Consider the following 144179-nt stretch of genomic DNA (forward strand, 5'->3'; position numbering starts at 1 on the left):
TGGGTCAAGATAAAGGCAGTTTAATAAAGAAAAAGCAAAGGCTGTGCACAGAAGCAAAGGAAAACAAAAGATTTATTCTCTACTTCCCATCAGCAGGCTATTTCCAGCCACTTCCCGGGAAGTAGGGCTTCAGTACACCTGGCGATTGTTCCCAAAGACAAACGTAATAATGAATGCCCCCTCTCCTCCTCCGTTCTCTTAGCTTTTATTGCTGAACAGAGGTCATATGGTATAGAATATCCCTTTGGTCAGTTTGAGTCAGCTCTCCTGGCTATGTTCCCTCCCAAGATCTTGCCCCAGCCTACTGGCCTTTGGGGGTGAGGTGGGGGATGCTGGAGAGGCAGCCTTGATGCTGTGAGAGCACTGATCAGCAGTAGTCAAACCACTGGTGTGTTATCAACACCCTTCTAGCTGCCAATACAAAGCACAGAACTATGAGGGCTGCAATGGGGGAAATAAACTCCATATCATCCAGACCCAATACAACCTCCACACCTTATTCCATATCATTTGCGTCATGCAAGCTACAACCCTGTGCTGGTTTTGGCTGAGAAGGGGTTAATTCTCTTCACTGAGGTGCCTGTGGTGGTCGGGAACCTTTCCAGCTTCCTGCGCTCTGCTGAGTCAGCGGGAGGCTGGAAGGGGTGGGGCCATGGCCAGGACAGCTGACCCCGACTGGCCAATGGCAGGTTCATTCCATACCATGTGACACCATGACCAGTATATTAAGGGGGGGCAGTTGCAGCTCGGGGAAGGTGTGGTGTTGCTTTGATGGGCAGTGAGCGGCTGCGTCGCGTGTGGTTTGTTTCGGCGGTTCTTCCCCCTCCCACCTTCCCCCTCCCCCCCAGGTTTCGCGCCTCTCGTTGTTCTCCTTTCCATTGCATTTCTGTTGTTGTTTCTTTTAATTTTCATTATTAAACTGTTCTTATCTCAAACCGCGAGTGTTACCCTTCTGATTCTCTTCCCCATCTACCGGTGGGGGAGTGAGCGAGCGACTGTGTGGGGCTGAGCTGCCGGCTAAACCACGACAGTCTTTTTGGCGCCCAACGTGGGGCTCAAGGGTTGGAGATAACAGCAGCTGCTGGTCACAGCACTATGTTGTCATTTTTGCAGTTTGTGTTAAAGATTGGTGTTGGTTTCTTTAGTCTGCTGTGTTCTGCTGTGATTAGTGATGTTTTGCCTAAGAGATTTGTTATGCAAATACTCATTTTCAGCTTTATCTGGTATTTGGGGTTTTTGCTGAAACCGTTACTGTACTTTGGATACCACCTTGTTGAGGCAATTAGCAATTATACCTCCTCCTCTGAGAGATTTTATATGGAGGAAATACAGAATGGTATCTTTGCTACTTTCTTCTATGATGTCTCCGTCTTTATTACAGCAACCTTTTTGTATTTTGAACATCCTTGGGTGGTTAAGGTATACTTCTTGTTAGTTTTTGGGCATGTTGTTTTGATTTTGACTAAGCAACTTAAGAATATCGCCCAGAAATCTGCCCCAAGGCTTGATAGTTATGAGTGGCAGGGCATGTGGGATAGCATGGGCAAATACCTAGGGCAGTGGGCACCCCCAGTGTTTTGGAGTTCCACCCCCGAACAAGTGCAGAATCCTGAAAAATTAGTAGAATATTTGGAGGAAGTATGTTGTTACCCTGGTAACTCCAGAGAGACACAGATAAATACAATGTGCTGTGGCCTGGCCCATGTGTACTGAGCCCTGCTCAACAGTATTCAGTGCTCCCAAGGGGAAGAGAAGGTCTCTGGATTGAAAGGCAAAGTGACTGGCACTGCGGCCACTCAAACCCCCAGGAGCAGCACTGTGGCTACTCAAATCCCCATGACAAGTACTGGAGCTGACTCAGAGAATCAACCTGAGACGTATCAGTTGCCCCCATACACAAGACGAAATATTAGAAGCGGACGTCAACTCGTTTAGAATAGAATGATGAAGAAGCAGGGCTGTCATGGGGAGAGGAGGAAGAAGTCATAAATGAAATAGAGACCACCCAATCCCTGTCCTTGAGTGAGTTGTGAGATACATGAAAAGAGTTCAGCCGTTGTTCAGGTGAGCACATTGTCACCTGGCTGCTCCGATGCTGGGATAATGGGGCCAGTAGCCTGGAACTAGAGAGAAAAGAAGCCAAACAACTGGGATCCCTTTCTGGGGAAGGGGATGTTGACAAAGCAGTTGGAAAAAGAACACAAGGCCTCAGCCTCTGGAGGCGACGCTTGTCCGGAGTGAAGGAAAAGTATCCCTTTAAATACGATGTTACATATCACCTAGGAAAATAGACAACTATGGAGAAAGGTATCCAGTATCTGAGGGATTTAGCTGTGCTTGAGGTGATTTATGGTGACCTGGATGATCAACAGTCATCCAAAGATCCAGATGAAGCCCAGTGAACATGACCCATGTGGCGGAAGTTTGTACGGAGCGCACCAGCCTCGTAAGCAAACTCATTGGCAGTAATGTCCTGGAAAGAGGACAAGGCACCAACAGTGGCGGAGGTGATTGATAGACTCCAGGATTTCGAAACAAATATCTCTTCCTCCCTCGTCTCTGCTGTGGAGAAACTATCCCGAGAGGTCCAGCAACTCAAAGAAGATATGTATGTCCTGCTCCCCACCTTGACAGAGTAGTGCCTCAGCTGTTAGGAATAAGCCTCCTTTTGCTCAAAGGACAGGATAAACACCACAGGCCGCCCTATGGTTCTACCTGCGTGACCATGGAGAGGACATGAGGAGGTGGGAAGGCAAGTCTACCTCGACCCTAGACGCATGGGTACGTGAACTGTAAGGAAGAACAATCACTCAGGGAGGTTCTTCCAGGAAAGCTGCTGCTCCAATTTCCAGTGAACAAGTACCCAGACAGAAGAGTAGAAGTGATGATTTTATTTCTAAGCATAATAGAGGGACTCTTGATTCACATTTACAGGAAGTGAGTTGTGACTGCCATGATCAGGACTAGAGGGCCCCTGCCTCCAGCCGGGTGGAGGAAAAGGATAACCGGGTTTACTGCACTGTGTGGGTCCGACGGCCTGCCACATCCGACCCACAGAACTATAAAGCTTTAGTGGACACCGGAGCACAGTGCACGCTAATGCCATCAAGCTATACAGGGGGAGAACCCATGAGTATTGCTGGAGTGACAGGGGGATCCCAAGAGCTAACTGTATTGGAGGCCGAAGTGAGCCTAACCGAGAATGAGTGGCAGAAGCACCCCATTGTGACTGGCCCAGAGGCTCCGTGCATCCTTGGCATAGACTACCTCAGGAGAGGGTATTTCAAGGACCCAAAAGGGTACAGGTGGGATTTTGGTGTAGCTGCCTTGGAGATGGAGGGAATTAAAGTTGTCTACCTTGCCCAGTCTCTCGAAGGACTCTTCTGTTGTGGGGCTGCCGAGGGTCAAAGAACAACTGGTGCCAACCGTCCACAATACTGTACCAGCCAAGACCCTCTGATTCCCATCCATGAGCTCGTTCGTCGACTGGAGAGCCAAGGAGTGATCAGTAAGACCCACTCGCCCTTTAACAGTCCCATATGGCCACTGCAGAAATCTAATGGAGACTAACAGTAGACTATCATGGCCTGAATGAAGTCACTCCACCATTGCGGACTGCCATGCCAGACATGCTGGAAATTCAATATGAACTGGAGTCAAAGGCAGCCAAGTGGTATGCCACAACTAATATTGCTAATGCATTCTTCTCAATCCCTCTGGCAGCAGAGTGCAGGCCACAGTTTGCTTTCATTTGGAGGGGCGTCCAGTACAGCTGGAATCGACTGCCCCAGGGGTGGAAACACAGTCCTACCATTTGCCATGGACTGATCCAGACTGTACTGGAACAGGGAGAAGCTCCAGAACACCTTCAATACATTGATGACATCAGCGTGTAGGGCAACACAGCAGAAGAAGTTTTTGAAAAAGGAGAGAAAATAGTCCAAATCCTTCCGAAGGCCGGTTTTGCCATAAAACAAAGCAAGGTGAAGGGACCTGCACAAGAGATCCAGTTCTTAGGAATCAAATGGCAAGATGGATGTCATCAGATCCCAATGGATGTGATCAACAAAATAGCAGCCATGTCTCCACCAACTAGCAAAAAGGAAACACAAGCTTTCTTGGGCGTTGTGGGTTTTTGGAGAATGCATATTCCAAATTACAGTGTGATTGTAAGCCCTCTCTATCAAGTGACCCAGAAGAAGAATGATTTCAAATGGGGCCCTGAGCAATGACAAGCCTTTGAACAGATTAAACAGGAGACAGTTCATGCAGTAGGCCTTGGGCCAGTCCGGGCAGGACAAGATGTAAAAAATGTGCTCTACACTGCAGCCAGGGAGAATGGCTCCACTGGAGCCTCTGGCAGAAAGCACCAGGGGAGACCCGAGGTCGACCCCTAGGGTTTTGGAGTCGGGGATACAGAGGGTCTGAAGGCCACTATACTCCAACTGAGAGAGAGATATACTGACAGCATATGAAGGGGTTTGAGCTGCTTCAGAAGTGGTTGGTACTGAAGCACAGCTGCTCCTGGCACCCCGACTACCAGTGCTGGGCTGGATGCTCAAAGAAAACGTCCCCTCTACACACCATGCAACTGATGCTACGTGGAGTAAATGGGTTGCACTGATCGCCCAATGGGCTTGAATAGGAAACCCCAGTCGCCCAGGAATCTTGGAAGTGATCTTGGACTGGCCAAAAGGCAAAGATTTTGGAATATCATGAGAGGAAGAGGTGATGTGTACTGAAGAAGCCCCGTTGTATAACATACTGCCAAAAGATGAGAAGCAATATGCCCTGTTCACTGACAGGTCCTGTCACCTTGTGGGAAAGCATCAGAGATGGAAGGCTACTGAAGGAGAAGGTGAATCACTCCAGTTTGAAGTGGTGAAAGCCATCTTGCTGGTTTTAGACATTGCTCAGTGGGAAAAGTGGCCAGTGCTCTATCTCTATATTGACTCACGGATGGCAGCAAAGGCCCTATGGGGGCGGTTACAGCAATAGAAGCAGAGCAACTGGCTGAACACCTGCCTGCCGATGGGAAATAGTGAATAAGCTCCTTTTGGTTTTTTTGCTTTGACTGTCTGTGTGGCTTCTGCTTTACTTATTAAACTGTCTTTATCTCAACCCACGTGTTTTCTTATTTTGTCCCTTTCAATTCTCTCCCCCATCCCACTGGGGTAGCGGGGAGTGAGCAAGCAGCTGTGTGGTGCTTATTTGCTGACTGGGGCTAAACCACAACAGTGTGAAACACTGCCCTTCACAATGATTAGGTTAGTGTACTGAGCTTATTTATTCATGTTTTTGTTGCTAATAATTCAGGCATATCTTTCCCTAACAGGTATGAGCAAATACTGCAGAAAGAAGAGACAACTACTAGGTAGTACTGGAGAAAGAGCAGTACTTGGAGTACGTTTTTTGAAATTCACCAAAAGGTACTTCCTTTCCCTCATTTAGGTATCAAGGCCATGACTTAATAACTGTTTACAGCCAAATAAGTAGTTGTTTATGGTCAGTCTGAGAACTGTTACTGCTGGATCTACAATAGGTATGAACAAAACTACCTTCTCTTGCCCAGCGTGCTTCTCATCCTCACGTTCCTCTTCAACTCTACCTTGTTTCAATGCTTTCAGAAATTCACTCTTCTTATCAGTCCGTGTTCTTGTCAATTTTGTTAAACGAGGCTGACCAACTTTGTCAGTAGGGGATGACGAATTTGACCAATTACACTGGGGGGTGGGGGTGTCAGAAAAAAGAACGACTATTAGAAATTTATTCATTTAGAGAACTTTGAATGAAAGACAAAGACTCACAGGCACTTGTGGTTTCAGGTTTCACGTATATCCACAGTCAAAAGCAGAGGGAAGATATTTCTATTTCAGTATATATAGTTCTTACATGTAACCCCAGAGATGAAGACTTATGGAGCCCTGCTAACAAACAGTGGACCTTCTGAAGTGTATCACACTATTAGCAGTTTTGAAGTTTAAACCTACCAGGTTATACTTCCTAATGCACCATTTTTACTCCAAATCAAACTTACAAAGCAAATGTTGCAGTGATGTACCTTCTGTAATTTTCTCTCCCACACTAATTTCCACAAAAATAAACTTCTTTAATATAGTTCTGTATAAAACTTACTGATCCAGTTATCCAACAAAACAAATTTAAAATTTCTTAAATTTGATAAAGACTACAGACATTGCTTTACCTCTTTCACTGAATTCTGTGATACAGTAAATGCCTTGGCAGTTCTTCTGAAAGGACTGAAATTGCCAATACCATATGCAGATTCATGAGAAAATGGATTCCCAAGTTTATTTTCTTTTGCTTGGCTTTTCCACTGCGTAGGCTAAACAAAAATTTAGAGAGTCATTAACTACAATAGGATTATTTTCAGGAATATTTAGAAAAACGATTAAGCAAAAGTTAATCATAACTACAACCATAATTTACAGCAAATACCTGTTTTATTGTGGAAAAGAGACAGTTTATGAGCAATTCATCCTATCCCACAAATACTGTTTACACTTTTTATATAGACTTAAATTTACAAACAATTAAAACCCTCATATTTGATGTATATGAGTCTTCAACAGTTGGAAGTAGTGTTTTTAATGCAGTATGTTAAGAGAGTTAACAGCTCCATCAGATGCTCTCAGGAGCACAGAAAAATTCCTGAAATAAAATCAAAAGATGAACATGGAAAGTTGCATATGGAGAGGGACCAGAATGACACTAAGCACATCTGTATCAATAACTAGGATAAATTCTGGAGGTATGTTTATGCCAACTATAGCTCTCCACTAGATATCTATTTTTCTGTTAAAAACATATAAAAAAGGCATTGCTATTCTGTAAGTTAAAAACATCCTTTTCACTCTCCCTTGGACAGCTCTTGCACTTCTCAAAAAAGGTAAATGAGGGGAAAAAAAAAGATCCAATTGCAGTGTAGTTTCAAAAGAAAAATGAGAAAAAGTGTTTTCCCTTCACTGTCGGGATGTTCTGCACTTAGCACAATTTGAAAGCATAATACTCTAGGAACAGTACTCTCGGGGGTGAAATAAGCACATTCAAAATTAGAGCATGATTTTTTTTCAGCATGTTGTTCATGCCACCAGTATTCAAGACTCACCTTTGCGGGTGGAATAGCAGTTTTAGGGGCTAATCCTTTATAAACACTTGTGCCAGTTCTATTCTTTACTGGCTGTGAATGAAGACTTCCTACTACAGGGAATCCAGATATCTGCAGTTCTTTTGTACCGCCCTTTTTAATGACCAGCATTCTTGGAGATCTAGATTTAGGATTCAAAGGGTACTCTGGAGGGGACGAAAAAAAGTGTGTGTGTGTATATATATATATATATATGCACGCATGTGTATACATTCTTAAGTCCCTAGTTCATAGGGTACTGGATAGCCATATGGTCCAGAGCAAATCAGCATAAATCAGGAACTTGGTCCAGTATTAGTTCCACAAATAACACACTGTACAAACCTGGGTAAACACAAGTTCTGTTCCATTTTCCACAACCATCTTTTATAAAATATTTCACTTGGCAATGGAGGAATTTTACTTTTGGAAAAATAAATATATCCTTCAGTCAAAGAAGCTAGCTACACAGTTCTTGTTTGCAAATCTAAAATCCAAATACTATTAGTTGTTAATAGCTACCTAATCTTCAAAAGAGATTATGGTTTTCATATGTCCCTTTAAGGTTACTAAAGAATAATTACTCATGTATTTATTAACAACTCATTTTAGAGCCAAATGTTCCACACAATGTTCTCTATAAACATGAGAGAAGAGATGCATACTACTGTGGACCATGGTAATGACCAGTTTCTCTATCTCTATGCATAATAGACTATCTGAAGCTTATACCATTTCCAGGCTCAAGAGAGCACTAATTGGAGACATACAGTCAGCTGTCATATTCACTAAGTAACTGACATTTAACAGTTTGAAAGAACACCTATTAAAAACAGTTCTGAAGTTTTAAAAAAGTGAATAAAACACTAATTTTATTTTTGCACATGCATTCCAATGCTACATTAACAACCTTTTCCAAGATTATTTCCTCTCTCTGCAAGCATTTCTACTTCACAGGTCGAGTCACCATATCCTATATTAAAAAAATCCTATCTTAAAAGCATAAGTGATTTTAGCTTTGTTTAGCAGGTAGATGTTACAAAACATTTGTGGTAACTACATACTTAGCTCTCATTAAACTTTATGAAAAGACTTTTCATAATACTCACATGCTCCCATCCCATATACACAAGCTAAAATGGAATCTAACAGAAGTATACATTTTTAACAGTCATTAAAAGGGGATGGTAAAATTCCTCATCCTGAATATTAGGTTTCCATTAATAGGGAATAAGAATAGCCTTAATTTCAGTTTTTCAATTACAAAACAAGGATTGCAACAGCAGAGCTGTAACCAAGTAAGACACCAAGCTGTAAGCTGTAACAAGCCACTGCACTGTAGCTTACAGATCTACGTAGCTAACAACTGTTCCTTCCTTTGCTTGTGAAGAGCGATACCTAAAGAGCCTGGAAAACTTGCCCTCTCTCAGATCAAATTGAGCCGCATCATGCAGCAGCCACAGCCAGAGTGCTGCAAAGGTTGTAAAACACTCAAGTTGCTATATAATTTTCCACAACTTGGTTGGGGGAAAAAATTAGCTATTGTTACTCTTTTATTGCGAGAGAACTATATCTCCTGACTTTCACATGAAAGCTGCTAAATACACAAAAACGGAAAGCAGTCAAATTGTTTAGGCTCCTGCAAAAGTTCTTAGCAATTAGATATTTATACTGAGGGGTTGGCCTACACCTAGTGTTACCTAAGAACGCAAAACACACTGGGGAAGTATGAAAAAAAGAATCAGCAAATTAAAGTACCATTTAAAATGAGCAACAAGTTTCAGACCTCACTATTAACAACAGTAAGTTGAAGCTTTTATGTTTAATTAAACTTATTTCCTCAAAGAGAAAGGTTCTTATTTTGAGTAACTTGATTACTTTAAAACCTGTGCAGTCTAAAGCTGCCACCTTCTTAGAGTGAACAATTCACTACTTAAAGCCCACAGAACTGTAAAGCGGTAGCCAAATTTATCAGGTGGAGATGAGAAAACAAACCTAGACAACAGTTCAGTTAAAGGCCCACTCTCAGGATTGGCTTTCTTACAAGTAATTCATAAACACAACCAACAGCTTAAGACATTTGCTTCCAGGAAGAGACCTTAAATCTCTGCAAACTAACCTGCTCTTCCCAGCCCTCCTAGGTTTCTCTCCAAGATCTTCCAACAGCTCTAATCAGTCAGGAGCATTCATTTATGAAGTCTTCAGCTAGCAATCACATCACTAGTTTAGGTGACTGTGCTGGTTTTAGCTGAGAAGCGGTTAATTCTCCTCACTGTGGGGGGTCGGCTACCTTTCCAGCTTCCTGCGCTCTGCCACGGCTGGGGCGGCTGACCCCGACTGGCCAATGGCATGTTCATTCCATACCATGTGACACCATGACCAGTATATTGAGGGGGGGCAGTTTGCGGCTGGGGAGCGGCTGCATCGCCGGGTTGGCGGGCGGTGAGCGGCTGCATCGCGTGCGGTTTGTTTCGGCGGTTCGTTCCCCTACCCCCTCCCCCGGGGTTTTGCGCCTCTCGTTGTTCTCCTTTCCATTGCATTTCTGTTGTTGTTTCTTTTAATTTTCATTATTAAACTGTTCTTATCCCAACCCACGAGCGTTACCCTTCTGATTCTCTCTCCCATCTACCGGTGGGGGAGTGAGCGAGCGACTGTGTGGGGCTGAGCTGCCGGCTAAACCACGACAGTGACCCACCTTCATTGCATTTCCTCTTGGGAGATAAATTCTTGACTTCTTTACAAGACAACGTATACTTGTTTTTGGAAAGAAGCCTAGTTGTGGCTGCATCTACAGACCAACAGACTGATATCCAAATGGAAGTGTCACCTCTCTAACAAAAGGATACTTACATCGTAATAATATTGAAGTTTCCTCAATTTCAATCTATACTTTTGTAATATTCTAAAAAAAATTCCTATGTTTCAAATAAAACCAACTTCAGATCTCCACTACATTTTTATATTTAGAAACATCAAAAATACTCACCCCACACACCTGCCACTAAAGACTTATTCTGGCTTGTTGTTCTCTCATATTCAGGATTCAAAGATGGCTGAAAGGAAAATTTATCATTATTGAAAATAAAATTTAAAAATAAAAGTCTTGAATTATAGGACCAATGAAATAGAGTCACAATAATATTGGAAGTATGACCTCTGCTGTCAAAGATTTTTAAATAGAGACAGACTAGACAATTCCCCCGCAACCCAAAAAGATCAGCACCCACTTATTTCTCTTTTCCAACAAAACATCTCAAGCAGCATTCAATACAGTTATATGACTTGTCCAGAGAAGGCAAAACACAGTGATGTATGGTTCTTCAAAGAGGAAACTCACCCTTCCCCTTACATTCTACAGTTTTAGGTTGAAGCATGAGATCTCAAACAGCCAGTGGCAGAAAAATAATTTTGTTAGTACTTTGGATTTTTAGTAAGGTACTTGTGTAGAATTTAATACATACACATGCCACAGTAAACTGTGGTAAGATATTATGAAATAAACTTAGAACCCAATTATAGTTTCACTTAAACACTTAAGTGACAATAATAAAAACATAATGATAAAAAACTGGATATTAAAAAGAGAAACAAGTTAGCGGACAAATGACTAACGCCCTCTTACCTACGGGAAGGGTGATCCCTTATATGATGATCTGTAACTGGTGAAATCTCATGAAGTACCTTGTAATGGACAAAATGACAGTTGCAGAAACAAAACAATGAAACCTTGTTTATTATAATTGCAATTAACTTACAAAATCCTCAGCCTCAAACTGTTTGGGCATTTCCTTGTCTTCCTTTTTCCCAGTTTCATTATCAGATACATTGTTTTCAGGCAGTCCTTGGCCTTTTCCACAGTGGAAAGCGCTGGTACGAGTGCAGGAACCTCCACCATGGTATCCCCCACGATAGTTTATATTTTCTGTACCATTTCTGCCTTGTGAACGCCAACCATTCTTCTCTTTTTTCCCAAAATGCCCTTAGATTTTTAAATTTTAAAGAAATGTAATTACTAACAGTTTTGAAAGAACATTCTACTTTTGCAAAATTGGTAGAGGAGTTAAGCAAGCAGCTCTATATTCTGGGATGTGACAACAGAGTAAACTTAGTTTTCATTCACATAAGCAGCAGGGAAGAATATCACAAAAGAGTGCCAAAGAAAGAGGGTAGTAGTTCAACATTAAGAAGCCAAACCCCTTTTCTGACTACTCATATGTTGGTGGCTAGAGAATTAACTTGACCTCCTGCTTCTTAAGAGAGAAATACACCTGGACTCACACTACTTTAACCAACATCGTCTCCCAGATCTGTCTTCCCATTACCTCTGTTCTGCTACAGAATACAGCATTTGGCATAGGACAGCTATTATCATCAGACTTTTTGTCTAGCCAAAGTGCTACAAAGCAACAATGTAAACGTATTAAAAATGTTCCATGAAAGCTAAATTATACCTCCATTAGGCCATCCAACGTTAGGATCAAACTCATCTAAAGAGTTGTGTCTTCTGTGACTTGCTTCATAATGATTCTCTGTCCACAAAAAATTTTCAGAATGTTTCTCAAAGTTCAGTGATGACTGTAAAGGAGCACAAGTGGTAGACCTGAGATATCTGACTAATAACAAAACTGAATTATATGTACATTACTTGTGGTATATACAATCCATTTTTAGAAGGACTATGAATGGCAGACAATACAGCAGTTCTCAAGTATTCGTATGTTGAGAGTTATGTCATCATCTCCCATGCTAACAGAAATGGAAGCTATATCGTCCGATCCAGGACACTGAAACAGTGCTGAGGACCGTGCTTGTGACACAAAGTAAAAAAACCCAAGTGTTAATTTTGGTTTGGCAGCACGACAAAGGACAAGTGACATGTGGCAGAAGAGAAAAAAAAATAAAAAAGGTAACAAAGGATATGTGATCACAGTTTGGAAGACAGGAAAGAAGTCTGGGATCTTAATTTGGGTGGTTAGGTTAGAGACTACACACATGCACTGCATAGAAAGCAAGGAGTTGCTTCCACCAGAGGCAGCTGTACCCCCAAAAAAGGCCCGGTTAATTATCCATGTCATTATAACTTAATAAAGTAAATGCAACTAGTTATGAAACACAAATAAAACCTAGAGTCAAAAGTGTACAGATTCACAAATATACTTCAAATTATCAGCTTATAAGTAGACATTGTAGAAATTTTGAAGAAGTAAATCTTTAATATACCAGTAGGAAGTACTTTATAACCCAAAACCTTATGTTGAGAATAGCACTCAGAAATCAAAACACATCCTGACTAGAACTCATACCTAAGGTGATTAAAACAAAAAAGATCATGTCTTACAGCAGCTGTCTTCCCTATTACTTCTATCTGGCTTTACTATTTTAACATTATAACATTTCTTTTGCTGTTACACCTTGAAAATTTATTCTTGGATTTTTATGCTGCAAAAGTAGTGCTTAGCCTTACTCTTGTACATGCCACGCATACACCAGTGAGTGATAGCGGAGAGCTGTGTTACCCAACACCTCCCTGCCACACAGCCAACCTGCAGATGAAGCAAAGCCCCCTTCCCTCCAGCACATACTGTGCACATATATGTCCACTGTATTGCACATGTACAAGAGATCCAATACTTCCCAGGGCCATAACAGCTGCAAATGCATAAATGCACAGCTATGTGGAAATGTACAATGTGAGCAAAGTAAGCTTAGTAGTTCCAGGGAGTATGAACTTTACTGTACCAAAAGTATCAACTTTGCTGCCTGAAGCTTGCTCCATCTCCAGATTGAGTAACACGGGGGAGGAGTATAGCAGTAATGGTGCATGTTTGAAAATTAAAGCCCCAAGTTTATTTCAACAGTTATTATCCATTAACTTCTAAACAAGCCATATTAATATTTAAAGTACTCCACAGGTCAAAGTGAGAAGACAGACAGAAAAAAAGGAAATCACATTAATAGGTTTACCTACTTTGGAAAATATGTTGAAGAAATTATTTCCTTCTCCCCCACCACCACCACAAGACAATCACACAGAAAATAACACCTAAGTTCTACTGACAATGCCCCATCAGAGCTCAAGGTGCTGTTCAAAATCCACTGCTTAAAATTCAAACTGAAGTAAGCAACAGATATGTATTTCCAAACTGTATAGAAGTCAAATGAAAAGGGATTTCCCTCTCAGTTTGAGATCTGGGAAGTGAATTATTTCCTTGACAAACTTGGAGAGAAAAAAACCAGAAAACCACAAGACATTATCAAAATATCTAAGCGGTTAACAAATTATAATGAATCTCAATATTTAAGTAAAAAAAAATAATCATTATAAACAAACTTTTAATAAGCTGCCAAAAATTTCTGAAAGCTCCAGATCTGTTGATCATAGATGAAATTTTAGAAGATAGCTTCATGTGTTCATTTTCATATGACAACCTTCTAATATTGCCTTTGGAGTTTAACTTTTTTTTTTTTTTTTGTATGAACTTTGAAGAACAATCACATTTTCACAAACTACAACTGACAGCACTTTCTATATAGTGTTTAAGTTGTACTTGATATAATGCATCTAAAGTCTCTAAATTGCATGCAAAGATCATGCAGTTTTCATTTTCCCCACATGATGGGTGTATCAGTCTATCAAGCCTCTTGTGGCAAAGATGACAGTAAACTTTGTAAGCAACATGAAAACTACTGCCAATTTTTCTGGAAGTTGAGAAATTATTTGACTTGATCCAGCCATCAAGAAAGCAAGCAATACAGATTTTTGAAGTATAAGTCTTATTGCTTAACGTGAAGTAACAGTAAGCTTGCAAAAACTACTGAATTTACCAGTCTATCTGCAATCTCACCATACACATTTTACAGCAATCCTTTCTGAAAAGTTTCGTCCATATCCCAAGATGGCTTTGCTATTCACAACACTTTCCCATTTCCACCTGCTCAACTGCAATATCGCACTGATGGAAATATATTAGTTCCAGACCTGAACTAAAGCTACTGAGCAATGAATACCCAGCTATCTTGGTAGACTTTGCTATGTAAATGACAGGGAGATGATATAAAAGCTTATCCTTAAGAGGAAGTCATCAGCAATAGGCGAGATGGATTTCTGTCAAGCTGTAATCTGTATCAGTCACATTAAGAAAACTCATTCACAATCCCAGCTTCCTGGCATCAAGTTTTTCTAATGCTAGCCTTTACCTACGTAAGGGAAAACTTTGGCTACCCAGGACTGAGGAGGAAACCAAACTCAAAGATGCAATTCCTAAAAGTGCCTCTTTCAGGGAAATAAAAACTGACCAGGCAGAGTTCAGTTTCTCCTTCTCAAGTCTAAATGTTGTTGATCCCATAGCCTCATCTCAGCTCCATTCTGTATGAAACATGAGACACCTTGCCTTCCTCACCCCATTCTTCCTCTTCATCCCTCTTGCCTGCTCTTCTCTTCAGCTGCTTTGTTGAGCTATGGAAAGCAGAAATAAACATCTGTTCTAGGAAATGGTGGGGACAGGGAGCAGGGTGGCACAACATTTGAGACCTGTCTTGTAGAGGAATGACAGGATAAGCTTTTTCCTGTAAACTAGGAATTACTACACGTTGGGTAGGACCAAAAAGACTTTTCAAGTGTTTAATAGCCAAATGTGCTCTATATCACAGAATGCTGATCATTGAGGGAAGAGGTAATGCAAGGAAATAAGCTGCATTTCAAACAATGAAGCACAAAGACTATAATGGAGAAAAAATATACAACTACAGAGTTTTTGGAAGAGAAGAAAGGAAGCATCTAAACTCCTTGAGGCAAAGATTCATGGAAGAGAGCAGGATCCACAACATATGCTTGCAATGAAATTTCCCACAATTCAGGAATGAGGTGACAAATACAACCCACACTCCAGATGTATTTGAGTAGTACTGGGGTAGTGCTGGAATTTATTTTTATCCTGCTATATTGACACTTTAAGTATGCAGGTAAAGCTCTTCCAACAGATTGTTGAACTATGCGGAGAAAGATTGTTTTGCAATCGTGACACCATATTAAACTAAGCTCTGATTACTTTTTTGATTGAAAATGTGTTTCAATAGGAAAAAGCAGCTCAAGAGAGTTGAATATCTCAGCAATCAAGTAGAATGAAAGCAAACATATCACAGGAACCATCCTGGAACAGGTAGGCCTAATGTTCCCAGAAGAGCAACTGACAGTTGCTGATAGACTATACTAAACAAAGCAGCTAGCTAGATCAATGTAGAAAAAAAGATGAATAGAGCAATATAATAAATAAGGACATTCAATGACCTGACTTAAAAAATGTCTGCGTGTATGTATAGACATATATAAGTAATGGGAACACAACTAATACTGACAGCCGACCGTGCATTTAACAATAGCGCAAGCCTATTTCCATAAGTTTATAAAGGCTAAACATTTTCCATGGACATGAAAGACAGCAAGAAGCTTACATAAATACATTAAAGCAAGGCAATGCCACTCTCACAGCTGCAGATATGGATACTGCATTCAAAAGGTTATAATGAAGGCGACATGTCTACAAATAGGGAAATAAAACAGATGACAGGAGTTTGAAATATCCAGTGCTGCCTCTGCTTCTGCATTCGCACAAATTAAGAAAGAGTAGAAGGATAGGCCAGGAAAAAAAACCAAACCAACATTTATATGAGACAGACGTATTCAAGACTTCCTAGAATACTTACAAATCCTAATGATTCAGAGATTGCCATTTATTGTTTCCAAGCTGTCTCATGGTATAAAGTAACAGTAGTTTAGATGAAACAACCACTGCAAGAATACACAACTATTTGAAAGCACCACACACTACCTGTTGCTGTACGCCTCTATGGGAGAACTTATCTTGGGCCGCATACCTCCGGGACACAGGGCTCTACCCACCCTGGGGACAGTGATGCACAGACATCAATATGATGGATACAAAATGTCCGTTTATTTAGCTGCGTCACACGCTTATATAGCTCTTGCGCTTCCTGCTCCTGCCACTCCTATGGGGAGGAGTCTATCTTTCCATCACATCCCGTGATCTTCCGGTCGCCGATCCCTGTCTATTCCCCTACAACTACCAGTAGTAGCAACCATCCCACCAGCAACTGAAGAGCCATTTCAGAAGGTCTATTTCAAAAACATATTTTTTTTTTAATCACTTGAATGACAGAATAACACTTCTGTAAAATGTATAGAGGACAGAGCAAAATCAGAAGCAAGAACATTAAGCATATGCCTCTGTCTCGGTTCTTCTAGCACAAAATACTATAATTAATTTTAAACTCCTGATTAAGGCAATCTTAATCCAACAACAGCTCTGACAATGTGTCCAGGCACATACTTCTTTCCATGAAGTCAGATGCTCAAGCGAAAACCCCTACCAGAGGTATGAGCTTGATAACCAAGGTCCAACTATTTGCTGTTGCGACAGCAAGGCTTGGTAGATATCATCTGTTATCATCCTTCACATATTCATAAAGTGATTTGCATTTTTACTATGATTGAGGTTACGACATTCAGACTTCTCTAATAATGAGACTGCCTGTTCAAAAGACCAGTAAAGAGCATACCTTTGTTGATGATGGCAGAGTAGGAAAATTAAGCCAGGCTGGAGCGAAGTCATGCTGCGCCATTTAGGTCCAGTCTCTCCAAATCAATTAAACAAGGCTTCAGCACCTCATGGCAAGTCCCTGTAATTGGGGGAAAAAAACCAAACCAAACAAACAAAAAAACCCACACCACCAAACACCCAAGAAATTAGTACTTTTCAGATGCTTATCTTACAAGAGGATTACACTTGTGGCATTTTGACCATTATTTCCCTTCTGTTTTCTGGTATTATTTTCTCACACAGATCTGTTTTTAGAATCTAACTAGCCTCATCTCATTTATAGCATCTGTGCTTTTATTACCAAAGTGTCACACTAATCAAATATATCACAGGCATCATGAAAATACAACTGTAACATTCACTCCTTTATTTCCTCTTATAAATGGGATGAAACATCTTGTGTAAGGTCTGATCAGAAAGCTGTGGCAAAATTAGCTTGTTGAAATATTTTCCGGTACTATCTAGAATGGATTGCAGGAGCCATTTCATTAGCTTCCTAGAAGCTGATTTTTCAAATTAGTCCCTAAAAGTTAATTTTAGGGGCCACATTAAAGTTCCTTAATAAAAGACTAAATGCTCAGGACCACCACAAGCCATATTTTCTCTAGATTTAATGGAAACAGTGTTTACGTGTCCAGAAATACTGTCAAAATTCAGTAAAATTCTCCAGTTTGAAAATGGGCAAGAGAAGGTAATGGCTCAAGATAAAACCCAAGAGTACTTTTTCTACCCCATGCTCTCTCCACAGGTGGGAAAACATCTCTCAGCGAGCAAGAGAATGCAAGATAATGCAAACTACATTACCTGAAGCTGAACAATATCACAGAAAGGAAAGAAATAGATTCAACTGCCTGAATTATAAGGGTATGTGAATCATGCTCTGCAGCTAAATACTGCAAAATTGTCAATGACTCAAAAGCATTATATACACACTACTAGAAATTCAGCTAGTGAAAACATAATTAACATCCACTTGCATTTTACAGGGAGACCCAAATAAATGCATATTCCGCATCTCTGCACAACAGAGCGGAGATCTGTTAGTGAGCACAGATCTGTTAGTGAGCACAGATGGAGTTCACTTTAATCTAAAGCTGCTGTAATTTGAGTAAGTTTTAGTAAGAGCTGTGGAATGTGAACTTGATATCTGATAATTATTGTTGTATTCTGGCCTGAACAGGACTACTGCAGGCTTCCAGTGACAGAGGAGAATGTTCCAACTTCTAAAAGGAAGTATAGCAGATTTGTAAGCATTTAACTGCACTACTAAGTTGAGCTGCTAGTTCTTTTTTATGCAGTGAGCTCATACTAAAGTTTTTAGGTACCTCTGATACCAGAGTTAAACTATAAGGTAAGATGCACAAAATCCACTATCATTAAACAGAGACAAGTTTTAAACTACGTGTCACCCAAATAACTTGTTATAAATCACTCTACTGAAGTCATCCAACACACTCTTCTAAATTAATTTCAAAAGAAATTCCAGAGAAATTTTCTAAAGAATCCAATTATGTCAGACCAGTATTTTAAAAAAAAAAAAAAACCAAAACCACCCACCCACAAAAACAACACCAAAAAAAACCCAAACCCAAAACACAGAAGTTCTAGAGTCATAGAATGCTCACTAAAATGGCTTCTCTTTCTAACAGGAACCAAGGTCACTTTTACTGATTAATCATGCTCAGCAACAGTATAGAAACAGAAGAGGATATATGTTTACAGATGAACCAATATAAGAGATGTTAAATTAAGAAACAGCAAATCAAATGTGAACAGACTACAGCAAGAAAAATTTTTTTTTTCCCTCCTTCCCTCAGATACAGTTCTCATCTCCAAGCAAGAGAATCATGAAATTTTTAGAAAGGACCAAGACAGGTATCAATACTGGAAGATCAGCACAACAACAATGATCTTCAGACCAAGGCACTTACAGTCTAGAAAACAAATGGAGAGATTAGGTTTATACCAAATAAGAACATAACAAAGAACCCAAAAAGCATTACCAAGTTCTTGGTGAATCGGCTATTAGGTATGGGATAACAAAAGCACTAACAATGTGATTTCTTAATAAATTAGCCTTACTGTTTTTAGAAAACTAGTCAAGCTTCCTAACACTACTATTTATCCAACTGCCATGAAAAAGTTTATTCTTAACTTACTAACATCCCTACCTTTTACCTTTGCACATAAATCAAGGGCTAAGGTGTCTCATGGTTTTAGCTGGGACAGAGTTAATTTTCTGCACTGTAGCCGGTATAGTGCTGTGCTTTGGACTTAGTATGAAAACAATGTTGATAACACACCGATGGCTTAGTTGTTGCTGGGTAGTGCTTGTACTAGTCAAGGACATGTCTAGCTTCCCATGCTCTGCTGGGTGCACAAGAAGCCAGGAGGGAAGGGGGCACAGCTAAGAGAACGGATTCAAACTGGCCAAAGGGATATTCCATATCATGTAACGTCGTGCCCAGTATGTTAACTGGGAGGGGCTGGCCAGGGGAGGGAGGCAGCAATCGGGGACCAGCAGCGTCGGTCGACGGGTGGTGGTCAGTTGTATCGTTTGTGTTTCTGTTTTTGTCCCTTTTCCTTTGTATTACATTATCATTATTGTTATTACTATAATAATCTTTATTATCACTATTATTTTACTTTAATTATTAAACTGTTCTTATCTCAACCCACAAGTCTGGTTGTTTTTTTTTTTGCTTTTGCTCTTCCGATTCTCTCCCCCATCCCAGAGGGGTGGGGGGAGTGAGTGAGCGGCTGCGTGGTGTTTAGGTGCCAGCTGAGGCTGAACCACGACAGTCCTTATTGGCGCCCAAGATGGAGCTCGAAGGGTTTGAGATAACAACAGTTGCTAGTCACAGCACTGAAAAATCTGTTCTCAACATTAGTTTGTCCAGACTATACCATGCTGATTGTAAAGTACACATTAAAAATTGCTGTTGGTTTTTGTACTTTGCTGAGCTCTGCAGCGATTAGAGATGTTTTGCCTAGGAGATTTGTTATTAAAACGCTGGCCTTGACCATTATCAGTTATTTGGGTCTTGCATGGAAGCTGTTACTGTACTTCAGCTACCACCTCCTGGAGACAATTAGCAATTATACCTCCTCCTCTGAGAGTTTTTTATGGAGCAAATACAGAGTGGCACCTTAGCTACCATCTTCTGTGATGCCTCTTCCTTTATTACAGGAACTTTTCAGCATCTTGAACATCCTTGGGTAGGTAAGATATATCTGTTGACATTGCTTTGGCAGACAGTGTCAGTTCTGTCTAAGGTTAATAAGCAAGTTAAGAATATCATCCAGAGATCTGCCCCAAGGCTCGATAGCTATGTGTGGCAGGGTATGTCGGATAGATTGGTGTGCTGGTTTTGGCTGAGAAGGGGTTAATTCTCCTCACCATGGGGGGTCGGCTACCTTTCCAGCTTCCATAGCTCTGCCGAGTGGCGGGGGGGGGGGGGGCTGGGAGGGGCGGAGCCATGGTGGGGGGCGGCTGACCCCGACTGGCTAATGGCAGGTTCATTCCATACCATGTGACACCATGACCAGTATATTAAGGGGGGGCAGTTTGCGGCTCGGGCATGGCGTCGGTCAGCGGGTGGTGAGGGGCTGCGTTGCGTGCGGTTTGTTTCGGCGGTTCATTCCCCCTCCCCCGGGGCTTTGTGCCTCTCGTTGTTCTCCTTTCCATTGCATTTCTATTGTTGTTTCTGTTATTTTTAATTATTAAACTGTTCTTATCCCAGCCCACGAGCGTTACCCTTCTGATTCTCTCCCCTATCTACCAGTGGGGGAGCGAGTGAGCGACTGTGTGGGGCTGAGCTGCCGACTAAACCACGACATACGGGCAAATGCCTAAGACGGTGGGCACCCCCAGTGTCGTGGGACTTCACCCCTGAAGAAGTGCAGAATTATGAAAAATTAGTAGAATATTTGGAGGAAGCATGTTGTCACCCTGGCAATCCCAGAAAGGTACAATCACTGCAATGTGCTGGGTCCTGGCCCATGCCTATCAAGCCCTATTTAACACTATTCAGTACCCCCAAGGGGAAGAGAAGGCCTCTGGATCTGAAATGACAAAGACAAGGAAAGTGAGAAGGACTGCGGCCACTCCAACCCCCGTGACAAGTGTTGCAGCTGAATCAGAGGATCAACCCATGCCAGTATCAGTCGCCCCTATACGCAAGAAGAAATCTTGGAAGAGAAAGTTAGCCGGTTGTCGTGGTTTAGCGGCAGCTCAGCCCCACACAGTCGCTCGCTCACTCCCCCACCGGTAGATGGGGGAGAAAATCAGAAGGATAACGCTCGTGGGTTGGGATAAGAACAGTTTAATAATGAAAATTAAAAGAAACAACAACAGAAATGCAATGGAAAGGAGAACAACGAGAGGCGCAAAGCCCCGGGGGAGGGGGAAGGGAGGGGAGAGGGGGAATGAACCGCCGAAACAAACCGCAGGCGACGCAGCCGCTCACCGCCCACCGACCTGACGCCGCGCCGCCTCCATGCTGCCACTGCCCCACAACCCCCTCAATAAATTGGTCATGGTGTCACATGGTATGGAATGAACCTGCCATTGGCCAGTCGGGGCCAGTCGCAGCAGAGCGCGGGAAGCTGGAAAGGTAGCCGACCCCCACAGTGAGGAGAATTAACCCCTTCTCAGCCAAAACCAGCACATTCTCCACCCCTTATTCCATACCATTTACACCATGCCCAGGTCCCATACGATGCAATACAACCGTACCAACCACCAGCCCTCCCCTTCCCATCCTTTAACATAATACACAGGCATCGTTGCCTTAGTTCATGGACCTTCCCTGTAAAATGTCCATTAAAATGTCCATTCAGTTCACCCAGTCCATGACTCTGGGATCCATCTGTTGTATCAGTCTTTCAGGGTGGGAGAGATGGTGTGTGGCGTTGGGTTGCTGCATACTGAGTCGGTCATCATTCCATCACTGCTGCACGGCTTGTTTCATAGTTGATCTTCCATGGGTTGGGAGGCTCGTACTCTGATATCGTTGATACAACACAGAGGTGACACACAGTATTATATAGCAGTTCACATTGTGCCATTCAGTTCATTGACTGTTTTCACCCAAAATCAAATCCTCTTGAGGCACACATCGGATTTCTCCATCCTCCCGCATCACCCACCAAGTGCACCCAGGTCCTCGAGCAAAAGCAATCCCACGAATGGGTTTGCCTTTGCCGGAGGCAGGAAGAACCCAGACTGTTTTGCCCAGCATACTTTTTGTGTGCACTACAGGGACTCTGTCCCCTTCCACAGTATGTAGGATTTCTGACTGGGCAGGGCCAGCTCGGTTGGCAGATCCCCTCGTGTTGACTAACCACGTGGCTTTTGCTAAATGTGTATCCCAGTGCTTGAATGTTCCACCCCCCATTGGTCTCAGTGTAGTTTTTAACAGTCCATTGTACCGTTCAATTTTCCCAGAGGCTGGTGCGTGATAGGGGATGTGATACACCCACTCAATGCCATGCTCTTTGGCCCAGGTGTCTATGAGGCAATTTCGGAAATGAGTCCCATTGTCTGACTCAATTCTCTCTGGGGTGCCATGTCGCCACAGGACTTGTTTCTCAAGGCCCAGGATAGTGTTCTGGGCAGTGGCGTGGGGGACAGAATATGTTTCCAGCCAGCCAGTCGTTGTTTCTACCATTGTAAGCACATGGCGCTTGCCTTGGCGGGTCTGTGGGAGTGTGATATAGTCAATTTGCCAGGCCTCCCCATATTTATATTTCAGCCATCGTCCCCCATACCACAGAGGCTTTACCCACTTCGCTTGCTTGACTGCAGCGCACATTTCACATTCGTTGATAAGCCGTGCAATAACATCCATGGTCAAGTCCACCCCTCGATCACGAGCCCACCTGTATGTTGCATCTCTCCCTTGATGGCCTGAGGTGTCATGGGCCCACCGAGCTAGAAATAGTTCACCCTTATGCTGCCAGTCCAGATCCACCTCAGCCACTTCAATCTTGGCAGCCTGATCTACCTGCTGGTTGTTTCGATGTTCTTCAGTGTCCCGACTCTTGGGGACGTGAGCATCCACATCACGTACCTTTACAACCAGGTTCTCTACCTGGGCAGCAGTACCTTGCCACAGTGTGGCAGCCCAGATGGGTTTGCCTCTGCGCTGCCAGTTGCTTTGCTTCCACTGCTGCAGCCAGCCCCACAGGGCATTTGCCACCATCCAGGAGTCAGTATAGAGATAGAGCACTGGCCACTTTTCCCGTTCAGCAATGTCTAAGGCCAGATGGATGGCCTTTACCTCTGCAAACTGGCTCGATTCACCTTCTCCTTCAGCAGTATCTGCTACTTGTCGTGTAGGACTCCATAGAGCAGCCTTCCATCTCCGATGCTTTCCCACAAGGCGACAGGACCCATCAGTGAACAGGGCATATTGCTTCTCATCTTCTGGCAGGTTGTTATACAGTGGGGCTTCTTCAGCACATGTCACCTCCTCCTCTGGTGATAATCCAAAATCTTTGCCTTCTGGCCAGTCCATAATCACTTCCAAGATTCCTGGGCGACTGGGGTTTCCTACTCGAGCCTGCTGGGTGATCAGTGCAACCCATTTACTCCACATAGCATCGGTTGCATGGTGTGTAGAGGGGATGTTTCCTTTGAACATCCAGCCCAGCACTGGCAGTCGGGGTGCCAGGAGCAACTGTGCTTCAGTACCAACCACTTCTGAAGCAGCTCAAACCCCTTCATATGCTGCCAATATCTCTTTTTCAGTTGGAGTAGAGCGGGCTTCGGACCCTCTGTATCCCCGACTTTAAAAACTTAGGGGTCGACCTCGGGTCTCCCCTGGCGCTTTCTGCCAGAGGCTCCAGGTAGGGCCATGCTCCCCGGCTGCAGTGTAGAGCACATTTTTTACATCTTGTCCTGCCCGGACTGGCCCAAGGGCTACTGCATGAACTATTTCTCGTTTAATCTGTTCAAAGGCTTGTCGTTGCTCAGGGCCCCATTTGAAATCATTCTTCTTCCGGGTCACTTGATAGAGAGGGCTTACGATCAGACTGTAATTTGGAATATGCATTCTCCAAAAACCCACAACGCCCAAGAAAGCTTGTGTTTCCTTTTTGCTAGTTGGTGGAGACATGGCTGCTATTTTGTTGATCACATCCATTGGAATATGACGACGACCATCTTGCCATTTGATTCCTAAGATCTGGATTTCTCGTGCAGGTCCCTTGACCTTACTTTGTTTTATGGCAAAACCAGCTTTCAGAAGGATTTGGACTATTTTCTCTCCTTTCTCAAAAACTACTTCCGCTGTGTTGCCCCACACAATGATGTCATCAATGTATTGAAGGTGTTCTGGAGCTTCTCCCTGTTCCAGTACAGTCCGAATCAGTCCATGGCAAATGGTAGGACTGTGTTTCCACCCCTGGGGCAGTCGATTCCAGGTGTACTGGACACCCCTCCAAGTAAAAGCAAACTGTGGCCTGCACTCTGCTGCCAGAGGGATTGAGAAGAATGCATTAGCGATATTGATTGTGGCATACCACTTGGCTGCCTTTGACTCCAGCTCGTACTGAAGTTCTAGCATGTCTGGCACAGCAGCACTCAACGGTGGAGTGACTTCATTCAGGCCACGATAGTCTACTGTTAGTCTCCACTCTCCATTAGACTTCCGGACTGGCCATATGGGACTGTTAAAGGGTGAGTGGGTCTTACTGATGACTCCTTGGCTCCTCAGTTGGTGAATGAGTTTATGGATGGGGATCAGAGAGTCTCTGTTGGTGCGATATTGCTGCCGGTGCACTGTTGTGGTGGCGATTGGCACCTGTTGTTCTTCGACCTTCAGCAACCCCACCACAGAAGGGTCCTTTGAGAGGCCAGGCAAGGTAGACAGCTGTTCAGTTTCCTCCGTCTCCAAGGCAGCTACACCAAAAGCCCACTTGTAACCTTTTGGGTCCTTGAAATACCCTCTCCTGAGGTAGTCTATGCCAAGGATGCACGGAGCCTTGGGGCCAGTCACAATGGGGTGCTTCTGCCACTCATTGCCAGTTAGGCTCACTTCGGCCTCCAATACAGTTAGTTCTTGGGATCCCCCTGTCACTCCAGCAATGCTGATGGGTTCTGCCCCTATATAGTTTGATGGCATTAAGGTGCACTGTGCACCGGTGTCCACTAAAGCTTTATACTCCTGTGGGTCGGACGTGCCAGGCCATTGGATCCACACAGTCCAGTAAGCCCGGTTATCCCTTTCCTCCACCCGGCTGGAGGCAGGGCCCCTCTAGTCCTGATCATGGCAGTCACAACTCACTTCCTGCAAATGTGAATCAGGAGTCCCTCTATTACACTTAGAAATAAAATCTGCACTTCTACTCCTCTGTCTGGGGACTTGCTCGCTGGAAACTGGAGCAGCAGCTTTCCTGGAAGAGCCTCCCTGAGTGACTGTTCTTCCTTGCAGTTCATGTACTCGTGCCTGTAGGGTCGAAGTAGGCTTGCCATCCCACCTCATCATGTCCTCTCCGTGGTCACGCAGGTAGAACCATAGGGTGGCCCATGTTGTGTATCCTGTCCTTTGAGCCAAAGGATGCTTATTCCTAACAGCTGAGACACTACTCTGTCGAGGTGGGGAGTAGGACAGATCTTCTTTGAGTTGCTGGACCTCTTGGGATAGTTTCTCCACAGCAGAGACAAGCGAGGAAGAGAGATTTGCTTCGTAATCCCGGAGTCTATCTATCACCTCTGCCACCGTTGGTGCCTCATCATCTTTCCAGGACATTACTGCCAATGAGTTTGCATGCGAAGATGGTGCGCTCCGTACAAACTTCCGCCACATGGGTCATGTTCACTTGGCTTCATCTGGATCTTTGGATGACCGTTGATCATCCAGGTCACCATAAATCACCTCAAACACAGCTAATTCCCTTAGATACTGGATGCCTTTCTCCATAGTTGTCCATTTTCCTGGGCGATATGTAACATCTTCTTTAAAGGGATACCTTTCCTTCACTCCAGACAGGAGTCGCCTCCAGAGGCTGAGGGCTTGTGGTTTTTTTCCAATTGCTTTGTCAACGCCCCCTTCCCCAGAAAGGGATCCCAATTGTTTGGCTTCTTTTCCCTCTAGTTCCAGGCTACTGGCCCCATTATCCCAGCATCGGAGCAGCCAGGTGACAATGTGCTCACCTGAACGACGGCTATAATCTTTTCGCATATCTCGCATCTCGCTTAAGGACAGGGATCGGGTGGTCTCTATTTCATTTATGACTTCTCCCTCCTCTCCCCACGATGGCCCTGGTTCTTCATCATCCCGTTCTAAACGAGTTGATGTCCGCTTCCAATATTTCGCCTTGTGTATGGGGGCAACTGATACTGGTACGGGTTTATTTTCTCAGCTAGCTCCGGTACTTGTCCTGGGGGTTTGAGTGGCTGCAGTGCCTGTCCTCGGGGCTGGAGTGTCTACAGTGCCAGTCACTTTGCCTTTCAATCCAGAGACATTCTCTTCCCCTTGGGAGCACTGAATACTGTTGAGCAGGGCTTGGAATGCATGGGCCAGACCCCAGCATGTTGCAGTTATCTGTGTCTCTCTGGAGTTACCAGCGTAAAAACATAATTTCGCCAAATATTCTACTAGTTTTTTAGGATTCTGCACTTGTTCGGGGGTGAAACTCCAAAACACTGGGGGTGCCCACTGCCCTAGGTATTTGCCCATGCTATCCCACATGCCCTGCCACTCGTAACTATCAAGCCTCAGGGCAGATTTCTGGGTGATATTCTTAAGTTGCTTAGTCAAAACCAAAACAACCTGCCCAAAAACTAACAATAAGTGCACCTTAACCACCCAAGGATGTTCAAGATACAAAAAGGTTGTTGTAACAAAGGCACAGACATCATAGAACAAAGTTGCAAAGGTACTATTCTGTATTTCCTCCATATAAAATCTCTCAGAGGAGGAGGTATAATTGCTAATTGCCTCAACAAGGTGGTATCCGAAGTACAGTAACGGTTTCAGCAAAAACCCCAAATACCAGATAAAGCTGAAAACGAGTGTTTGTATAACAAATCTTGTAGGCAAAACATTACTAATCACAGCAGAACACAGCAGACTCAACAAACCAACACCGTTTTTTAACACCAACTGCAAAAAGGACAACATGGTGCTGTGACCAGCAGCTGTTGTTATCTCCAACCCTTGAGCCCCACGTTGGGCACCAAGACTGTCGTGGTTTAGCCGGCAGCTCAGCCCCACACAGCCGCTCACTCACTCCCCCACCGGTAGATGGGGGAGAGAATCAGAAGGGTAACGCTCGTGGGTTGGGATAAGAACAGTTTAATAATTAAAATTAAAAGAAACAACAATAGAAACGCAATGTAAAGGAGAACAACGAGAGGCGCAAAGCCCCGGGGGACGGGGGGGAAGGGAGGGGAGGGGAGAGGGGGAACGAACCGCCGAAACAAACCGCACGCGCTGCAGCCGCTCACCGCCTGCCGACCCGACGCCACGCCGCCTCCACGCTGCCACTGCCCCCCCCTCAATATACTGGTCATGGTGTCACATGGTATGGAATGAACCTGCCATTGGCCAGTCAGCGTCAGCCACCCCCACCATGGCCCTGCCCCTCCCAGCCCCCCCCCCGCCCCCCCCCCCCCGCCACTCGGCAGAGCGGGGGAAGCTGGAAAGGTAGCCGACCCCTCACAGTGAGGAGAATTAACCCCTTCTCAGCTAAAACCAGCACACCGGTATAGTGCTGTGCTTTGGACTTAGTATGAAAACAATGTTGATAACACACCGATGGCTTAGTTGTTGCTGGGTAGTGCTTGTACTGGTCAAGGACTTTTCTAGCATCCCATGCTCTGCCGGGCGCACAAGAAGCCGGGAGGGGAGGGGGCACAGCTAAGAGAACGGATTCAAACTGGCCAAAGGGATATTCCATATCATGTAACGTCGTGCCCAGTATGTTAACTGGGAGGGGCTGGCCAGGGGAGGGAGGCAGCAATCGGGGACCAGCAGCGTCGGTCGACGGGTGGTGGTCAGTTGTATCGTTTGTGTTTCTGTTTTTGTCCCTTTTCCTTTGTATTACATTATCATTATTGTTATTACTATAATAATCTTTATTATCACTATTATTTTACTTTAATTATTAAACTGTTCTTATCTCAACCCACAAGTCTGGTTTTTTTTTTTTTTGCTTTTGCTCTTCCGATTCTCTCCCCCATCCCAGAGGGGTGGGGGGAGTGAGCGAGCGGCTGCGTGGTGTTTAGTTGCCAGCTGAGGCTGAACCACGACAGTCCTTATTGGCGCCCAAGATGGAGCTCGAAGGGTTTGAGATAGCAACAGTTGCTAGTCACAGCACTGAAAAATCTGTTCTCAACATTAGTTTGTCCAGTCTATACAATGCTGATTGGAAAGTACACATTAAAAATTGCTGTTGGTTTTTGTACTTTGCTGAGCTCTGCAGCGATTAGAGATGTTTTGCCTAGGAGATTTGTTATTAAAATGCTGGCCTTGACCATTATCAGTTATTTGGGTCTTGCATGGAAGCTGTTACTGTACTTCAGCTACCACCTCCTGGAGACAATTAGCAATTATACCTCCTCCTCTGAGAGTTTTTTATGGAGCAAATACAGAGTGGCACCTTAGCTACCATCTTCTGTGATGCCTCTTCCTTTATTACAGGAACTTTTCAGCATCTTGAACATCCTTGGGTAGTTAAGATATATCTGCTGGAATTACTTTGGCAGACAGTGTCAGTTCTGTCTAAGGTTAATAAGCAACTTAAGAATATCATCCAGAGATATACCCCAAGGCTCAATAGCTATGTGTGGCAGGGTATGTCGGATAGATTGGTGTGCTGGTTTTGGCTGAGAAGGGGTTAATTCTCCTCACCATGGGGGGTCGGCTACCTTTCCAGCTTCCATAGCTCTGCCGAGTGGCGGGGTGGGGGGGGGGGGCTGGGGCTGGGAGGGGCAGGGCCGTGGTGGGGGCGGCTGACCCCGACTGGCTAATGGCAGGTTCATTCCATACCATGTGACACCATGACCAGTATATTAAGGGGGGGCAGTTTACGGCTCAGGCATGGCGTCGGTCGGCGGGTGGTGAGGGGCTGCGTTGCGTGCGGTTTGTTTCGGCGGTTCATTCCTCCTCCCCTCCCCCGGGGCTTTGTGCCTCTCGTTGTTCTCCTTTCCATTGCATTTCTATTGTTGTTTCTGTTAATTTTAATTATTAAACTGTTCTTATCCCAGCCCATGAGCGTTACCCTTCTGATTCTCTCCCCCATCTACCGTTGGGGGAGTGAGCGAGCAACTGTGTGGGGCTGAGCTGCTGGCTAAACCATGACACATTCTAAAGCAACAATCCTTATATCTATCTTGAAAAACTTACCATCTTTTATGTTATTGTGGGTGATTATGTCTGTAGAAGTGCCGAGTGGCTTTTGAATTCTTTCCGAGTCTTGGCCTCACTGCATCTTTTGGCAAATAGTTTCCCAGGCTGAATCTCTTTTCCCTTTTTAATGTATGTTGCAATTTCAGTATCATTGGATTTTCTCCCCATGGCATGTTCTTTAATTAGGAAATAGAACCACACAGTTTATTTTCACTCAACTCTTCCTATCTCTACCATCTCTCTCTTATTGTTTTCTTGCTTAAATGTTGCTGACATTTTCCAAAATCTAGAAGGAAACTATTTCAGTAATACATACTGGATAGGCTATGTCACATAGTCCCTGCAGCTCTGCATCAAAAAGATTGGAAAATAATCACTCTCTGTGTGGCTGTCTCTATATTTGTAATAATTTAGAAAGTGCTTGGGGCTTTGATCCAGGGTTTGGGGTATTTATTTTTTATATATACTAGGAAATCTTGCACTGGAGTTAATACTCCTCTACACAAGAGATCTCTTATTTATGCTGTCTGTCCAACAATAATTGGAAGAAATATTAATATTGAACAGTCAACAGTAATTAAAAGAGAAACTACCAAAGATCAGTCATGAGATGACAGAATGTGTTACCTCTGTCCACATGTGTACATAATGCAATGTCTATCTTCATGCTCTGAATGTCAGTCTGAAGTGGAAAGGGAACAGAATCCTTTTCAAACAAATTACAGTTATATGCCCTGCCTGAGAACAAAAAGAAACCAGGATGCTAGCCCTGCTTTTTTCCTTCTCTGCAGGCTTAATGACAGCAGGCAGAGCCTGCAGGTCTTGCTTGGATATAAACCTTGAAGGATTTGCTGACACAGAGAAATAACCTCAAACAGCTCTTCCACAAGAGGTATTTTGCACTGTTCTGTTCTTACTAGTGCCTCTTTGAATGGCTGTTTTGGACTATTTCTCCAGGTAGAGCAGCTTTTAAATGCCAATTTATTTCCTTTCATCTATTGACCTTAAAAGTATAACAGTATAAGAATTTGTGAAATGCAGTCACAAATATCTGCTGTCCAGAGAGTATATTACCAGGGAATGTAGCATGATATGCTAAGATTTATCTTATGGATCTAAACCTGGTCCCTGAGGAGTCAGCTTTATATCACTTTCATAGCATAGCATAGCTCCTTTCTCTACAAAGAAGCATCAACAGGCCAGTTCATAGAATAAGGCATTTATGAGGATGAGCAAGAGGATCAGAATCTGGTCTTCAGTGAATAATGTTTATTCATTAAAGAATAAAGAATTAAGAGCTGGAAAAATGTACACGGCTTCTGGGCAGGGAGCAATACCAAAAGAGAGGATGCCTCTGGCAGGTATAGCCTCTCGAGAACATCTTGTAGTGGCACCCCTATTTAGGCCCTATGGCTATAGGTATTAATCTATTCCTCTTTAACTGTCTAAAGAGGCATAGCTCATACTGAAAAAAGTATGCCTCAAACAATGAAGAATGATATCTTCTAGGAGAAAATCCTATGTATTCAGAACAAAGCAGGAGAGATGATGACATGGCAAAGATAAATGCAGTGGCCTAATGTTGCTGATGAGGGGGAACAAAAATTCCTTTAAATTCTGACAAAAAGAGACTTGTGCAAAAGTTCATATCAGCATAAGTGAATACAGCCATGTAGAGAACTCAAAGATTTAATATATATAATATATATATAATTGTTTATATTCAGGAACAAATCCACGTTTAAAATATCTAGAGCTCTCCTTACTTAGAGCTCTAAGTAGGCTCTAATACACAAAAAGTGTATTAGCATATTTATCATTGTACTTTAAAATAAGATTGAATACTCATTAAACATGCATAAAAGAATGTAAATTAAATTAAATCCTCACAGGCAATTTTCAAACACAGGACCTCACCACTTCAACCAAAACCTTTTGCCATGGCATTCTGTTGAGATTAAATGTACATGTAAATCGGTGTTTTCCCACTGCCTCTGCAAAAAAGCAATTACATTTTCAGAGCAGTTAGTATTTACTTTTCCTTTTGCTCTTGCTACCACCTTTTCATTCCTACAAATCACAAGATGTAAGTAAGTAGGCTACATTCTTTTTCTTGTCCAGCTATGCATGGCCTTTGCTAACAGTTTCCTTCCAGTACCAGTTCCTGAAAACATTTAATAAAAACCAATATTTTTTTCCCGTTGGTGATTTATAATCAATTCAGAATAGCATGGGTTGTGTCGTGGTTTAGCCCCAGCCAGCAACTAAACACCACGCAGCCACTCGCTCACTCTCCCCAGTGGGATCGGGGAGAGAATCAGAAGGGTAAAAGTGAGAAAAATCACAGGTTGAGATAAAGGCAGTTTAACAGGTAAGGCAAAACAGTAATAATAATAACAGTAGTTATATAATGAAAAGGAAAAAGCAAAAGCTGTGCAAAGAAACAGGGAATTCATTCACTACTTCCCATTGACAGGCAGGTGTTCAGCCATCTCCAGGAAAGCAGGGCTCCATCAAGTGTAACAGTTACTTGGGAAGAGAAATGCCATCACTCCGAATGTCCCCCCCTTCCTTCTTCTTCCCTCAGCTTTATATACTGAGCATGATGTCATATGGTATGGAATATCCCTTTGGTCAGTTGGGTCAGCTGCCTTGTCTGTGCCCCTTTCCCTCCCAGCTTCTTGTGCCCCTGACAGAGCATGGGAAGCTGGAAAAGTCCTTGACTTGTACAGGCACTACTTAGGGACACTTTGCCACTACTTAACAACAACTAAAACATCAATGTGCCATCAGCACTATTCTCATACCAAATCCAAAACACAGCACTATACCAGCTACAGTGAAGAAAATTAACTCTATCCCAGCCAAAACCAGCACAGGTTGATTTAAAGAATCTTGTTGGTTTGTGAGTACTTACCTATGAGTGCCTGTGTTAAGAGGAACAAATTAATCATTATATTTACAATTATTGCTTTTAGAAGCTAAATCTGTCCTGAGACTAGGCCAAATATCTACAAAATAAAATAGGTTGTGTCTTATTTGTCAAATCTATGTTATTATTTATTATGTACATATCTTCATTGATAGATAGAAACATAGACTCATAGAAAGGTTAAGCTGGAAGGGACCTTCAGAGGTCATCTATTCCAAGCCCCCTGCAATGAGCAGGGACATCTGCAACTCGATCAGGTTGCTCAGAGCCCTGTCCAACCTGACCTTAAATGTTTCTAGGGATGGGGCATCTACCACCTCTCTGGGAAACCTGTTCCAGTGCTTCACCATGCTCATAGTAGAAAATTTTTTCCATCCAGTCTAAATCCACCCTCCTTTGGTTTAAAACCATTACTCCTTGTCCTGTCACAACAGGTCTTGCTAAAGAGGTTGCCCCCATCTTTCCGATAGTCACCCTTTAAGTACTGAGAGGATGCAATAAGGCCTCCCTAGAGCCTTCTCTTCTCCAGGCTGAACAACCCCAACTCTCTCAGCCTTTCTTCATAGGAGAGGTGCTCCAGCCCTCAGATCATTTTTGTGGCCCTCCTCTGGACCCGCTCCAACAGGTCCATGTCCTTGTGCTGAGGTTTCCAGAGCTGGACACAGTACTCCGGGTGGGGTCTCACCAGGGCAGAGTAGAGGGGCAGAACCACCTCTCTCGACCTGCTGGCCACGCTTCTTTTAATGCAGTCCAGGATACGGTTGGCCTTCTGGGCTGCAAGCACACATTGTTGGCTCATGTCCAGCTTCTCATCCACCAGTGCCCCCAAGTCCTTCTCTGCAGGGCTGCTCTCAATCTCTTAATTCCCCAGACTGTACTGATACCAGGGGTTGCCCCAACCCAGGTGCAGGACCTTGCACTTGGCCGTGTTGACCCTCATGAGGTTCTCACAGGCCCACCTCTCCAGCTTGTCCAGGTCTCTTTGGATTACATCCCATCCTTCTGGTGTGTCAACTGCACCACTCAGCTTAGGATGCTTAAAAACCAAGTTGAGATTAGATCAGTTTTCTTTTGATTTGAGCCATCACAGCAGTCTTAGAGTCTTGCATAACAAGTGCACCAGGCACAGATTCAACCCCCAACCTTCCCAAAAGTAGGAACCTATCTTAATGAGTCTTCCCCACTATGTTAAATTCACATTGAAACTCTATACCTAGTAAGAGTACTATACTCTATATCTGCTGTGTCCTTCACTAGGAGTTTGGCTGGAGAAAGACTGACTAAAATCTGAGAAATATTTCATAATTTGGGCTAATGTCAGTAAAGAATACTGAAGGAGTAATCCTAGCCCTGTTCTTTAAATGTTTTCCCCATTTCTATGGCTTGAGCAATGAAATAATCATAGTATCAAATATGACAGATAGAAAATTATGTTCCTTTCAATTAGTTTGTAGTTTTATGTCAGAACAAGTTTTGGTTTACCCTCTATAAAATAAGGAATCATAAATGGCCTCCCATTTGATAATGTATAATATTCATTTAGATTGCAACTCTGGCTACAGAAAGATGCAGGAGAAGACAGTGGTAAATGGGTCAGGGAAGGTGGAAAATACTATATTGGTGTTTCTGCTGGAAATAATTACTTTACTGTTGTCACTGAAATCGGGAATAAAACTCCTTAACACCAATGTAGTATTAAGAAGCAGGCATTCTTTATTGCAGTGCCAGGTGCACGGGGGATAATTCCTCCTAGCGTGCATACCGCAAGTTGCAATAGACAAAGCTTATATTGCTCAGTTATATACATATGCATTAGATTTTCCAGAATAGTTGTACATATTTGTTGTGGTTTAGCCCCAGTCAGCAACCAAGCATCACGCAGCTGCTCACTCAGTCCCCCCTGGTGGGATGGGGGAGAGAATCGGAAGAGTAAAAGGGAGGAAACTCATGGTTTGAGATAAAGACAGTTTAATAGGTAAAGCAAAAGCTGTGCACAGAAGCAAAGCAAAACAAGGAATTCATTCACTACTTCCCATGGGCAGGCAGATGTTCAGCCATCCCCAGGAAAGCAGGGCTCCGTCACGCGTAACAGTTACTTGGGAAGACAACCGCCATCACTCCAAACGTCCCCCCCTTTCTTCTTCTTCGCCCAGCTTTATATACTGAGCATGATGTCATATGGTATAGAATATCCCGTTGGTCAGTTGGGGTCAGCTGTCCTGGCTGTGTCCCCCCCAGCTTCTTGCGCACCCAGCAGAGCATGGGGAGCTGAAAAAAGTCCTTGACCAGTGTTAAGTGCTACTTAGCAACAACTATAACATCTCCACATTATCACCACTGTTTCCAGCAAAAATCCAGAACATAGTCCCATACTAGCTACTATGTAGAAATTTAACTCTATCCCAGCTGAAACCAGGACAATATTAATGCTATTTCTTGGAACTAATTATAATACTTGCATCTTAATTACCTGTGCATTTTAAGTCCCTTAGGAGCCCCTGAAGAGGTATCGGGTGGTCCCTAGTGGTTTGTTGAAGGGGTGTTTTTTCTGTCCTTTCCATGAACTCTGAGTCCTTCTTCCACATATGGTCATGAGTTGGCCCATCGAGTAATCTTGTCACAGTGTGTTGCAAGGTGTGTTGGTTTCAATTGGTGTTCTGACTCTTATCTACATGGAGATGTCCTTAGTTCCTTTTGTCTTGGTTTTGACCGGTGCCTGCCCTGCTGCTAGGTTGTTTGCATCCCTCCAGGATGTCCCCCATCACTGCTTTCGGAAGATTATGTCCCTGAGTGCATTCTTGCCTGAGGCCCCTTACAACAGTGTGACACTTCATTATTCATGCTGATGGTTTGGCACAGGAGAACTGTCAAATGTATACATCTGCTCTGAAAAGCTGAGGTAAAACATGAGGTGGCTTACATTTTCCTAATAAATAACTGTACTTCAGTAGAAAACAAAAAAAATATCAGTTTTTAGGAAGAAAATAATCAATGTATTTGCAGCATTACTGTTGGAGAATGTTACTTTATACAGCATGGTAACTCCAAAAGATTGAGGCTGTTAAATAACATGTATATACTGGACAGAGCATCAAAACCATCTGTATCTTCACAGACAATATGATATTACAGTAGATTTGATCTTGGAAATATAGCACTTAAACTCCTTGGTTTGTGAGTACAATGCTTTTTATAAAATTCACAGCAATGCTTATTAAAAGGCATTGAAATTCCTGATTTTATTATTTCTAAGTACTGAGTGAAAAAAAGAAAAAAAGCTGTGCTCTATAGAAAGAGGCTTAAAAGTCAGTAGCAAGCAGACAAATGAAATTAATATTCTGACCATACAGTGAATGTGACTGTTCATTTCAAGATTGGACCACTAAAATGCAAAAATGAGACACAAATTACTTAAAAAAGTCCAATCAGAAAGAAAGATTCAAAGAAGAAGTCTGAAGGTGACAACTCAGATTGAAGTGTTAAAATACTGAGCACTGAAGTGTTTAACCCTTAGTTGTTTACCACAAGTGGCATCCACAGTCCCGGGGTGAGCATGAGGACAATGCACCTCCAAAAAGCTCTGCCAAATCAAGCACAGAAGCTTGCCAAACTCACCAACAAGAAACATTGAGGAGAAGGACAAGTGTTAAGCTTTGTACTTCTGAAGGATTTAGACAACTTTCCCCAATCTGTAAAGTCGTTCTGGTTTTTTAAAGGTTAAGAGGTCTGAAACCTCACTTCAAGGTAGTTGCCTACAGCAGCCTTTCTCCCCAAACCCTGCCAGCAGCTTCCCTTCCCATGCCAGTAACTTGATGAGACAAAAAAGACCAGACTGTTGGTTATCAGTCCAACACCAGATATGTACCAGTTGCATGTATCCCAAGTTTCTCTTCTGACTTCATCAGCTGATTTTGTACCCACTGAGGGAGGACTTTCCTCCTCCTTCTAAGAACTATTTTATCCTTCACTGGTAGAAAGGTGGAGTGGTCTACCAGCACGGCCTGTGTATAATCCTCCACGCCTTAGAATCCTTGAGCAGTCTATAGCTAGAGAAGGCTGTGGAGGCACACCAGAGAATAAAGATGACTATTTCCTGAGGGATAACATGTCTGTTACGTTATCTGACTGGCGGGAAGGGGAAGAAACCATGCTGGCCAGCATACAAGAACCCTTATGCAGGTCTCCTATAGGTACTTTTACAATTCAGCATAGGATAATATCCTTGTTCAACATACTGGGAGTGGCCAGCATGTATTTGCCAAGGACAAATCATGCTTGACCAAACTGATTGTCATCTCTGTAGAAATGACCGGCTCTGTGGATGAAGGGAGAGCAGTGGATGTTGTTTACCTTGACTTTAGTAAGGCTTTTGGTATGGCTTTCCACAGTACATTTATAGCAAAATTGAGGATGACCTTTGGATTTAAGTAAGCTGTAAGTGGCTGTAGAACTGGCTGGTAAGTAGGGTTTTACCATTGCAGTGGTTTACAATTGAAAGTATAACAGATAGTTACAAGCAGCATTTCTCAGGGGCTGATGTGGGGGCCAACATTCTTTAGCATCTTCATCAAGGACAGGAACGATGGGAATGACCTGCACCCTCTGCAAGTTCATAGATGACACTAAACTGAGAGAGTGCTTAATACCCAAGGGGAAGTGGCTACAGCTGAATTTAGCTGCAGTCTTCCACTATCTGAAGAATCATTATAGAAAAGACAGAGCTGGACCCTTTTGGATATGTACAACAAAATTACAAGAGTTATGACAAGTGAAATTGCAGTTGTATGTAAGGGGAAAAAATCTTCACAATGAGGGTGGTTAAGCACTGGACCAGGTTGCTCAGGGAGGCTGTGGGATGTCCATCCTTGTAGAGTTTCTAAACTGGAATGGACAAGGTCCTAAGCAAAATGGTCTACCTGTTAAGTTGGACTTGCTTGGAGCAGGAGGTTGGACTAGATGGTCTACAGAAGTCTCTTCCACCCTAAATTTTTCTAAGACTTGGTTTATGCATTCTTCAGACCTGCATGCATGACAGAGGCTTATGGGAAGGCACAGCTGAATCTTTTTCCTGAATCAGGATATTTCCTAGAATAAAGTTTGCTTTTTACCAATTTGCATTAAGAAAAAAAAAGAAGGAATTTTCACTTTGAAAAGTTCAGGTAGCTTTCAAATAATCTGAGATCCCTCTACAAGAATAAAGATTATTTTCTCACATAAAGGGAATCCACATACTTGAAATTCACATACTTGGAAATACATTCATTTCTGGATGGGCAACAGGAGAAAGACATCTCTAGACTTGCCCTATAAATTTGCTGTATAAAAATAAATAAATGAAAATTAGTGCATTGTTCTGACACCTTAGACTTCACCAAAGTATTTATACAGACTAGAAAAAATTTGTCATGTAGTTCATGACATTATTTTGTTAATGGAACCTGGCATAGTGCAGAAAAGTTTTACTTTCCCACCCATGAATCTAAGACAGATTTGCATTTAAACACCAGAAAGATAACATTAACATCTACTATTTGAAAGTACTTCAACAAGCCCTGCAAAAGCTCATGTTAAGAAACTTGCTCACCAGTATTGTTACCGAAAAACGCGGTAAAATCAGAAACAACTCTTTAACACTAATTTAGTATTAAAGAGCAGGCATTCTTTATTCACGGCGCCGGATGCACGGGGGATCGCTCCTCCTAACGTGCATGCCTTACACACCTTTCCCATGTGATTTATATAGACCAAAAATATACATATTCATACATATTCATTATTGTCCTTTCTACTGATTGGTACAAACTTGCTCGTTCCACATGTAGATTACTGCGCAAACTCAGTTGTCCTCTTCTATTGTTCTCTTTTGAGTAGGTGGTATTACTTGGGTCGGTGGTCCGTGAGTCGGTGGTCGCGATCTCCCCCTGCCAGAATTACCTTTTACCCTTTTGGCTCTCAGTCTCGGCAAACCTGGCCAGTTTTCTCAGTCCACTGCACGAAACTACATTTTGTCATCCTCTTCTGACAGAAGCACATTGTCTATTGTTTCTTTCACATTAATGATTACCTAGGGACTAAAATACAGATCAAAGAATACACTGATTGGTATACTCCATGTCCTTAGACTTAATGTCCAATTGGAAAGGGCTGTACAAGGAGTATAGCAACATCCATGGTTGGTTAATTCTATCGCTCTGGTTACATTTCCCCCCTTTGGAAGTTTTGAAATAATCATCTTTTCAATACTTCCATCTTAGATCTACAATATTCCACTATATCAGTTTAGTGTTTGGTTCATCTTCTTAAATTGTTCATTTGATTGTGGTTTCTAGGGCGTATGCAGATCTCATTTTATACATAAAATTTTATTAATTTGTTGAACTACATCTGCAAAAAAATGTGGTCCTCTATCAGAGGACATTCCCATTGGCACTCTAAATCTTGGTATTATTTCTTTCAGTAATATTTTAACTATTTCTTTAGCTTTGTTGGTGCAGCAAGAGTAAGATTTTGGTCATCTAGAAAATTTGTCAATCAGCACTAACAAATACTTATATCTATTTTGTCTGGGTAACTTTGTTAATAATCTTCGAGAGAATTTTTTTGGTTTGTTTTGTTGTTCTTAAAGGTGGGTGGGTTTTTTGTTGTTGTTCAGGGGATTATTTCTAGGACAGATTAGACAGTTATTATGGATTTAATTATTCTTGTCATGCCTACACACGCTACAGATGTTTTTAAACTCAAAACTATAGTATCTACACCCCAATGTGTTTGCTCATGCTTTTCTTTTGCAAGTTCTCTCATAACTTGTGGGGTTATTATTACTTGTTTTTCTGGTGTTATCTACCATCTTTCTGTATTTTGTGATGCTTCCAATTGTTCTGCTAATCGCTTATCCCATTTATTATATCTCGGTTTTAACTCTGGAATTTTTATCTATTTTATTGGTACTAGTGCAAGGATACCTTGTTCTGCAGTCCTCTTTGAAGCTTTATCTGCCAATCATTTATTTATATTTACAGCCATCTGACCGAATTGATGAGCTTTGCAATGCCTTACCACCACTTCTTTCGGTTTCTGCACATCTTCCAGAAGTTGGAAAATTTCTTTTTTACGTTTTATTGATGATTCTTGGGCTGATAGCAGTCCTTTTTTCTTCAAAATAGCTCCATGATTATGGATTACACCAAATGCATATTTGGAATCAGTCTAAATATTTACCTTTTGTCCTTTGCCATTCACAGAGCTTGCTTCAATGCTACCAATACTGCTTTCTGTGCTGAGGTGTCTGCAGGCAGCGTCTCTGATTCCATTACCTTGGTGGAGGTAACGACAGCATATCCGGCCATTCGCTTCTCTTCTTGCACAAAGCTTCTTCTATCTGTAAACAATCCCAGATCAGGATTTTCCAGAGGTTTATGTCTCGGGTTCGGTCTGCTGGAATAGACTTGTTCAATAGTTAGCAGGCGATCATGTTTTAAATTGTCTGTAAGATTTTCTGTTGTTAAAAACATAGCAGGATTCACTATAGCAGTAGTCTTCAATTCCACGTCATCTTGTTTTAACAACTTGATATTTCAACATTCTGCTAGGAGATAGCTAATGACCCCCCTTTTGTTCTAAAACAGTCACTGTCATGTGTGGGACATATACTGTAATCTTTTGTCTCATTGTTAACTTTCAGGCTTCTTGGATCAGTAATACTGTTGCTGCCACTGCCCGTAAACATCTAGGCTATTCTTTATTCACATTATCAAGTTGTTTGGAGAAGTAACCCACAGGTCTCTTCTAGGTTCCCAGTCGCTGTGTTAGCACTCCAAGGGCTAAATGTTGTCTTTCATGGACAAACAACTCAAAAGGTTTAGTTAAATCAGATAGGCCTAATGCAGGGGCCGTCATCGAGGCTCTTTTAGTTCTTTGAATGCTGTTTGGCATTCAGGCGTCCAGGTTAAATATTTATCTTTTGATTCTTTTAATGCCTCATATAATGGTTTTACATACAGTCTATAGTTCAGAATCCAGAGCTGACACCATTTAATTATTTTCAGAAAAGCTCTCAGTTCCTTTGGGCTGTTAGGTTCGTGAATTTGATAAATAATTTCTTTCCTTTCTTTTTTTTTTTTTTAATTGTCTTTGTCTTTGAGATATTTCAAATCCTAAATAAATCTCTGCTTCTTTTCTTATTTGGGTTTTGTTTCTGGAAACTCTGTTATCTTCCTTGGCCCAGAAAATTAAAAAATTGCAAAACATTTTTCTTTACTTTCTGCTGCTATCAGAATGTCATCCACATACTGTAATAATATGCCTCTCTCTTGGTTCTGGTGTGTTTTTTTTTCTATATCTCTAATTTTTTTTGCCAGCTGAGTCTCAAATATCATAGGACTATTTTTAAATCTTTGTGGAAGTACAGTCCTTGTTAGCTGTGTCTTTCGTTCTGTGGTGGGGCTTTTCCATTCAAAAGCAAATATGCTTTGACTTTTTATGTCCAGAGATATGCAAAAGAAGGCATCTTTTAAATCTAGTACAGGAAACCATTTATGCTCCTCTTTTAAAGAGGTCAGTAAAGTGTATGGATTAGCTACTACTGGATGTATATCTTGGACTATCTGATTTATAGCCTATAAATCTTGAACTAGTTAATATTCTTTGCCTCTAGATTTCTTTACTGGTAATATAAGAGTATTATATTCTGATTCAAAAGCTCATATTTTAAAAAATTTTATAATTAACTTCTCTAATTCTTTTCGAGCCTCTCACTTAATAGGGTATTGTTTTTGTCTTACCGGCTTGGCTCCAGGTTTTAACGTTACTTTTAATGGCTCTGCCAATTTAGATCGCTCCGGAGCTCCGCTTGCTCAAACCAAAGGAATGACTACATTTTCCACTTCTTCGGGAATCTGTTCTTCCCTGGAGGAATCCTGTAACATAAACATTCTCGCCTTTCTGGCTTTTGATTCTGTTATTAGTAATTTAATCTTTTTATCTTTAAAAGTTATTTGGGCATCTAATTTACTTAATAGGTCTTGTCATAACAGAGGCAGTGGACATTCAGGCATATACAGAAATTGGTGAGTTGCCCATTGCTTCTCCAGTTTAAACTTTAATGGCTCTAAGAAAGGCTGATTTTTCTTTACCCTGTCGCACTAACAACATCTACTGATTTATGACTAAATTCCTCTTTACATGTATTCAATACCAAATAAGTGGCTCCTGTATCTACCAAAAATTCTATTTCTTCATTCCCTAGCTTCAGTGTAACCAGGTGTTCAGCTAGGGTTGATTCCCCTGGTGCCCTTCATGTCAAGCTACTTAAGCATTTTACTCAAATTTCTAGATTCAGGTTCTTCTAGTTTCTGAAGTTGTTTTTTTTTTTCAATATCTGGGGCTGATTGTCCCATGAATATAGAGGCCAATTGAATTGCTTTTTCTGGGTCCAAATTAGTATATTTTCTGACAGTCACCTTCAGTCTTTCTATAGAGGCTGAAGGGGACTCATTTAATTTGTCTTATTCCATAAATGTTGACCAATTTATTGCTTTTGGCATTGCATGTCTTACTCCAAATAAAATCTATCTCTGATATCTAGTCAACATTCCCCTGGGTCCTGGCTGATTAGGGGCCCACTCGGGATTTGTAGATGGAAAACTTTTATTCATTGTTCTCTGTAAATTCCCATTAGCATGTGCTCCCTGCATCTGCCTTCTGGCTGTACTCAATACTATTTTCTTGTCAGTTTCAGCAAGCAAAGTATCCAGTATCACAAGTAGAACAACACTTTTTCAAGTTCTCACCACATTTTCCTCTTTTCAGAAACATTGCCATAGAATCTTGTGGACATATCTCACACTATTTCTGCCACTCTGGATGATTCCACAGTGTAAAGAATAAATCAACATATGCCACTTCTTCCCATTTACCTTCCTTTTTTACAAAACAACATTAATTGCAAGATGGTATTATATTGCAATGTCTCATTTTCTGGCCATTTTTCCCCACCTTCCAATTGATACATTGGCCACCAATGATTGCAATATTCAAGTAATGGTTTCTGAGTTAGTGGGTCACCACCCCTGATGTCTTTCCAATGCTTCAAAATACATCCCAAAGGTGTTCTTTGAGGGACAGGTTTCTTACTCGGAAATGTTCCCATCTCTCAATTGGCTAGTAGTTGTGACTGTGCACTATCACAAGTACTAGTCAGAGGGACTCCAACCCCTGTTAGAGCTCCCTCCGGGATTCCAATCTCACTGGAAATCCCTGGGATTCCACTCTCACTGGAAATCCCCCAGTGGGATCTCTAACCCTCCGTTAGATATCCCTGGAGATTTCAACCCCCTGTTGAAGACTCCCCTACCCTTGGGCCCTGCTCCACAGGCGTTCGCCTAGCAGAGACTTACCAACCGAGGTACCTCTTGGCCCCAACCCTGCGTAGCTTTCGCCACGCCTTGGGCAGGCCTGTGGGACTCCAAACCACTATCCTATCCTATCCTATGTGGGAAGCTAACCCCACGTGTTTTTCTACTTAAGTTTCTTCTTAAAAGAATGCCTTGTTTGCCTCAATCCAGGGGATCTTGCTCAGAATTCTCCGGTCCGGGGATCGGAAGCTCTCCCCGACAATTCCTCGGTGCCGGCTGGATGTCCCACGATCCCACGGCTCCGTCGAGATTCAAAAGCAGGGTCCCATCTGGGTCGCTAAAACTGTTACCAAAAAACATGGTAAAATCAGAAACAACTCTTTAACACCAATTTAGTATTAAAGAGCAGGCATTCTTTATTCACGGCGCCGGATGCACGGGGGATCGCTCCTCCTAACGTGCATGCCTTACACACCATTCTCATCCAATTTATAGATCAAAAATTTACTTATTCATACATATTCATTATTGTCCTTTCTACTGATTGGTACAAACTTGCTCGTTCCACATGTAGATTACTGCGCAAACTCAGTTGTCCTCTTCTATTGTTCTCTTTTGAGTAGGTGGTATTACTTGGGTCGGTGGTCCGTGAGTCGGTGGTCGCGATCTCCCCCTGCCAGAATTGCCTTTTACCCTTTTGGCTCTCAGTCCCAGCAATCCTGGCCAGTTTTCTCAGTCCACTGCACGAAACTACATTTTGTCATCCTCTTCTGACAGAAGCACATTGTCTATTGTTTCGTTCACTGTAGGGGGATAGACAGGGATTGGCGACCGGAAGATCACGGGCTGTGACGGAAAGATAGACTCCTCCCCATAGGAGTGGCAGGAACAGGAAGCGCAAGAGCTATATAAGCGTGTGACGCAGTTAAATAAACGGACATTTTGTATCCATCATATTGATGTCTGTGCATCACTGTCCCCAGGGTGGGTAGAGCCCTGTGTCCCGGAGATATGCGGCCCAAGATAAGTTCTCCCATAGAGGCGTACAGCAACAAGTGGTGACCCCGACGTGATCAGCGGGACGACATGGCAAGTTCGCCGGGGGGAAAAGATAGCTTGGGGCACGCAGGGGTGGGACGGGGAGCCGCAGGACAGCGGGCGCGCCATGGAATCAGTCGTAAAGGTACTGAAGGGATTGGGGAAGGAATATGGAACTTCGATTTCGAAGGCGCCTACCTCAAAGGGTATCCAATAGATGATTACGCAGGGGCTCATACGGAGTCCCGCAGACATATTTAATAAAGATAATTCTCACCCAATTAAAGAGGAGTTAGCCGAAAGGGCTATGATGGGAAAACCCCAGTACATACAGCTCTGGGGAAAGATACACCGATTGCTATTGAAAGCTCGGGATGATCAGGAGACGTGGCGGCAGGCGCGGCTGTGCCTGCACGGTGCTATAGGCGACAGTAGCCTGGAAATGGACCCAGGATGGGCAGTGGGGACGCAGACAGGGGCAAGCATCGCGGGGGATGGGGAAGAAGCGGAGAGTTCGGACGGAGTAGCCTGGCCAACTACTCAGTCCGAGTCTCCTAAAGAGGTGGATCGGGAAGCGGCGGTGTTCCCTGTTGAGCCAGCAGGACCTTTGGAATGCCCCCCTGCATACCCCTGGGACGATTTGGCACAGGCGCGGGTACCTGCGCGCGGGGAGGGGGACGTGGCGGCGGGCGCAGCGGGAGTGACGGAGCGGAAGGAGAAAGATGATCAGCGCCGGCAGCAGCGCCGGCAGCGGCACCGCCCTCTGCCCGACCCTCGAGACTGGCTCCCGGGGCAACCCTTGAGATGGGAGTCGGACGAGGAGGAGGATTGGGGTGCCTGGAGGGGAGGACAGGATGGATATAGATCAACCTCGAGTAGCAGCGAATCAGAAGTTGGGGGAGAAACCGATGTCCACATGTGGGAAGATGGGGCAGATTGCCTGCAGCGCGCAAAAAAGAGGCATAAGGCAGCAGGGACTCGGAGGACCAATCAGAAGGAGGGAAGAGAGAGATTGCCAAAAGGGGAGGTCCGGAGCGCAGCAGCTCCGGAGGGGTCCGCGGAGGAAGTGCTGCGGCAGCTGCAGCAGGCTATGCGCGCACTAGGGGAAGTGACTCGGAGGCAGACAGGACTCTTAACGAAGGGTGCGCCCCAGCGACAGTCAGTCGAGTTACCTAACTGGCGGCTGATAGCCAGAGATTGTAGCCTAGATGGAGTAAGGATAGAGATGCCCGGGATATTCCCTGTCCGGATAGCTCCTGGAGGAGGGGCAGGGAGCTGCAAGTGGTGATGGAGAGTTCCCGTAGAGCGTATAGCGAAGTGGGCAGGTATAAAAAAAAAGGAAGCGGAACCTTGGCAAAAGATACAGCAAGGACTAGCAGAGCCATTTACAACGTTTTGTGACAGGTTGCAGAAGGCTATCATAGAATCAGAATTGCCACCAGCAGCCAAGGAGGCAGTACTTATGGATTGCCTCCGAAGTCAAGCAAATCCGCAGACACAAGATGATGTCCTCCACACCCTGGCGGCAGGGGCATCATTGGGTCAAACCATCAGGCATGTCTTGCGCCAGGAGGCACTGAATCAGCATGGTGGTGTGGGAGCGCACATCTGCCAGAACCCTGACTGTGGAAGCGAAGAAAGGGTGACAGTGCAAGTGGCCGGGGCAGGGCCGAGATGTCACTTGTGTGGACAGCTAGGGCACTTTAAAGCTGGGTGCCCGCTAGGGGAAAGGGGAGGACGTAATGGAGGAGGAGCGCGCCCAGTAGGGAGGTGCTGGGTGTGTGGGAAGCCAGGACACTTGGCAAGAGATTGTCCAGCCACAAAGCCGGGAAACGGCCAAAGGAGGGCGAAGCGAGGGGGATTCGCGCCTCCTGTGAGTCAAATGGCCCCCATCATGGTGCCAGTACCAGGAGCTTGGCCCACCGTAGCGGGCCAAGGGGGAGTGCACCTTCAGGCAGGGGAGCAGAACCAGCAAGACTTGCAGGTTACAGCCCCCGCATGGCCTTGGTCATAGGCTGTGACAAGAGACCCATGGCGGCGGTGATGATTACCCCGCAAGAGCCGAGTTGCCCGGCACGGATATGCCTGGGAATGTTAGTGGATACCAGGGCGGATGTCACAGTGATGCCACTCGAATGGTGGCCACCAACTTGGCCCCTCGCCATGGGAAAATGTATCATAGGGGTGTGAGGAGAACAACAGACGAGGACTAGTACTTGCCCTGTGAAACTTGAAGTCATGGACGAGGACACAGGGAAGCTCCTCACGGCCGTAGTGACCATACTAGTAGCAGATGGGGTAGCAAGCCCCTTGTTGGGGTGGGACGCCCTTGCCCAGATGGGGATCGGGTTGAAAAATTTAGCATAATGGCCACTGCCTCAGAGGGGCTTCGTCAGCACAAGTTGGTGTGGAAAACCGAACAGCCCGTCTGGGTGGAGCAGTGGCCCCTGACAACAGAGGAAATAGAGGCTGTAAGAGCTATAGTAAAACGAGAGCATGAAGCAGGGCACCTAGAGCCCTTGATGAGCCCCTGGAACACCCCTATATTTGCTATAAAAAAGAAAGATAAAAACCAATGGAGGATGCTGCATGACCTTAGAGCAGTAAATCAGCAAATGGAGGACATGGGGCCTCTCCAACCCGGCCTGCCAGATCTGAGTGCTGTCCCAAAAGGATGGCGAGTCATTGTTTTAGATATCAAAGACTGCTTCTTCAGCATTCCGCTACATCCAGATGATAGAAAGAGATTTGCCTTTACTCTGCCCGCGGTGAACCGCGCAGAACCAGGTAGTAGATGGCAGTGGACAGTACTTCCGCAGGGGATGAAAAATTCTCCAGCGATCTGCCAGAGGTATGTGGCTTCTGCATTGCAGCAAGTAAGGCAGCAGTATCAGGAGAGAATCTACATGATCCACTACATGGACGACGTCCTCATAGCTGCGCCCACCGAGGCGTTATTTGAACAAGTCTTTTCAGACACCCAAAGGGGCCTTGAGGGACAGGGCCTCAAGGTAGCTGAGGCAAAGGTACAGCGAGGACCAGTGTGTGGATTTCTGGGTGCTAGAATAGAAGGGGATTGCATACAAGCTCAGCCCATTAAACTTACACCTAAGGTTTAAAATTTACACGATGTACAGAAGCTGGTAGGAGCACTGCAGTGGTTGCAGACGTTCGTGCGCATCACCGGTGAGGAGATGCAACCTTTCTATGCGTTGCTGAAAGGGACCGACCCATGTGAGCCCAGGAGTTTAGACGCTGAGGCAGTCCAGCAGTTGCAGATGATAGAATGTCGAATGCAAAAGGAAGGAGTATGGCGGTGGGACCCTCAGGAGGAATTAATTGCAGGTTGGATTCTGACCGCCGGTGGAGGATTAGGATTGCTATATCAAATACGGGTGGGGGAAGAAAAACCACTGCGATGGGTATATCAGAAGGTTCCCAAGGATGCATTCTCCACAAAAGTCAAGGTAGCCGGGGGAATGATTTGGCGTCTGCGACGGGAAAGCAAGGGAATCTTTGGGAAGGAGCCAGATAAGCTGACAGTGCTGTGGAATGGGGAGAAATGGTGGAAGGTGGTAGAGAGTGAAGAGGACATACAATTGGTGGTATACTCGTACCCAGGAAAAATCGTCACAGGCACGATACAGAGGTGGGCCAAGACAGCCAAAGTGGTGGATTTAAGTGTGGATAGTAGAGTTTTGGATACCCCTCACCCAGGACCAACATATTTCACAGACGCTTCCTCGAAGACGAACAGAGCGGCGGTAGTGTGGAAAGAAGAGAATAGTTGGATGCGCCAGACGTACGAGGAGCGGGATAAAAGTGTGCAGTGGCTAGAAGCGAAAGCGCTAGAGATGGCCCTGCGAAAGGATATAGATCGGCATATAAATGTGTGCACGGACTCTTTATACATGTATAAATTAGTCACGTCCATGAAACGAGAGGGTGTACCACACACGGAAATTGCCTTGATGCTAGAAGTTGCTTTATCGCAGTGAGGTGCAACTGTGACAGTAATTCACATTCGCAGTCATCAGACGAGGTCTGGACCACTGATTGAGGGGAATCACATGGCTGATGAGGCAGCCGCGGGAGTCTGGACATTGACGGAGGCGAAGAAACTGCATGAACAACTGCACCTGGGTCCAGACCTTGTCTGATCCAGAGTCAGTATGTTTACACAGATGGGCACAGTGGGTGTCATCACCACTGCCCATTCCAAGCAGCCTGAGTGTAAGCCAACTCCATATACAAGTCATGTAGCTATGCCATACCCAAGCTGTCCTTTTTCAGGGTGTATTTGGGATGACAGCTATGAGGACAAGAAGTGCTTAATTCTGACCAGCTTGGAGCACAAGGAGAATGAGCTCAGGCCTGTCTGTTTCTGCCTGTGGAGACATTTTCTGAAAGGTCAGGTCTCTGGGCTTTATTGTGCTTTTCATTTAGGTTAATGGCTCACTGATCTTAGTGGCGTCAGATCAGGCCATATCACCACTTTGTCCTGTTACCCAGGTGTGTGACCCAACAGTCTATGTCCCCTACTTTGCCAATGCCAGCAGGCACTGCATCTTGGTCCAACAATTATCTCTGTATTTTCTGTCTGCACAGAGTGCCTGTCCTGAGTCATTCTGCAAGTTCACTGTCCTGAATTCTTTTAAGTCCACCCACCAGACATGCTCTTTTCACAATACCTTAATCATAGAATGGTTTGGGTTGGAAGAGACCTTAACTAGACTCATCTAGTTCCAAGCCCCGTGCCATGGGCAGGGACACCTTCCACTAGACCAGGTTACTCAAATCCTCATCCAAACTGGCCTTGAACACTTCCAGGGAGGGGACATCCACAACATCTCTGGGCAACCTGTTTCAGTGCCTCACCACCCTCATAATAAAGAATTACTTCCTTATATCTAATATAAATCTACCCTCTTTCAGTTTAAAGCCATTATCCCTTGTCCTATCACTACATGCCCTTGTAAAAAGTCCCTCTCCAGCTTTCATAGAATCATTGAATGTCCTGAGTTGGAAGGCACCCGCAAGGATCATCAAGTCCAACTCCTGTCCCTGCACAGGACAACCCCAAAATTCACATCATATCTCTGAGGGCATTGTCCGAGTGCTTCTTGAATAGTGTCAGCCTTGGTGCTGTGACTACGTCCCTGGGGAGCCTGTTCCAGTGCTCCACCACCCTCTGGGTGAAGAACCTTTTCCTAATATCCAACCTAAACCTACCCCGGCACATCTTCCTGCCATTCCCTCGGGTCCTATCATTGGTCACCAGAGAGAACAGATCAGCACCTGCCCCTCCTCCTCCCCTTGTGAGGAAGCTGTAGACTGCAATGAGGTCTCCCCTCAGTCTCCTCTTCTCCAGGCTGAACAAACCAAGTGAATTTAGCTGCTCCTCATACGGTTTCTCCTCTAAACCCTTCACCAACTTTGTGGCCCTCCTCTGGACACTCTCTAGTAGGTTTATATCCTTAATATACTGTGGCACTCAAAACTGCAGACAGTGCTCAAGGTGAGGCCACACCAATGCAGAGTAGGACAATCACCTCCATCGCTTGGCTAGCAATACAGTGCTTGATTGTGCTGGTTTTGGCTGAGAAGGGGTTAATTCTCTTCACTGTGGTGCCTGTGCTGATCAGGGACCTTTCCAGCTTCCCACGCTCTGCCGCATCGGTGGGAGGCTGGGAGGGGCGGGGCCACGGCTGGGGCAGCTGACCCTGACTGGCCAATGGGATGTTCATTCCATACCATGTGACACTATGACCAGTATATTAAGGGGGGCAGTTGCGGCTCGGGGAGGCGTGGCATTGGGTCGGCGGGCAGTGAGCGGCTGCGTTGCATGCAGTTTGTTTCTGTGGTTCATCCCCCTCCCCCCTTCCCCCCCCCCCCCCCCCCCAGGTTTTGCACCGCTCGTCATTTTCCTTTCCATTGCATTTTTGTTGTTTTATTTTTTTATTTTAATTATTAAACTGTTCTTATCTCAACCCATGAGCGTTACCCTTCTGATTCTCTCCCCCATCCCACCGGTGGGGGAGTGAGCGAGCGACTGTGTGAGGCTGAGTTGTCGGCTAAACCACGACATTGATGCACCCCAGGACTCGGTTGGCCCTCTTGGCTGCCAGGGCACACTGTTGGCTCATGTTCAACTTGCCAGCTTTCTTGTAGGTACCCTTCAGGTACTGGAAGGCTTCTATAAGGTCTCCCCAGAACCTTTTCTTCAGGCTGAACAACCCAAACTGCCTCAGCCTGTCTTCATAGGAGAGGCATTCCAGCCCTATGATCATCTTTGCGGCCCTCCTCTGGACCCACTCCAACAGGTCCATGTCCTTCTTATGTTGGGGGCCCCAGAGCTGAACACAGTACTCCAAGTGGGGTCTCACGAGAGCAGAGCAAAGGGGTAGAATCACCTCCCTCAACCTGCTGGTCACGCTTCTTTTGATGTGGCCCAGGATATGATTGTCTTCCTGGGCTGCAAGCACACATTGCCGGGTCATGTTGAGCTTCTCATCAACCAAAAACCCCAAGTCCTTCTCCTCAGGGCTGCTCTCAATCCATTCTCTACCCAGCCCATATTTGTGCTGTAATTGCCCCAACCCATGTGCAGGACCTTGCACTTAGCCTTGGTTAACCTCATGATGTTCACACGGGCCCACTTCTTGAGCTTGTCCAGGTCTCTCTGGATGGCATCCCTTCCCTCCAGTGTGTCAACTGCACCACACAGGTTGGTGTCATTGGCAAACTTGCTGAGGGTGCACTTGATCCTGTAACCAGGGTGATGGAATTAACCAACCATGGATGTTGCTATACTCCTTGTACAGCCCTATCCAACTGGGCATTAAGTCTGGGGACATGGAGTATACAAATCAGTGTATTCTTTGATCTGTATTTTAGTCTCTAGGTAATCATTAATGTGAACGAAACAATAGACAATATGCTTCTGTCAGAAGAGGATGACAAAATGTGGTTTCGTGCAGTGGACTGAGAAAACTGGCCAGGACTGCCAAGATTAAGAACCAAGTAGGTAAAAGGTAATTCCATCAGGGGGAGTTCGCGACCACCGACTCACGGACCACCGACCCAAGTAATAACACCTACTAAAAAGAGAACTATGGGAAAGTACAACTGAGTCTGTGCAATAATTTACATATGGAACGAGCAAGTTTGTGCCAATCACCAAAGAGAATAATATTGAATATGTATGGATAAGATGAATATGTATATTTTTGGTCTATATAAATCACATGGGAAAGGTGTGTAAGGTATGCACGTTAGGAGGGGCAATCCCTCGTGCATCCAGTGCTGTGACTAAAGAATGCCTGCCTTTTAACACTACATTGGTAGTGTTATGGAATGTATTGACAAAGAGTGATGAAAAAATGCTATGTATTATTGTGTCTGATTGATGGGGAGGTTGTGACTGTGCATCGGAAGTGGAAACCTCTTGGCATTTGCAAGTCATGAAGATTCATTCCATTGCATAACCACAAAGCACATAAATCCTAAAGCTACAGAATGGTATTCTGGAAATCTGTTTATTCTCTTGCATAGGTTTCATGATCATTCACGATTAAAAGAAAATTCTTACAAGCTTTGCAGATTTTAAGGTGGCAATTCACAAATGATTTTGTTCAACCTGTTTAGGGAAGTCAAACTGATCATGAAGTCTTTAGAAAAATATTGTAGAAGCCTACTCCAAAAAGCACACAAAATTGAAAGAAGTTAAATTAGACCTTAAAATAGAGATATTTCATTTGGTCTTGTACTATGAGGTACCGAGTATGGTATTTCTGTTTCTTATAGAGGTTGATTGCTGCTCACTAGACTTGCACCTATTATTAAAAGAAATGTGTGACTAGGGAGTATTTTGATCCAGTTACTGGAATCTGGTGGACAAATGAAATGTAATATTCAGTGTAATAATTTTTTTTTTGCTTTTTCTCTTGTTACATTTGTTTGTTTTGAAGCAGGGTTATATAACTCATTTTGAAAATATTTTTTTATATTTCAACTGAAATTATTAACCAAATTTGATCTGAATAATTTTTAACAGTTTCAATACCTCCCCAACTACACAATTAATTGAACTTTCTGCCCATGAGAAAACCAAAGTAAATAAAAAAATATCATCAAGCTTTGCTTATAGAGAATTGCTGTTATCAGTTTCTTTTTTTCTGTGGTCTGGGATTTGCAGTCCTGGCTGCAGAATACTTGTGTCTACTGCACCAGAACTGCAATTTTGGGGTGGGGTATGTATCAGGAGGATGGGGCTGAAGACCTATGTGAGAGATGGGGAGAGGGATGTCTGCAGACACTTATATACCAATACAATAATGCACTTTTTTTAAAAAAATAGCATTTGCCAGTACAAAAATATAATTGCCCCTGTTCATTATTGCTGTGTGCTCATAAAAAGTTCTTTCAGTTTCTATGCAGCGTCTACATGGTTCAAATACAACTAAAAACTTGAGGAATACAATAAAATAATGTCTCTAAGAACATTGCTATATGACACAGCCTCTGGCAAGCTCTTATTCTCATCATGCTGAGGTAGTTGATATCCCTAAGAAAATGGAATTTTTGGAACTGTCTGCTGAAGACATAACAATGAACTATGCGAACCTGGCAGAACAGAAGTTGACTGCCAGAGATGGAAACTGAGAGGTAGAGAAGCACTTGTTTTATGAATCTGTCCTTGAGGAGAGCTGAGAGACTGATCAAAGCAAACATCCCGCCTCAGAAGATGCTGAGAATGGGGTGATAAAGTGTTTAGTCAAGGAGAACAACTAATTGGGATGTTGATAAGAACTAAAACAAAGTGCCCATTAGGGGAACTATCCTCATTATAATACTAAAAATCAGGCCCTTAGGCCAGGAACCACCACACACCCCCAGTAAATCAGTCCCTTAATCTATGAGCATGCATAGTAAATTAAAAGTGAGCTGCATCTTTAGATGGAAGTGAGAAAGATATTAACCAGTTATTAGCTGAGGTGTGCGAATATTAGCTGTGATTGACACATTTAACTGTATAAATGCCTTGTAGTTTCTTGGTGTTAGCTTTGTGGGTTAACACCTAGCACCAATCTCTGCACAAAAATGACTTGAATAAAATACCTCTGCTCTATGTGTAGTTTGGCATTTTGCACACCAGGCGAACGAACCTGCTTTTCGGAATAACATAGTGACTTATCATCATAATTCTCATTATACCACATCTTATCCTCACTGCTGATGGAAACTTGCATAGATGAGAATGAGGACAGCTTAGACCTTAAATTGATCCTTTTAAGGAGAGGAAGAAGGGTTTGTCAGCACTGTAACATTTAGCCTCCAATATGAAAGGAATAGCAACTAAGGGACTTTAATCTCAGCCCTGCCACATTTCATTTTATTCATGCAGAAAACCGAGCAGCCTCATCAGACCAAATGCACAGTAGTAATGCAGCTGCTTTCTGCCAATGGGATATCTGAGTATCACAGAGCCGTCACAGGGACACGTGCCACAGATCTTCCCATGTTGGAGAGGAAACCAACTGTAATAGGATCTGGCAGATCTGTGCCAGGACTGCACTTTAGCCTCACACAAACATACAAGGCTGGTATAAAAATAAGAAGTGCTTGCCACAACACAGAGGGAGTGTTTGTGCACGGGGCAGGAGAATGCACTAAGCATGTTTGTTCTCTGCTTTGTAATCTTAAGCATCTCCAGGATCCACAGCTGGATGTGCTTGAAACAAGTAATAGAATGACTTATTCTTTTGGTTAGGGAGGTTATTCTGGATGCTTATTTCCTTTGTGGATAAATCAAAGGTTTTGTCTTACCTCAATTTCCAAAGACAGTTTTAGCAAAGCCAGGAAGAGAAGAACCTGTCTGATTCCTCCCAAGGAAAAAAGTAAAATTTTTTCAGCTTGCCACTTTCCTATCTCTCTATGTTGTGATGCTTGTAATTGTGTTAGCATCATGTCAGAACATGTCAGAACAGTTCTTTTTGCAATTCTGTGTTTTATGAGCTCAGAGCCAAAACTACCAAGCTATTCCCATACTATTCCCATGCTTTTATGAGGCTTTGTTCAGCTTTAATGAGAACACAACTGATATAAAATGTATTTCAAAGGATCTTAGCTGCACAAGTTGCTCTTCAGTCTTAGTACTGTATGCTACTGTGATAGACTTCACTGCAGATGTTCATGCACTATGAGAGTAAGGTAATGGTAGAGAGGGGTCTTCTGTTGAAATGATACTCACATAGCATAGGACATTTAAGCAATTGCAAAGCCATATAGCATTATCCTGCTCTCACACTGTAAACTATGGTTTGCAAAAGCGTTAAAGTCATGCTTAGGATGAAAATATTCTGAGTTAAAGCTGACTACCTATTTTAGGATTCTGAATTATCAATAGTACAGAGATAATTTATAAGTACATAGGTATATTGGGGCTAAATAAGAACTGGTTTTCAGCTGTAAATGGTCATTTACAATTTTCTGAAAACAGTTGTGTGACCTGTCATCATTGTTGAAAATGTAATATATTTTTTCCCCAAACAAATATGGAGTGATGTGTTTTTAATTAATAAAGCAAAAATCAAAGCCCATGAAATAAACTATATGAAGAAAAATTAATAATTAGCTTGTGTAATTGCTTTAGAATTAGTCCAAACAGTAGTTTGCAGTCTAGGATGTTTTCAAAGGCAACTTTTCCAAACTTATTACATAACTGTCACCAAAGCTTCTAAACAGAGCTGCTGAAGTTTGTGCTGCCTTCCTCCTACAACCAATGGTTGCACAGCTGAGGTGTTCTGTATATATACCTTCATGTTTGCACTTACAGGTGTTAGTCTAGACAAAAAGGTGCTGATTAAACCTTATTTTACAGAAGGTACAATGTGAGATGGTCAGTTTACTTCAAATAATAACATTTTTACTTTTTCCACTGTATTTCATGTTGGAAAATTACATCTGTATATACAACACTACAATGTATAGTGTGATTATGAATGTGTTTATTGCCTTATCATCTGTAAGCAGACCAACAGCAGAGTAATTAAGAAAAAAAAAAAAGCGGAAGTTCCTTCCAGATAAACCCTATGTCTTATCAAACCTTTGAGGTTTTACTCATCATTCTGCTATCCAGCCCTCCCCCAAGCTCTCTAGTATCTGAGTTAATCTTTGAGAAGTCATTCATTAGCTCGGTTAATATCTAAGGGCTGGGCTTACCAGGACAAAGTAGGTACTCACTATTGGAAATTTTGGTTTATATGTAGCATCCAGCTACATGGGACAGCTAAAGTAGTTACCGCCCTACCTGGCCACTACCTGTCCCAGAGGCTAATGCCAGAGATGGCCATTTAAGCGTGCAAATAAGCACAGTTAAAAACTTGGCAAATTTAGAATTTCAGTTCACATTAAACACCACAGTTATGGTGTTTATGTAAACACAGAGAATCATGGCACTGCATATATAATTATGTCCCGTTCATTGCTCCTGTCAGGAACAAGGCATGTTAGGTGCTGAGGGGAGGGTCATAATCCTTCCAGGCATCCAAGTTTCATCTGTTGCTGCATGTCAATCAGCATCTAGTTTTTTACACCACCTTCCTGCCAAGTATTTAATGGAATTTACAAAGTCCACATGAGATTCTTTGGCTTGTGAAACATATAGAGCAAGGTAGGACATGCCTACTTGGGGTGCAATGAAATGCAGTGCAATAATTTCCTGACCTAGTAAGTGTCGCAGCCTTGCTGTCCAGGGTCTAGAAGCAATATCACAGGATTTGTGTGATGCTGCACCAAAGTTAGCTGGTCTCACATGCATATAATCATCATGGTGCCTCTGTAAGGTATTCCTCAACAGTACTATGTTAGCAGAGCTGATGACAACATGGGTGTTTCTGTCTGAAAGCTACTGATATGGCCTTAGGTGCTCAGGAGTGGGGTCTGAAAAAGGCAACCCTCCAACAGGGAAGCCACCCCGTCTACCTGTAGGTGAAAGGCTGAGAAGGATGAGTCTTATGGACCAAATGCTTGGACTTTGGCATCCCAGCTGGTATGCAAGGGACTGGTTCTGTCTGTTCAGTATTTGTGACTGCAAGTATGTTTCTGAAGTATGACTACCAAGTCTCATCTTTCAAAAATATTAAGCAATGGTAAAGGAATCATGTTGTTATCAAAAAACATGGTAAAATCAGAAACAACTCTTTAACACCAATTTAGTATTAAAGAGCAGGCATTCTTTATTCACGGCGCCGGATGCACAGGGGATCGCTCCTCCTAACGTGCATGCCTTACACACCTTTCTCATCCAATTTATAGATCAAAAATTTACATATTCATTCATATTCATTATTGTCCTTTCTACTGATTGGTACAAACTTGCTCGTTCCACATGTAGATTACTGCGCAAACTCAGTTGTCCTCTTCTATTGTTCTCTTTTGAGTAGGTGGTATTACTTGGGTCGGTGGTCCGTGAGTCAGTGGTCACGATCTCCCCCTGCCGGAATTACCTTTTACCCTTTTGGCTCTCAGTCCCGGCAATCCTGGCCAGTTTTCTCAGTCCACTACACGAAACTACATTTTGTCATCCTCTTCTGACAGAAGCACATTGTCTATTGTTTCGTTCACATTAATGATTACCTAGGGACTAAAATACAGATCAAAGAATACACTGATTGGTATACTCTATGTCCCCAGACTCGATGTCCAGTTGGATAGGGCTGTACAAGGAGTATAGCAACATCCATGGTTGGTTAATTCTATCGCTCTGGTTACAATGTTTCCTTTTCTAACCATCATAGTCAATAATGGTGGGTTCTGGTTCTTGTTCTACTGCATATTTAGCATAAAACAGGAAGTTCTTCAGTGAAAAAGACTCTGAGCTTTTTCTGTCATTAAGCTTCCAGTTTTATGCTCACACTTACTCTTCCTCTGCTTCTGCTGTCATTTTTCCACACAAAATAGATAACTGCTCAAGGAAGAAATGGGAATGCCCTCATTCCAGAGTACCTTACTGCCTAGCCTTTTTTAGGAGGTTAGAAAGGAATTGAATCCTAAATGCCATAGGTGAGTACTGTAGCCATTAAGATACTAGATAGAAGAGAAACAAAACCATGAATTGTGTAGAACTCTGTCCCTTGCACATGCTAAGAAGACACTTCCTAGGTGAAGCCTGGAGGCAAGACAAGTAGAACAGCTAGCTTGTAAAGCTTAAGTTTTAATTGCTGAACTACCCCAAACCATCAAGGCTGAAACATTTCTGAACAGAGCCAGAAGCAGAGCTTTAGGCAGCTGAAGAGCTTTACAGTTACCATGATTAAGGACTTTCTGTATCTCCAGGGCTAGGTGGCAGCTAAGTGTAGCCTTTCTTGCAGGAAGAGCTATGTCCACAGAGGTGAAGACTGGGGTTAAGGGAAATTGGAGTGATTGGCTGAGGAGAGCAGGGGACTTCCTGGGCCTGGCAGAAAAGAAGTTTGAGGAATTTGGATCTGGCAAACAAAAAACAGAGGTTAAAGCCAATTCCTTCTTAAACAGACTTAATCATATTTGTGATGGAAAGATTTCTAGGTCAGCTGTTGCCTATGTGAGACTCTAGAGAGAAATTAAGGTGTTATGAATAACCAGGCAGAAATGAGGGTTAGGTATGACATTTTGGGTTATCTTTTACTTTAATTAAAAGGTTGATTGTGAGCCAGCACTGTGCCCTTGTGGCCAAGAAGGCCAACGGTATCATGGGTTGCATAAAAAGGACTGTGGCCAGCAGGTCGAGGGAAGTTATCCTCCCCTTCTACTCCACCCTAGTGAGACCACATTTGGAGTATTGTGTCCAGTTTTGGGCCCCTCCAGTTTAAGAAGGACAGGGAACATTCAAAACCTGCCTGGACGTGGCCCTCTGCACCCTGCTCTAGGTGTACCGGCTCAAGCAAGGGGGTTTGGAGAAGATGATCTCCAGAAGTCCCTTCCAACACCTACCATTCTGTAATTCTGTGATTCTGTAATAACAGGCATTTATCTTCCCCTCCTGTCCCATCTTCCTTGTTTCCCAAAATAATCTAGTGTCTTGACAATGAGTGATAGCACAGGAAATCTAATTTTCTACTCTGATAACACAATCCAGTTTAGAATTTATGATTATAATTTAGCCATTCAGAGAGGTGCAGAGTATGAATCATATAAATCTGCCACAACAATGTTGGTTTAATTTAGATATTTCCATTATATAATTCGCTGTGTTGTTTTCTAGTAAAGGTCTAATTTATATTCACTGGTGAATTCAAACAAAAGACTAATCTGCTACAAGGATAAGACATTTACAGAAGGATCTCATGGTTTACTCTTGTCCCATTTATTTGGAGTTAGTTAACACTGTGTTGGGTATCTCACTGTACACTTCCCCAGCTAAGATGTAATGAGCACTTCTAGTTGCTCAGCTGGAACTGGCTCCAGATTCAGCAGTGAAAGGTAGTGGTAGATTCCGCCTTGCATTCTGCAGATGCTTGGGGTAGCACCTTGCCCACATTCAATGTGATTTTTGAGCAACATTGACTTCATACCTTCTGTTTCAGATCTATACAAAGGCATTTCTTGGACCCGTGCTTGGTTCTTGGACCCCAGTCAAACCAAACCAAATTCTATCGCCTGCAGGTATCAATAGCTATCAAAGTATCAAAGCAAAACTATATTTTAAAATTAATACCTCATCCTGAGACTTACATTCAGTATCTTTTCTCATTTGTCTTTTATACAAGCCTGTTGAGTTCAATGAAGCCCTGAAAGACAATCATTTCAAGTCAATGAAGCAAGTTCTGTCTTGGAGCGGAACTTTTTTGTTAGTGTTTGTAGTATCTTTCTAAAGTTGTGAGGGTGGGTTTAGCTCAGTGAGTTCATAGCAAAACCTGTAGCTAGATGTTTCACATGTAAAAAAGACTTACACAAATTTTTTCCAGGAAGGAGTGTTTTCATGGGTTAGCCTAATCCTCCATATTGTCACTAACAGGGACAAAATAATGAAGGCTTTTCTGTTCTTGTGCAGAGTTGTGAGCAATTGTTGACAAGTTGAAATTTTCCATCAGGCCTCAGTGTACCTCCCCCCTTCTCACAGTATGCTTTCACATCCTGAAGAGCAGAATGCATACACAAGCCATTCCCAGATCTAGTTTGTGCATGTTGTGCATTCCTCTCCCCCCACAGTGTGTAATGACATTCCCATTTTATTCTTGTAATCTGTAATTTTCAGCATTCTTCTTACTCTTTGCAATTACTTATTCATGATGACTGTTTCTTTCATGTAGTCTTATTGTCATGCTTCATTAAACATTAATCAGATAAAATTCAGATGATTACATTATCCATGTTGTTCTGCAATATGAAGGTAGTCCAGCTTTGCATGTGTTGTGGTTCAGCCTCAGCTGGCAACTGAACACCACGCAGCCGCTCGCTCACCCCCCCCACCCCTGTGGGATGGGGAAGAGAATCGGACGAGCAAAAGAACTTGTGGGTTGAGATAAGCACAGTTTAATGATTACAATAAAATGATAATGATAAATGATTATGATAATAATGACAATAATGTTAATATAATAAAAGGGAAAAGGAAGGGAAAGGGAAAACAGGGAAAAAAAAACCACAGAAACACGAACGATACAACCGCTCACCACCCGCCGACCGACGCTGCCCGTCCCCAAGCCGCGATTGCCCCCTCCCTCCCCCGGCCAGCCCCTCCCAGGTAGCATACTGGGCATGACGTTACATGATGTGGAATATCCCTTTGGTCAGTTTGAATCAGCTCTCTTAGCTGTGCCCCCTCCCCTCCCAGCTTCTTGTGCACCTGGCAGAGCATGGGAAGCTGGAAAAGTCCTTGACTAGTACAGGTACTACTTAGGAACACATAGCTGCTACTTAACAACTAAAACATCAATGTGCCATCAGCACTATTCTCATACCAAATCCAAAACACAGCACTATACCAGCTACAGTGAAGAAAATTAACTCTAGCCCAGCCAAAATGGGATGCAATGAAATTTAGTGAAAGTGATGCCCCATACTGCCAAACAGCCCTGAACCAAAACCCATGTGGGATCAGGCTTTCTCAGGAAATATCTGCTACTAACTTAGAAGCCAGAAAAACAATAGGGTGAATATACACAGAGAAGAGTTCTTTGTGTGCCAGCACTGGGTTATAGTGAAGCCTGCAAAAAAAAGAGCAAACTACTCAAGACTTTAAAAAATAAAATAAAATCTGTTGAAAGCTCAGAAGAAGTGTTTGTTGACTGTTTTTTGTTTGAACAGATTCAATATCCCCACCTTCAAGCCAGACACCATTTTTCCAGAGAGGCAGATACCTATTGCCATGCCAGTTGTGGCTACCTTACTCTTCATGTTTGGGGAAAGAAAAGCTAATGCTTTCAAAGAGTTTTCTATTGAATATTTTGAATAGAATAGAATAGTTCAGTTGGAAGGGACCTACAATGCTCATCTAGTCCAACTCCTGGCCACTTCAGGGCTGAACAAAAGCTAAAGCATGTTAGTAAGGGCATTGTCCAAATGCCTCTTAAACACTGAGAGGCTTGGGGCATCGACCACCTCTCTAGGAAATCTGTTCTAGTGTTTGACCACTCTCTCTGTAAAGAAATGCTTCCTAATGTCAAGTCTGAGCTTCCCCTAACACAGCTTTGAACCATTCCTGTGACCTATTGTGACCATTGTGACCTATCACTGGATACCAGGGAGAAGAGATGAGCACCTCCCTCTCCACTTCCCCTCCTCAGGAAGCTGTAGAGAGCAATGAGGTCACCCCTCAGCCTCCTTTTCTCCAAACTAGACAAACCCAGTGTTTTTAGATGCTTCTTGTAGAATATTCCTTCCAGCCCTTTCACCAGCTTTGTTACCCTCCTTTGGATGCATTCAAGTACCTTAACATCCTTCTTAAACTGTGGGGCCCAGAACTGCACACAACAGTCAAGGTGAGGCCACACCAATACTAAATACAGTGGGATAATCACCTCTCTTGACCAGCTGGTTATACTGGATGCTGCTCATGTTGAGTCTGCTGTCAACCAGCACCCCCGGATAAGCTTGGTCAGGCAGGACCTGCCTTTTATGAACCCATGCTGGCTGGGCCTGATCCCCTGGTTGTCCTGCATGTGCCTGGTGAGTGCACTCAAGATGACCCGCTCCATAATCTTTGCCAATAACTTCCCTGGTCCCTTGGTGGGTCTCATTCTACCAAGCCTTGCTAATACCAATGATATCATAGTTCTGGGAACTAAGCAATGCTTCTAGTTCAGCCTGTTTGTTTCTCATACTGCATGTGTTGGTGTAGAGGCATTTCAGATATGCTCCTGAGCCCTCCATGCTCCTAGGAGCAGTGTAAATCTTCCCACTAGCATTGCTACCCTCAGGCAATGCCATGCCAACCCTTGACTCTACCTACTGTAATTCCTGTTGGTATCCCCTTACCCCTAAATTTTAAAGGTTTAGGAAGAGTATCAGTAATGCAGAAGTGTTTTGGGTTTTTTTTTTTTAATGTTTGTGAAGATCAGCAAAGGCTGTCATTTTTCTTTCCATGATCCCCTGTAACACACTGCTCCAAAGATGTCTGATCAGTAGGAAAAGAATAAAAGCCTCCACTAGTTAAACTTCATACTGAAAACCAGTTTTTGTTTCCTTTTTGAAAAGGAAATCAGAAAAAAAACCTGCTGAGCTTTGTACAATTTGATGGATAGATTACCTTCAAAGGGAAGATAAAAGATTACTGATAACAGACAGCAAACAGCTGCATCTGTACATTGCTGGGCTTTTAGCTGTGACCATAAAGTTTAAGTCCACTCAGATTTGCTGCAGTTGTTGAAGGACTAAACTCAAAACCATGCTGCCAAATATATATATTTTAATGATAGTAGTAGTAGATCTATAATTTACCTACCATTCTTACTCCCTTTTTCATATTTTATGAGTTGTATTTCCTAAACAGTGATAGGTATTTATAGGATTTAAGTAGGAATCCACTATCTAACTTTTGTATGCTTCTTTAGAAATCATGGCATAGAACACCTTTTAGCTTGCTGGTGGTCTGCACTTAATCTACATAAATAAAATGCTTATGTGATTTGCATAGGTTCATTGCTGTCTGGGAGAGGAAAGGTAATTGCAGTACTTTGACTGGAAACATGGGCAAGTGGTTCTCCAGAGGGATGTTGTCTAGTTCCAGCCCTGCAAGAAAGACAAGAGAAATATCCCTTCCTTTCTTCCACTTTCAAGGTAAGGCAACATAGTTAAAGTATAGAAATGTCATGAAAAAAGCCACCTAACTCTCATTTACCATTTGCTTCAATTTCCATATTCCTTTCAGTTTATCTTTCAGTCTTTCCCTTTATTCTTACTGTCTAAGACAATGTTCTCACCTTCTGTCTTTAGATTCTTCTTCCTCACATTTTCATGTTTTTTGCATGCTGCCCCTTTTTTGTCCTTCTCTTTTGTCATGCTTCATTTCCATACCTTGCTTGTGCTGGTTTTGATGCTTTAGTTGCTGTTAAGTACCAACTAAGTGTTGCTAAGCAGTGCCTATAGTAGTCAGGGACCTTTCTAGCTTCCCATGCTCTACCACATGAGCAAGAGGCCAGGAGGGGCAGGGCCACAGCCAAGACAGCTGACCCAAACTAGCCAATGGGAGATTCATTCCATACCATGAGACACCATGACCAGTATATTAACCAGGGCAGTTGGTATACAGAGGGCTGGTTGCAGCTTGGGGGTTGGTGGTTTTGGGTGGCTGTGTCAGGTGCTGTTTGTTTTGGTGGTTCATTTCCATTCTTCCCCAGCCCAGGTTTTGCCTCTCTTGTTATTCTCCCTTTTATTAATTTTTTTTTGTTATTGTTTTATTTTTATTATTAAACTGTTCTTATCTCAACCCACAAGTTTTACCCTTCTGATTTTCTTCCCCCATCCTGCTGGTGGGGGAGTGAGTGAGCAAGCAGCTGTGTGGGGCCGAGTCGTTGGCTAAACATCAACATTGTTGCATGGCTTGAGAGCTTCTCCTTAATTTTCAGCTGTGTTCCATGATCAACAGTAAGGGGAGTGAGTGGCTGTGTGGTGTTTAGTTGCCAGCTGGGGTTAAACCATGACACACTGATATTTGACTACCCTGTTTAGGAGAGCAGTCTTTGAAGTGCCACCTAAACTGGGGCCAAAGGTAAACATAAATGTGATAATTTTGCTGCCATTTCCTGTTGTGTACATTATACTTTATACTAAAGCTGCAGTGATGTGCTCTGTTTACACAGTGTACTTCAGAGTATAGACTCCTGCCTTCAGTACTATGATTTCAGCACTGTATTCAATTTAAACTGGGTGAGAAGGCAACCTAATTCAGATTATCATGACTCTCTTTGGACAGCGAATATGTGATTTTTATTTTTTTAAGAACTCTTCCTTGAATGTGATGGTGATACCATAAGCCAGCAAATATAAGAACCCTCTAAAACTCAATCTGTAGTTTTAGAAAGCAGCCATTCTTTATTGTGGCGCTGGGTGCACAGGGGATGATCGCTCCACCTAGTGTGCATGCTGAGTTGCTCTACTACAGGTGTTATATGCAATCAAAATATACATATTCATTAAATTTCTAGGAAATAATTACTGTATTAATACTATTCTTGGAACTGATTAATATATGAAAATGTCCTTAATGCATGTGTATTATGTTCTTTGGTGGTCTTCCAGGGTCCTCTTGTTATCCTGAAAAGTGGGTTCATTTGCCTGGCGTGCAAAATGCCAAACTACACACAGAACAGAGGCAGTTCATTTAATTCATTGTTGCTCAAAGATTGGTGCTAGGTGGCAACCCATGAAGCTAGCACCCTGCACTGAGAAACTACAAGGCATTTATACAGTTAAATGTGTCAGTCACAGCTAATCTTCACACACCTCAGCTAAAAATTGGTTAATTTCTGTCTCACTTCCATGTAAAGATGAAGCTCACTTTTAATTTACCACACATGCTCTGGGAGTAAGGGACTTATTAGAGGGGGGGTGGTTCCTGGCCTATGGACCTGATTTTCAGTATTATCACAAGGATAGTTCCCCTAATGGGCCCTTAGTTTTAGTTCTTATCTATATCCCAATTAGTTTCCTTGACTATATGCTTTATCACCCCATTCTCAGTGTCTTCTGAGGTGGGATGTTTGCTTTGATCAGTCTCTCAGCTCTCCTCAAGGACAGAGTTGTAAAACAAGTGCTTCTCTATCTCTCAGTTCCTGTCTCTGGCCGTCAAATTATTTTGCCAAGCTCACATAGTTCATTGTTATGGCTTAGTGTGAAATTCCATGTTCTTCAGGATATCACTCTGGTGGTTGTCGATAGTCTTTCTCACCATGTCTGCTGGTTGAACTCAGTCTTTAGGAATGCTCAGTTCATTTTTGGCTTGGTTACACAATTCTTACTGATACTGAACTAGCTTATTCTAGTACATTTCCCTTATTTATTCTACTCAAGGCTATAGCATGTCCAGAGTCCCTTCTATCTAATCACATATAGCAAGTTCTAGGACTATCTTATTAATGAAGTATTCCAAGTATTAAAAAACTTAGCTATGTTGCTCCAATTAGAGGGGGCCGTATGTTCTTTTGAAGCTGGTATCAGGTGTCAATGGTTATTCCAGTTCTTTTTCCCCCTTTTATTATTTATAGAAAAATATTTCAATCTGCTAAATTTTCCACTGTATTTTTTCTTGACTTTTTGTCCTCTGGTCACTGTTCTCTCTGGCACTTCTTTACTTGCTGCTTTTTTGGCTATGGACTTGGGATAAGTTAAATTTGACCTGGTCATATGGGTTATTTCATGTTGTTGATAAAACATATGATAAGCTTCTAGAGACAAATCAAGGGAAAGATGTGGAAGCCTGTAAGTCAGACAATGTGGCATACAGCTTTCAGCAATTTGATCCCCAGACTAGAGCTCTAAAACCAGAGTTAGACACTTAAAATCCTGATAAAATTATGAGAAGAGTTGGGCATTTAAGAATCATCTCAGAAATTCAAGCTGAATGAGGAGATGAGAAATAGGAGATGCTGAACACAGATGTGTCCCTGACCTTCCACCACCCCTGTGGAGCTTAGGCACTTGGCTCAGATCTCTTCAGTGCATTTGATTTCCTTTTCTGTGTGGTGAGAAGACACAGCAGTTGTGTTTCCTTTTTCATACAGCTGACTTGTTCTTGAAGGGCCCTACAACAAAACCAGCATATGCTGACCCCCGGAAAACACCCCTCATCTTGTTACAGCATATGTGTCTCCTACTGTCCACCTCTATTGTCAGACCTAGGCCTTTTGAAGAAAGGAATGTGAGGTTCATGGAACCAAGGCAGGAGAATTAAAGGAGCATCAATTAGCAGCATAGTTATTAGTGCACTCATTTAATAGTGGGACTCCTGGATTTTAGTCTTGACATCCCTTGCTGATTATACATTTAATGTTAAAGTGAATCTTGGAAATTAAAAGATACCATATCCCTTTATGGCCCTGTTTCAGCAAATAGTGTGGTAGGTAAACCTCTCCCCCACTTCTATATACAGTCTGTCTGTATTGTAAAGAGGTCCTTATCTTGATCAGTGGAAGAGATGGATCTGAATCCCCTCAGGTCAATGAATTGTTTCCTGGATGAACGCATTAAACCCTATTCTGTTCTGTAAAGGCTGTAGGCTCCTCTATCTCCTCCTGGTGTTCTGGTGCATTTTATACAGAAAGCAGCTAAAGCTATTATTTATGAAGAGTCTGAAAGGCTAGAATTCATCTGGCTTAATATGAACAGTAGATATGAAAGTCTGAACTAATTGTCTAAGATCCCTTTACAGTCATTGCAGATAATTGGGAATTTACAGGGCTTTGTGATCACTAAGGCAGGCAATAAAGCTGGTAAACTACATCCTGCAAGTGTTTCATTGGCCAGAAATGGAGCTGAGGATGAATATCTCAGCTGCAGACAGCTAAATTGTAGAGCCTATGGCTAGATGAGATAAATCCCATCCAGAGGATCAAGCATGCCTGCTGGATTATGCCCCTGGGGAAGCAAAATGACAGGCCTTTCTGGATTGTAGACCAAGAGTGAAGTACCTAGAAAGCTCTGGGTGGTTGCTGAAGTCAGGAAAATAAGCAGCAGTTGAATCTCATTTTTTGACTGAAACTTTTGAAGTCTGATTAAGGTGTATAAATCCCATTCTGGACCTGTCCTTTGATTATAGTGATAAGCCTGGCTATTGTTGAAGTTCAAAAGATGGGCGTAGTCCTTTGTTTTTCTTGTAAAGAACTTTGCCCTGATCCTTATCGTCCCCGTTCTTTTATTGTTACTCTATAATGCTCTAACGGAACTGGCCTCATACACCTCCCAGTTCATATAGTATTTTGTGCTTTGTTGCACTGAAATTAAATGGAGAAAAAGGAAAGGGAACCATCTGAACAAACAAATGCACTGCTATGCTTTGGAAATAGTTTACTTGCCCAGAGTTATGATCTTTAAATAGGCAAAGAACACAGCCAGGGATGTTTCTGTAAGTGATAGGTAGTTTTATATCTTTAGTATGAGAATAAATAGCTTAATGGATAAAGGATGAATTCCATTCAAAGTACATTATGGAAAGATATTTTCACAAATATGAAACAAAGTTGATATGAAAGAACAGTATTACACTAAGATTAATACAAATTATTATGGTTGCAGAACAGTACACCACTTCCCAGAAGCTTAGTTCAGTGTGCTTTAAATCAAAAGCATAAAAAAAGCATAATGTGCATCATCTCCCTGGGGGAGTTGACTTTATACTCACAGCATATGAAAACTGTTTCTTCTTTTGGCCTAGTCTGATGCATGTAAATTCTTTTAAAGATTCTTAAAAAAAAAAGCTTGACATTATCCTTACTAAATTAATAGTCTAGCATTTCCAAGAAGTTCAAAGGAGTGTGGACTTCAATCTTTCTGAAACTGGACAAGCAGCTCCTGGATTCTTTTGATAATCCAACACAAACAGCTAAATCAGCAGGCACTTACATGTGGTTATAGTGTTTTCCACTTGAAGCAGTCCAGATCAATTAAAGGCGGATTTATTTGCTGGAATCACGATTGCTGGCCTAACCATTTAAAAATTTAAAACTAAATAGAAAGGTGAGATAAAATTCAGTTTAAAAGGAATGAATTAGCCTCTTTGTTTTTCTCCTCAATGTTATTAATTAATCCTTATATTTGATCAGATTTAATGCATTATATATATTTTTTGGAAGAGAAAGACAAACATGTATCCAATAATTCAGTTTGTAACTAAAAGTAAGTGTTCCTCACATCATGATGCTATTTGAGGACTGGAGCTTGATGTTGGGGAAGAAAGAAAATGAAGGGCAGGAGAGGCAGACAGATTTTTTTCGGTCTGTATAAATTCTCAGGAAACCAGTATCTGCATGCAGTTGGATGTGAAAACACAGAAATCTTCACCAGTTTCGTTATTAAGTCAAACCCTGAGCTCAGGTTGTTAAATATTAGTAACTCGTGGGAGTGCATTCTGGGCCCATGCTAGAGGAAAGCAACTGACAAGAGGGATTTGACCGTGTGTTGCTCTGTGTGCTCCCTGATCTGTGTGTCTTCCGAGGTGTGTGCTGATACTGCTGTTATAGGGGATTATAAGGAAATAATTTCTTTCTCTTTTTCTGAACTCCAGCAGACTGTATACACAGGGTTTGCTAGTCTCTTTGTACATGTTCCCCTGTGTACTATTCCAGTGATAATAACAAAGGAAAAGAGATATTGCGTTCCCATTTCAGAATGGTGGTTTTTACTAACACTGGTACAGAAAAAGTACAGAACTTTTTGGATTCAAAAATAAATCAAATGTAAGACTTCACCTTTTTTTTTCCCCTTGTTAATGGGATTATTTGGTTTTTTTATGGGTAGCTTGGAGAGAGCGTAAAAAAATGACAGCATTCAATATGCCAGATGCTCACAGAAATTCAATAGAAATTTTTTTATTTTGCTTTATTGTCTGATACCTGGCATTCTTCTCTGAAGGTTAGTGAGTAGGTTAGTTCATATACATATTCCACCTTTTGTAAGGAATGTTTGCTTTAGATAAGAACAGATTATCCATGTTAGCTTACATTTCTTTTATCGACAAAAGAAAAGTAAAATTATAATATGAGCTCAGTAAAATCTGATGTGGCCAAGACAACTTCCCATAAACACTTATTTTTAAGGTTTACATATCTGCTTCCTAAGAATGTGAGCTGGACTGAAAACAGTAGAAAAAACTGTATTTCCCTTTTACAGTAATAAAGATACCAGACATGAGGTAAAATTTCAATTTGTCTTTTCCCCTTTTAATTAAAAACACCCTGCTATTGGAGATAAGTGGTATCTCATCAGAAGGAATTTATGGATAGACGTGAGACTGTTCCCTGTAACTGAGTCAGAAGTGATAAAGGATTTACTGTAAAGTGTTATATATATGTAATACTCTTAGTTTCAGTGCTTTCAATATGTGCAAGCTTTATATCCTTTGAAGATACCTTTGGTTTAAAAGTAATTTAATTTAAAACACATCTTCATACTTTTGCTACCAATATTTAGAACTTCATTTTCTAAAGAAAGTGTAAGAAACTTGCTTACTTTTCACCATGCTTGCTATTTGCTTCCTTTTTGCATTTTGTCCAGTTTGGAGCATGTAGACTGTCTCTGGAACTGCTTGTGCAAGTCAGTGAGAAAAGGGTTGCAAAACCTGAGTCTGAGCCACTTTTATGTTCCCATAGTCTATTGCCATAGACTGCTATAGTACCTTTGACACACATCAGTGTTCTTAGTAGAATAATTTAAGCTTTCTGCCCAAAGCTCCAAGATATTCTCCCTGCCCTTCCACCTCCAGAAGATCTTCTAGATGCTTCATCTTCCTTGGTCAAGGCCACTCTCCATGTGGGTCTCTACAAGATCTGTAGATGTTCTGCCATGGCTTAACAGATCCACATCACTAAATTATTCCATATACAAGAAATCCGTGGAAGATAGCTATAGATCAGGTTTTCTGTGTCTTTGGTTAGGTAGTAGCTAGACTTGAGAGAAGTTTTCATTCACTCATGGAGCAAATCTCAAATCCAAAAGTGGCCCACACACAGAGATGGGACTTGTGGACTTCCACTGTCACAGACACCTAATGTCCTTCTGCAAACTACACCCACTGCTTACAGGGCAGGATAACATCAGGTAGATATTCAGATATTTGTTAAATGCCTCTAATACAGTTTAGCAGCTGGCAACAAGAGGCCTTGAGGTTGTGCCATTCAGCACTGAATACAAAGGGGATGAAACAGGTGATGATATGATTACAGGCAGTAGTGTCATGCTTATAAATCCATGCAATATTAACAAGATCAGAATTATTAGAAGATAACATTACCATGTGTCATGGTTTTAGCTGGGATAGAGTTAATTTTCTTGACTGTAGCTGGCATAGTGCTGTGTTTTGAACTTCATATGAAAACAATGTTGATAATACACCTATGTTTTAGTTGTTGCTAGGTAGTGCTTACACTAGTCAAGGACTTCTCTAGCTTCCCATGCTCTGCCAGGTGCACAATATGCCAGGAGGGGAGGGGGCACAGCTAAGAGAGCAGATTCAAACTGGCCAAAGGGATATTCCATATCATATGACGTCATGCCCAGTATGTTAACTGGGAGGAGCTGGCCGGGGGAGGGAGGCAGCAATCGCGGCTCAGAGGCCGGCAGCATCGGTCGGCGGGTGGTGAGTGGTTGTATTGTTTGTGTTTCTGTTTTTTTCCCTTTTTCCTTTTTCCTTTTAATTATATTACAATTACTGTTATTACTATCATTATTATTTTATTGTCATTGTTAAACTGTTCTTATCTCAACCCACAAGTTTTTTTTGCTTTTGCTCTTCTGATTCTCTCCCCCATCCCACAGGGGTGGGGGGAGTAAGCGAGTGGCTGCGTGGTGTTTAGTTGCTGACTGGGGCTGAACCACGACAGTCCTTTTTGGCACCCAGTGTGGGGCTTGAAGGGTTGCTGGTCACAGCATAGACTCTGTTCTCAATATTAGTTTGTCCGATCTGCACCATGCTCTTGTGTTTGCTGTGCCTGTTAAAGACTGGTGTTGGTTTTTGTGGTCTGCTGTGCTCTGCAGTGATTAGTGATGTTTTGCCTGGGAGAGTTGTTTTTAAACATTGGCCTTGAGTTTTATTTGGTATTTGAAGTTTATACTGAAGCTGTTACTGTACATTGGGTACCACCTCATGGATGCAATTAGCAATTATACTTCCTCCTCTGAGAGTTTTTTATGGAGGAAATACAGAATGGCACCTTAGCTACCATCTTCTATAATGCCTCCTCTTCCATTGCAACAACTTTTCAGTATCTTGAACAACCTTGGGTAGTTAAGATATAGCTGTTGATATTGCTTTGGCAGACCATTTCAGCTCTGTCTAAGGTTAATGAGCAATTTAAGAATATCATCCGGAGTTCTGCCCCAAGACGCGATAGCTATGCATGGCAGGGTATGTGGGATAGTATGGGCAAAGGCCTAAGACAGCAGGCACCCCCAGTGTTGTGGGACTTCACCCCTGAACAAGTGCAGAATCCTGAAAAATTAGTAGAATATTTGAGGGAAGTATGTTGTCACCCTGGCAACCCCAGAGAGATACAAATCACTGCAATGTGCTGGGGCCTCACCCATGCCTATCGAGCCCTGTTTAACACTATTCAGTACCCTCAAGGGGAAGAGAAGGCCTCTGGATCTAAAAAGACAAAGCAAGAAGCACTGCAGGCACTCAAACCCTTACAACAGGCACTGCGGCTACTCCAACCCCGGTGACAAGCACTGTGGGCACTCAAACCCCCAAAACAGGCACTGCGGCTACTCCAACGCCAGTGTCAAACGTTGCAGCTGAATCAGAGGATCAACCCATGCCAGTATCAGTTGCCCCTATACACAAGAGGAAATCCTGGAAGAGAAAGTCAACTCATTTAGAAAGAGATGATGAAGGAGCAGGGCCATCACGAGGAGAGGAGGAGGAAGAGGAAGGACTCATAGAAGAAATGGAAACTACCTGATCTATGTCCTTGAGTGAGTTGCGAGATATGCGAAAAGATTTTGGCTGTCGTTCAGGTGAGCACATTGTCACCTGGCTGCTCCGATGCTGGAATAACGGGGCCAGTAGTCTGGCATTAGAGGGGAAGGAAGTCAAACAACTGGGATCGCTCTCTAGGGAAGGGGACATTGACAAATCAATTGGAAAAGGGACACAAGCCCTCAGCATCTGGAGGCAACTCCTGTCAGGTGTGAGGGAAAGGTACCCCTTCAAAGAAGATATTGTATTTCGCCTAGGGAAATGGATGACCATGGAGAAAGGTATCCAGTACCTGAGGGAACTAGCCATGCTTGAGGTGATTTATAGTGACCTGGAAAATCAACAGTCATCCAGTGTAGGGGAATAGACAGGGATCGGCGACCGGAAGATCACGGGCTGTGACGGAAAGATAGACTCCTCCCCATAGGAGTGGCAGGAACAGGAAGCGCAAGAGCTATATAAGCGTGTGACGCAGCTAAATAAACGGACATTTTGTATCCATCATATTGATGTCTGTGCATCACTGTCCCCAGGGTGGGTAGAGCCCTGTGTCCCGGAGATATGCGGCCCAAGATAAGTTCTCCCATAGAGGCGTACAGCAACAAGTGGTGACCCCGACGTGATCAGCGAGGCGACATGGCAAGTTCGCCGGGGGGAAAAGATAGCTTGAGGCATGCAGGGGCGGGACGGGGAGCTGCAGGTTGGCGGGCGCGCCATGGAATCAGTCGTAAAGGTACTGAAGGGATTGGGGAAGGAATATGGAACTTCGATTTCGAAGGTGCCTACCTTAAAGGCCATCCAATGGATGATTACGCAGGGGCTCATACGGAGTCCCGCAGACATATTTAATAAAGATAATTGGGCGAGAATTAGAGAGGAGTTAGCCGAAAGGGCTATGATGGGAAAACCCCAGTACATACAGCTCTGGGGAAAGATACACCGATTACTATTGAAAGCTCGGGATGATCAGGAGACGTGGCGGCAGGCGCGGCTGTGCCTGCACGGTGCTATAGGCGACAGTAGCCTGGAAATGGACCCAGGATGGGCAGTGGGGACGCAGACAGGGGCAAGCATCACGGGGGATGGGGAAGAAGCGGAGAGTTTGGACGGAGTAGCCTGGCCAACTACTCAGTCTGAGGCTCCCAAAGAGGTGGATCGGGAAGCGGCGGTGTTCCCTGTTGAGCCAGCAGGACCTTTGGAATGCCCCCCTGCATACCCCTGGGACGATTTGGCACAGGCGCGGGTACCTGCGCGCGGGGAGGGTGACGTGGCAGCGGACGCAGCGGGAGTGACGGAGCAGAAGGAGAAAGATGATCAGCGCCGGCAGCAGCGCCGGCAGCGGCACCGCCCTCTGCCCGACCCTCGAGACTGGCTCCCGGGGCAACCCTTGAGATGGGAGTCGGACGAGGAGGAGGATTGGGGTGCCTGGAGGGGAGGACAGGATGGGTATAGATCAACCTCGAGTAGCAGCGAATCAGAAGTTGGGGGAGAAACCGATGTCCACATGTGGGAAGACGGGGCAGATTGCCTGCAGCGCGCAAAAAAGAGGCATAAGGCTGCAGCTCCGGAGGGGTCCGCGGAGGACGTGCTGCGGCAGCTGCAGCAGGTTATACGCGCACTAGGGGAAGTAACTCGGAGGCAGACAGGACTCTTAACGAAGGGTGCGCCCCAGCGACAGTCAGTCGAGTTACCTAACTGGTGGCTGATAGCCAGAGATTGTAGCCTAGATGGAGTAAGGATAGAGATGCCCGGGATATTCCCTGTCCGGATAGCTCCTGGAGGAGGGCAGGGAGCTGCAAGCGGTAACGGAGAGTTCCCACAGAGCGTATAGCGAAGTGGGCAGGTATGAAAAAAAAGCAGAACCTTGGCAAAAGATACAGCTAGGACTAGCAAAGCCATTTACAACGTTTTGTGACAGGTTGCAGAAGGCTATTATAGAATCAGAATTGCCACCAGCAGCCAAGGTTGCAGTACTTATGGATTGCCTCCGAAATCAAGCAAATCTGCAAACACAAGATGTCCTCCGCACCCTGGCGGCAGGGGCATCATTGGGTCAAACCATCAGGCATGTCTTGCGCCAGGAGGCACTGAATCAGCATGGTGGTGTGGGAGCGCACATCTGCCAGAACCCTGACTGTGGAAGCGAAGAAAGGGTGACAGTGCAAGTGGCCGGGGCAGGGCCGAGATGTCACTTGTGTGGACAGCTAGGGCACTTTAAAGCTGGGTGCCCGCTAGGGGAAAGGGGAGGACGTAATGGAGGAGGAGCACGCCCAGTAGGGAGGTGCTGGGAGTGTGGGAAGCCAGGACACTTGGCAAGAGATTGTCCAGCCACAAAGCCGGGAAACGGCCAAAGGAGGGCGAAGCGAGGGGGATTCGCGCCTCCTGTGAGTCAAATGGCCCCCATCATGGTGCCAGTGCCAGGAGCTTGGCCCACCGTAGCGGGCCAAGGGGGAGTGCACCTTCAGGCAGAGGAGCAGAACCAGCAAGATTTGCAGGTTACGGCCCCCGCGTGGCCTTGGTCATAGGCTGTAACAAGAGACCCATGGCGGCGGTGATGATTACCCCGCAAGAGCCGAGTTGCCCGGCACGGATATGCCTGGGAATGTTAGTGGATACCAGGGCGGATGTCACAGTGATGCCACTCGAATGGTGGCCACCAACTTGGCCCCTCGCCATGGGAAAACGTATCATAGAGGTGTGAGGAGAACAACAAATGAGGACTAGTACTTGCCCTGTGAAACTTGAAGTCATGGACGAGGACGCAGGGAAGCTCCTCACGGCCGTAGTGACCATACTAGTAGCAGATGGGGTAGCAAGCCCCTTGTTAGGGCGAGACGCCCTTGCCCAGATGGGGATCGGGTTGAAAAATTTAGCATAATGGCCACTGCCTCAGAGGGGCTTCGTCAGCACAAGTTGGTGTGGAAAACCGAACAGCCCGTCTGGGTGGAGCAGTGGCCCCTGACAACAGAGAAAACAGAGGCTGTAAGAGCTATAGTAAAACGAGAGCATGAAGCAGGGCACCTAGAGCCCTCGATGAGCCCGTGGAACACCCCTATATTTGCTATAAAAAAGAAAGATAAAAACCAATGGAGGATGCTGCATGACCTTAGAGCAGTAAATCAGCAAATGGAGGACATGGGGCCTCTCCAACCAGGCCTGCCAGATCTGAGTGCTGTCCCAAAAGGATGGCGAGTCATTGTTTTAGATATCAAAGACTGCTTCTTCAGCATTCCGCTACATCCAGATGATAGAAAGAGATTTGCCTTTACTCTGCCCGCGGTGAACCGCGCAGAACCAGGTAGTAGATGGCAGTGGGCAGTACTTCCGCAGGGGATGAAAAATTCTCCAGCGATCTGCCAGAGGTATGTGGCTTCTGCATTGCAGCAAGTAAGGCAGCAGTATCAGGAGAGAATCTACATGATCCACTACATGGATGACGTCCTCATAGCTGCGCCCACCGAGGCGTTATTTGAACAAGTCTTTTCAGACACCCAAAGGGGCCTTGAGGGACAGGGCCTCAAGGTAGCTGAGGCAAAGGTACAGCGAGGACCAGTGTGTGGATTTCTGGGTGCTAGAATAGAAGGGGATTGCATACAAGCTCAGCCTATTAAACTTACACCTAAGGTTAAAAATTTACACACTGTACAGAAGCTGGTAGGAGCACTGCAGTGGTTGCGGACGTTCGTGCGCGTCACCGGTGAGGAGATGCAACCTTTCTATGCGTTGCTGAAAGGGACCGACCCATGGGAGCCCAGGAGTTTAGACACTGAGGCAGTCCAGCAGTTGCAGATGATAGAACGTCGAATGCAAAAGGAAGGAGTATGGCAGTGGGACCCTCAGGAGGAAGTAATAGCAGGTTGGATTCTGACCGCCGGTGGAGGATTAGGATTGCTATATCAAATACGGGTGGGGGAAGAAAAACCACTGCGATGGGTATATCAGAAGGTTCCCAAGGATGCATTCTCCACAAAAGTCAAGGTAGCCGGGGGAATGATTTGGCGTCTGCGAAGGGAAAGCAAGGGAATCTTTGGGAAGGAGCCAGATAAGCTGACAGTGCCGTGGAATGGGGAGAAATGGCGGAAGGTGGTAGAGAGTGAAGAGGATATACAATTGGCGGTATACTCGTACCCAGGGAAAATCATCATGGGCACGGTACAGAGGTGGGCCGAGACAGCCAAAGTGGTGGATTTAAGTGTGGATAGTAGAGTTTTGGATACCCCTCACCCAGGACCAACATATTTCACAGACGCTTCCTCGAAGACAAACAGAGCGGCGGTAGTGTGGAAAGAAGAGAATAGTTGGATGCGCCAGACGTATGAGGAGCAGGGTAAAAGTGTGCAGTGGCTAGAAGCGAAAGCGCTAGAGATGGCCCTGCGAAAGGATATAGATCGGCATATAAATGTGTGCACGGACTCCTTATATGTGTATAAATTAGTCACGTCCATGAAACGGGAGGGTGTACCACACACGGAAATTGCCTTGATGCTAGAAGTTGCTTTATTGCAGCGAGGAGCAACTGTGACAGTAATTCACATTTGCAGTCATCAGACGGGGCCTGGACCACTGATTGAGGGGAATCGCATGGCTGATGAGGCAGCCGCGGGAGTCTGGACATTGACGGAGGCAAAGAAACTGCATGAACAACTGCACCTGGGTGCTAAAGCCTTGGCAAAGTAGTGTGGCATCTCAATAAGAGCAGCAAGAGAAGTAGTAGCCACCTGTCCTTACTGTCAGCACGCGCCATTGTGGGAGGCAGGAGTCAACCCTCGAGGACTGGAAGCAAATGCTATCTGGCAGACTGACTTTACTGAATGTCCACAGCTGGCCCCCGGAAGGCACCTGGCAATTACAGTTGATACATATAGTGGAGTCATCATGGCTACTCAACATCGGAAACAGACCGCAACGCACTTGACTACGCATTGGACCACAGTAATGGCGTGGCTTGGAAAGCCCACCGAGATAAAAACAGACAATGGACCATGCTTTCGGGCTCGAAGTACCGAAGAATGGTGTAAAGCTTGGAATCTTGTATTAAAACACGGCATTGCTTACAATAGCACGGGGCAGGCAATTGTTGACCGCACTCATCGCACCTTGAAAGCAAAAATAATACAGCTTGGGGAGGGGTATAAGGGAGCTATACCCATAGCAGCTCAGCAAACTATTTTAATGCGTGCATTATATTCGCTTAATCATTTTATACGCAGGCAGGAGCAAGTTACAGCAGTGGAGAAGCACTTTGGCAAAGCTCAAGCAGGCGAGCGCTATCCGCAGGTACGAGTAAGGTTCCCAGGCAGTGAGCAATGGGAGGGAGGATGGAAACTGAGATGCCTGGGGAGGGGCTACGCCGCGGTTGAGAATGAAGGGCGCATAGAATGGGTGCCTGCAAAGTGTGTGAAAGCAGAACTGTGCAAGGATGTACAATGAATAATCCCTTTCTGAGTTGTCTCTTTGCAGGGTCTGCTGACATGGATCCTCATGCTAGCTGTGCCATTGGGAAAAGAAATGAGCTCCTTGACAGGATTGCAAGCAATATTGCAACGAGAGCGACACTGGGAAAGGGCGGCAAAAGAGAGATATGAACTGGGACTGGATAGTAATAATTGGGGGGATCTTGTTGTGTGTAGTAACCATGGTTACTTGTGGGCTGCCATTGTTATGCTGGGTTATAAGACAAATCAAAGAGCGCCTGCAAGAGTTACATGAATATAGACCTGACCGCAATATGTATCCGCTTACGCAAGTAGCTTTGTAGAACGTTTAGCAGCATGGGGAGGGGGAGATGTAGGGGAATAGACAGGGATCGGCGACCGGAAGATCACGGGCTGTGACGGAAAGATAGACTCCTCCCCATAGGAGTGGCAGGAACAGGAAGCACAAGAGCTATATAAGCGTGTGACGCAGCTAAATAAACGGACATTTTGTATCCATCATATTGATGTCTGTGCATCACTGTCCCCAGGGTGGGTAGAGCCCTGTGTCCCGGAGATATGCAGCCCAAGATAAGTTCTCCCATAGAGGCATACAGCAACAATCCAGACATCCAGATGAAGCCCAGTGCTAACAACCCATGTGGCGGATGTTTGTAGGGAGTGCACCATTGACGCATGGGTACTCATTGGCAATAATGTCCTGGAAAGATGACGAGGCACCAGCGGTGGCAGAGTTGATTGATAGACACCGGGATTACAAAGCAAATCTCTCTTCGTCTCCTCATCTCAGCTGTGGAGAAACTGTCCCGGAAGGTTCAGCAGCTTGAAGACGATCTGTTCTACTGCCCACCAGTACGAACCAGTATCACAGCCATTAGGAGTAAGTGTTCCTTTGCTCAAGAGAGATGATACACACCACGGGGCACCCTATGGTGGAGGAAAGGGATAACTGGGTTTACTGGACTGTGTGGATCCGATGGCCTGGCGCATAGAATCATAGAATCGTTAAGGTTGGAAAAGACCCTTAGGATCATCAAGTCCAACCGCTAACCTATCACTGCCAAGTCCACCGCTAAACCATATCCTCAAGCACCATGTCTACCCTTCTTTTAAATACCTCCAGGGATGGAGACACTACCACCTCCCTAGGCAGCCTGTTCCAATGCTTGACCACTCTTTGAGTAAAGAAATTTTTCCTAATATCCAATCTAAATGTCCCCTGATGCAGCTTGAGGCCATTTCTTCTCGTCCTATCGCTTGTTACTAGGGAGAAGAGTCCTACCCCCGCCTCGGTACAACCTCCTTTCAGGTAGTTATAGAGAGCAATAAGGTGTCCCCTCAGCCTCCTCTTCTCCAGACTAAACAACCCCAGTTCCCTTAACCTCTCCTCATAAGACTTGTTCTCTAGACCCTTCACCAACTTTGTTGCCCTTCTCTGGACACGCTCCAGCACCTCAATGTCCTCCTTGTAGTGAGGGGCCCAAAACTGAACACAGTACTCAAGGTGCAGCCTCACCAGTGCCGAGTACAGGGGCACTATCACCGCCCTGCTCCTGCTGGCCATGCTATTCCTGATATGTGTCAGGATGCCGTTGGCCTTCTTGGCTGCCTGAGCATGCTGATGGCTCAAGTTCAGCTGGCTGTCAATCAACACCCCCAGGTCCTTTTCCTCCAGGCAGCTCTCCAGCCACTCCTCCCCAAGCCTGTAGCGTTGCATGGCGTTGTTGTGACCTAAGTGCAGGACCCGGCACTTAGCCTTGTTGAATCTCATACCGTTGGCTCCGGCCCAATGATCCAGCCTGTCCAGGTCCCTCTGTAGGGCCTTCCTGTCCTCCAGCAGATCGACACTTCCACCCAGCTTGGTGTCATCTGCAAACTTGCTGAAGGTGCACTCAATCCCCTCATCCAGATCATCAATGAAGATATTGAACAGGACCAGCCCCAACACTGAGCCCTGGGGAACACCACTCATGACTGGCCACCAACCGGATTTTACTCCATTCACCACCACTCTCCGGGCTTGGCTGTCCAGCCAGTTTTTAACCCAGTGCAGAATGCACTCATCCAAGCCATGAGCAGCCAGCTTCTCCAGGAGAATGCTGTGGGAGACCGTGTCAAAGGCCTTACTAAAGTCCAAGTAGACAACATCCACAGCCTTCCCCTCATCCACTAAGCAGGTCACCTTATCATAGAAGGAGACCAGGTTAGTGAGGCAGGACCTCCCTTTCATAAACCCATGCTGGCTGAGCCCAATCCCCTGGTTGTCCCACATGTGCTGCATAATGACATTCAAGATGATCTGCTCCATGACCTTTCCCGGCACCGAGGTCAGGCTGACAGACCTGTAGTTCCCCAGATCCTCCTTCCGACCCTTCTTGTAGAAGGGCGTCACATTCGCTAGTTTCCAGTCATCTGGGACCTCCCCAGTTGACCAGGACTGCTGATAAATGATGGACAGTGGCTTGGCGAGCTCCTCTGCCAGCTCCCTCAGTATCCTCGGGTGGATCCCATTCAGCCCCATAGACTTGTGAACATCCAGGTGAAGGAGCAGGTCGGTGACTGCCACCTCTTCAACAACTGGGACTTCATTCTGCATACTATCTCCATTTCCCAGCACAGGGGCCTGACAACCCTGAAGGATGACCAGTCTGATTTTAAAGACTGAGGCAAAGAAAGCATTAAGTACCTCAGCCTTCTCCTCATCTTTCCTGGCAAGGTTACCTTCCGCATCCAACAAAGGACGGAGATCTTCCCTGGCCCTGCTTTTGTCACTGATGTATTTATAAAAACATTTTCTGTTATCTTTAATGGTGGCGGCCAGTTTAAGTTCCAGCTGGGCCTTCGCCTTCTTAATCTTTTCCCTGCATAACCTCAGAACGTCCTTGTAGTCCTCCTGAGTCACCTGCCCCTTCTTCCAAAGGCGGTAAGCTCTCCTTTTTTTCTTCAGTTCCAACCAAAGCTCCCTATTCAGCCAAGCTGGTCTTCTCCCCTGCCTGCTCGACTTATGGCACACGGGGATGGCCTGCTCCTGTGCCTTTGAGACTTCCTTCTTTAATAACGTTCAGCCTTCCTGGACTCCTTTGCCCTTCAGGACTGCCTCCCAAGGGACTCTGTTAACCAGACTCCTTAACAATCCAAAGTCTGCCCTTCTGAAGTTCAGGGTAGTGGTTTTGCTGATCCTCTTCCTTCTCCAAGAATCGAAAACTCTATCATGTCATGGTCGCTGAGCCCAAGACAGCCTCTGACCACCACCTCACCCACCAGGCCTTCTCTGTTCGTAAACAGCAGGTCCAGCAGGGCACCTCCCCTGGTTGGCTCGCTTACCAGCTGTGTCAGAACGTTATCTCCCACACACTCCAGGACCCAAAGGAGTATAAAACTTCAGTGGACACTGGTCCACAGCGCACCCTAATGCCATCAAACAAATAGGGGCAGAACCCATCAGCATTGCTGGAGTGACAGGGGGATCCCAAGAGCTAACTGTATTGGAGGCCGAAGTGAGCCTAACTGGGAATGAGTGGCAAAAGCACCCCATTGTGACTGGCCCAGAGGCTCCGTGCATCCTTGGCATAGACTACCTCAGGAGAGGGTATTTCAAGGACCCAAAAGGGTACAAGTGGGCTTTTGGTGTAGCTGCCTTGGAGACAGAGGAAATCAAACAGCTGTCTACCTTGCCTGGCCTCTCGAAGGACCCTTCTGTTGTGGGGTTGCTGAGGGTCAAAGAACAACAGGTGCCAATCGCCACCACAACAGTGCACCGACGGCAATATCGCACAAACCGAGACTTCCTGATTCCCATCCATGAGCTCATTCGTCGATTGGAGAGCCAAGGAGTCATCAGTAAGATCCGCTCACCCTTTAACAGTCCCATATGGCCAGTGCGGAAGTCTAATGGAGACTAACAGTAGACTATCGTGGCCTGAATGAAGTCACTCCACCATTGAGTGCTGCTGTGCCAGACATGCTAGAACTTCAGTATGAACTGGAGTCAAAGGCAGACAAGTGGTATGCCACAACTGATATTGCTAATGCATTCGTCTCAATCCCTCTGGCAGCAGAGTGCAGGCCACAGTTTGGTTTCACTTGGAGGGGTGTCCAGTACACCTGGAATCGACTGCCCCAGGGGTGGAAACACAGTCCTACCATTTGCCATGGACTGATTAAGACTGTACTGGAACAGGGAGAAGCTCCAGAACACCTTCAATACATTGATGACATTATTGTGTGGGGCAACACAGCGGAAGTAGTTTTTGAGAAAGGAGAGAAAATAGTCCAAATCCTTCTGAAAGCTGGTTTTGCCATAAAACAAAGTAAGGTGAAGGGACCTGCACCAGAAATCCAGTTCATAGGAATAAAATTGCAAGATGGACATCATCAGATTCCAATGGATGTGATCAACAAAATAGCAGCCATGTCTCCACCAACTAGCAAAATGGAAACTCAAGCTTTTTTGGGCTTACTCCAGATTATAGTCTGATTGTAACCCTCTCTATCAAGTGACCCGGAAAAAGAATGATTTCAAATGGGGCCCTGAGCAACAACAGGCCTTTGAACAGATTAAAAAAGAAATATTTCATGCAGTAGGCCTTGGGCCAGTCAGGACAGGACACGATATAAAAAATGTCCTCTACACTGCAGCCGGGGAGAATGGCCCTACCTGGAGCCTCTGGCAGAAAGCACATGGGGAGACCCAAGGTTGACCCCTAGGGTTTTGGAGTCATGCATACAGAGGGTCCGAAGCCTGCTATACTCCAACTGAAAAAGAGATATTGGCAGCATAGGAAGGGGTACGAGCTGCTTCAGAAGTGGTTGGTACTGAGGCACAGCTGCTCCTGGCACCCCAACTGCCGTTGATGGGCTGGATATTCAAAGGGAAGGTCCCTTCTACACATCATGCAACTGATGGTACGTGGAGTAAATGGGTTGCAGTGATCACCCAGTGGGCTCGAGTAGGAAACCCCAGTCGCCCAGGAATCTTGGAAGTGATTATGGACTGGCCAGAAAGCAAACATTTTGGATTATCACCAAAGGAGGAGTTGACATGTGCTAAAGAGGCCCCACTGTATAACAAACTGCCAGAAAGTGAGAAGTAATATTCCCTGTTCACTGATGGGTCCTGTCATCTGGTGCGAAAGCACTGGAGAGGGAAGGAGTCCTACACGACAAGTCACAGAAACTGCTGAAGGAGAAGGAAAATTGAGTCAGTTGGCAGAAGTAAACGCCATCCAGCTGGCTTTAGGCATTGGTGGATGATCGAAGTGGCCAATGCTCTATCTTTATACTGACTCCTGGATGGTGGCAAATGCCCTGTGGGGCTGGTTACAGCAGTAGAAGCAGAGCAACTGGCAGCACAGAGGCAAACCCATCTGGGCTGCGGCATTGTGGCAAGATATTGCTGCCCGGGTAGAGAACCTGTTTATGAAAGTACGTCATGTGGATGCTCACATCCCCAAGAATCGGGCCACAGAAGAACATCGGAACAACCAGCAGGTAGATCAGGCTGCCAAGATTGAAGTGGCTGAGGTGGATCTGGAGTGGCAACATAAGGGTGAACTATTTCTAGCTCGGTGGGCCCATGACACCTCAGGCCATCAAGGGAGAGATGCAACATACAGGTGGGCTCGTGATCGAGGGGTGGATTTGACCATGGACGCTATTGCACAGGCTATCCTTGAATGTGAAACATGCGCTGCAATCAAGCAAGCGAAGTGGGTAAAGCCTCTGTGGTATGGGGGACGATGGCTGAAATATAAATACGGGGAGGCCTGGCAAATTGACTATATCACACTCCCACAGACCCGCCAAGGCAAGCGCCATGTGCTTACAATGGTAGAAACAAGGACTGGCTGGCTGGAAACATATTTTGTCCCCCATGCCACTGCCTGGAATGCTCTCCTGGGTCTTGAAAAACAACTCCTATGGTGAAATGACATCCCAGAGAGAATTGAGTCAGACAACGGGACTCATTTCCCAAACAACCTCATAGATACCTGGGCCAGACAGCATGACATTGAGTGGGTGTATCACATCCCCTATCATGTACCAGTCTTTGGGAAAATCGAATGATACAGTAGACTGTTAAAGACTACACTGAGAGCAATGGAGGGTGGGACATTCAAGCACTGGGATACACATTTAGCAAAAGCCACGTGGTTAGTCAACACGAGGGGATCTGCCAACCGAGCTGGCCCTGCCCAGTCAGCAAGCCCTGCTATGGGGCTTGCCTGACTTACTGTATATATACACTGTATGCCTTAAAGTCTAGTGCTCATTAGTGGCTGCTTTTTTGCTTTTGCTGCTTCCTGTACTGCTTATCACCTTACTCTGCTGTGCCTGGAACCAACCTTTTGATAACAGCAATGGCCAGGTGCCTGGGCTGGCAGATGGCCAGGGCCCCACTGCTGTTTCTGTGCTGCTGTACTGGACAGGCTGGAACTCCAGTGTGAACTCGAGTCGAAGGGACTGTGACCTGTGGATGAGTCCATGTGGGAGTAGGACACCCTGGATAGTCTGTGGCTGTGGCTAGTAGATATGCAAATGCTTATACTACTATTCGCTGTCTGGATACGATTGAAACATACTATGGAACATCAATCAAAATACAATCAAATAACGGTTCTCATTTTAAAAATCATAAAGTATCAAAATGCACCGCCAAATGAGAGATACAGTGGGCATGGCATTTACCTTACCACCCGTAGGGTGCAGGATTGGTGGAACACCTTAATGGCCTATTGAAACCTCAACTGCGTAGATTAGGAGGTACAAAGTACATGCGATAGGTAGATCATCTTCCTACCGCCGTGCGTGTGCTGAATAACTGCACAGTGGCAGGAGATAAAATGCCCCTCCTATTGATGAAAAATTACCAAGCCAGGCCAATAAAAGTACCACTCACTCTGGTGCAATACGATAGTGGCACTCAATTTACATTAACCACCGAGCGGGGATTCTTATCTCTTCATTCTGCACAGACATTAACAGTTGCTGGCAGACAAGTCCAGTGGTTCCCTCTGGACATAAAAATAACTGTACAAGGGGAACAGACAGTGTTTTTCTTTTTCACATTACATCCAAAACATGTTGCCAGTGGTTTTACTATAATAAATCCAATACACAGTAGCAATCGACGGCCTATCTCCTTAGGCCTGCGTAGCACTGCACCAATAAGTCAGAGTATGCCTGCAGGCCTTTTGGCATCTGTGTACTTTTGGATGATGCCTCCACTCCACATTGAACCCAACCCTGTATTGCGGATGTTTGCAGGAGCATGTGTTTGGTATCACACCCCTGAACAGCCAGGACCAATTGCAGCTGAAGTGGTGGCTGCTGATGACTCACAGGCCATCACTATTGCCCTTACAGGTGAATTGAACTGGCTGCATGTACTGGTGCAACAACTACAATGCAGAGAATGAAGAAAAAAAAGAGGGGGGAAGGGGTGGTGGTGGGGGTACATTAACCTTGGTTTTGTCTGTTTTTGTTTTGACAGGTTTGTGCATACACATTTCCCTTGTGAGCAAAATGTATGGGTGACATTGGCAAATGTGACTGGACAAGATACCCTTTGTCTCAGCACAGCAACTCCCCAGAATCCTTTCACCATGTGCCTGGTGGGAGTACCCCTCACCTCAAGTGAGTTCAATGATACGATTAACCATGTGCTGCCCGAAGTGCTGCCCGAAGGTCTACCTGTAAAACAGTGGGACAGCTGGCTGCCGCGTTTGGGTAATTCACCTGCATTACCCCCCTCAAGAACTTCGAATCCTGGGAACATTAAACACAGACTATTGTACCTATTTCAATTATACTAGTCAAAGCAATAATATGGTTTCCTGGTGGGTAAATGCCACAGTGCCTTAGTATCGCAACCATATCCAATGGTGTAATTCTACGGGAATGAACATAACCACTAGCTATAATACACACATGACTTTACCACATGGACTCTTTTTGATATATTGGGACCGTGCATGGCCAGGACTGCCCAAAGCCATAAAGGGTGGGCCTTGCACCTTGGGATGACTGATGTTACTTACAGCCAACATTATGTTAGCCATATGGTTGCAACAAAACCGGTCTCATCACCAAACCACCCGTAACATCCATGCATTTTCTCCCAACTGTAAGGAGACAGTGGAAATCTGGGACCCGGTAAAAACCATTGCTGCATCTTTATTTACCTCTGGGTGTTGCCAGTGTGCAACCCCTGACAACACTAAACCACCTCGGATGCTGGTTAGCAAAATTTAGTAACGCTACCAGTAGAGTTCTTTCTGATTTGTTACTTGATGTAGATAGTATACACCATGCTATGCTTCAAAATTGCGCCGCTATTGACTTTTTACTTTTAGCTCATGGATATGGATGTAAGGACTTTGACGGTTTATGTTGCATGAACTTAAGTGACCACTCGAAGTCAATACATGCACAATTAAAAGAGATACACCAACTGACCCAGCAATTAGTGGAAGCAACTGGATGGAATCCATTTGCTGGATGGACATGGGGGTGGGGTTGGTTAAAACAGTTATTATTGATCTGGTGCATAGGTGGCATTTGTTTGCTATGCCTGGTTTGGTGTATACCATGTCTAGTCAGTATCATTCAGCCTATTGTTGATACAGCTTTATGCTGCACAATGGTACGGGTTGTGGAATACTGTTGTGTCCCAATTATGGACCACATGGTGGAATGTGTGAGGGATTTTAGATGATGGCCTGAGTAGGGCCGCAACAGAAAAACTACAAGCTGAACACAGCTGTGAGAACGCAACCTTGAAGAAAGGAACTGGGAGGATTGTTACTGAACAATATGTTGTTGCAATCTGGGAGCCACTATTAGCCGGCAGAGCACGTACCTGGCAGGCACTGGCCACGCATGCAGCAAAGTCTAGTCAGTACTTTTCCACTGAATCTGCTGAGGGTATTGTCGTAATTTAGCCGGCAGCTCAGCCCCACACAGTCACTCGCTCACTCCCCCACCGGTAGATGGGGAAGAGAATCAGAAAGGTAACGATCGTGGGTTGGGATAAGAACAGTTTAATAATTCCAAGCCCTCTCTATCAAGTGACCTGGAAAAAGAATCATTTCAAATGGGGCCCTGAGCAACAACAAGCCTTTGAACAGATTAAACAAGAAATAATTCATGCAGGAGGTCTCTGGGCCAGTCCAGGCAGGACAAGATGTAAAAAAAGGTGTGTACACTGCAGCCGGGGAGAATGGCCCAACCTGGAGCCTCTGACAGAAAGCACATGGGGAGACCTGGGGTCGACCCCTAGGGTTTTGGAGTCGGGGATACAGAGGGTCCGAAGCCCGCTCTACTCCAACTGAAAAAGAGATATTGGCAGCATATGAAGGGGTTCGAGCTGCTTCAGGAGTGGCTGGTACTGAAGCACAGCTGCTCCTGGCACCTGGATTGCCGATGCTGGGCTGGATGTTCAAAGGGAAGGGCCCCTCTACACACCATGCAACTGATGCTACTTGGAGTAAATGGGTTGCACTGATCACCCAGCGGGCTCGAGTAAGAATCCCCAGTCGCCCAGGAATCTTGGAAGTGATCATGGACTGGCCAGAAAGCAAACATTTTGGATTATCACCAAAGGAGGAGTTGACATGTGCTGAAGAAGCCCCACTCTATAACAACCTGCCAGAAGATGAAAAGCAATACGCCCTGTTCACTGATGGGTCCTGTCATCTGGTGCGAAAGCACTGGAGATGGAAGGCTGCTGTATGGAGTCCTACACGACAGGTAGCAGAAACTGCTGAAGGAGAAGTTGAATCGAGCCAGTTTGCAGAGGTAAAGGCCATCCAGCTGGCCTTAGACATTGCTGAACGGGAAAAGTGGCCAGGGCTCTATCTTTATACTGATTCCTGGATGGTGGCAAATGCCTTGTGGGGCTGGCTATTGCAGTGGAAGCAGAGTAACTGGCAGCACAGAGGCAAACCCATCTGGGCTGCGGCATTGTGCCAAGGTACTGCTGCCCAGGTAGAGAACCTGGTTGTAAAGGTACGTCACGTGGATGCTCACGTCCCCAAGAGTCGGGCCACAGAAGAACATCGGAACAACCAGCAGGTAGATCAGGCTGCCAAGACTGAAGTGGCTGAGGTGGATCTGGAGTGGCAACATAAGGGTGAACTATTTCTAGCTCGGTGGGCCCATGACACCTCAGGCCATCAAGGGAGAGATGCAACATACAGGTGGGCTCGTGATCGAGGGGTGGATTTGACCATGGACGCTATTGCACAGGCTATCCTCGAATGTGAAACATGCGCTGCAATCAAGCAAGCGAAGCGGGTAAAGTCTCTGTGGTATGGGGGACGATGGCTGAAATATAAATATGGGGAGGCCTGGCAAATTGACTATATCACACTCCCACAAACCCGTCAAGTCAAGTGCCATGTGTTTACAATGGTAGAAACAAGGACTGGCTGGCTGGAAACATATTTTGTCCCCCATGCCACTGCCTGGAATGCTCTCCTGGGTCTTGAAAAACAACTCCTATGGCGAAATGACATCCCAGAGAGAACTGAGTCAGACAATGGGACTCATTTCCGAAATAACCTCATAGACACCTGGGCCAAAGAGCATGGCATTGAGTGGGTGTATCACATCCCCTATCACGCACCAGCCTCTGGGAAAATTGAACAGTACAATGGACTGTTAAAAACTACACTGAGAGCAATGGGGGGTGGAACATTCAAGCACTGGGATACACATTTAGCAAAAGCCACGTGGTTAGTCAACACGAGGGCATCTGCCAATCGAGCTGGCCCTGCCCAGTCAGAAATCCTACATACTGTGGAAGGGGACAGAGTCCCTGTAGTGCACACAAAAAGTACGCTGGGCAAAACAGTCTGGGGTCTTCCTGCCTCAGGCAAAGGCAAACCCATTTGTGGGATTGCTTTTGCTCGAGGACCAAGGTGCACTTGGTGGGTGATGCGGGAGGATGGAGAAATCCAATGTGTGCCTCAAGAGGATTTGATTTTGCGCGAAAACAGTCAATGAACTGAATGGCACAATTCAAACTGCTATATAATACTGTGTGTCACCTCTGTGTTGTATCAATGATATCAGAGTACGAGCCTCCCAACCCATGGAAGATAAACTGTGAAACAAGCAAAGTGCAGCAGTGATGGAATGATGACCGTCTCGGTATGCAGCAACCCAATGCCACACACCATCTCTCCCACCCTGAAAGACTGATACGACAGATGGAGCCCAAAGTCATGGACTGGGTGAACTGAATGGACATTTTAATGGACATTTTCCAGGGAAGAACCATGAACTAAGGGAATGATGTCTGTGTATTATTTTAAAGGATGGGAAGGGGAGGGGTGGTGGTTGGTAAGGTTGTATTGCATCGTATGGGACCTGGGCATGGTGTAAATGGTATGGAATAAGGGGTGGAGAATGTGCTGGTTTTGGCTGAGAAGGGGTTAATTCTCCTCACTGTGTGGGTTCGGCTACCTTTCCAGCTTCCTGCGCTCTGCCGTGTGGCGGAGGGCTGGGAGGGGCAGGGCCATGGTGACCCATTCCGTACCATGTGACACCATGACCAGTATATTTAGGGGGGGGTAGTTTGCTGCTTGGGGCTGAGCTGTCGGCTAAACCACAACACCGAGATGTTACAAAGCAGTCTTTCTTGGTTTGTGAATAGCAAGTCCAGCAGTGCCTCATTCCTGGTGTAGCTCTAATTAAAACTGTTATTATCGTAATCTTCTACAAGTTTTTTGCTTTATATTACCCAAGGTTATTGACTCACTAGGTCTAATAAATGGTAAATGACTTAACAATTTGTTCTAAATTTATAATTTATAATAACTATGGATTAACTATGTAATAATTATATGCAATTTAATAAATATATAATGATTACATACTAGAATAAGTAATAGCTTGAACCTTAAAAATACACAATTGGTCTACAGACATACTAGTGTGCAATTAGGCTCAGTACTCATGGAAAAATAAAAATAAAATATCACAATACTGCTGAAATGAAATATTTGACAATTTATATTATCATAAAGAGATGAAAATACACAAATTGATACTATAAAGAGAAAGTTATCACAGTACTTAATCTATGGTGGATCCAACTTTGAAAAATGGCCAATTTATAAAGTTTGGCCTTTCAAACTTTTGTCCTGTTCTAGAGATCAAATTGTTATCTCCAATTTAGCTACTTGTTATAATAAAGGAGGAGACATCATAGAAGAAGCAAAGATACCATTCTGTATTTCCTCCATATAAAGTCTCTCAGAGGAGGAGGTATAATTGCTAATTGCCTCAACAAGGTGGTATCCAAAGTACAGTTATGGTTCCAGCAAAAACCCCAAATACCAGTTAAAGCTGAAAACCAGTGTTTGCATAACAAATCTTTTAGGCAAAATGTTACTAATCACAGGAGAACACAGCAGACTAAACAAACCAACACCAATCTTTAACACAAACTGCAAAAATGAGAACATGTTGCTGTGACCTGCAGCTGTTATTATCTCAAACCCTCATGCCCCATGTTGGGTACCAAAAGAGAGTGTTGTGGTTTAGGCAGCAACTCAGCCCCACACAGCCGCTCGCTCACTCCCCCACCAGTGGGATGGGGGAGAGAATCAGAAGGGTAACACTTGTGGTTTGAGATAAGAACAGTTTAATAATTAAAATAAAACAACAACAACAAAAATGCAATGGAAAGGAAAACTATGAGAGGCATGAAACCCGGTGCAGGGAGGGGGGAAAGGGGAACGAACTGCCGAAACAAACCGCACGCACCGCAGCCGCTCACCACGCGCCAACCCAACACCGCCAGTCCCCGAGCCGCAACAACCCCTGCGCGCCAACTGCCCCCATTAGTACACTGGTCATGGCATCACATGGTATGGAATGAACATCCCATTGGCCGGTCGGGGTCACCTGTCTCGTGTCCCTGCCCCTCCTGGCCTCTTGCCCATGTGGCAGAGCATGGGAAGCTGGAAAGGTTCCTGACTACTACAGGCACTACAGTGAAGAGAATTCACCCTTTCTCAGCCAAAACCAGCACACCATCCCACCTACTCATGTTCCCTCCGTCGTCACGCAGGTAGAACCATAGGGTGGACCGTGGTGTGTATCCTCTCCTTTGAGCAAAAGGACACTTATTCCTAACAGCTGAGACACTAATCCGTAGAGGTGGGGAGCAGGACATATCTTCTTTGAGTTGCTGGACCTCTCGGGACAGTTTTTTCCACAGCAGGGACGAGCAAGGAAGAGAGATTTGTTTCATAATCCCGGAGTCTATCAATCACCTCCGCCACTGTTGGTGCCTCGTCCTCTCTCCAGGACATTACTGCCACTAAATTTGCATACGAGGATGGTGCGCTCCGTACAAATGTCCGCCATGTGGGTCGTGTGCACTGGGCTTCATCTGGATCTTTGGATGACTCTTGATTGTCCAGGTCACCATAAGTCACCTCAAGCACAGCTAATTCCCTTAGATACTGGATGCCTTTCTCCATGGTTGTCCATTTTCCTAGGGGATATGTAACATCTTCTTTGAAGGGATACCTTTCCTTCACTCCGGACAGGAGTCGCCTCTAGAGGCTGAGGGCTTGTGTTGTTTATCCAATTGCTTTGTCAAAACCTCCTTCCCCAGAAAGGGACCCCAGTTCTTTGGCTTCTTTTCCCTCTAATTCCAGGATACTGGCCCCATTATCCCAGCATCGGAGCAGCCAGGTGGCAATTTGCTCCCCTAGACGACAGCCGAAATCTTTTCACATATCTCGCAACTCACTCAAGGACAGGGATCAGGTGGTCTCCATTTCTTCTATGAGTCCTTCCTCTTCCTCCTCCTCTCCTCGTGATGGCCCTGCTCCTTCATCATCCCCTTCTAAACGAGTTGACTTCTGCTTCCAAGATTTCTTCTTGTCTATGGGGGTGACTGATACTGGCATGGGTTGATTCTCTGATTCAGCTCTGGTACCTGTCGTGGGGGTTTGAGTAGCCACAGTGCTTGTCCTATGGGTTTCAGTAGCTGCAGTGCCTGTCGTCGAGGCTGGAGTGACCACAGTGCCTGTTACTTCTGTCTTTCAATCCAGAGACCTTCTCTTCCCCTTGGGAGTGTTGAATACTGTTGAGCAGGGCTCGGTACCTATTGGCCAGGCCCCAGCACTTTGCAGTTATCTGTGTCTCTCTGGAGTTCCCAGTGCAACAACATACTTCCTCCAAATATTCTACTAGTTTTTCAGGATTCTGCACTTGTTCAGGGGTGAAGTCCCACAACACTGGGGGTGCCCACTGCCCTAGGTATTTGCCCATGTTATCCCACATGCCCTGCCACTCGTAACTATCAAGCTTCGGGGCAGATTTCTGGGTGATATTCTTAAGTTGCTTAGTCAAAACCAAAACAACATGCCCAAGAACTAACAATAAGTGCACCTTAACCACCCAAGGATGTTCAAAATACAAAAAGGTTGCTGTAATAGAGGCAGAGACATCATAGAAGAAAGTAGCAAAGATACCATTCTGTATTTCCTCCATATAAAATCTCTCAGAGGAGGAGGTATAATTGCTAATTGCCTCAACAAGGTGGTATCCAAAGTACAGTAACGATTTCAGTAAAAACCCCAAATACCAGATAAAGCTGAAAACGGGTGTTTGCATAACAAATCTCTTAGGCCAAAATTTCTAATCACAGCAGAACACAGCAGGCTAAACAAACCAACACCAATCTTTAACACCAACTGCAAAAAATGAGAACATGGTGCCGTGACCAGCACCTGTTATTATCTCTGACCCTCGAGCCCCATGTTGAGCTCCAAAAAAGACTGTTGTGGTTTAGCCAGCAACCCAGCCCCACACAGCCACTCGCTCATTCCCCCACCGTTGAAGAGAATTAACCCTTTTGCAGTCAAAACCAGCACAGTTACTTTTCTCCAATTGAAGATGCTGTGGAATAATTGCTGGGGGTGACTTAGAAATTAAACTTACGTTTTTAGAAAAGGTACAGCATGGAAGAAGCTTTCAGGGTAGGGTGCGGCTGACAGGTGAGAAATCTCTTTCATGGAATTTCCCTAGGCTCGTTAGCTTGGATGTCAGCAATGCCAGTAGAACCTGGTGTATTGACTCTAAGAGGGTTTGTCCGGAGTGTGGAATGGTGTGGAGACACTGTGGATAGGCTCTGTGACCATGTTGCTGGTATACTTCACATTTGGCTGGGCTCTGTGACCAGGGAGCTGGTACACTGCACACTTGGCCAGGCTCTGTGATAAATGGGAACTCGTGGTACCATGGAGCTGGTACACTGCACATTTGCCTACCTGAGCCAACAGTCTGTCGTGCTTTTGACAAAATGGTATCCTTTTTATCATTATAATACCAAAACACACCTCCATCCCTAAAGCTACCTGCCTCTAAGGTGCAACCACCCCTCACTGGGCAAAGCAAGGACATTTTACACCAGTCATAATAAAGGTATGTATGACTAGAGTCACTCAAGCTCCCCCATTGGCACGCCTTTGGGTAAGATTTGAGCACTTGGCTATACCAAGTGTTTCCCCAGGAAAACTTAGAAACCTCTATATAGCTTCACTTTAAATCTCCAATGCATTAGAGTTGCTTCATATTTGCTTAACGCACTTGTAGCCTAGCAGTGTTACTAATTTTCCTAGTATTTGTGTGTGTCTTGTAAGCAGCAATTCTATCACTGGTAATCCAAAGAACCTGTGTATCTGTTGCTTTAATAAATTGTACTATACATTAATCTAGCCGTGATTGTCCTCATTGAATGTGACCAGCCTGTGCAGCTGCCAAACTAGTTACTAACAAACAACAAATACTCTGATGGGTGGTTGCATCTACAATCCTTAGAAAATAAACAGTTGACCAAGTCTGAGACTAAGACTGGACTTAGCCACACCTAGACTCCTCTCTGAGAAGGAGTTTAGAAAGCAAGGGGGTCCTTTCTGAACCTCGTGACTCAACGGTAGGGTCTCTCCCTAGCCAGTCCTCAGACTCCTACTATTAACACAACAGAAAATTGGTGTAGTTGGCAGGATTACCATGGCTAAATTGCTGCAAAAACACAAATGTGCCCCTTCCTAGGCTGGGAAGGAGTGGGCTCAAAAATTTTGGAAGGATGAAGAGAAAGTCGTGGAATGCATTGAGCAGTGTCAGGCTGCGCAAAGGCTGGGAGCAAACAGTAAGAGTGTAATTTGTGTGGTGCTAGGAGCCCATTGGTCTTGCGCTCAGCAAGAAGCGAAGGAATCCCCTGTTCCCCAAAAAATTTCAAACGCAGAATATACAGCTTTAAAATCAGAAAATGATGTATTAAAATCATCATTGGCCTTTGAGAGGGAGACAGGTTCCGTGCATCCTTGGCATAGACTACCTCAGGAGAGGGTATTTCAAGGATCCAAAAGGGTACAGGTGAGCTTTTGGTGTAGCTGTCTTGGAGACGGAGGAAATTAAACAGCTGTCCATCTTGCCTGGTCTCTTAAAGGTCCCTTCTGTTGTGGAGTTGTTGAAGGTCAAAGAACAACAGGTGCCGATCGCCAACACAACATTGCACCAGCGGCAATAGCGCACCAACCGAGACTCCCTGATTCCCATCCATGAGCTCATTCGTCAACTGGAGAGCCAAGGAGTGGCCAGCAACACTCGCTCACCCTTTACCAGTCCAGAGCTCTGGAATACCAGCAATACATTGACGATATCATTGTGTGGGGCAACACAGTAGAAGAAGATTTTGAGAAAGGAGAGAAAATAGTCCAAATCCTTCTGAAAGCTGGTTTTGCCATAAAAGAAAGCAAGGTCAAGGGAGCTGAAAAGGATATCCAGTTATTAGGAATCAAATGTCAAGGAGGACATCATCAGATCCCCATGGATGTGATCAACAAAATAGCAGCCATGTCTCCACCAACTAGCAAAAAGGAAACACAAGCTTTCTTGGGCATTGTGGGGTTTTGGAGAATGCATATTCCAAATTACAGTCTGATCGTAAGCCCTCTCTATCAAGTGACCCGTAGGAAGAATGATTTCAAATGGGGCCCTGAGCAATGACAAGCCTTTGAACAAAAGCTTCCCACAGCCAGTGAGAATGGCCCTACCTGGAGCCTCTGGCAGAAAGCACATGGGGAGACCCGAGGTCGACCCCTAGGGTTTTGGAGTCGGGGATACAGAGGGTCCAAGTCCTGTTATACACCAACTGAAAGAGATGTTGGCAGCATATGAAGGTGTTCGAGCTGCTTCAGGTGTGGCTGGTACTAAAACACAGCTGCTCCTGGCACCCTGACTGCCAGTGCTGGGCTGGATGTTCAAAGGAAACATCCCCTCTACACACCATGCAGCTGCTGCTATGTGGTGTAAATGGATTGCACTAGTCACCCAACAGGCTCGAGTAGGAAACCCCAGTCGCCCAGGAATCTTGGAAGTGATCATGGACTGGCCAGAAGGCAAAGATTTTGGAATACTGCTAGAGGAGGAGGTGACACATGCTGAAGAAGCCCCACTCTATAACAAACTGCCAGAAGATGAGAAGCAATATGCCCTGTTCACTGATGGGTCCTGTCATCTTGTGGGGAAGCATCGGAGGTGGAAGGCTGCTTTTCAACATTTAAACACTGGGATACACAGTTAGCAAAGGCCACCTGGTTAGTCAACACTAGGGGATCTGCCAATCGAGGTGGCTCTGCCCAATTAGAAGGCTTACGTACTGTGGAAAGGGATAGAGTCCCTGTACTGCATGTAAAAAGATATGCTCAGGATGACACTCTGCGTTACTCCTGTCTTGGGCAAAGGCAAACTCATTTGTGGGGTTGCTTTTGCTTGAGTACCTGGGTGTAATTTGTGGGTGTTGTGGGAGGATGGGGAAGACCAATGTGTACCTCAAGGGGATTTGATTTTGGGTGAAAATAGACAATGAACTGAATTGTGTGTTGTTAATTGCTGTATAATACTGTATGACATAACTTTTTTTTGCTTTATGTCATATTAATGATATTACACTAAGAATCACCCAGATTAATGAAGAATGAACTTTGATGGCACCTAGGAAATTGCATCAGCAATGGAACCACAACTGGCTTCAGCATGCAACAGTCCAACACCACACACCATCTTTCCTGCTGTGAAAGACTGTTACAATAGATGGAGCCTGAAGTCACGGACTAAATGAACTCAATGGACATTTTAGAGGGGTGGCCCATAGACTAAGGAATGATATCTCTGTGTGTAGATCTCAAAAGACAGGAACAGTGGTGCAGTGTATTGGGAAGTTTAGGACCTGGGGGTTACATAGGTGGTATAGAATAAGGGGTAGATACTGTCCTAGTTTTGGCTGGGATGGAGTTAATTTTCTTCCTAGTAGCTGGTGTTGTGCTGTGTTTTGGATTTAGTATGAGAATAATGTTTATAACTCACTGTTTCAGTTGTTGCTAACTAATGCTTGCACTAGTCAAGGACTTTTCAGCTTCCCATGCTCTGCCAGTTGTGCAACAAGTTGGGTGGGAGCATAGCCAGGACAGCTGACCGAAACTGGCCAAAGGGGTATTCCATAGCATATGATGTCATGCTTAGTATATTAACTGGGGGCAGTTGGCCAGGGAGGGCAGTGATTGCTGCTTGGGTATGGGCTGGGCATCGGTTGGCGTGGGTGGTGAGCAATTGTATCATGCATCACTTTGTATATTATTATTACTACTACTACCACCAGTTGCAAAGGTACTATTCTGTATTTTCTCTATATAAAATCTCTCAGAGGAGGAGGTATAATTGCCAATTGCCTCAACAAGGTGGTATCCAAAGTACAGTAACGGTTTCAGCAAAAACCCCAAATACCAGATAAAGCTGAAAACGAGTGTTTGTATAACAAATCTTGTAGGCAAAACGTTACGAATCACAGCAGACTCAACAAACCAACACCAATCTTTAACACCAACTGCAAAAAGGACAACATGGTGCTGTGGCCAGCAGCTGTTATTATCTCCAACCCTTGAGCCCCACGTTGGGTGCCAAAAAGACTGTTGTGGTTTAGCCGGCAGCTCAGCCCCACACAGTCGCTCGCTCACTCCCCACCGGTAGATGGGGGAGAGAATCAGAAGGGTAACGCTCGTGGGGTGGGATAAGAACAGTTTAATAATTAAAATTAAAAGAAACAACAACAGAAATGCAATGGAAAGGAGAACAACGAGAGGCGCAAAGCCCCGGGGGAGGGGGGGAAGGGAGGGGAGAGGGGGAACGAACCGCCAAAACAAACCGCACGCGCCGCAGCCGCTCGCCGCCCGCCGCCGCGCCGCCTCCGTGCTGCCACTCCCCCCCCCCCAGTATACTGGTCATGGTGTCACATGGTATGGAGTGAACCTGCCATTGGCCAGTCGGGGTCAGCCGCCCCCACCATGGCCCTGCCCCTCCCAGCCCCCCCCCCCACGCGGCAGAGCACGGGCGGGAAGAGGAGTGAGGTTAATTCTCCAGTGAGGAGAATTAACCCCTTCTCAGCCAAAACCAGCACAGAGGAACACAGTGACTAAGAGAACATAAGGTCGATTAAAAGGAGCAGGTTAAAAAAAAAACCAAAACCCTGAAGAAAACAACAAAAGAAAAGTTATAGATGAGGGAAGCAGAAAAAGATTAGGGGATAGAATTGTTATTCCTAAATTATTTTTTTTTTTGCCATCAATTCTAGCAAAGAAGCCCTAATGCCTAAGTATCTTTCTTGACTAGGAATGAATGTATGTCACTCTAATGCAAATTTCAGGTGCATTTTCCCTAATTTCTTCAAAGATATAATACAGTCTGGCTTATTTTTTCCTTTGGTCAGTTCTTTGTTCTCATCAGTGATGGGACTGTGCGTCAAGTTTATCAGTATGAAAACTCTCAGTTATCTGGCAGTAATCTGTGATGTAAGAAAACACAGTTTCTCTGAGTCTGAATTAGACCTCTGCTTGTAAAGCTAGAGCAAGTCCAATGAGGTCTGTAGTCCTTAAAGTGTAGGGACTTGGGCATCTGCACTTCTTGGTTAGAGACCTTGTTATGCAGTTTATCTATTCTGTTTCTCTCTTTACAAAGACATGCTTGGGGAACAGTCTAACTGAACTCAGGACAGCTCTAAAGTGTGTTTTTGATGCAGTGTTATGTGTGGGACTGAAGTGTGTTTGAAAACACTTGTTCCAACCACATATGGCCATGTATATTTAATGTCTTGGTACATCTTTTTAAAGCATTCTAAGGTAGCTGCAAAATAACACTCACCACATTGTTTTCCACATAGGTGACTCTTTCCTGCTTTTAGTACATACAAGTGTAAACAGCCTCACTGACTGCTGAAAGAGCAGGAAATTAGTTTCTCATCACTGGACATCTTAAAGATTCTCACTTTCTGCCTCTCAATCAGTATTTCTAATCTGGAAGCAGCTGTGTTTCTTTAAGCAGTGTATGTCTAACCAGAAACACCACCACCATGAAGCCAAAGGGCAGGAAACTAAAGTTCTAATTTTTAAAAATAGATATGTTTTGTGCAAATGAGTATTGGAGGATTTCCTTCATACACTTCATTTATCAAATGGGTATTACTTGAAATCCTGACCATAAGTCCCTGTCACCATTTGACAGATGACTGAAAGCTGTCCATGTCTGTTATAGAAGTTTGCTGATTCCATGATTCTCAAATCTGTCATTTAAGGCTCACAGCAATGATCTACTTAACTAAGAAAAAAACAGTAACCTTCTGGTGGCAGTATCTTCGCCATGAGAATTTAAAGATATAAACCAGACAAGGTTTACAGGGAGGGGTAATATTTTTTGTTTGCTCAAGTTGACATATCTAAAAAAAGACAGGCCTTTCAGTACACCAGCCCTCCTGGAAGTCTAAAATAGAAGCAGGAACTTTTAAAGCAAAATGCAGGCTTCGATAGGAGAAACCTCAGTTAGCTGTGAAGGTCACTGATACTCTTTCACTGGAGGAAGTGCCCTGTTCTATTTGAAATGAGAGCTAAAATTAGCTCAGCTCCATTTCAAAAGTCCAATAATCCATGCTTGTGGACCGAGCTATCACACCCCGTTGCTAAACTTGTATTTGCAATATTTTACTTTCTGAAGGCTTACTCTTTGCCAGGTAACACAGCTTCTCTTGGTATCGCAGAGCCGCAATAACTACTTGTGTTCATGTTTTTGCCTTAAGTTCAGTTGAGCATTATATTTTTGTGTTGTTTTGCATTTGCTGTGGGCTATGACTATGCATTATGGACATGAAAATGCAATGTACTTGTTACACAATAAATTTGCTGAGCCAATAGTAAGTGCTCTCAAAACTTAAAAACGACTGCCCCACTTTAAGTAATACAGAACATGAAAGGCTGACAGAATGCACAACCCAAACTTGCTTAAAATGTCAGTAGAACTAAAGTTTCCCAAAATATGTGGACAAAATGCGTGGGTCAGTTTGTAGCTGTGGAACCGAGTTTTCATTTTCCCTTTTGGTAGTCCTGACTTTCTCTTAATGCAGGTGTGCAGAAAAGCATCTGTTACAGTGCCGGGAAGCATACACATTTGTTACTCCCCGGTGTGTGGCCAGTCTGTGGGGGTCAGTGACTGCACCTGCATAGATTCTCCGTGTTTGGAGGGGAATATTTACCCTTCTGGGTAGTGAATTTAGTAATTTTTCCATCAGGTCTTTGGTCATACTTCTGGCTTTGTTTTGCACTTGTCAAATACCTTCCCCTGGGTTTTTATTTGTAATGATGAGGAATGTTATTCAAAATACTGGCTTCCCTAGTTAAAGCAGATGTCCAGTTACTGCCTGATGTCTCTGGCCATTGGTGGAGTGCACTGTTAAGCTCAGGAGGAGGAAAGTACAATAGCCTACCTACCTTCCCTGGGTGGCTGATGCTAATAATAGCTTCAATCAGAAAAGGATGCTGGAATGAAAAGATCAAAGTGAGTTGCTGGAAAAAACTAGGGGGAATTTTCACTTTCATACCTAGCTATTTAGGGCATGCTTTTTGTTAAGCTTTTCTTTTATTCATCCTGTCTTCACCACCACCTGCTCTCATTTCTATTTTTAAAGAGGCCAGCAGACTGGATTTTACATGTCTCTATTTCCCAGATACCTTAACTTTCATTAGAGGCCATTTTAATGTGATTTTTTTTTTTTTGTACATGGAGTTTACTAATGACATGCTTTAACTCTTCAGATTAGCAGTCAGGACAAGCATAACTCCAATAAACTAAATGTAGTGCCAGTAACTTTTAAATATTTACACAAATATAGAAAGTATTCTTTTACCTGGTGTTGTGGTTTAACCCCAGCTGGCAACTAAGCATCACACAGCCACTCACTCATTCCACCCACAATGGGATGGGGGAGAGAATAGGAAGAGTAAAAGTGAGAAAACTCATGGGTTGAGATAAAGATAGTTTAATAGGTAAAGCAAAACCTGTGCACACAAGCAAAGCCAAAAAAGGACTTCATTCACTCCTTCCCATTGGCAGGCAGGTGTTCAGCCATCTCCAGGAAAGCAGGGCTCCATCATGTGTAATGGTTACTTGGGAAGACAAAATGCCATAGCTCCAAATGTCCTCTTCCTTCCTTTTTCTTCCCCCAGATTTTGATTGATGAGCATGACATCATATGGTCTGGAATAGCCCTTTGGTCAGCTGGGGTCAGCTGTCCTGGCTGTGTCCCCTCCCAGCTTCTTGTGCACCCCCAGCCTACTCGCTGGTGGGGCAGTGTGAGAAGCAGCAAAGGCCTTGACTCTGTGTAAGCACTGTTCAGCAATAACTAAAACATCCCTGGGTTATCACCACTGTTTCCAGCAGAAATCCAAAACATAGCCCCATACCAGCTACTATGAAGAAAATTAACTCTATCCCAGCCAAAACCAGCACACCTGGAAAAGCTATAGTGACCTACGTATAAAACAAAATGGAGGTAAGAAACACTTTTAGAAAAAACTTGTAATGTATGCAAGACAGAAACAGCTTATTTGAAAGAGTGGTTCTCTAGAAGCCTCAGTCTCAAAACATGTTGCTCATGTCATATCTGATGAACAACAACTCTACATTTTTTTGTTTAAGCCTGTGGCTTCGTATTAGAGCGGTGGATAGAAGAAATCTAAGAAAGGCAAGAAATGTTAACTGGGTTTAGACTAATCCCAGTGGTAAAAAGAGCTCATGATACCCTTCTTGTGCAGATGATGTGGCTGCTTCACTTGGCTCTGACAACAGCAGGTTCCAGCCCACTTTATCCCCTTAGCAGATGATAACTTCTGCTCTGTTCAGGATTGCTTCTGGTACATCTTGCTTTTGTAGCAAAGAGCCTTTGTAGCACCTGCAGCACAAAAAAAAGTGCAGGCTTGTATCTAATTACCCATTAACTCCATTTTCTTTAGACCATCAACTCTTCTACCTTCAACTCTAACTTCTCAAAGTTTCTCTTGATCTAGGCATGCATAACCATCTTGCTGAGTTTGAACGTTATATGCAGCTGTTGAGGATTAGGAATAATGACTTGTACTCCTGTCTGACAGAGCATTTAGTTATTTGTAGCTGTATTGTCTCACAAGCACAATTAATTGCAGAAATAAGGGAAGAAATGCTTTCAGTCTCCTAAATACTTATTCTCTTTTCTGCTTCATGTTTATAATATATAGGAAGTGGCCTGTACATGTCGGGTTACTGATATGTGCATGGAAAACAGAAGGTTGTTCTTGACAGAAAGGAGTGTCATGGAGGCAGATAACATGGGCTCTCACCCCATATATCTCATAACCCTGTTCTTGCATTGTCTGTGTTATTTGAGCACCAATAACACTGACTTCAACTGTCTGGATTCAGGAAACTGCTTTCCTACCATAGAAAGAAAATAAACGCTTAGCCTAATCACTAGGAAACACCTCCTGCCATGTCCTGCAGTAGTTGAAGACATGTCCTGGTTTTAGCTGGGATAGAGTTAATTTTCTTCCTAGTAGTGGGTATAATGCTCTGTTTTGGATTTAGTATGGGAATAATGTTGATGATAACAAACTGATGGTTTAGTTGTTGCTAAGTAGCGCTGTAGGGAGATGAATTTGCAAGTAATTTAGCACTGTTTGACACATCCTTGAACTGAAGCAATGCAGCAGTAAAAAACAGAGACGGGAGCGTGGGAATGCCAAGAAAGAATTAAATAAGCTAAAACAAATAAGGCGTGTGCTTAGAGCTAGAGATGATAGAACAGCCTATTAGAATGTAGCATAAGGCGCGTGCTTAGAGCTAGCTGACGAATAACAGAAACTGTGCACGTGATTGCATGGAGAATGTGTCGAAAAGATATCTAAGCAGTGAAAAGCTGACAATAAAGGTCTTCTGCAGAACATCTGTCAGGAGTCTGTGATATTCATCCCTGCATAGTGCTTACACTAGTCAAGGACTTTTCCAGCTTCCCATGCTCTGCCAGGTGCACAAGAAGCTGGGAGGGGGCATAGCCAGGACAGCAGATCCAAACTGGCCAAAGGGATGTACCATACCATATGACGTCATGCTCAGTATATAAACTGTGAGGAGTTGGCCAAGGGGCAGTGATCGCTGCTCAGGGACTGGCTGGGTGTCTGTCAGCTGAGGTTGAGCAGTTGCATCAATTGTTTTTCATGGGTTTTGCTCCTCTCTCGCTCTCTTGTTGTATTCCTTTTCATTACAATTTATTATTCATTATTCATTATTAAGCTATTCTTATCTCAACCTGTGAGTTTTATCACGTTTACTCTTCTGATTCTCTCCCCCATCCCACTGGGGGGGGTGGGGGAGGGTGAGCAAGTGACTCTGTGGTGCTCAGTTGCCGGCTGGGGTTAAAACACAACAGTCCTTTTGGCACCCAATGTGGGGCATGAAGGGTTTGAGATAAGAACATATTAAACAGAGCTTATTAAGGAATTTATATCTGTTAACAGTTGCAGGTCACAATATTGATTCTTCTGTTCATGATATTGGTTTATGTGATCTGCACCATGCTCTTTTTGTTGCTGTACATGTTAAAGACTGGTGTTGGTTTTTGCAGTTTCCTGTGCTCTGCAGTGATTAGAGATGTTTTTCCTGGGAGATTTATTATTAAAACAGTGGCCTTGAGCTTAATCTGGTATTTGGGTTTTGTAATGAACCCACTTCTGTACTTCGGGTACCACCTCATGAAGGCAATTAGCAATTATACTTCTTCCCCTGAGAGGTTTTTTTGTGGCAGAAATACAGAATGGCACCTTAGATACCTTCTTCTATGATGTTTCTTCCTTCATTACCACAGCTTTTCAGTATCTTGAACACCCTTGGGTAGTTAAAATATATCTGTTGGTATTTCTTTGGAATATTGTTTTGGCTTTGTCTAAGGTTAATAAGCAATTTAAGAATATCATCCAGAGATCTGCCCGAAGGCTGGATAACTATCCAGCAGGGCAAATGAGTGGCAGGGTATGCGGGGCAAATGCCTAGGAGGGTGGGCACCTCCAGTGTTTTGGAACATCACCCCTGGACAAGTGCAAAATCCTAAAAACTAGTAGAGTATTTGGAGAAAATATGATGTCACCCTGGCAACTCCAGAGGGATGCAAACTGCTGCAATGTGCTGGGGCCTGGTCCATGCCTACCAAGCCCTCTTCAAAACTATTCAGTACCCTCAAAGGGAAAAGAAGGTCTCTGGATCTGATGACAAACTGACAAACACTGTGGCTACTCCAGCTCCCACAACATGTACTGCAGCTGAAATAGGGAACCAATCTGTGCTGGTATCACTCACCCCTATACAGAAGAAGAAATCCTGGAAGCGAAATTCAGCTTGTTTAGTAAGGGATGGTGAAAAAGCAGGGTCATCATGAGGAGAGGAGGAGAAAGAGGCAGAAGTCATAAATGAGACGGAAACTACTGTCCTACTCCCCACCTGTATGAACCAGTACCTCAGCCATTAGGAGTAAGCATTCCTCTGCTCAAGAGAGAGGATATAGTGGATACACACCATGGGCCACATGTGTGGTTTTACCTATGTGGCCATGGAAAGGACATGAGGAAGTGGGATGGAAAATCTGCCTTGACCCTAGAGGCATGGGTACGTGAGTTGCAAGGAAAAAAATCACTCAGGAGTGGCATGGCAGCTTGCGCGGCAGTTCGCACAGGCAGGGCGAGCAGGAGGGATGCCACAGCCTGCTTGTAGGTCTACAGTTCAGGCAAGTGCTTTGGTCTCTGGTGAAACAGTGGGCACTCACCTCAGAGCTAAAACCACTGTTCCTGCAGCAAAAGCCCCTGAGATGTCAGATGCATCCACCCAGATGGATCTGGTAAGAAAGGAAACATCAGTACAGGCAGCGGGTTGCGGCAAATGCCCAAACACCTCTCCTGACGAAAAGGTAAGTACCTGCACGAGGTGTGCACAGGTTGACGATCTGTTACATCAGGTGGCCGAACTGCAGGAAACAGTTAAGAAGCTGTGCAGTATTAGAGGAGCTGAGGCAGAGATAGACAGGTGGTTTCAGAATCATGTTCCTGTGGCAGACACCTCAGAGAAATGAGACACCGTGGACCCTGGTGACTCACAGAAGCAGTATTCCACATCAGCCTGCACCCTCCACCATCACAATCAGAAACAGATATGAAGCCTTAACAGCTGAGGACACCCATGAGCAAGGTCTGCAAAGTCCCCTACAAGGGGAAACTGTACCAGCAACATACAGTGGACATCGTAAAAAGAAACAACAAGTGCTCATGGTGGGTGACTCTCTGTTGAAGGGTACTGAGGCACCCATCTGCTGACCTGACAGGGACTCATGAGAGGTATGCTGCCTCCCAGGAGCCAAGGTTCGAGACGTGGCCAAGAGGGTGCCACAACTAATCAAGAGAACGGACTACTATCCACTACTACTATTTCGTGTAGGCATGAATGACACTGAGAGCCGTGACCTGGGTAAAATCAAGGAAGTGTTTCGAGCCCTGGGGGAGCAAGTGAAAAACATTGGTGCCCAAATTATCTTCTCTTCCATTTTGCTGGTTCAGGGGAAGGGAGCAGCCAGAAACAGGCGCATAATGTATATCAACTCCTGACTACGTGGCTGGTGCCACCATGAAGGGTTTGGCTTTTATGACAATGGGGTGTTCTTCAATGAATACAACATTCTAGGGAGGGATGGAATCCATCTGTCTAAAAGGGGTAAGGGAATCTTCAGCAGTAGGCTGGCTAACTTGGTGAGGCAGGCTTTAAACTGAAGGACTTGGGGAGTGGGATCCATTGCGAAAACGCTCATACCAGCACATCCAACGGGGGAGTAAGTCAGGCCAAGCAGTGTGGTGATAAAGGTTCCTTAGCTGTCTCCCAAGAGGTGAAACAGAAGAGTAATCACCTCAAGCGTATGTATACAAATGCACGCAGTCTAAGAAACAAACGGGAGGAACTAGAGCTCCGTGCCCACTCAGAAGGGTATGACATCATAGGAGTAACTGAAACATGGTGGGACAACTCAAATGACTGGGGGATCGCAATGGACGGTTACAGGCTCTTTCGTAAAGACAGGCAGGGTAGAAGAGGTGGAGGAGTTGCACTCTACATTAAGGAAAGCCTTGAATGTATCGAAGTCAACTATGGTGATTGCGACTGCTCTATCGAATGCCTCTGGGTTAAAGTCAAAGGGGTCATCTCCAAGCAGGACCTCACAGTGGGCATTTGCTATCGACCTCCTAACCACGATGCCGATGCCGATGAAGCGATATTTGGGGCACTAAAGCAAGCTTCTGGCCAACAGAACCTGGTCCTGATGGGTGACTTCAACTACCCAGACATCTGCTGGAAGAACAATATGGCAGCTCGCATGTCATCCACCAAGTTCCTGTAATGCATAGAGGACTGTTTCCTGATACAAATGTTAGATGTGCCAACCAGGAATGAGGCACTGCAGGACATGCTATTCACAAACCGAGAAAGCCTGCTTTGTAATATCTTGGTTAGTGATAGCCTTGGCTGCAGTGACCACAACATTGTAGAGTTCAGGATCCTGCTGAGTGTGCTGAAGATCAGCTCTAAGAGAAGGTTTCTGGATTTTAGAAGAGTAAACTTCAGTTCAGTCAGGGCTCGGTTGGGAGGGATTCGATGGGAAGCTTCCATGGAAGACAAAGGAGCTAGTGAGTGCTGGGAGTTCTTCAAGAACTCTCTATTGGAAGCACAAAGCCAATTTATCCCCTACAAAGGAAAGAGTAGTAAGCGGAGCAAGAGGCACCCATGGCTCAACCATGACCTCCTGGGTCTACTCAAATCCAAAAGGGAAGCATATCAGAGATGGAGAAGTGGAGGCTTATCTGTTGAGAGCTACAAGGCCATTGCCAGAGAGTGCAGAGATGCAGTTAGAAAAGCAAAAGCCCAGCTCGAATTGAAACTGGCCGTAGATGTCAAAAATAACAAGAAAGGTTTCTTCAGGTATGTCAACCACAAGCAGAAAAAGAAGGAAAACATAGGCCCACTGTTAAATGGAAAAGAAGAATCAGTCAGCAACGATGCTGAAAAGGCAGAGGTCCTCAACACTTCCTTCACTATCTTTACCAGCACTGTCAGGTCCCAGGCTTTGGGAACGAAATTGCCGGATGATCCAAACACCGACCCACCATCAGTGAAGGAAGAGTTAGTACATGAATTACTACAGGAGCTTGACCCACACAAATCAATGGGCCCTGACAACATCCACCCGAGGGTGTAGAGAGAGCTGGCTGACATCATCGCAAGGCCACTCTCCATAATCTTTGAGAAGTCGTGGAGAATGGGGGATATCCCAGAGGACTGGAGAAAGGCAAAAGTTACCCCTATCTACAAGAAAGGCTTGAGGGAGGATCTGGGTAACTATAGGCCCATCAGCCTTACTTCAATCCCTGGGAAAGTTATGGAACGAATCCTCCTGAGGGCCATCACAAATCAAATTAAGCACGTGATTGGGAAAAGCCAACATGGCTTCACTAAGGGCAGATCATGCTTGATAAACCTGGTGGCCTTCTATGACAAAGTGACTTGCCTGGTTGACATGGGGCGGGCAGTGGACGTTGTCTACCTGGGCTTCTCCAAGGCCTTTGATACGGTCCCCCACAGTCTCCTCCTGGAGAAATTAATTTGTTATGGCCTAGACAAGTGGTCTGTGCAGTGGGTGGGGAACTGGTTGACAGGCCGCACCCAAAGGGTGGTGGCAAATGGCTCCTTTTCCAAGTGGCAACCTGTCACTAGTGGAGTCCCCCAGGGATCAATATTGGGCCCAATGTTATTCAACATCTTTATAAGTGATCTGGGTAATGGGATCAAGTGTAGCCTGATGAAGTTTGCAGATGACACCAAGTTGAGTGGGGAAGTAGACACTCCAGAAGGGAGAGCTGCTCTGCAGGGAGATCTGGATAGGCTGGAAGAGTGGGCCAACAAGAACCTTATGAAGTTCAACAAGGAGAAGTGTAAGGTCACGCACCTGGGAAAACATAATCTGGGAGTGCAGCACAGACTGGGATCCACCTGGCTGGAGAGCAGCTCTGTGGAAAGGGACCTGGGGGTCCTGGTGGGCAGAAAGCTCAACATGAGCGAACAGTGTGCTGCTGCAGCTAAGAAGGCCAATAGGATGCTGGGTTGCATCAAAAAGGGCATCGCCAGCAGAGAGAAAGAAGTCATTATCCCACTCTACTCAGCGCTTGTCAGGCCACACCTGGAGTACTGTGTACAGTTCTGGTCCCCACTATACAAAAAAGATGTGGACAAGCTGGAAGGGGTCCAGAGAAGGGCCACCAAGATGATCAAAGGACTGGGAAGCCTGCCATATGAGGATAGGCTGGGAGAACCAGGTTTGTTCAACCTTGAGAAAAGGAGGCTTAGAGGGGATCTCATCACCATGTACCAGTGCTTAAGGGGTAGCTACAAAGAAGATGGAGACTCCCTTTTTACAAGGAGTCACATGGAGAGGACAAGGGGGAATGGACACAAGTTGCTCTTGGGGAGATTCCAATTGGACATGAGAGGAAAATTTTTCACAGTGAGGACAGTCAACCATTGGAATAATCTCCCCAGGGAAGTGGCTGACTCGGCCACATTGGACACCTCCAAGAGTCATCTGGACAGGGTGCTGGGCCATCTTGTCTAGACTGTGCTCTTCCCAGAAAGGTTGGACTAGATGATCCCTGAGGTCCCTTCCAACCTGTGATTCTGTGATTATGATTTGAGTTGCATGTTATAGGAATTACTACAGCAGGACCCACCCAAACCAATGGAGGACAAGTCCTACAAGAAGCAGTGCAAGTACAGCAGTGACCCAACTTGAGCTGGCTTTGGTGCCCAGTAAGTCTACGCAACACACCACCTTTCCTGCCCTGAGTGACCACCATAACAGATGGAGCCCAAAGTCATGGGCTGAATGAACTCAGTGGACATTTTGTGGACATTCTACAGACATTTCACAGGGGTGGTTCATAAACTAGGTGAATGATATCTGTGTATTATATCAAAAGATGGGAAGTGGGATGGTGGGTAATGAGGTTGTATTGGATAGTGTGGGACCTGAGCGTGATGTAAATGGTATGGAATAAGGGGTGGATACCGTCATGGTTTTAGCTGGGATAGAGTTAATTTTCTTCGTATTAGCTAACAGAGTATCTGCAGTAAATCTACTTAAAAATTTTAATAGAGTAATAAATCCAGAGTATCTGCTTTCCAATTCTACAATCAAAAGCTTCTCTGAATAGTTGAATCTATTGTTTCAAATATCTATTCAGCTAAGATTTAAAATGCCATTCCAAAATCAGAACTGTTTTATGGAAAGCTATAATTTAATATATTCATCACTGTGTAATATATTTCTAATACTTTCTTAAAAACAAAACTCTATAAAACAACACTTTCATAGGGGGAAGAATCTCTCTGTTTTTCCCTAATTGTAATTGATAACAAATATAATGTGTCTTCTTTTCACAGGAAAATGGGTTGTTACTCATGATTTTTGGTACATATTAACCTAAAATCAATAGCAAGAATAAACCACATGCATAAAAAATCAACTCTTAACATGCTCATGCATGCATGCACACACATAGACAGTTTAAAATATAAGTATTGAGCAAATTCATGATGTCTGCATGCCCACAGTGGCAGAAAGAGTAACATTCAATGTTTCATGCAGGAAAGAAAAATCAGCTGCAAAAATGCATCATGGCATATATCATGTCTTTGAAAAAAGCCCCCACTTAATTCCTATTTTCACGTTATAGTGAGGTAGCTTTAAATAGCTGTAAGTGAAATTAAAAGCCTGTAGAGCTAGAACAAATTTACTTCTGACATACACTTTAATCTGTATTCATGTCTCCTTTATACAATTTGCTTATGTCATAGCTCCTATACGTGATTTACTTCATGCAACACATACCACATACATAGAAGTGTATAGTCCACAGGACAGACTGCTGTTTTCACACTGCCTTGGCCACTGCACCTGCCTTTTCCTTGCCCTTCCCTCTCTGCCCAGCCAACAACCAGCTCTCAAACCTCAGGCAAATACCCCCAGAATGAGTTACACATGCTGCTCACACCCATAGTTTGTCTTTGCCCATTCAGTAGAAAACACGCTACATCTTAAATCTGAATAGAAAACTGATTATACATTTTCCTACCAACTAGGGACTGTTATTATACAACAGTGACATTATCAGTGGTCACCACGCCAAAGGGCGCTCGGCCTCGCTCAGCCCTTTTGCCGGCTGTGGGGAAGGAGGAGGGAGGTGGGAGAGGAACCGAGGAATGACGGACGCTGCGGGAATCCCGCGAGTGCAGGGCTGCAGCCACCAAAACCGCTCTCCTCGGGTGCCCCCCCGGCCGGCCTCCCCGCCAGCTCCTGCTGGGCTGCCGGCGCTCCGCGGCGGTGCCCGGCGGGCAGCGAGGCCCGGGCTGCCGCGAGACCCGCAGCGGGGCGGGGCGGGTGGTGCGGGCGCCCCTGCCGGCGGTGCAATGTGGCGCCGCGCTCTAGCGCGGGACCAGCTCGGCTGCGGGTGCAAGAATAAAGGGACGTGAAATGGCAGCGCACCACAGACGCTTCCCGGCCGATCCCACAGGAGGCGCAGTGCAGTGGGACAGCACAGCAGAGGAGGAGAGGGGTTTCTTGCCCCGTTCCGCGTCTCCCGCGTCTCCGAGCGACTCCCCGCAGCCCGCGTGGGAGCTACTACCTGCCTTGCCCTGCCCTGCCCGGGGCCCGCCGCCGCCCTCGCTCCCTCAGCCCGACGCTGCTCCTCCGCGGCTGCCGGCACTCAGACTGGGCCGGGCCGGTGGGGAGGCGGAGGGCAGAGCATCCGCCAAACCGGCGACGCTAGATCCGTCCCTGCTTTCCGCCTCAGCGCGGGCAAATCACGCCGCACCCCCTCCCGCCAGGGCGCCCCGTGCTGCCCGGCCTTTCCCCAGCCCCGCCGTCTCTCCGCAGCCCCGAGAGGGGTTTGCCAAAGCGCCGCGCTCTCCCCGCTGCCGCGCAGACTGCACCGCCTCCCCCCGCGCCGGCCTCCGCGGCGGCAGCGGCGACGGGCCGCCGGACGCAGAACATCCCGGGAGTTGTAGTCTTTCTTCCCCGCCCTGGCGGCGGCGAGAGCGAGGCAGTGGAGACTGCAGCTTCCGAGGGTGCGCGGGAGGGAGGGGCGGTGCCAGGAGAGGAGCGGGGACAGCTCCGGTGCTGATCGCGACGTCAGCAGAGCCCGGGTAGACGGCGGGCGGCGGTGGTTGGCGTGCGCGAGGGAGCGGCAGCGGAGCGAGCGGCGAGCCGCGCCTGACAGTGAGGCACGAAGCGCCCATGCAGGTCGGTCCCCGGGCCGGAGTCGAGCGAGCGGCGAGAGGGGCGGCGGGCGCAACGCGGCCGAGAGCTGGGTGTCCCGGCGCCCGCGGGACAGGGCAGGAGCCCCTCCGCCCTGCAGCGGCATGGTGGGGCCGTCGGGCCGGGCTCTCTCGCTGGTGGCCGGGGAGTGTGAGGGGGGAGGGGGTGAGGACGCCCCTTGCGTGAGGGGGCCCGGGGGGTTGCGTGCGGGGACTGGGGGGTGCGTGAGGCGGCTCCGCGGTGTGTGTGAGGGTGCCCGGGGGTCGCGTCGCGTCCCTGTGAGAGGGGGCCCCGGCGGGCAGTCTTGGCGGGCGGGGGGTGACCGCAGCCCGTTGCGGGAAGGGGGTGCGGTGGGGCCGCCCCGTCCCCCGCGTAGCGCGGATCCCTGGGCCAGGGGGCAGCCCGAGCGGGAGGCTGGGCGGCACGGCCCTATGGTGGCCACCACCCTGCTGCAATGGTCGTGGATGGGTTTCGGGTCTCATACGGGCGAACAGAACAGTCTTTTACAGATACTGCCCTTGGAGCATTGGTCACAGCTCCCCTGGGAGTGAAAGGATGTAAGTTGTTAGGTGATGAGATGTAACGAGGTCCTACCTGGATGCACAGGAAGTTGGCATGATATCTCCACCTGTTTATTCAAGGAACAGTTATCCATCTGCACCAGGGAAAGATGTCTCATTGCTGGAATCGGGGGTAGCAAAGAGGTGACCCCTTTTCAGCAGTATATATATATGGAAAAATATAATGCCCTTTAGCACTGGAGGAACAGATGATATACAGATACAAGTTACATTATGCACAGTTTTTAGAAGTTTCTAGGTAGTTGTTTCAAAACAGTTTATGTTGGCATAGTGTACTTCATATTTTTATTAGGAACTATTTTATAATTTCATGCAGGGGGACTGTGGCCCCCAGACTATACACTTGAACACATGACTATTTTTTAATAGAACAGTCATGTTACCAGTGGATCGGTAACAATCAATCCTGCTTATTTTATACAATGAAGAGCACTTTTGCAGTCTGTTGTGATTTAAGTTATGAACTGCAGCTCTGTTAGCTATTTTTCATGCTGTATATCTACTCTGGCAGTAATAGAATTTCAGCTTGAAGGGAAGATCTGCATCCTCTTCAATACGCATGTTCGAAAAGAAATCCAAAATCTTAAGAGAGGTAGGGAGTTGGGTTTGTTTGACTTTGGACAGAGACTGAAAATCTCATATATCTTTTGCAGAGCAATTGCTCAGATGTCACATGCTGAAACCTTTCAACCAAAGAGGTGCTCTAGAAATAAACCCTTCTTCAATAAGATTGTCTTTCAGTTTTCTGATTGGAGAACAGCAATAATTAGGATGCTGTTTAAGATGCCTAGTTCTGTATGCTACATGCATGTATTCAGATTGTTTATGTGGTATATGCATTTATTTACACATGCTTATTGAGATACTGAAGTCATGTTTAGTATGTATCACCTTTTCATTAAAAGCAACTTTTGCTAGTAAAGGATGACAAATACAGATTGGTCACTATTGTATTTGATATTTGACAGGTGTTGAATTTGGTGATGTTGTTAAATAGTTGTGGAAACAAAATGGTGGTACAACATTAAAACGAAATCTAAAGAAAGGAAAGTCCAGATATAAAAAAATATGTACTTGACACATATCAGAGAACAGCTTCTTGGGTTTTTTATGACTGTCAGTACAAATGGAATTATCGTTATGATGCCGTGAAAAGCTGAAATCAGGACTCAATAGTCTGAACAACTATTAAGCAGGTATTCTTTATTGCAGCAGTGTATGCACAGGGGATCAATCTTCCTAATGTGCGTGCCCACACAGGGTTAGTTGCATAATTTATACAATCTTTACATACATATTCATTAGTTTTCTGAGAAAAGGTATACATATTCATTATTTTCCAAGAACTCATTATCATATGCAAATGTACTTTGCGCATGCCTGTTGGTGTCTCCAGGTGGTCGTCAGGGGTCTCTGGATGAAGGATATACTCTTCCTCACTGTGTCCGCTAGTTAACTTTTGCTTTCACCCAAACTCAGTTCTGAGATCACGTATATACTGTCCTTGAGGGATAGTCTGTTCTGGTTTAGTGTTTTGCTCTGCAGTTCCTTATCTTTATGGCTCTGTACATCTGCTTCTTCTAAGGTCAAATGTTGTCATCATAAATTTGTTTAGGAGCTTCTTGTCTTGAAGCCTTTCTGACTCCCCCAAAGCAACAAGTTTTAGTCATAATAGTTCTAACTCTATCAATCCCTCCTTTTCTTTTTGAGGCCTTGTAGCTTATCTGTTACAGTCCTCAATATAAGAATTTACTAAGTCTCAAATGGAGACTATTATAGAAGCGTTTTATGTTTGTTTGTAAATTTCATAATAATTCATCCTTTTCAAGGGCCTGAGTAAAATATTTCCCTGTTTCCACTTGGTGTCTAATCTTATTTCTTTTCCAATTCCCATATGGTTCAGCTGAATTTCGACAACACCAGAGAAAACATCTGAGACACACAAACAAACATTCCTAAAACCATTAGCATAACCAATCCAATGAATAATTGTTTTAACCATCCTAAATTAGGAAGCCAAAAAGTCAATTTATCCCACAAATCTCGAAATCCTAAAGAAGTGTCAACTAGAGATACGTCATGGAATATTTATGTGTTTTCCCAAAGTGCATTCAGATCTGCTTATCTTTATTGGTATATGCACAGCAGATGGTCTTAATGATCATGCATACGCCCCCTTCTTTGGCAGTCAGTCAATCTAATGACATTTGATTTTGCAACACAACTTTACTAAGGGATGACACCTCCGTCTGCAAATTCTTTATAGTCTTGAATCTTGATTGCAGTGAAGGTGGTCAGCAAAACCTGGTAAGGTCCATTCCACTTTTCTCCTAGCGGATTACCTGAAAAATTCTTAACATAAACTCAATCTCCAGGGCTAAATGGGTGGATCGGATGATCTAATCCTTTGGCCCTGATTCCCAAAACACTTTTCCAATTGTTTTCCTAAGGATATAACATAATTTTGTAAGTAATGATCTCCTAACTGGTTCAAATCCTCTCCTTGGTACTTAGCCTGATATGGTCTTCCATATAGTATCTCAAAAGGGCTCAAATTTTCTTTAGCCCTAGGTTTTACACATATTTGAAGTAGTGCAATAGGTAGTGCTTGGTACCAATAGAGGCATATCTTTGCTATTTGTTGTTTTATCATGTGATTCATTTTTGCTGCTTGTCCACTGGCTTGTGGTCTGTAAGGTGTATGCAATTGCCAATTGATTCCCAATAGCTTGCTAACTTGCTGCACTACTGCACAAAAATGTGTACCCCTGTCTGATGAAATTACTGTAGGTACCCCAAATTGGGGTATTATTTCATTTAATAGTATGTTAGTAACCTCCCTTGCTTTATTTGTTGTACAAATAAATGCTTCTGGCCATCCAGAAAAGCTGTCTGTGAGTACCAATAGGTATCTATACCCTCCTTTTCTTGGAAGTTCTGAGAAATCAGTTTGCCAATTGTCCCCCAGTATATTTCTTTTCCCAATATTCCCCAATTGTACCTGGTTGCCTTTATTAGGATTATTTTTCAAACATATTTTGAATTAAGGTTGGATTAGATGATACCTGAGGTCCCTTCCAACCTGTGGTTCCATGCTTCTGTGATATTTCATATTGCTGAGTCACCTGCCAGAGTGTAGTATATACATTTCTCCCTATTAATTTCCAATTTAAAAAGTTATGCAGGGAGTCTGCCCCTCAGTGTGTTCTCTATGTTCCTCTAAGAATTCCCCATATCTGTTTGGCAGGAATTATAATTTGGCCATCAATCAAATGGGCCCATCCTCTGGAGGGAACCCGCCCTGCCATTTCTTCTATTAATTCTTTGTCAGCCTTAGAATATTCAATATTTTCTTGGTCACCTAGGCTCTTACTTCTATTATCTGGAATTAAGGCTAAAATCTCTTGCATTCTCTTTGCTGCCTGTTTAGCCTCATAGTCAGCCAATTTATTACCTTTTTCCTGTTCAGTGTTACCCTTCGGGTGTCCTTGACGGTGCATGATGGCGACAATCTGACTGCTTCTAATAAATGCAGGATTTCCTCAGTGTGCTTAACCTGCCTTCCTTGTGTACTTAGTAGTCCTCATTCTTTCCACATTGCTCCATGATCATGGACAACTCCAAAGGCGTATTTGGAATCTGACCATATAATTATCTTTTTCCCTTTTGGCAGTTCCAGGGCCCTCATCGGGGCAATAATTTCAGCCTTTTGAGCTGATGTTCCAGCAGGTAGTGATTGAGATTCAATTATTTCATTCGCTGTTGTCACCGCGTATCCAGCCTTTTGAATACCTTGTCAGACGAAGCTGCTTCTGTCCGTGAACCAGGAATCTTGTGCATTTTCCAGAGGTTCTTCTTTCAAATCTGGTCTACTGGAGTACACAGTCTCTATAGCTGCAAGGCAATCATGTGTTAACAGTTCAGAAGTCACTCCACTGAGGAAAGAAGCTGGGTTCGTAACATTGGTTACCTCAATAGTAACATCATCGGGTTCCATTAAAATGGCCTGGTATTATAGAAATCAGGATGGGGAAGGCCAGTGATTCCCTTTCTGTTCCAACACAGCTGATACTGTGTGTGAAACCAGCACTGTGATCTTTTGGCCTAAGGTGAATTTCCGGGCCTCCTGAATATTCAAGACCACAGCTGCCACAACTCGCAGGCACCCTGGCCACCCCTTGCTTACTTCGTCAAGCTGTTTAGAAAAATAGGCCACATCCCTTCTGTAGGGTCCTAGCCAGTGAGGTAGGACTCCCAGAGTATCATGGTTTTAGCTGGGACAGAGTTAATTTACTTCACTCTAGCCGTCATAGTGCTGTGCTTTGAACTTAGCATGAAAACAAGGTTGAGATAACACACAGATGTTTTGGCTGTTGCTGGGTAGTGCTTATACTAGCTTCCCATGCTCTGCCGGGTGCAAAAGAAGCCAGGAGGGGAGGGGGCACAGCTAAGAGAGCTGATTCAAACTGACCAAAGGGATATTCCATATAATGTAATGTCATGCCCAGTATGTTAACTGGGAGGGGCTGGCCAGGGGAGGGAGGCAGCAATTGCATCTCGGGGACGGGCAGCGTCGGTCAGTGGGTGGTGAGCAGCTGTATCGTTTGTGTTTCTGTTTTTTTTCCTTTTCTATTTCATTATATTATCATTACTTTCATTATCATCATCATCATCATTATTATTATTATTTTATTGTAATTCTTAAACTGTGCTTATCTCAACCCACAAGTTCTTTTGCTCTTCCGATTCTCTTCCCCATCCCACAGGGGCGGGGGGAGTGAGCGAGCGGCTGCGTGGTGTTCAGTTGCCAAATGAGGCTGAACCACGACAGTCCATTTTGGTGCCCAACGTGGTGCTCGAAGGGTTTGACATAATAACAGTTGCTGGTCACAGCATTGATTCATCTGTTCTTAATATTAGTTTGTCCAGTCTATACAATGCTGATTGTAAAGTACATGTTAAAAATTGCTGTTGGTTTTTGTCATTTGCTGTGCTCTGCAGTGATTAGAGATGTTTTGCCTAGGAGACTTGTTATTAAAACACTGGCCTTGACCGTTACCAGTTATTTGTGTCTTGCATGGAAGCCGTTACTGTACTTTGGCTACCACCTCATGGAGACAATTAACAATTATACCTCCTCCTCTGAGAGTTTTTTTATGGAGGAAATACAGAATGGCACCTTAGCTACTATCTTATATAATGCCTCCTCTGTCTAAGGTTAATAAGCAATTTAAGAATATCATCCAGAGATCTGCCCCAAGGCTCGATAGCTATGTGTGGCAGGGTATGTGGGATTGTATGGGCAAATGCCTAAAGACGGTGGGCACCACCTGTGACATGGGCCTTCACCCCTGAACAAGTGCAGAATTATGAAAAATTAGTAGAACATTTGCAGGAAGTATGTTGTCAAATTGGCAATTCCAGAGAGATAAAAATCACTGCAATTTGCTGGGGCCTGGCTCATGCCTATCGAGCCCTATTTAACACTATTCAGTACCCTCAAGGGGAAGAGAAGTTCTCTGGATCTAAAAAGACAAAGACAAGGAAAGCAACAAGCACTGCGGCCACTCAAACCCCCATGACAGACACTGCAGCTACTCAAACCCCAGTGACAAGCGTTGTAGCTAAATAAGAGGACCAACCCGTGGCAGTATCAGTCGCCCCTATACACAAGAAGAAATCTTGGAAGAGAAAGTAAACTCATTTAGAAAGATATTATGAAGAACCAGGGCCATCACAAGAAGAGGAGGAGGAAGAGGAAGTATGTGTACAAGAAACGGAAACTACCCGATCCCTATCCTTGAGTGAGTTGCGGGATATGCGAAAAGATTTTGGCCGTCGTTCAGGTGAGCACGTTGTCACCTGGCTGCTCTGATGCTGGGATAATGGGGCCAGTAGCCTGGAATTAGAGGGAAAAGAAGCCAAACAACTGGGTTCCCTTTCTGGGGAAGGGGGCATTGACAAAGCAATTTGGGAAAAACCACAAGCCCTCAGCCTCTGGATGCGACTCCTGTCAGGTGTGAGAGAAAGGTACCCCTTCAAAGAAGATATTGTATTTTGCCTAGGAAAATGGGTGACCATGGAGAAAGGTATCCAGTACCTGAGGGAACTAGCCGTGCTTGAGGTGATTTATGGTGACCTGGACAATCAACAGTCATCCAAAGATCCAGATGAAGCCGAGTGCTCATGGCCCATGTGGGGGAAGTTTGTACGGAGCGCACCATCCTCGTATGCGAACTCATTGGCTGTAATGTCATGGAAAGATGACGAGACACCAACGGTGCCGGAGTTGATTGATAAATGCTGGGAGTATGAAGCAAATCTCTCTTTCTTGCTCGTCTCCACTGTGGAGAAACTGTCCTGAGAGGTCCAGCAACTCAAAGAAGATATGTCCTACTCCCCACCAGTATGGACCAGTATCTCAGCCATTAGGAGTAAGGAGGGGAGAGGCCACACCCAAGACCGCTGATCCAAACTGGATAATGGAATATTCCATATTATAGGATGTCATGACCAGTATATTAACTGGGGGAGTTGCCCTGGCCAGGCAGAGATCGTGGCTCGGGGACTGGTGGTGTCAGGTGGAGAGCAGTTCTATCACTTCTAGTTTCTTTTGGTTGTTTATTCCCTCTCTCTACCCTCCCCCCCCCCATATTTTGCCTCTCTCTCGTTATTTTCCTTTTCATTATATTATTATTTTTGTTGTCATTATTATTATTGTTTTATTTTAATTATTAAACTGTTCTTATCTCAACACATGAGTTTTCTCACTTTTACTCTTCTGATTCTCTCCCCCATCCCCCTGGTGGGGGAGTGAGTGAGGGAATGTGTGGGGCTTAGTTGCCAGCTGGGGCTAAACCACAACAAAAACCAAGAAGTTAAAATATTTTAGCAGGCTGAGAAAAAGTGCCTGTGCAGTGGCACTGTCGTTCTATATTTATGAATTCTTTGTTTCAGCCTCAGGCTCATGCTATTTCTCTGTGGACAAGAAGGGCCAAAAATTACCAGAAAGCAGGCCAAACAGTCCTTCCAGTGGGAGTTACTTAGTGTAAAAGTTAGCTCTTGTCATCTTCTGGATGTAATTTCATCTGGGTCATAGTTTGTGACTACTTTTCATTTTTCTAGCCATGTTTCTGAAGAACAGGTATAAATCTTAGTAGTGCTTATGGCCATGGAGAGGGCTTTCATTTAGAAGTCAAAAGCAATGAACATTTTTTTTCCTCTGTGAAACATATGTGTATGATTTCTGCATGTTCTTTTAAGTATTGGTCTGAATTAGTTGAAATCTCTGTGTATCTCTCAGTAGTTTCCCCTAAGGCTTTGGTGGTACTTTGAAAAGTGAAGATTCAATGAGAAATTCTTGGTGTTTCAGACGCTGATTAACTTGCTTCAGGTTTCACTCTTTATCCAATTGTAGCATGCAAATTTTCCACATTCCTGCACTTTGCCAAAATGAAAAAGACAGAATTTGATGTGGATAACCTGTTCTTTGTGTTTATCAGGTCATATGCTTATTAATGGTGGCAGTTTGTAGAAAATGCCAGATCTCTACAGACCCTCTCTTTCATTTGCCAGGGCATCAGATCATTTCAAAGGTGACTGCGGCCATAGAGGTGAGGGAAAAGTAGGAAATGGTAAATAATCTGTAAATACACTATGGACATTTCTGATGCTTTGCCAAGGAAATAAATGAGAACATTTTCTTTTTAGCTTTCAATATCCTGTTGTCAGTGGCAATGGTTATGCCCAGACAAAATAGGTTTATAACAGACACATCCAAACACACTGCAAAAGGGCAAAAGCAAGCAAAAAGGCTGCTTCCAGATATTTAATAGTTTAATCTAAAATGATGATGAAAAAACCCAAATCAAAGCTATTAGATACAAGAGTTATCATGGCAGTTCATCTCCAATGACTCAGCAAAATTATTAAAGATGTCAGTCTTGGTTTAAATTAGATGCACTGGAGTGGAAGAGCCAAGCCACTGAGTACAAAGAGCAAGTTATATACACCTTTTTGTAAATTGATCAAGCTACATTTGGTGTCAGTAGTCCTAAGTGTATACTTGCACAGACACTGGACATTAAGAAGTGAGTATAAACTAGTCTTGAGTATCTTTGAGCTGGAGATTAGAAAGTATCTAACCAGTTGTGGTGGTTTAGCCCCAGTCAGCAACCAAGCACCACGCAGCCGCTCACTCACTCCCCCTTGGTGGGACGGGGGAGAGAATCAGAAGGGTAAAAGTGAGGAAACTCATGGGTTGAGATAAAGACAGTTTAATAGGTAAAGCAAAAGCTGTGCACAGAAGCAAAGCAAAACAAGGAATTCATTCACTACTTCCCATCAGCAGGCAGGTGTTCAGCCATCTCCAGGAAAGCAGGGCTCCATCACGCGTAACAGTTACTTGGGAAGACAAATGCCATCACTCCAAACGTCCCCCCCTTCCTTCTTCCTCCCCAGCTTTATATACTGAGCATGACATCATATGGTACGGAATATCCCGTTGGTCAGTTGGGGTCAGCTGTCCTGGCTGTGTCCCCTCCCAGCTTCTTGTGCACATGGCAGAGCACAGGGAGCTGAAAAAGTCCTTGACCAGTGTAAGCACTACTTAGCAACAACTAAAACATCTCCACATTATCAGCGCTGTTTCCAGCAAAACTCCAAAACATAGCCCCATACTAGCTACTATGAAGAAATTTAACTCTATCCCAGCTGAAACCAGAACACCAGTGAAGGAGTAAGCTTCCACAGTACACTTCTGAAAAGGGGTAGTGACAGAAAGAGAACTACTGATGCTATACTAAGTGTGTTTTGCTGAAAGTGATGCATGTTTAATATATCCATTTAATCATTTGAGAAGAGAACTTTGTCAAAATAAAAGTAAGGTTTTTGCTTTCCTGGAAACAGAACATCATAACATTAGCACAGTTGGTGTGTTTGTTTGGTTCTCATCCATGTATGTAATATTTAATTAACAGGCCTGAACATGGCATTCCTGGTGATTATCTCCAGCATTGTGTCCAAAGGAGGAGCGTAACATCATCACTAGCTTCTTCACATTTCTTTGTCAAATTCCTCCATAGTAGAGACATGTCCAGCTATGAGTGAACTGACATATTAATGTACCAGGAAGTGAGCTACAGTGCATCCCATACTTACTTGAAGTAAGCAGCTTGCATTTAAAAGACAGAAGCACTGTAGGTGTATTCACAAAGCCCAAGAGGACCAAGCATCTAGATTTCCCTTACAGTCAACAGATAAACAGAGACTCCTCTAGAGTATCATTTAGAGTGGGAGCCTGATGTAGGTGATGTGAATTGTACCCTGAAGAATTCGTCTTTGTGCTTACAACAGAATGAGTGAGTTTGGGAAGTAATGGCAAAGTGTTGGCACCAGTACAGAGTTTGATTTTTCTTCAGACTAATGCAGGCATTAGTACTTTTCTAAAACTCATTTGGGTTTTGGACACAAGAAAGGATTGCTATCAATAGTCTAGGGATACTGGCTCTCTAGGCTAAAGTTAGTCTCTCCAAACAGTTCGAATTATTATCAATACCACACTAATCATCTCATGATTCTCCAGGTGGGAGGTGGAGAAATTAGTCCTTTCCTCTTCCTTTCCTATGCCTTCTGCATCTTGTAATAGGCAGACATACTCCTATCACTGAAATAAAAGCTGGCTGCAATTCTGTGTTCAACTTGCCCATAACTCTGCCTATGGTACTGCAAGTAATGAATCCATGAGTTCAAGGCACAGTGAAGGTGTTGGTTTTTATTTTTTTTGTTAGTTTTAAAGAAGTTTTAAGGAAACTATTGCATGGGTAATGCACGTAAGCACATTAATTTAGAGAAGCACTGGAATTTCTTTGTGGGGAAAGTCTATGTTTAAAAACATCCACAGGAAACAGGTTCTTACTCAGGAAGGCTACATAATATACAAGATTTAGCAAGACTATTACTAGAATCCAGATCTCCTGATTCCTCTTCTCACTGAATCATACCGTTTCTGAAGTGTTAGGCATTAAAGTACATAGCGATGAATTGAAAGGCACATAGGACTGAGGCCAGCAAATGAAATGAAAGCTGAAACCGTTTTTTGTAAACCTGAAATGAGTTGAAGAAGCTACATGAAAGGCGTCCTAGGTGTCATGGTTTTAGCTAGGATAGAGTTAATTTTCTTCACTGCAGCTGGCATAGTGTTGTGCTTTGGACTTAGTATTGAAAACAAGGTTGATAACACACCGACGTTTTGGCTGTTGCTGGGTAGTGCTTATACTAGTCCAGGACTTTTCTAGCTTCCCATGCTCTGCCAGGTGCACAAGAAGCCAGGAGGGGAGGGGGCACAGCTAAGAGAGCTGATTCAGACTGGCCAAAAGGATATTCCATATCATGTAATGTCATGCCCAGTATGTTAAATGCCACTCCAGCAATACTGATGGGTTCTGCCCCTATATAGTTTGATGGCATTAAGACGCACTGTGCACCAGTGTCCACTAAAGCTTTATACTCCTGTGGGTTGGATGTGCTAGGCCATTGGATCCACACAGTCCAGTAAACCTGTGTCGTGGTTTAGCCGGCAGCTCAGCCCCACACAGTCGCTCGCTCGCTCACTCCCCCACCGGTAGATGGGGGAGAGAATCAGAAGGGTAAAGCTCGTCGGCTGGGATAAGAACAGTTTAATAATTAAAATTAACAGAAACAACAACAGAAATGCAACGTAAAGGAGAACAAAAAGAGGCGCAAAGCCCCGGGGGAGGGGGGAAGGGAGGGGAGAGGGGGAACGAACTGCCGAAACAAACCACACGCGACGTAGCCGCTCACCACCCGCCAACCCAACGCCGCGCCGCTCCCGAGCTGCCAACTGCCCCCCTCAATATACTGGTCATGGTGTCACATGGTATGGAATGAACCTGCCATTGGCCAGTCGGGGTCAGCCACCCCCACCATGGCCCTGCCCCTCCCAGCCCCCCCGTCACGCGGCAGAGCGTAGGAAGCTGGAAAAGGTAGCCAACCCCCACAGTGAGGAGAATTAACCCCTTCTCAGCCAAAACCAGCACAACCCGGTTATCACTTTCCTCCACCTGGCTGGAGGCAGGGCCCCTCTAGTCTTGATCATGGCAGTCACAACTCACTTTCTGTAAATGTGAATCAAGAGTTTTTCTATTAAGCTCAGAAATAAAATCAGCACTTCTACTCCTCTGTCTGGGGACCTGCTCACTGGAAACTGGAGCAGCAGCTTTCCTGGAAGAACCTCCCTGAGTGACTGTTCTTCATTGCAGCTCATGTACCCGTGCCTCTAGGGTCGAGGTAGACTTGCCATCCCACCTCATCATGTCCCCTCCGTCGTCACGCAGGTAGAACCATAGGGTGGCCCATGTTGTGTATCCTGTCCTTTGAGCAAAAGGACGGTTATTCCTAACAGCTGAGACAATACTCCGTAGAGGTGGAGAGTAGGACATACTTTCTTTGAGTTGCTGGACCTCTTGGGATAGTTTCTCCACAGCAGAGACAAGCGAGGAAGAGAGATTTGTTTCATAATCCCAGAGTCTATCAATCACCTCTGCCACTGTTGGTGCCTCGTCATCTTTCTAGGACATCACTGCCAATGAGTTTGCATACAAGGATGGTGCGCTCCGTACAAACTTCCACCACATGGGTCATGTGTACTCAGCTTCATCTGCATCTTTGGATGACCGTTGATCGTCCAGGTCACCATAAATCACCTCAAGCACAGCTAATTCCCTTAGATACTGGATGCCTTTCTCCACAGTTGTCCATTTTCCTGGGCGATATGTAACATCTTCTTTAAAGGGATACCTTTCCTTCACGCCAGACAGGAGTCACCTCCAGAGGCTGAGGGCTTGTGGTTTTTTCCAAATTGCTTTGTGAATGCCCCCTTCCCCAGAAAGGGATCCCAATTGTTTGGCTTCTTTTCCCTCTAGTTCCAGGCTACTGGACCCATTATCCCAGCATCGGAGCAGCCAGGTGACAATGTGCTCACCTGAACGACAGCTGAAATCTTTTCGCATATCTCGCAACTCACTCAAGGACAGGGATCAGGTGGTCTCCATTTCATTTATGACTTCTTCCTCCTCTCATCGTGATGGCCCTGGTTCTTCATCATCCTGTTCTAAACGAGTTGATGTCCGCTTCCAATATTTCGCCTTGTGTATGGGGGCAACTGATACTGGTACGGGTTTATTTTCTGAGCTAGCTCTGGTACTTGTCCTGGGGGTTTGAGTGGCTGCAGTGCCTGTCCTCGGGGCTGGAGTGTCTACAGTGCCAGTCACTTTGCCTTTCAATCCAGAGACATTCTCTTCCCCTTGGGAGCACTGAATACTGTTGAGCAGGGCTCGGAATGCATGGGCCAGACCCCAGCATGTTGCAGTCATCTGTGTCTCTCTAGAGTTCCCAGCGTAAAAACATAATTTCGCCAAATATTCTACTAGATTTTAGGATTCTGCACTTGTTCGGGGGTGAAACTCCAAATCACTGGGGGTGCCCACTGCCCTAGGTATTTGCCCATGCTATCCCACATGCCCTGCCACTCATAACTATCAAGCCTCGGGGCAGATTTCTGGGTGATATTCTTAAGTTGCTTAGTCAAAACCAAAACAACATGCCCAAAAACTAACAATAAGTGCACCTTAGCCACCCAAGGGTGTTCAAAATACAAAAAGGTTGCTGTAATAGAGGCAGAGACATCATAGAACAAAGTTGCAAAGATACCATTCTGTATTTTCTCCATATAAAATCTCTCAGAGGAGGAGGTATAATTGCTAATTGCCTCAACAAGGTGGTATCCAAAGTACAGTAACAGTTTCAGCAAAAACCCCAAATATCCGATAAAGCTGAAAACGGGTGTTTGTATAACAAATATCATAGGCAAAACACTAGTAATCACAGCAGAACACAGCAGGCTAAACAAACCAACACCAATCTTTAACACCAACTGCAAAAATGAGAACATGGTGCTGTGACCAGCAGCTCTTATTATCTCTGACCCTCGTGCCCCACGTTGGGTGCCAAAAGAGGCTGTTGTGGTTTAGCCAGCAACTTAGCCCCACACAGTCGCTCGCTTACTCCCCCACCATTGGGATGGTGGAGAGAATCAGAAGGGTAACACTCGTGGGTTGGGATAAGAACAGTTTAATAATTAAAATAAAAAAAAACCCCAACAACAAAAATGCAATGGAAAGGAAAACAACGAGAGGCACGAAACCCGGCGGGGGGAAGGGGGGAGGGGAATGAACCACCGAAACGAACCACACGTGACACAGCTGCTCACCATCCACCTACCCGACGCCGCGCCTCCCCGAGCCGCACCTGCCCCCATTAATATACTGGTCATGGTGTCACATGGTATTGAATGAACATCCCATTGACCAGTCGGGGTCAGCTGCCCCGGCCGTGGCCCTGCTCCTCCCAGTCTACTGCCTACGTGGTAGAGCGCGGGAAGCGGGAAAGGTCCCTGACCACCACAGGCACTACAGTGAAGAGAATGAACCCCTTCTCAGTCAAAGCCAGCACAAAAGCACAGCACTATGCCAACTGTAGTGAAGAAAATTAACTCTATCCCATCTAAAAACATGACACTAGGAGAGAAAAACAAGAAAGAAAATTATTTTTCTTCTTGCTAGAAGTGGTAGCTACCCGTTTCAGCTGCTGCATTACAGATATTAGCCAGAAGGGCAGTAGAACAGGCTGCTGGGGAAAGCACACAGTCTGCACATCTGCTTTTTGACCTTCCCTGGTAGAATTTTGCCAGTTTTCAAGTTAATCTCTGCAACCGTCCTGAAAGCTAAAAGTGTACTTTTTATAAATGGAGCCCATGATATTTGTACTCTAGAGCAAAATAAGCTTGCTGTTTAGCGGTATTCAGTAATCTGTGCTTATTCAGATGTTTTATATGGATTAGAAGCTGTATTTTAAGGACTCAAATTTGAAAACATTGGCAGCTGTTACTTATGATGATGTTGCATTAACATTCCAAAATCCAAAACTATAGAAGAGACAAGAACTGGAAGAAATCAAGACCTTATTTCAGAGGTATATACACAACTCAGTATTTAATGGTATGATAACTGAAAGCTGGTAATGGCAAAATGCTTTGAATAATGTTATAGGCATTACAAAAGACTGCAGCATATTTATAGTAAAATAAATGTTTCAAAAATTCTATCAGATGTAAAACAAATTAAGCTTTTGCTTAGAAATATACTTCCTATATCATAACCCAGCATTCATCTCTTATTTCCTTCTTGGACATGTTAAGTATCTTTGTCTATATTTCCACCATCTATTTCATTCATCACATTTTCTGAAGGTAGATCTTTTTAAATTATATACACAAGAACTTTCCTGGATTATTATTTTTTTTTTGTACAAGTCACCAGTGATGTTTACCTTTGATACAGCCTCCTTTGCAACTGGAACTATTACCATGGATGCAAAAATCGTAAGAAAGACTTAAGTCTCTGTGAACAACTTCTTGTGTTCATTCATATCTGTTATCAAAAATTGCAATAAAATCTAAATGTTTCCAGTTTTATATGGTACAAGAGACAATAAGCTATTTATTTTTATTTTAAATTACAGATGGCATCTGCTCAAGATTCCAAATATGGCCAGAAAGATACATCTGACCAGAACTTTGATTACTTGTTCAAACTGCTCATTATCGGCAACAGCAGTGTTGGGAAAACCTCCTTTTTGTTCCGATACGCTGATGATTCCTTTACGTCTGCATTTGTAAGCACAGTTGGGATTGATTTCAAAGTAAAAAGGGTTTTTGAAAATGAAAAAAGAATTAAGCTACAGATTTGGATAAGTCAAAAATAATAATTCTATGAACTAAGCAAGCTGTAGCAGTTTGATAGATATCATTTAAGCTACTGTAGGTTTGCACTGAATGTCATAACATTTTTATATATAGATATACACAGACATATGGCATAGTAATTGTAAAATGTGTTCATCTGATTCGTGTCAATATGGAACAATTCTAGGGCCACACAGTGAAGTGTGACCCTCTAACATTTGACTGTTCTGTTTGTGCTTGTGTAACCGAGGGCCGTTCAATTGACTTGTTAACTGTCTTAATGGTTGGAATGTTGATTGGCGCTTTGTTAATTGTTAAGAAAGAATTTTAGTTAGGAGTAGAAACTAACACCTGAGAATTTTAACAAGATGATAAATAATGCTTAGGCCAGACAAGAGGGCATTAGCAATGAATGTTTCATTGACAAGAAGCCTCCTAAAAGAATACAACTCAGTAGAACTTCAAGGACTAACAGTGGAAACATCCTGCTACAAAAGAGAGTGCCAAGATAAGGGAAGACCACAAATCAGCCAGTAGTGATAACAGGGAACTTCTTGGCTCAGAAGGCGCTGAAGCATGGAAACTGGGGGAAAGGTAATTCCGGCAGGGGGAGATTGCGACCACCGACCCAATTCAGGACCAAAAAGACTTGCCCCCCCACACCTGTAAAGAGCATGTGTGCTAATCTACATGGCAAGCATGGCTAATTTAAATACGGCTGACCAACGGCAAGTGGGATGCTTATCACTGACCAATGAGTGTAAACTTGGGCGTGTTTTTACTAATTGTTATTAATTAAGTAACTGAATATAAACCCTGTAGTTTTGTATGACGGTATGCACGTTAGGCGGAAGGATCCCCTGTGCATCCAGCGCTGCTTGATTGTCTCTATTCAATAAATTGTAAACTTTAATTGGAATTCCGTTTAAGGCTAAATTAATTATTACAGTAATGAAAAAGCAATTCATTCTTTCCTGCATCATTTTTCTGTCTTGAATAATAGTGTAGATAGTATTTTTAAGGTATTGAAGTACAGCAGAGTATATATTCTGAAATAAATTCCATTAAGAAATAATACAGGTTGACAAATACTGGTATCTGTGCAGCAAGGTATAAACAACTGTGCAATATATAGCCTATTGAAAGTCGTACACATTATTAAAGAGTATTTTGAAATACCAGTTAGGTTCTGGCTTCTTCCAACAAAAAAAATAAATTTATGTTGGAACTATGATAGTGGATGCATAAGAGAAGGCATAATTTTTTATGCTCTGTCAGTTATCTTTGTTGTCCTGATCATCTGAAACCTCTTCCTTCTGCTGAGGAAGCAAACATGTGGAAAGGGAAAGTGTAACAGCTGTCTTGCCCAAGTGTACAAAAACCCTTGTTCCTTGCCTCCACCTCAGAGATGGTAGAAAGATGCCAAATATAGGAAAGTGTGATGCCAGGGTGTCGTGGTTCAGCCTCAGCTGGCAACTGAACACTACGCAGCCGCTCGCTCACTCCCCCCCACCTCTGTGGGATGGGGAAGAGAATCGGAAGAGCAAAAGAACTTGTGGGTTGAGATAAGCACAGTTTAGTAATTACAATAAAATAATAATGATAATAATGACAATAATGTTAATATTGTCAATATTGTTAATATAATATTGACAATAATGTTAATATAATAAAATGGAAAAGGAAGGGAAAGAAAAAAGAAAAAAAACACAGAAACACAAACGATACAACCGCTCACCACCCGCCGACCGACACTGCCTGTCCCTGAGCCGCGATTGCTGCCTCCCTCCCCCGGCCGGCTCCTCCCAGTTAACATACTGGGCATGACGTTACATGATAAGGAATATCCCTCTGGCCAGTTTGAATCCGCTCTCTTAGCTGTGCCCCCTCCCCTCCCAGCTTCTTGTGCACCTGGCAGAGCATGGGAAGCTAAAAGAGTCCTGGACTAGTATAAGCACTACCCAGCAACAACCAAAACATCAGTGTGTTATCTCAACATTGTTTTCATACTAAGTCCAGTCCAAAGCACAGCACTATGCCAGCTGCAGTGAAGAAAATTAACTCTATCCCAGCTAAAACCATGGCAAGGTGTTCTTTTCTGCAAACTTTCCTCAGAAAGAAAGGATAGCCAAAACTTATTTATGCAGGAGCTGCTGATGCTCACATCTCCTAATTCTTGGGTGATAGGGTCATACTCACTTAAAGGAGGGAAGGATAGATCTTGCCCGCCCCCAGCCTACTGGTGAGGTGGGCAAATGTTGGAGAGACAGCCTTGATGCTGTGCCAGCACTGCTCAGCAGTAGCCAAAACAGTGGTGTGTTAACAAGACCTTTCTAGCTACCAGTACAAAGCAGAGCACTATGAGGGCAGCTATGGGGAAAATTAACTCCATCTCAGCAAAACCCAATACAATAACACACTGTTATTTTAGTTGTTGCTAAGTAGTGCTTACATTCCTCAAGGACTTTTTCAGCTTCCCATGCTCTGTCAGGTGTGCAAGAAGCTGGGAGGGGGCACAAGGAAGACATCTGATCCACACTGCTCAGTATGTTAACCAGGAAGAGTTGGCAGGGGGGCAGCGATCGCTGCTCAGGGACTGGCTGGGCATTGGTTGGCAGGAGGAGAGCAGTGGTATCACTTGTTTTTCCTGGGTTTTGTTTGTCTCTCTCTTGTTTTCATTACAATTTATTATTATTGTTGTCATTGTTATTATTATATTTCAGTTATTAAAATGTTCTTATCTCAACCCACGAGTTTTCTTACTTTTGCTCTTCAGATTCTCTCCCTCATCCCACTGTTGAGGGCGGGGGCGAGCAAACGGCTGTGTGATGCTTGGTTGCTGACTGGGGCTAAACCATGACAATAACAAGTGCTTAGTTCTCACAAACAGCTGTATTTAATAGCTGATGCTTGAATGCAAGTAATAGACTTTTCTAGCTGGGAGGAATCACATGAGAGCTGTAGCAGTTCTTTCTTGGTTTCGCTAATTAACTCTTTAGGAACTTCACCATTTTCCATATTATAGACTAAATCATTGCTTTGCCTATGCTACTGCCTGATTGTCATGGATTTTAATCTACTGTGCACCCATCATGTACATCCATCTGTACTACTGCTTGAATTTCAGGGGGTCTAGCATGGCTCTCTGGAGCAAAGTTACATTAAATATAAATATCTGATTAAATATATACAGAAAATTGAGTCATACTCTCGCAATGTTTTAGGGTCTGATCCATCTTATATGTAACATCAGCAGGAGAGATGCACACAGTTATCATTCTATCCAACAGTAGAAGCCAATACTATCTGAACATTTTCTGTCCACCCATTTTACAATAACATCATGGCATGTGCAAAACTTTCCACGTAGCCAAGTTTATTGCCAAGGCACATGCTTGCCCTTTAAAGTCAGTGGAAACTTTGCCGTTATTTCTATGCAGCCAGAATTTCTCTGTGGAGTTCCTGTTGCCAGCTGTCCTAAGGAAGCAGGAGCTTCCTTCCCCTTAACTTTTTGCATATAGTGTATATGTAGTCTAATGCTGCTTTTGAATAAGTAGTTAATGTGGGGCATTCATTTCCCATAAGGAAGCCAATATATGGGACTTAAGATGAAAAAGCATCATTCTTTGAAGTGAATTTAATAATGGGATATGATGTTCTGTTTATAAAGCATCCTTCTTTTATTATAGTAATAGAAGCTCTCAGAAGAACAATTCTGCAAGACTTTGTGGAACATTAAAATTGTGTGCTATATTTTTTCCTCCCTGCTAATGTATAAGGGAATCTCAGTTGTTTCCTGTTGCTATTCAGCCAGTTTCTGGATTACATTATCTTCATCTTTTATTTTATTGCCCCTGTCTTTGCCTTCTGTCTAGTCTATCCCTGATCTGTATATCAGCTCCTGTACTATATTCTCCCAACCCACTTAGTTCTTAACTTCATCCTTGTTCCTTATCTTGTTTACTGTCCCACTGATCCTGATACCTCTTTCTGACTGGCTTTCTTAGCCTTTCTTTTGTCATGCTCACTTCTAGCTACAGACCTTGCATTTCTCTGTGGTTGGCATTCTTCACCTTTTACTTGCCTTCAAACTGTATCTGGCCTTGCAGCATGTGTACACCTTCGCTTGTATACCTTAGCCAGACCTGTCATTGCTCTTCTGCTTGGCCTTTTAGCTTTTCTTTCTGATGTGGCCACACTTTTACTCCTGCTTCTTCTATAGGTCCTATATCCAAGTTGGAGCACGCTGACACTTGAAGTTTCCCATCCCCAAATGCTAGCTTAGTTTGTGTTCGCAGTTAGCCTTCAAGTCCCAACGCCAATGGTAACTGAGAACTAAACTCAGAGGACATCAGTGTTTAAAAGATAAAACAAGGAGGAAGTTGAGCAAATTTGAGTGGAGAAGGACTGTTTATATGCATATATCTATGAATTGTCCAGATGTTCACTAGATCTTGTTCAGGCCTCTTCTGTTTTCATAGCAGCAACCCCATAAGTGTTCTCAATATTTCTTCTAAACCTCTTTTTTTCTTGTCAGATGCATTTATCATGATATATAATATGGGGATGTTGGTACAAATGTCTTTAATTTCTCTGACATATGGCCTGCCATAACTAGTCTAAAGGACATGGAAAGCTGTTTCTTTAAATGTCTGGTGTCAAGATGATTTCTATAGTGATTTATACAACAGACAGTAAATAAAGGATGCTCTTGTCAAATTAAAATAGCCTTAATAACCTTAGCAATGCAATTGCTGCCATGTACCTCCCCCTTTAAAAAATTTCATTAGGAAAGTAAACCAATTAATACTGTGCCTTTATACTAGAATTTACATTCATTTAATATGTTATTTGAGGAACTAAAAAGGCAAACTCCTAAAATGAAAAAAATAAATACAAAAGAGTTGTTGTTGCTTCAATTTGGCATAGTTAAAATTATTCTGACAGTGCTGTAAATCTAACTCTACAGCCCTTACAAACTCACCCATCTATTTCAGCAGACTTGAGGAGACTCTTGCTAGAAATCAGCATAAATATAAAACCTTGCAATATCTCATGAGAAGAAGCAAATAAAAGATGTACAGAGGGAAAAACTTCAAAAAAGATAGATCAGCCTAGCTGTGCTATGTTTACAAACATAAGCAAATAACCCCACCCCGGAATGGTTAGGGCCTCCACAAAGAGAAAAAAGCGGACTCTCAATTTAAGACAGAGGTAAGTGTTCTTTTTTAATACTGCAAATCATAGCAGACTTGATCAGTCCTTCTTAGGCAACTGTTGGTTGTATGGTTTAACTTATGACATTTTTGCTTTTTGACTGAATCGGAAATAAATCCCTTAAGTAAATGTTAGGAGAACTACACAGACAAGAAATAAAATACTCAGTGTGAGTGGTGAAAACCTTCACACTTAGAATACAGAAAATCAGCCTGAAGGGTCACGAACAAAACCAAGAAACAAGCTAACGTTAGGTGCTTGCTTCAGTCAGGAAACATTTACTTATTCTGTGGGTTTGAAGTGCAATGATTTCCTATAAAAAGTTTAAAAGAAAAAACCATGGTAAATGAAATAGGCCACTATATTTACTTTTCATACAGTTCTCTCCCTAAATACACAGTGTGGAAAAGTACCTATTTGTAATAATTTAGAAAGGAAGCTGTCAATCAAATGAGTCATAATAGTTGTCTTAGGACAGTTTTTATATATGAAGAAAAAAGTAATCTATGAAGTAACCTGGTTTATTTTGGCTGATTTACTGGGTTCTACAAAGTAATGACTTCCAGACCTCTTTAGCTTAGGCTAAACTCGCATCGCAATACTTGGTGTGTGAGTGAATTAAATATCCACTGTAGGTCAGAAAGCAATACAAGTCTAACATGAAATAATAAGAAAACAATATATATCTAAATGTCTACCTTCTGTAGAAGTTGCTTTGGATGAACATGCTAGGCAATTGATGCTAGAAACTTCTGGGAACTGCATTTTTGAAATTTTTACTTTTGAGAATTTTGAAAATGTTGCTTTGTGAAATTACAGGCTTGGAAGCTCTGAAGGAAGAACATTAATTGAGACAGTTTAGTTCATAGGGACTGTTCACAAAATCAGCCAAATCCAAAAATATATAACACAGGATAGAAAGGCCCACTGAAAGATGGAAAAATATATAATGAGTTAAACCATTCAAGTAACAGATTCATATTTACCTTAAGGTAAATAAGGTAAAAAGACTGATACTGATCAAGTCTGCTGCACCTGTTTAACAGTATTAAAAAAGAACACTTAGCTCTGTCTTAAGTTCAGAGTCCGTTTTTTTATCCAATGCTCTAGTAAAATTTCAAATCCAAATTACTCATGGTAGAAAATTCACATAAAAATATGTAGCAGTTATAAACCCTGTCCCTGCTTAAGAAAAATGCAAATTAATGTGATAGGTTTTTCTCTAAAAAACTACATCTTAAAAATTCATTGAAAATCAAGAGTTGTCTTATCTGGTCTAAGTTTTGGTTTAGGTTATAGGTTGGATTAATATAGCATGCATTTTTATATATTAAATAACAGGATATTATCTGTGCTGTTGTTTCTTAATGACATAGATCTAATTTATAAGTTTGCTGTATGGTTACTAACTAACAAAATGCAGAGGAATACAAGATACCTATTAGAAAGAGTTATCTATTTTCACAGAAATAAATGTTTTTAACTGTATCTTTCTTAAAATTCAGTACTTAGCCTTATGTTAATTAATTTTTATTAGCACTATCAAACTCTCATATAAACCAATGACATACACATTACACGTCTCTGAGTGTATATGTAAATAATATACTAGTTGGAGGCATCTTTGTTCTGCAGTTAGGCATTGTGTTTGTTTCAAGCTTTTCTCTGTTTCAGACACTCCACCTGGCAGGTATTCAGTTTACCTATTTCATCATACTATAGTGATAAATAGGTTATTAATGCACAAAGGAGCTTTAAGAGTCAGAGAGAAGGCAGAGAGGACAATGCATCATGTTTAAACTGCAAAGTATAGCTGTTGAGAGGAAAGTGTTGTCCAAAAAGCAGATTCATGACCTGGTGTGCAATGAGTCAATAATCACACAATCAGGAGAGACATTGATAATTTATTTCAGGTTTACACAAGCCTGGGTGCTCAGTGGTTTTCCACAAATCAAGCACATCAAAGCTTGCTCCTTCGTTATATTTATACAATAAATTCATATATATTCTGCCTATCTAATACATATTCATTCTAAGCTACATAGGTTGCATAATGGCATTAAGTCACTCCTCTTGGCTCCACTTCAGATCCCTCTGCACATGTCTTCCTCTCATCGGGGGTCTTTGGTGGTCTTTACGGATGAAGTACCCCAACCCTTTTTATCCATATATGGACACGTGTCACCTAAGGACAATTCAAGGCTATTTTCTCTTGCCAACTCTCCTCTATTTTCTTCCAAAAGGAACATTTGCCCTTGATTAAATGCATAATGCTCATGGCCAAGGTATCCTGTCCCTAAACTTAGGTTAAATATGTGTCGTGGTTCAGCCTCAGCTGGCAACTGAACACCACGCAGCCGCTCGCTCACTCCCCCCACCCCTGTGGGATGGGGAAGAGAATCGGAAGAACAAAAGAACTTGTGGGTTGAGATAAGCACAGTTTAATAATTACAATAAAATAATAATAATAATGATGATGATGATGTTAATATAATAAAATGGAAAAGGAAGGGAAAGAAAAAAGGAAAAAAAACCCACAGAAACACGAACGATACAGCCATTCACCACCCACCAACCGACGCTGCCTGTCCCCGAGCCACGATTGCTGCTTCCCTCCCCTGGCCAGCTCCTCCCAGTTAACATACTGGGCATGTCGTTACATGATATGGAATATCCCTTTGGTCAGTTTGAATCTGCTCTCTTAGCTGTGCCCCCTCCCCTCCTGGCTTCTTTTGCACCCGGCAGAGCATGGGAAGCTAGTATAAGCACTACCCAGCAACAGCCAAAACATCTGTGTGTTATCTCAACATTGTTTTCATGCTAAGTTCAAAGCACAGCACTATACCAGCTAGAGTGAAGAAAATTAACTCTGTCCCAGCTAAAACCACGACAATATGAAAACATCAAGCAGTGCTTGATCAAAAAGAAAGGAGTCTAGATTCATGCTAATTAAACATAGACAGTACCTCTTCTTTCCAAGGGGGGGGTTGTTCTCTTACAAAAGAATTGCTTTTGTGGTTAGTAATTTTGCTCCAAGTTCAATTAAGTTGTCGTGAGATTAAGATCATGCTTAGGTACACGAAGTGACTAAATTGCGTGTATTTTGCTTACCATAACTTTGCGATATAAAAGTATATCACAAATAAAATATATGTAATACTTTATTATGAAATGTGTAAATTATGTGTAAATACGAGTTGTTTTTCGTCTTGGTATATCTGCTTTGGGAAAGGTCTAACACTGAAATAGCCACTTTAAAAAACCCACATAATTTTTCTTCAAGAAGTACCAGGAAGTTAATATAATTAAAACATAGAAACAAATAAATACGTCACTGCATTATACAGAAAGGTAAATGTTATGGTGGAACCAATGTCAGTAGGCATAAAATACTCAAAATTTTAATTCTTTCATTTGAGAAGTTAGATCTTCACTTTGGTTTGCATCAGTCTGGATTTTATTGAGATATGTGCTTGTTTAATTATTTTGTCTAACTAAGGACAGAATTGGGCCTCCTTCCTTTTAGATTTCAAATCCTATTAATCATTGCTATTTCTTTAGTGTCAATTATATCCTCAGCCTTCTTGAACTCCTGATGCTGTCCTATGGAGCTGTCCTTATTCAGAGTTTTGAAGAATGGGTACCTGAAGTACTCAGAAACTCCTGTATAGGCACAAAAGAGAAATTTGGTTTTTGTAAATTTGGAGAACATGTAACTTCCATCAAAGTTATTGGACATTGCAGGTACTCGGCATCAAAGAAAATGTAGTACAAAACAAAGGATTGTAGTAAAGCCATCTTAGCCAAAATTGTGTGTCATTACAGATGATATTTTCATCATTCTGAAGATTAAAAGGAAAAAAATGGGAGAAAAATCATATCGTCCAAACATTTGTTTGCTGCCTCCACTCATCAGTAAAGGTCACTTTGAAACCCAAAGCGCATTTTAGTGCTTCTATGGCTGAATATAATTTCCAGGTTTAAGTAGTGAGTTCTGTCATCTAAAATTGCTGTTTGTGATGGCAGATGTTTGGAAGGACTACACACACCCCACACACAGTTAGCATCAGTTAGATTTAACACAATCAACAACTGTTTGAGCTATGTGCTATGGGCTGAAACACAAACCCCTGGGAGCCTGTGTGGAGGTGACTAATAAATGAATCTGGTAAATTATCCTCCTCTGAATTCCTTGAAGAAACAGTCTTTGAGCATGCTTACATGTGAAATGACCAGAATTCAGACTCTTTTTTTTTTTTTTTTTTTTCCCCCAGTATATTAGAAATTGTACTAGGAAAAAACCCTCCTTCCTGGGGTAAAAATCTCACGTTGATCTTTATTCAAATCTTGTCAGCCACAGTAGCATTTTGTCAGGTGATGGATGATGATTCAGTTATGTCTGCACAATGAGAGTATGTCCTGCAATTTAATCAAATCAGGGTAGAAATAATCCTCAATTTTTATCTAGGATCAAAGAACACAAAGTGTGTCTGATAATGCAACTTCCAGTTAATATGCTGGTCAGTGTTATATTCTGTGAAAAGATTGCTGGGGTTTCTATTCAGGTTGCAGCAGCCGAAGTCAGAGATCGTATGCAGGGAAAATATATGTCCACCCAAAAAGATGTCTTTTGCAGTGAGAAGGCAAAGTTAAAAACCTGAATTATGTTATCTCTGCTGTGTACTTAACAGCTGTTCTATCAAGCGATTTATTAACTTGGCTTTTGAAATTTTTAGTCTAATCTGTAACTGAAAAAGATTAATTTGATTGGCTGTCTTTTACATTTAACTTTATACTTTATTTTCTTTCGTAAATAATATATGAATCTGAAATAATCATAATATCCTAGTATGCTTGCATTTCTGATTCACACTCCTGAGTTTAACTCTTCTGTAAGGTAACTCTCCTCTTTCTTTATAATTAATGAAATGTAAATGTAGATGGGGACAATTATGAATAGATACATTTTCTTCTCATGCTCTGATGAGGTCAGTCAGGATTCTGGGACTGTAGGCACAAATTTGCAATGTGAAAAATTCCCTTACATAAAGACATAATACTTAGGGCAAGTTTACAAAAAAATCTATCATAATAGGAATAGTAGAACATATATGTTTTATTTTGTTATATACATATGGCCATATTATATACATATATTTATATATTTGTTCATATACACAGAAACATGCACCTGTGCGTCTATATTTTTTAGAAATTAGCAAACAAACAGCACTACTACTGTAAAACAGCTATTATGTGACAGTTAGAAGACTGGGAAGAAATGGGATAGAGCTGTAGTAGAATATGGTTGCTTCCAGGAAGCTGCATCTTAGTTTTACTGAATTTTAAATCAGAGAAGTAATTGCACAGTGTATAAATTAAAGCAGAATTGTTGTAATCAAATATCTATTGCTCCAATGTAGTCAGTGCTGCACTGTAGGCAACAAATCCCTTTGAAAGTTATTTACACACAATTTGTTTTTAGACTGGCCTTTGACTGTGTATAAGCCTAATGTCTGCTTTTGTAGTAGCTAGTGCTTTAATCTGATGGTATCATGGTGGGAACCTCCCAAATTAATAATAAAAAAAATGAACTTTCAATTGAACCAAGCAAAGTGCAGCAGTGATAGAACAAGGACTGGCTTCAGCATGCAACAATCCAACACCACACACACAGCACCTCTCTAAAAGACTCTTACAATAGGTGGAACCCGAAGTCATGGACTAAATGAACTCAATGCACATTTCATGGACATTTTACAGGAGTGGTCCATAGACTAGGGGAATGATAAATGAAATCTGTATATTCTGGGTAGGCGGGTAGGGTTATTGAAATTGTATTGGACAATATGGGACCTGAGCATGATGTAAATTATATGGACTAAGGGGTGGATACTGTCATGGTTTTATCTGGGACAGAGTTCATTTTCTTCACTCTAGCTGTCATAGTTCTGTGCTTTGGACTTAGCATGAAAACAATGTTGAGCTAAAACACAGATGTTTTGGTTGTTGCTGGGTAGTGCTTGTACTAGTCAAGGACTTTTCTAGCTTCCCATGCTCTGCCGGGCGCACAAGAAGCCAGGAGGGGAGGGGGCACAGCTAAGAGAATGGATTCAAACTGGCCAGAGGGCTATTCCATATCGTGTAATGTCATGCCCAGTATGTTACCTGGGAGGGGCTGGCCGGGGGAGGGAGGCAGCAATTGCGTCTCGGGGACGGGAAGCATCGGTCGGCGGGTGTTTTTTTTCTCTTTTCCATTTTATATTATTATCATTATTGTCATTATCACTATCATTTGTGCTGGTTTTGGCTGAGAAGGGGTTAATTCTCCTCACTGTGGGGGTCGGCTACCTTTCCAGCTTCCCGAGCTCTGCCGCGTGGCGGGGGGGGGCTGGGAGGGGCAGGGTCATGGTGGGGGCGGCTGACCCCGACTGGCCAATAGCAGGTTCATTCCATACCATGTGACACCATGACCAGTATATTGAGGGGGGGCAGTTTGCGGCTCGGGAGCGGCCCGGCATCGGGTCGGCGGGCGGTGAGCGGCTGCGTCACATGTGGTTTGTTCCGGCGGTTCGTTCCCCCTCTCCCCTCCCTTCCCCCCTCCCCCGGGGCTTTGCGCCTCTCATTGTTCTCCTTTACGTTGCATTTCTGTTGTTGTTTCTGTTAATTTTAATTATTAAACTGTTCTTATCCCAGTCGACGAGCTTTACCCTTCTGATACTCTCCCCCATCTACCGGTGGGGGAGTGAGCGAGCGGCTGTGTGGGGCTGAGCTGCCGCTAAACCACGACAGTCTTTTTGGCACCCAACGTGGGGCTCAAGGGTTGGAGATAATAACAGCTGCTGGCCACAGCACCATGTTGTCCTTTTTGCAGTTGGTGTTAAAGATCGGTGTTGGTTTGTTGAGTCTGCTGTGTTCTACTGTGATTAGTAATGTTTTGCCTACAAGATTTGTTATACAAACATTCGTTTTCAGCTTTATCTGGTATTTGGGGTTTTTGCTGAAACTGTTACTGTACTTCGGATACCACCTTGTTGAGGCAATTAGCAATTATACCTCCTCCTCTGAGAGATTTTATCTGGAGGAGATACAGAATAGTACCTTTGCAACTTTGTTCTATGATGTCTGTGCCTCTATTACAACAACCTTTTTGTATCTTGAACATCCTTGGGTGGCTAAGGAGCACTTATTGTTAGTTTTTGGGCATGTTGTTTTGGTTTTGACTAAGCAACTTAAGAATATCACCCAGAAATCTGCCCTGAGGCTTGATAGTTACGAGTGGCAGGGCATGTGGGATAGCATGGGCAAATACCTAGGGCAGTGGGCACCCCCAGTGATTTGGAGTTTCACCCCCGAACAAGTGCAGAATCCTAAAAAACTAGTAGAATATTTGGCGAAATTATGTTTTTACGCTGGGAACTCCAGAGAGACACAGATGACTGCAACATGCTGGGGTCTGGCCCATGCATACCGAGCCCTGCTCAACAGTATTCAGTGCTCCCAGGGGGAAGAGAATGTCTCTGGATTGAAAGGCAAAGTGACTGGCACTGTAGACACTCCAGCCCCGAGGACAGGCAATGCAGCCACTCAAACCCCCAGGAGAAGTACCGGAGCTAGCTCAGAAAATAAACCCGTACCAGTATCAGTTGCCCCCATACACAAGACGAAATATTGGAAGCGGACATCAACTCGTTTAGAACAGGATGATGAAGAACCAGGGCCATCACGATGAGAGGAGGAAGAAGTCATAAATGAAATAGAGACCACCTGATCCCTGTCCTTGAGTGAGTTGCGAGATATGCGAAAAGATTTCAGCTGTCGTTCAGGTGAGCACATTGTCACCTGGCTGCTCCGATGCTGGGATAATGGGGCCAGTAGCCTGGAATTAGTGGGAAAAGAAGCCAAACAATTGGGATCCCTTTCTGGGGAAGGGGGTGTTGACAAAGCAATTGGAAAGAACCACAAGCCCTCAGCCTCTGGAGGTGACTCCTGTCTGGAGTGAAGGAAAGGTATCCCTTCAAAGATGATGTTACATATTGCCTAGGAAAATGGACAACTGTGGAGAAAGGCATCCAGTATCTAAGGGAATTAGCGGTGTTTGAGGTGATTTATGGTGACCTGGACGATCAACGGTCATCCAAAGATCGAGATGAAGCCCAGTGCACACGATCCATGTGGCGGAAGTTTGTACGGCGCGCACCATCTTCGCATGCAAACTCATTGGCAGTAATGTCCTGGAAAGATGACAAGACACCAACGGTGGCAGAGGTGATTGATAGACTCCGGGATTACGAAGCAAATCTCTCTTCCTCGCTCGTCTCTGCTGTGGAGAAACTATCCCAAGAGGTCCAGCAACTCAAAGAAAGTATGTCCTACTCCCCACCTCGACAGAGTAGTGTCTCAGCTGTTAGGAATAAGCGTCCTTTGGCTCAAAGAAGGGGATACACACCAAGGGCCACCCTATGGTTCTACCTGCGTGACCACGAAGAGGACATGATGAGGTGGGATGGCAAGCCTACTTCGACCCTACAGGCACGAGTACATGAACTGCAAGGAAGAACAGTCACTCAGGGAGGCTCTTCCAGGAAAGCTGCTGCTCCAGTTTCCAGCGAGCAAGTCCCCAGACAGAGGAGTAGAAGCGCAGATTTTATTTCTAAGTGTAATAGAGGGACTCCTGATTCACATTTACAGGAAGTGAGTTGTGACTGCCATGATCAGGACTAGAGGGGCCCTGCCTCCAGCCGGGTGGAGGAAAGGGATAACCGGGCTTCCTGGACTGTGTGGATCTGATGGCCTGGCACGTCCGACCCACAGGAGTATAAAGCTTTAGTGGACACCGGCGCACAGTGCACCCTAATGCCATCAAACTATATAGGGGCAGAACCCATCAGCATTGCTGGAGTGACAGGGGGATCCCAAGAGCTAACTGTATTGGAGGCTGAAGTGAGCCTAACTGGCAATGAGTGGCAAAAGCACCCCATTGTGACTGGCCCCGAGGCTCCGTGCATCCTTGGCATAGACTACCTCAGGAGAGGGTATTTCAAGGACCCAAAAGGGTACAAGTGGGCTTTTGGTGTAGCTGCCTTGGAGACGGAGGGAATTAAACAGCTGTCTACCTTGCCTGGCCTCTCAAAGGACCCTTCTGTGGTGGGGTTGCTGAAGGTCGAAGAACAACTGGTGCCAATCGCCACCACAACAGTGCACCGGCGGCAATATCGCACCAACAGAGACTCCCTGATTCCCTTCCATGAGATCATCTGTTGACTGGAGAGCCAAGGAGTGATCATTAAGACCCACTCATCCTTTAACAGTCCCATATGGCCAGTCCGGAAGTCTAATGGAGAGTGGAGGTGTCGTGGTTCAGCCTCAGCTGGCAACTGAACACCACGCAGCCGCTCGCTCACCTCCCCCCCCCACCCCTGTGGGATGGGGAAGAGAATCGGACGAGCAAAAGAACTTGTGGGTTGAGATAAGCACAGTTTAATAACTACAATAGAATGATGATGATAAATGATTATGATAATAATGACAGTAATGTTAATATAATAAAAGGGAAAAGGAAGGAAAGGGAAAACAGGGAACAAAAATGCAGAAACGCGAACGATACAACCGCTCACCACCCGCCGACCGACCGACGCCGCCGGTCCCCGAGCCGCGATTGCTCCCTCCCTCCCCCGGCCAGCCCCTCCCAGGTAGCATACTGGGCATGACGTTACATGATATGGAATATCCCTTTGGTCAGTTTGAATCCACTCTCTTAGCTGTGCCCCCTCCCCTCCCGGCTTCTTGTGCACCCAACAGAGCATGGGAGGCTAGACATGTCCTTGACTAGTATCAGCGCTGCCCAGCAACAGCCTAAACATCTGTGTGTTATCTCAACAGGGTTTTTTTCCATGCTAATTTCAAAGCACAGCAATATACCAGCTAGAGTGAAGAAAATTAACTCTATCCCAGCTGAAACCATGACAGTATCCACCCCTTATTCCATATCATTGACATCATGCTCAGGTCCCATACTATTCAGTACAATTTCAATAATCCTTATCCATCTTCTCATCCTTTAACAATATATATATATATATACACAGATTTTCATTTATCATTCCACTAGTTTATGGAACACCCCTGTAGAATGCCTGTGAAATGTCCATTGAGTTCATTTAGTCCATGACTTTGGATTTCATCTCTTGTAAGGGTCGTTCAGAGAGGCGGTGTGCATGGGGTCAGATTGTTGCATGTCAGTCCTTGTTCCATCACCGCTGCACTGGTAGTTCTTGTTCTCTCATACCACAGAGGCTTTACCCGCTTCGCTTGCTTGATTGCGGCACATGTTTCACATTCGTGGATAATCTGCGCAATAACGTCCATGGTCAAGTCCACCCCTCGATCATGAGCCCACCTGTATGTTGCATCTCTCCCTTGATGGCCTGAGGTGTCATGGGCCCACCGAGCTAGAAATAGTTCACCCTTATGTTGCCAGTCCAGATCCACTTCAGCCACTTCAATCTTGGCAGCCTGATCTACCTGCTGGTTGTTTCGATGTTCTTCAGTGGCCCGACTCTTGGCGACGTGAGCATCCACATGCCGTACCTTTACAACCAGGTTCTCTACCCGGGCAGCAATATCTTGCCACAGTGCGGCAGCCCAGATGGGTTTGCCTCTGCGCTGCCAGTTGCTTTGCTTCCACTGCTGTAGCCAGCCCCACAGGGCATTTGCCACCATCCAGGAATCAGTATAGAGATAGAGCACTGGCCACTTTTCCTGTTCAGCGATGTCTAAGGCCAGCTGGATGGCCTTTACTTCTGCAAACTGGCTCGATTCACCTTCTCCTTCAGCAGTTTGTGCTACTTGTCGTGTAGGACTCCATAGAGCAGCCTTCCATCTCCGGTGCTTTCCCACAAGGCGACAGGACCCATCAGTAAACAGGGCATATTGCTTCTCATCTTCTGGCAGTGTGTTATACAGTGGGGCTTCTTCAGCACGTGTCACCTCCTCCTCTGGTGATATTCCAAAGTCTTTGCCTTCTGGCCAGTCCATAATCACTTCCAAGATTCCTGGGCGACTGGGGTTTCCTACTCGAGCTCGCTGGGTGATCAGTGCAACCCATTTACTCCACGTAGCATCAGTTGCATGGTGTGTAGAGGGGATGTTTCCTTTGAACATCCAGCCCAGCACTGGCAGTCGGGGTGCCAGGAGCAGCTGTGCCTCAGTACCAACCACTTCTGAAGCAGCTCGGACCCCTTCATATGCTGCCAATATCTCTTTTTCAGTTGGGGTATAGCGGGCTTCGGACCCTCTGTATCCCCGACTCCAAAACCCTAGGGGTCGACCTCGGGTCTCCCCTGGTGCTTTCTGCCAGAGGCTCCAGGTAGGGCCATTCTCCCCGGCTGCAGTGTAGAGCATATTCTTTACAATTTGTCCTCCCGGACTGGCCCAAGGGCTACTGCATGAACTATTTCCCGTTTAATCTGTTCAAAGGCTTGTTGTTGTTCAGGGCCCCATTTGAAATCATTCTTTTTCTGGGTCACTTGATAGAGAGGGCTTACGATCAGGCTGTAGTGTGGAATATGCATTCTCCAAAAACCCACAACGCCCAAAAAAGCTTGTGTTTCCTTTTTGCTGGTTGGTGGAGACATGGCTGTTATTTTGTTGATCACATCCATGGGGATCTGACGACGACCATCTTGCCATTTTATTCCCAAGAACTGGATTTCTCGTGCAGGTCCCTTAACTTTACTTTGTTTTATGGCGAAACCAGCTTTCAGGAGGATTTGAACTATTTCCTTCCCTTTCTCAAAAACTTCTTCTGCTGTATTGCCCCACACGATGATGTCATCAATGTATTGTAGGTGTTCGGGAGCTCCACCTTGTTCCAAAGCATTATGGATCAGTCCATGGCAAATGGTAGGGCTGTGTTTCCACCCCTGGGGCAGTCGATTCCAGGTGTACTGGACCCCCCTCCAAGTAAAAGCAAACTGTGGCCTGCACTCTGCTGCCAGAGGGATTGAGAAGAATGCATTAGCGATATCGATTGTGGCATACCACTTGGCTGCCTTGGACTCCAGTTCATATTGAAGTTCTAGCATGTCTGGCACAGCAGCACTCAACGGTGGAGTGACTTCATTCAGGCCACGATAGTCTACTGTTAGCCTCCACTCTCCATTAGACTTCCGGACTGGCGATATGGGACTGTTAAAGGGTGAGTGGGTTTTACTGATGACTCCTTGGCTCTCCAGTCGACGAATGAGCCCGTGGATGGGGATCAGAGAGTCTCTGTTGGTGCGATATTGCCGTCGGTGCACTGTTGTGGTGGCGATCGGCACCTGTTGTTCCTTGACCTTCAGCAACCCCACAACAGAAGGGTCCTTCGAGAGGCCAGGCAAGGTAGACAGCTGTTTAATTTCCGCCATCTCCAAGGCGGCTACACCAAAAGCCCACTTGTAACCTTTTGGGTCCTTGAAATACCCTCTCCTGAGGTAGTCTATGCCAAGGATGCACGGAGCCTCTGGGCCAGTCACAATGGGGTGCTTCTGCCACTCATTGCCAGTTAGGCTCACTTCGGCCTCCAATACAGTTAGCTCTTGGGATCCCCCTGTCACTCCAGCAATGCTGATGGGTTCTGCCCCTATATAGTTTGATGGCATTAAGGTACACTGTGCACCGGTGTCCACTAAAGCTCTATATTCCTGTGGGTCAGATGTGCCAGGCCATCGGATCCACACAGTCCAGTAAACCCGGTTATCCCTTTCCTCCACCTGGCTGGAGGCAGGGCCCCCCTAGTCCTGATCATAGTATTCATCACTCACTTCCGGTAGATATGAATCACGGGTGTCTCTGTTAAGATCAGTCAGGCCATCAGCACTTCTGCTCCTCTGTCTGGAGAATTGCTTACGGGAAACTGGGGCAGCAGCTCTCCTGGAGAAACTCCCCTGAGTAATTGTTCTCCCTTGCAGCTCACGTACCCGCGCCTCTAAGGCTGCGGTAGGTTTTCCATCCCACTTCTTCATGTCCTCTCCGTGATCACGCAGGTAAAACCATAGGGTGCCCCGTCGTGTGTATCCCTTCTCTTGAGCCAAGGGACGATTACTCCTAATGGCTGAGATACTGGTCCGTGCTGGTGGGGAGTAGGACATATCTTCTTTGAGTTGTTGGACCTCTCGGGACAGTTTCTCAACAGCAGAGACGAGCGAGGAAGAGAGATTCGCTTCATATTCCCGGAGTCTATCAATCAACTCAGCCACCGTTGGTGTCTCGTCATCTTTCCAGGACATCACTGCCAATGAGTTTGCATACGAGGATGGTGCGCTCCGTACAAACTTCCGCCACATGGGTCGTGTGCACTCCGCTTCATCTGGATCTTTGGAGGACCGTTGATCGTCCAGGTCACCATAAACCACCTCAAGCACGGCTAATTCCCTTAGATGCTGAACGCCTTTCTCCATGGTCGTCCATTTTCCTAGGCGAAATACAATATCTTCCTTGAAGGGATACCTCTCTCTCACCGCGGCCAGGAGCCGCCTCCAGAGGCTGAGGGCTTGTGTTCCTTTTCCAATTGCTTTATCAATGCCCCCTTCCCTAGAGAGGGATCCCAGTTGTTTGGCTTCCTTCCCTTCTAATTCCAAACTACTGGCCCCATTATCCCAGCATCGGAGCAGCCAGGTGATAACGTGCTCACCTGAATGACGCCCGAAATCTTTCCGTATATCCCGCAACTCACTCAAGGATAGAGATCGGGTAGTTTCCGTTTCTTGTACACATGGTTCCTCCTCCTCCTCCTCTTCTCGTGATGGCCCTGGTTCATCGTAATCTCTTTCTAAACGAGTTGACTTTCTCTTCCATGATTTCTTCTTGCGTATAGGGGCGACTGATACTGGCACAGGTTGGTCCTCTGGTTCAGCTGCACCGCTTGGCACTGGGGTTTGAGTAGCTGCAGTGCCTGTCGTGGGGGTTTGAGTGGCCGCAGTGCTTGTCACCGGGGTTGGAGTAGCTGCATTCTCTGTCACGGCGGGTTGGGTGGCCGCCGTGCTCATCACCGGGGTTGGAGTAGCTGCATTCTCTGTCACGGCGGGTTGGGTGGCCGCCGTGCTCATCACCGGGGTTGGAGTAGCTGCATTCTCTGTCACGGCGGGTTGGGTGGCCGCAGTGTTTGTCACCGGGGTTGGAGTAGCTGCCGTCTCTGTTGTGGCGGGTTGGGTGGCCGCAGTGTTTGTCACCGGGGTTGGAGTAGCTGCCGTCTCTGTCGCGGCGGGTTGGGTGGCCGCAGTGTTTGTCACCGGGGTTGGAGTAGCTGCAGTCTCTGTCGCGGCGGGTTGGGTGGCCGCAATGCTTGTCGCTGGGGTTGGAGTAGCTGCAGTCTCTGTCACGGCAGTTTGGGTGGCCGCAGTGCTTGTCGCTGGGGTTGGAGTAGCTGCAGTGTCTGTCGTGAGGGTTTGGGTGGCCGCAGTGCTTGTCACAGGGGTCGGAGTAGTTCCCTTCTCTTTCCCTTGGGGGTACTGAATAGTGTTAAATAGGGCTCGATAGGCATAAGCCAGACCCCAGCACATGGCAGTGATCTGTATCTCTCTGGAATTGCCAGGGTGACAACATATTTCCTCCAAATGTTCTACTAATTTTTCAGGATTCTGCACTTGTTCAGGGGTGAAGTCCCACACCACAGGGGGTGCTCACCGTCTTAGGCATTTGCCCATACTTTCCCACATACCCTGCCACGCATAGCTATCAAGCCTTGGGACAGATCTCTGGATTATATTCTTAACTTGCTTACTAACCTTAGACAGATCTGATACCACCTGCCA

The 144179-nt window shown here is 44.4% G+C and overlaps 1 protein-coding gene and 1 long non-coding RNA gene across 3 annotated transcripts; one reads left to right on the forward strand and one right to left on the reverse strand.

Annotated features, from left to right (window-relative positions):
- Positions 1–5325: 5325 nt before the first annotated feature.
- On the reverse strand, positions 5326–19458 carry LOC135310881 (vasculin-like). Its single transcript, XM_064439973.1, has 7 exons — positions 16724–19458; positions 11599–11722; positions 10903–11126; positions 10134–10200; positions 7130–7314; positions 6206–6346; positions 5326–5723 (listed from the first exon to the last, which is right to left on the reverse strand). The coding sequence occupies exons 1-7, from the start codon at positions 16784–16786 to the stop codon at positions 5448–5450; spliced, it is 1080 nt and encodes a 359-aa protein (XP_064296043.1). The 5' UTR covers positions 16787–19458; the 3' UTR covers positions 5326–5447.
- A 10461-nt stretch (positions 19459–29919) lies between these two features.
- Positions 29920–85719, forward strand: LOC135310877 (uncharacterized). Of its 2 annotated transcripts, none has more exons than XR_010370837.1 (3): positions 29920–30015; positions 61561–61703; positions 83482–85719. It is a non-coding gene; the product is annotated as an uncharacterized LOC135310877 (long non-coding RNA). The 2 variants fall into 2 exon arrangements; XR_010370838.1 differs by lacking the exon at positions 83482–85719 and adding an exon at positions 76015–76570.
- Positions 85720–144179: the final 58460 nt, after the last annotated feature.

Source organism: Phalacrocorax carbo (assembly GCF_963921805.1).
Source record: "Phalacrocorax carbo chromosome W unlocalized genomic scaffold, bPhaCar2.1 SUPER_W_unloc_4, whole genome shotgun sequence".
Lineage (NCBI taxonomy): Eukaryota > Metazoa > Chordata > Aves > Suliformes > Phalacrocoracidae > Phalacrocorax > Phalacrocorax carbo.

Bases quoted from the DNA above. Each gene is read 5' to 3' on its own strand.
- LOC135310881 (XM_064439973.1), bottom strand. From the start codon at position 16,786: ATGGCGCAGCATGACTTCGCTCCAGCCTGGCTTAATTTTCCTACTCTG. The intron at 11,127-11,598 runs GTATAATTTAGC...TAAAAATCTAAG, and splicing joins CGTTGGATGGCCTAATGGAG to GGCATTTTGGGAAAAAAGAG. The intron at 7,315-10,133 runs GTGAGTATTTTT...CGTCCCCTCCAG, and splicing joins TTTAGTGGCAGGTGTGTGGG to AGTACCCTTTGAATCCTAAA.